Source organism: Furipterus horrens, unplaced genomic scaffold (assembly GCF_987537825.1).
Source record: "Furipterus horrens unplaced genomic scaffold, mFurHor1.1.pri manual_scaffold_12, whole genome shotgun sequence".
NCBI classification, from domain to species: domain Eukaryota; kingdom Metazoa; phylum Chordata; class Mammalia; order Chiroptera; family Furipteridae; genus Furipterus; species Furipterus horrens.
This window is the reverse complement of record NW_028327182.1, coordinates 10297462-10441640: the sequence shown is the minus strand read 5'-3', so window position 1 is coordinate 10441640 and position 144179 is coordinate 10297462.

The window sequence follows — 144179 nt, the reverse complement described above, 5'->3', positions numbered from 1 at the left end:
TAAGTGCTGAAGTATTACAAAACTATGTCTCTTGAAATTCTCAATTCAATTTTAATGATAGATATCTTATCTCCTCCACTTCTGCTTTCTCTGTTTCCTTCCAAAAAGTGTGGAGCCTGGTCTTCAGCATGTCCCCACAGTTAGAAAGTTTCCTTCCCCTTGACAGATTTGATGTATACCCACCTTCTTTAATTATAGCCAAAGTCTTCATTACAAATAAATAAAATAATATAAAATAAAATAAAAATCTACAATTACTAGGTTTTCTGGAGAAGATATTAGGAATATTGCATTCACTTAACAAACCCTAAATATCTACAAAGCACATATTAAATGTTACACCATGTTCTTCATCTGTATAGAAATATGAAGATAACTTAATCCTGAAATCAGTCTTCCTTTCATACAACAAATAGTTTATTAACAGCTGCTCTCTGCCAGGGACTGTTCTAGATCCTGATCGTTTGGCTGTATGCAAAGCAGTCAGAAATGTTGCCCTCTGGCAGCTTAAATTCTACTGAAGTGGTTGTATATAGGGCAGGAGGTGGGATAACAGGGGCCCCAGATAATGGACAAATCCATGAAAAACTTACAGAATGAAAGAGAATGATAAGTGACAGGAAGTCCTGGGAGGATAAGAGTAAGTTCATGTTGGCTTGTCAGGGAAGCATCACTGGGGAGCATCCTCTGATGAGGTTTCCTAATGAGGGAAAACATTGCACTGGCCAAGATGCAGGACGACATGCTGATTCTCTTGTATCAGTTTCCCAGGCCTGCTATAACAAAACACCATGCCTGGGGGGCTTAAATGACAGAAATTCATTTCATCATCAGTTTTGGAAGCTAGAAGTCCAAGACCAAGGTGTTAGCAGGGCTGGTTTCTTCCGAGGCCTTCGTCTGTGGCTTGTAGATGGCCTACCTGCTCTGCACCCTTACATTGCTTTTGTTCTGTGCTCATGCCTCCCTGGTCTCTCTCTCTCTCTCTCTCTCTTTTTTTTTTTTTGATGGTGAGGTAATTCTTTTAATATACAGTAAGGGCATTTACTTTGGTATTTCTGTGTCATTTTTTAAGTATATTTTATTGATTATATTGTTACAATAGTTCCAATTTTTCCCCTTTGCTCCCCTAAAATAATTAATTATTTTAACAATAAAAAATAACAATCCCTTCCTCTCAGACTTAAGACTCTTTCCCTGGTCTCTCTTTGTGGGTCCAGATTTTCTCTTCTTTAAGGGTATCAGCCACATTGGATTAGGGCCCACACCAACGGCTTCATTGGGATTTAATCATACCTCTTTAAATGTCTTAATTTCAAATACAGTCACATTCCGATGTACTAGGTGTTAAGGCTTCAATATACTATTTGGGGAGGACAGAATTCAACCTAAACATCCCTCTTAGAGGGAGACAGCTAAGGCCCTGGTTTTATCTTCTTGCAACAAAGTGATTTACAGATAGTACCTGGGTTTTGGAATTATTCCTTGTGAACCCCTGAAGTTGCAGCTGCTCCGGGAAGAATGTGGCTTGGCACGTGTGCTTAGCTTCCCTCAGTCCCTGCCCACTTTAGCTTTGTCTCCTGCAACAGAGCAAACCTCAGGCTTGGAGTGGCTGGCAGATGGCCTGGGATACAGCGAGCCTCCCCCACCAACTGCTCTTTGTCTGTGCATGCTTCTGCTGCATCCTTTGGGTCCTTCACATCTAAGGAAACCCATGGAAGGGAACACGGTAAGCCTTCTCTGCTCTTTTTTAAAAATTCCAATCCTAAAACCAGTTGGTATGAAATTAAAAGCCAGGTGGAAGGCACAGGGGAAGAGTAGTCACAGAGAGTTTCAACAGCTATTGAACATGCTCACCAAGCACAGAAGGACTGTCTACTCAGGATGACAGAGGAAGCAGCAAAAGAAGCGTGAAGGTGTTAAACTAGAAAGTACAGATGGGGAGCCACAAGGGGTTCGCTATAATAAAGCATAAGTCAGGGCTGCAAATTCAGAGATTAAAGAGGAATATAGGCCTTGAGATCATTGAGGTTCTTTGAGTAATGCTAAGAATTCAATTTCTTATTTGGTAGTCATGGGATGCCAATTTAATTGAAAGACGTAAAGCTGAAAAAATTGAGAATCACATTTGCGTTTCTGAAAATGAGTTTCTGTGACCAGATGATGGACTTTTTTAAGTGCTTTTCTCTTGAATACCCAGAGATGGTCTTTCAAGACACTAGCATCCAAAACACTTGTTTTATTGTGCTCCTTAGAGACACAATGCTTGCAAGTGTTTCAGTGCAGAAAACAAGAAAATGAACATGAACCCGTTTTAAATGAGGTGCTCTTATCACATTAGGGCACTGTGCCTTGATTCTCAGCATGCTTCTGATCTAGGAGAGAGATTTTTCCATGGGTGTATCAGAAGTGTGCAAAGCTGCTTATTAAAACATAGCCGAATTTGAATACAATGCATCCATCAGTGGCAGGATGAATAAATATTGTGGTACGCTCATACGCTTAAACCAGCGATGCGGAAATATACAGACAAAAGCTCAAAAAAATTGAGTGGGGTGAAAATTTAGTGGCAAAATTAAGTTGTTTCATGTAAAGTGATGGAATTTACATATGTGTTAAGACTCAAAGCAAAGAAAAAATGATAATATAAATTTGTGAGGAAAAAAAACAAGCATAAGCTGATTAACCATACAGAATGACGTGAGGAATGAGGCAGAAAAAAAGGGAAGCTACAATTTTGTTTCTCAACTTTTTTAAAAATGACAAAATATAAACAAAATTAATTATTAGTGGGAAGTGCATCCTTTTTGCAGTCTCTACGCTGTGCTATAATTGTTTAAGCTTTTCAAAATTATTTTTAAAGAAAAATATTCTCACCTGTAATCCCTTATATTTATATCAAACTTTATACTGTACCTTGCTTGCATTCATATATTCATTGCCTCATAACTTCCATACGTTCAAGTCTCTTCATTCTGATTTCATCAACTAAGGCTCAGAAAGATGAAGAGCCGCACCCCAGCTTTTCCTCATAATTATTAAAAGGTGACGTGGAAGTGTGATCCCAGCATTTCTGATCCCAGTGCAAGTGCTGATTTAACCTTCCTGCAGCCAGAGGAAATATGAGAACTTCCACTGAACTTTTCCAAAATTGGCAAAAGACATTTTTAGAAACGTTAATGTGCCTCTCTGCTCTCCCTACTCTACATTTTGTTTTGTTGAGAAAAGTAAGAAATTTGTGCTCTGGAATTTCGGTGGTAGCTTGTGATGCTGTAGATGAAGGCACTGCCTGGCTTCGAACTTGGCGCTGCCACATTCTGGCTTTGTGGGCTTTGGCCAGTACTTATTTATCATCTGCCTCTGTTGCCTAGTCGGTAACATGTAGAAAATGATAATCCCTGGCATAAGGTTGTTGAGAATGAACTGGGTAATCCATAAGTACTATGGTCGGTCCTGTTAGAACTATTACAGCGTGGGGTCATAGGAGAAAGGTCTGGTGTGTACAAACTCCAGGCTGGTAAGCAGAAGATCCTGGGATTAATCTCTAGGTAAGCTGTCCACTTAGGGCGTCTCAGAAAGGGAATGGAGTAAAACACTAAATAGATAGACTACCACAAACACATTATACTCCTACTTTTGTAGCATGCGTTTAAGTAAATGTGAGCCTCATTTTGTATGCATTTTATTTTTAATTTAAAAAAATGTATTGAAAGAGGCTAGAAAAAGGGAGATAAAGGCAGTTCCCCACCTACAAAAAAAAAGAAAAGGAATCTCATTAAATATATTGGCTAGCTGATTTTATTTTAAATCATAAGTCAATTTTGCAGTGTATATCATAAAGCATGTTAAGAGCACATAAACAGATATGATGCCCAATCACCTCCATGCATACATGCGGTACCTGAAAAAGCTAACTCTAGCCATCGAAGCAAATCAAGGTTTAAAACCTTCTGAATGCTTTAGAACACACTCTGCAAAAAGAAATAAATGTGGATAGCTGGTAGCAAAGCTCATCCAAAATCCCTTTATTAGAATTAGAATTATAAATCCAAATCTGAAAAAGAAATCAATGGCATACGTGCAAAGATGGAATCAATTTTTTTTTTCCAAAAGGGTTCTGTACACATTGTTTTAGTTGTTGTAAAAACGCATCACTTTTATCTCACTCTGATCTTCAAAAGCAGGTGACCTTGTTTGGGTTTCAATAGAAAAATCTTTCATGAATTTACATGACCACGTTAGCTGCATAGCGGTGATTGCAAAGATATAAAACCAAATAATGCCGTGGAACAGCCCTTCAGGCACAGTGCCTTTTTTGCATAAAGATGGACTGCACACTGTTATATGCACATAGTTAAACTCTCAAATTCAAAGAAAAAAATAGAGTCCAACTGGGGTTTCCTAGGGCTCAAAAAATATAACCTATACAATAATCTCACAAAGCAACTTTAGAAGAGGAAGCAAAAAAAAAAAAAGCATATCAAACTTGTTGAACATTAGCGTTTAGTTTGTTTATTGAATATTTATCCAACACTAAAACAAACACTTGTCACCTAAAATGTTTTTTTTAGGTAAGAAATGTGAAAATGTTATTGACACAGGGATTACTAAGAGTACTGTAATTTTTCACCTAATTCTTCAAGTAGGTAATGGAAACAAAAATGAAGTTAAGCAATCAAATAATAAGGTATAAAATACTTGCTCATTAGTCCATTAGGAAAAGAAAAAATATTCCTATCTGTGTGACTGAGATTTTTTCTGATATCTAAATGTGTTTTTTGTATGCATGCTATGCAAGTTCATATAATTTATGTTTCTGAATCATTGCTGAGTTAGTATTTTAAACATATTTATGCAGTTAGAGTTTAATGTGCAATTCTACTGAAAATTTTAGAAGGGCTAAAATAAAGATGTCTTTAAATAATTCACATATGGTTCATCCTCAATTGGTATTATAAAACAATGACCATGCAAATGATTCTGATTTCCTTCCTTCCAAATTGTTTTACTTCATACTCCTAGAGCATATATTAGATCAATTTTCTTTTACTTTGTATCAACTACAAAGAAAAGATATGAGAGACTTACCACTTCTTTTAACTTATATGATCATGGACTATTAAATTTGCCTCTCAGGATAGGTGAGTCTTTTGTAAAATAAGGAATTTGCTTTTTGATAATGGTATTCAGTTGTTGATGTTCAATGAGACCGTAAGTTCCTTGGAAGTATCTTGAAGTTGGGTCACTCTGGAGATAAAAAGCGGAGGTCCTGCCACTTCAGGTCCCCAGTCCATTTGAACTAGATTGATTATACTTGTTTTTTAAAAACATATTTTATAATTAGAGTAAGTTTTCTAATACTAAAAATATCTATTATCACTTTCTCCATAGTTGCTAAGATCTCTTCAGCTACAAGAACTTACAAATTATTTTCTATAGTTGATGAATCTGCAGGTGAAGTACTAACAGTAATAAAAAGCATATATATGTATATAAATACATATATATGGCACTTTCTAAACACAAGGAATGCTTCCAAGGGTTGTAAATTAATTCACTTAGAGTTCATAAAAACCCTAAATATATATATAATACATATCTCCAAGTAATGTATCTGAAAACTTTTATTAATATTTATTAATATTTTATACAAATAATATTCTTATACAAAGATTATGCAAACTTATTAGAAAAATCACCAAAAACCCTCCAAAAAACCAACAAACACATACTACTGAAGTTTATTAATATTCAAATTTAAATTTAAAAAAATTTGTCAGATACCAAATTAACAAATAAGAGAATTTGATAGTGCTTCATTCCAGTTTCTGGGGAGTGTAAACAGTGTTAAGTTTCTGGAGAGCAATTTATCAATAAATATCAAGGCTTCAAGAATGTTATATATTGTAATACTGCCAGGAATTTCTTCAAAGGAGATTATTATATTTAAAAATATTTAAGTACTTTTTTTTATTGCAGTGTTAAATGTAATTACAAATTAATTTGAAAAAAATTTAAACTGAAAACTAAAATCTGGAGCACTGATTTTATGAAATATTATAAATTAAAATTACATTTACTTACAAAGTTTTTGGGTTTTTGGAACAAATTCGAGCCTCATAAAAATGAAAAGACATTGTATATATTGTTAGATCTCATTTGCATATGCATATACATCCATACACATACATATGAACAACAAAAAAATGGGACTCCAATTGTACTATAAATCACTTATCACCTGAGAGTCCACTGGAGATAGATTAAATTTGAATTTAACTCCAATGTCATGTCATACACTAGTCCAGATTAACTTGTCCACACAGCTTTTGGAATTTCTCATATTCTGTACAATTTCTTCTCTTATCCTGTGTTTCTATGTACCCCGGGTCCAAACTTGCTGACAGGATTTCTTATGAATCAAGCTAAACATGAAGCTCAACTCTTTTACCATCCCCCATCACCAACAAAATTACTTGACTATAACATTTTATGAGTATTAATTTTACTAAATTTTGAAAGAAACCGAGGGTGAGGTCACTTCATACTTTGCAAGAATTTTTACCTTTCCACCATCTTCATGCCTACTCTTCCCAAATTTCCCATCTAGAATAACCAGGAAAGTTTTCCCCTTCCTCACATATGATGGTTCTGCTGGTCTGAGACCCCTGGAGGTTTCAACTTAACCTTACTTGAGTTTGTTAAGAAATTTATTCTGAATAAATCCAATAGTGTGCTTGACAGGATTCCTGGTGAATACATATTTCTTCAGTTCCATTTGTTATTATTAACAATAATAATTTTTCTTTAAATGGTAGACACAGCTTACAGGATTAGAACAAAAGGAGATTATTCACCCTAATGAAAACTATTTCTGATGCAGGTAACACAAGCCATCCCCCTACTCTTCTGTATATGTGTCGCCTAAGAATGGCCCTTCAAACCTGAGGTGGCATGAACTGCGCTTGCTCTCTGGATGTGCAGGAGAATTTACCTGCTCTCCACCACCCTTGCAGTTCAAACCATTGAGCTCTCATTGCTACACCACAGACCCAGTTTCTGTCTCTCTCTCTTACCTTTTTTTTAAACCAAGCTACTGTATTGGGTGATAGAATTGATGTAGCCAGAAGGATATATTTAAACTGGCAGAGAAAACGAGAGAGAAGAGCAATCTTCATCCTCCTCTCCTTTACTCCTTCACAGCAGTATCTTCAGACACTGCTGTGATCACCTTGCAATGCAGTCTGCTGGTCCCTGTCTTCTCTGCATTGCCCTCTCTCCCCTCTTTCTCTCTCTCTCTCTCTTCCTATAATAGAACAAAACCTACTTAAAATGTTGTTCTGTGTGCGCACACACATCCTTATACACAGACAATGACATATGCTATTTTAAATGCTTGCAGTTTGTTTTGTTCATTAAATTCCACACATGAGTGAAATCATATGGCACTTGTCTTTCTCTGACTGGCTCATTTCAGTGAACAGAATGTATTTCCAGAGAGCAAACTGACAGCTGTCAGAGGAGAGGGAGGTTGTGCAGCTGGGTGAAGAAGGTGAAGGAATTAAGCTTTTAAAAAACCCTCATAGACACGGACAACAGCATGGTGATTACCAGAGGGGAAAGGGGGTGGGGGATGGGGTGGAAGTAGGAGAGCATATGGGGCTATAAATAGTGATGGAAGGAGACTGGACTTTGGGTGGTGAACACACCATACAGTGTACAGGTAATGCATTGTAGAGCTGTGCATCTGAAACTTACGTAATTTTATTAACCAACGTCACCTCAATAATTACAATTTTAAAAAAAAGAACCTGGTTTAAACCCTGGTGATATTCTAACAAGAGCAGTAACAGTATATTATAAATATTTGTTTGTTGGCGATGAAATGTTTGAAGCTCTTTACATTTAATACTTAATGCTCATATTTTAATGTGACGACGGTTTTCTCGTGAATGAAAAAGTTGATATCTTTTAGTAAAGCTCAACTGTTATTATGGGTCAAAAAATAAATAGATATATATATAAATAAATAAAATAACTACTTGGAGTGGCCTAGCCATGCAGTTCTTTAACCTAGTGCCTTAGTCCACGGAACGAGGGAAAAGATGGGTGATTTTCCACCCAAAGAGCTCTTGTACCAAGATATGAACATATGATATACATAACTGAAATTGATTAGTTTAATTGATACATTCATCCTTGGATTAATACTTTATTCTTAATGTCTTACCGCCTATCTCCACTTGGGCCAAGTAATGGCGCCATGACAATAGTCCCACCCCCTATCTTTATTTTTAGAACTCAGTACATAACCTCATCACTTTCTCCTATATACTTTAAAATTTGAGAACCATTTAAATATATACAGGGAACTCCCTACCAAAAAAAAAAAAAAAAAAAGCAATACAGGGTCCAAATAATGAACTATGTGCAATGGTTTCTTTTTATGAGAGTCTCCTTGCCCTACCTGAACTATAACATATGAAATAATGGGGCGGGGTTGAGATCCTCAGGGCCAGGCATGCAGGCCTGCATGCCACCTCGTCTTCAGAGTCTGCACCCCTCACTTCCTCTTAAGCCTGGAATACGGAGAAGAATATTTACATGGAGAAGGAGTTGGAATGACCCTTTGGCTTTCAGAAAAATTCACACAGAAAAAGATCTAAATGATATGTCACAGAGAAAAGTGTCCATATAAAAACTGGAACTAGTCTCACAAGTAAGTGTAAGCCTCCATTAAATCAACCTCTGTGAAGGACACGCTTGCAAGGGGGAACACCCCCTCTACTGTCCCTTAGCCTTTCCTCCCATTCTAGTCTTAGTAAGAGTGGAAAGAGATATGAAGAAAAGAGAAACAATAATATCCACATGATCTTGTACCATGTCAGTTCTTATGCTTACAGATTTTGTGTCCTGTTCTCACATCCCCAGACTCTTGCTAAAAATACCTACTTCCAACCTCCTTGGAAAGTGTAGCTGTCTAGAACACGCCTGTCTGGGACACGGTTTCTCCTCCTTCTATGGCTCTGTGCTTGGGGGTGGTCCCATTCCACTCTCTAGCAGGAAGGAAGGAAGAACACCCAATTCCAAGTGGAACATATGTATTGAATTTGTGAAGTTGAAGTTCTGAGGCAATATCATCTTAAACGTGATGCTCAGGTCTTTAAAGGCTTTTAATGTAACACAGTCCCCGGGAACAGTCTATGTTTGAAATAGGCCTGTCAAGGATAGAAGGAGAACATAACAATCATCAGAGATGTTTATTTATCTGAGTTTGAAATTATAGATTTACAAATAAACACAGACATGATGAAACTGGATCATCTACACTTTAAAGAGATTAGTATAAACTAAATGATTCATAGTGCAGATTTTCTGGCAAATTTTATCACAGTGGCTGATAGTGTTTAGACTGAGAATCTGTGTTTAGAGTAATTCTGTCAATACAAAGCAGAACACATTTACTGCTTCTCTCTTCACAATTGCAATAAATCTCTTCTTGTTTGACTTCACAAATGTGTGTGATATCAATTGCCAGAGCCCCTGAGAATTTATTTATCCAGAAAGGAAACACTTCGCTTCATAAAGTCAATTTATATTGTAATTACTAACTTGGCAGGACACCTGGTCAATTGCCAGTACCATAGCAAATAAGATCAATAAACGATGAGAAACGTGAAATTAGGAATTTCATAACCCACCAATTATTTACTGGTTGTTCATTTCAATTTTATTTAACTCATTAATAAAAAGTTTAATGGGCATCAGCATAGGCAAAAATTATTTTCTTGAATATTCTGGCATCTATTACTGCCAACCTTATAGCGTAGAATTGTGAATTCAATCTAAAAAGTAAACAACTCCTGATTATTTATGCTTGCTCAAAACTAAGGACTGGAATAAGCAAGTAGAATTGGTGCAGGTAACAGGTTAGGTTTTTATATAACAATGAACTCATTCACACATTGCTTGATTGTTCATTGTAGCACTATGTGGTTCAAAGGGAGTCCACAGATATCTAAGACATGGCAATTTCTTTTAAGAAGTACACAGGCAGTTCAGGGACACAAATTCAATGTAAAGTAAGTTATATTACTACATGATAAATTTAATAACAAAAACACGATCACTGTAAGACTGTGAATGCATCCCGAATCTAGATGGTCAGAAGGGCAGACTTGAGCCCTGAATGATCGATAGGAATTTAAAAATGGGCAAGTGGCACATTTTAAAAAAGAAAGGAAAGCATAATCAAAGGAAAAAAGCTAGTTATTGATTAAAATCCATTGCAAAATGGGCACTTACCAACAACAAAGGTTTAAGAAGATGCCGAGTCTTCTATGACCCATTATCCAGCCAGCAACTGTCAACTCTGTATCTGCTCTGTGTGAATAACTGTCTGAAGATATCTGTATGGTATACCATGGAAAAGAGAACTTTAGACTGAGGACAATAGGACCTGAATTCTAGTATAGTTTTTATGACCCTAAGCATGTATCTACGTATACTCTGATATAAGAATGCCACAGTTAGTAGATAACAGTGGACTCATGAAAGTATGTTTGTTACCACCAAATGGCAAATCGTGGGCCTGTGTCTTCTTCTGCTCTTCTATTTTTAACCTATTAAGTGGGGAATTTAATTATCATTATTAAAGTAACATTGTAAGAAGATAGGTAGAAAACTTAAACACACAAAAATTTGACCCTCCTGGGGGAAAAAGTCATTACGTAAGTGATAGTCTTTCTAAGAATAATATTGCAAAGTTATATGGTAGAGATCATTCGGATGGTCTTCTAATCTATTCAGTCTGCTTCATGTAGATTATCTCTCAGTTTCAACACTGAGATTTCTGGAGCAAAATGTCTTAAGGGTCAGACCTACTCTTTTGATTGTCTTTTTAAATTTTGTTTCGCTTATGAGAAGTAATTTTTCTCATGAAATTCCACGTCCATGTGACCGTATAGCACACCTACACCTAATTATCAAGGGATTGTTCATTCTAGCCCAAACATATTCACATTACACACCAATAAACTCATTTGATTGGAACCAATTTGAATGTCATTCTAAACAGAAGAAGGTGAAGGGATGGAGGGACAGGACCAGGTAGAAATCCAAAAGTTTTATAAGTTAGCAAAATCTAAATAAAAAGATTTTCTTTCTTTCTTTTTAAGACACTGAATTGGAGTCACTAAAACTCTTACTTATAGTCCTATCATGCTCACTGCTCCAGATTGCACAAGGGAAAATTTCCTCAACATCAGTGTGGTGTGTGGGCCCACCCTTTCTGAACTCCGTCCAAATATCCTTTAGTGTGACATCCAACAATGTCAGAACAGAAGCAACAAGTTTATGCTACATGATCAGGAATAAATCTACTTTAAGATGGGGTGATGGAAACTGGCTTTAGGGAGACTTAGAGGAGGAATACCAGATCCATGCCTCTCTCTCTGCTTTTGAGTGTGATTACTTTCAGAACCAGGGACTTACTATGTCTACTGATGACAGAGAACAAAAAATAAATTTATTCCTTCATTCTGCCAGATTCTGTTTCAAGTAAGAAAGCACTAAAATTTTTCAGCAATACCATAAAATAAAAGAAACTCATCAACAAACAGGAAAAAGAGATACATTACTAATAATGATATAAATCAAGTTCAAGATAAGATTGAAATTTGCTTCATTGTATAATATGTGTGAGTAGAACTCTTCATCCTCACCTGTTTATTTGATTTAATATTCAGCATATCGGTTCACAATTTTTTTTTCTTATACTCATTGCTACTGCACCATATTTTCTAGTGTTTTCTTGTTTTTTAAAAAAGACTTTGTCTAGCGACTATGAATGTCAAAGTAGATTTCCTTCAGTTTTAAGTATAAACGTATTCTTTTTGTTTTGTTTAGCCTTTCAACACTTTGCTGGGAGATCTAACAGCGTTAAAAACGAGAAAACCTATCAAATTTTTAACTCTTAAAAGAAGGGTTAGAGGTACTTAAAAATAGGAGCACTTTCAAAAATTATCAAAATTTCTGAATCATATTTGCTGCGTGCAGCAGAGTTAAAAGGTTCTTCTTGAACAATAGCTTATCTCAGTGTTCTGTTCCCCATTTGTAGCACTATCAAGAACATATAAGAGTGTTTTGTTTTCTATTGATCTGTTCCTCTTATCAAGTAAAGATTTATGTCTTGTTTTCCAAACCATCTTGGAATACAAACTGCTTCTTTGCTTTCAGACATTTTAATAGTACCTTATGTAAACCAGATACCTTGGCTTCTTCAAGCTCACCATGAATATAAGTGTATTTTAATGTCTTCCCTTTTATCCATTAAAAAAATTAAATAAGCCAGAGCATATGTCCACAAGCCAGAGCCTTTAAAAAAATTAATCCAAATCTTAATAAACTGGGCAACATTCCAAAAATGATCATAGAAATTCTTGATTTGTGAAATGCAACAGTATCATATTCCAAGGGTTATTAGTGAATTGCATAAAAGATTGAATGTCTTTGCATTAAAAAAAAAAAAGTTTTTTTCTAATGTTTCTTTTCTATGAAAACCTAAAAATATTAAAATACCTTCATAATTCAGCTTTACCAGACTGTACTAAGAAAACTCAATGATGTTGCAATTTGGGATATGAAGCATGTATTTCTCCCCTGCTGTATTCTCAGCTGTGAAAAGTATGTTCCCCTCCTATGCCCCAGTTTAATAGTAGGAACATTCATAGTAGTAGAAACAAGAATTCAAAGCTCCCATTGCAGCAGGTAGCCAAAGAAGTGAAGGGTTTATTGAATTTCTAGTCAAAGAAGAGGGAGGTTCTGTGGTCAGTGTTCACAGATCAAACACAAAGAGTAAAGGAGAGTTTCTCGGCTGCTAAAGAAGAAAACTGGGTTCCCAGTGTAATAGCACATATATATATATCTTCTAATATCATAAATATGTCTGTGTTAAGGTTTTCCAGAGAACCAATAGAAAGAGTGTGTGTGTGTGTGTGTGTGTGTGTGTGTGTGTGTTTATGAAGAGATTTGTTAGAAGCGATTGTCTTCTGTGATTATGGATGCTGGCAAATCCCAAGATCTATCGAGTGAGTTGATAAACTGGAGACCCAGGAGAGCCAATGATTTAGCTCCAGTCTTGGTCCAAAGGCCCAAGAAGTGGGAGAGTGAGGTGTTATGTCAGTCTGAAGTGCCATCAGCCTAGTGATCCAGGAATACCCTATGTTTCCATTCCAATGCAAAGGCAGGAAGAAAGACAATGTCCCAGCTTCAAGGCCATTGGGTAGAAAGGATTCTTTCTTATTCATTGGAGGGTCTGCTTTTTTGTTCTATTCAGGTCTTCAACTGATTGAATCAGGCCCACCCACATTGGAGATGCCAATCCACTTTACTCAAGTCTAATAATTTAAATGTTATTCTCATCCAAAAAAAAGAAAGAAAGAAAGAAACTTTCATTAAAGCACTCAGAATACTTTAGATTTAGCAAAATAGTTGGGCATCCCATAACCCAGTCAAGTGGGCACATTAAATTAACCGTCACAATATGTCAAGCATTAATAAATCAGAAATAGAGGAGCAAAGTGCACCCGTGTTCACTTTTCAAAGATATGTCTGTTCTTTAAGGTGGTTGCTGTTGAAACTTTATTCATTGACACTGAGCACAGTAAAGACCAGGAGGAACAGGAAAGTAGAAAACGACAGTAACAAAGTTTGCCCAATATTGGCCACTAAACCTTAGTTCTTTCAGAACAATGTACTCCAGGCTGGTATTACTTCTTGCTAAACTATGGAAATTGAGAAGAGTTTGGAGGTAGATTTTTATTGTGTGTGTGTGTGTGTTTTCTTTCTTCCAGTGATTCTGGTGATGAAAGTACTATAGTTATAGGGAAAGCTAATATTTAAACTGAAAACCATCAGATAGTAAAGACCTCTGCTTTGATATACTACACTAGAGGTAGCTATTATTCATTTCCAAAGCTGTTATCAGTTTAGAGTCTGAGACTGGAGAAGCTCACAAAAGAATCATTGTCTTCAAAAGAGAGAAGCTTAGGTACTGGGGATGAACTCATCATTTCTATTAATATCTCATATCAGCAAAAAGTTCTATATGTGATTCTATATGCCCATAGTATCTGGTTTGTCATGAACCAGGGAGTGTCCCTTTCTAAACTCTTGAACACCCAAAGAACAGGGAAGAAGCTGCATAGAGACAGAATGTCCCAGACCACGGATTAGCAAACCACAGCAACCTGTTTTGATAAATATATTTTTTTAATGGAACATAATCATGCTCATTCTTTTGTATTATTGTCAATGGCTGTTTTTGCATTACAATGACAGACTTGAGTACTTGTGACAAGTTCATGCAATCAAAAAAACTGGAAATATTTACCCTCTGCATCTTAACAGAAAAAACTTCAGTAGATTATTGACCAAGTGATTTTTCAATGTTTACTATACACTCTGTGCAAAGAATACAGAAAGGAGGAAGCAGAAGACATTTGACCTTTTAGAATTTACATCCCAGAGTCAGCTCACATTCTGTTATTCTAATTTTATTTAATTTCCTTCTAATGCCCCCTTTTATAAAAATATTTCAGTGTTTTAGAGGTATTCTTGCTAACATAAAACTTACATTCATGTGTTTTACTCCTCTTTTGAATTAATGCCTAAGTTGCATTGCCACTTACAGAATTGTGTGGGATTTGGAAGCATATAATGTTTTCTGAAGAATTTTACTCTATCTTAGAAAAATAAGGATGAACAGACCGGTAGCACTTGCTTCGTAACAAAAAAGGTTTGTTTGCCACCTAGAGGCCAAACAAGGCATCACAGGATCATCGAGTTCTCCATTGTTGCCTACAGTGAAATAGAGCTCCAAGGACTGAAATGTAGGCTAATGATCATGCCCATTATATGGTTTAATATAAAGATTATATAAGAGGATGAACAAAAAATATTCAGCATAGTGACGGACACGGGAAAACAGGCAACAAATTAGGTGACATATTCTGATAGGTTTAAACCTAGCTTATCAAGCTCCCTGTCTTATTCAACACCTCCATCATTTTGCCATAAAATTGTTCTAGTTCACTCTCTACTAAGACACAGTAAGCTTCTTGGGGGCATCGGTGCCTGATTTATAAACCCCATCTGGTTATCAAAATGGTATTGTGATGAAGTCAACATGCAAGGAATCTCCTTTGAATCGAACTGAATAGAGAGTGGAATTCATGAAAAAGAACCAAATACATAGTTGAATAGATAGTTTCAAAGAGCCCCAGATCCTATTTTATGAAACAAATAAATAAGGTCACTATTTTTTAGGGTCATGTTCCCAAAATGGCGGGCGCTAAGTGTCTGCCATTTCACAGAGCATTTCGTCATACGGAGAGCACGAGGACCTCACAGAGCGTAATCTTCGCAGTGGTGCTACTTGTCGTGGTGTTTATGTAGCTGTTGGTTAAGTTGGCTTTGCCCAACTGAGAGACGCACGATTCTGACTAACAAGATGACATTACTAAGGAAAAGGAGGTGCTCCAGAGAGTGTGGAGGTTGCGCTTTTTTATTTCAGGTTAATGTGACCCGTTAATGCATTTCAGAGTTTCTGGTGCATTTAACATTGAAGATTAAAAAGCTTCAAAAGTGTCATAATCCATTTTAAAAGAAATTCTCAAAATTAAAGCCAGGGAGCCCCCTTGTGGAGTGAATCTAATGCCATGCACAATAAATTCTCAGTGAAATCAATGCTTTCACCAGTATGTAGAGGATAAATTCAACAGTGACTGAAGTAAAAATAATTTGTTTCCAAGTGAGCACCATCAAAAATGAATTACAAACAATTTTTCATTTATATTTATATGTACCTATTCAATAGGATGAAAAATAATTCCTAAAGCCAGCTTGGATGAATAGTAGACTTGGCAAAAACAAACTGTCCTATCTCTACGTGGTTTCTCCAACAAAGCCACCCAAAGGATTTATTCCAGAATCAATGGCTCATTCAAGAACTCAAAAATGTAATTGGCATTGGAAATCCAGTACATTTCTCTAAAAGATAAGGAATTTAAACACAGGTAGGTAAATCCAGTTTCTTTAACAAACGAGTTCCTGTTATTTAAAAATCTGCCTGATAACACTACGTAGAAAGTCATTTTAAAGGACACATAAAATATATTTTGTTTCCTCAGTGAAACTTCAAGTCTTGAAAGTTCAGGAAAAGTAGAATTGGATTTATGAACAATGACATGGAAACAAATGTACTTCCTTTCCTCTGAGCCCCTCTATCTTTCCTCTCAGCTGCGGATTTTAAAGCAGAGCTTTTATTTAAAGTGTATTTTATTTTCCCCCATCGGTCCTCATTCCCCCCATGCACTGTATTAGACCAAAGGATAAAAATCAGTAAAAGTAAATAATTACAAAAGTAAGACTTGTACTTAGTAATTTTTCACATGTTTAATACGAAGAACAATCTCTGTGCATACTTTAAGATGCCTGCATGCTCTAGTAGGAGTTTATAAATTTATTGAATTCTCCCTGCACTGAAAACTTGCCCAGATGTTAGTGGGTAGGGATAAACTTAATCTGATTTATCCCATTGAATACAACTCCCGATCTCTGTTAGAAGCCTCCTCTGACCTCTTCTTTCCTCACTAGACCCTGATACTTGTCTGTGTTTTGTTAAAGTATAAAAACATGCTGCTTGAAACCCCACAAATGCCTGCACTCACTTCTGCACACAATATTGTCATAATGTCTCTGGTATAGATTGCTTTTTTTAATGAACTAATATTTTCATGAAGGGGAGGAAATAATACAATAGTGACAAAGTGATAGCTAAACTGCCCTACATATGCAACTAATCTAAATTCGGGGATTTGGAAACAGTCTCTGGAGCAGAGAGCTAAGAGAGATACGGAAGGGTTGAGAAGATGGGAAATATACATGAGGTAGGAGGACATACCACTCAGTATGAAATTTCTAGCTGTCAGGGTGAATGGTCACGTACTTCTAGGCACGGTGATACCTAATTTCAATTTTAGGGTTCTTGTTTGTTTGTTTATGTATTTGTTTTTTCTGTGTGGTAGGCAGCTCTTCCCATCACCAAAAAAGCCTATGTAAAAGTTACCAAACCCCAAATGCCATGTGTGAGTGTTGTACTGAAGAAGGCATAGAAATTGAGCTGCAATCAATCCATGACTACCAACAGAGAGAGATTCAGCAATGGGAATTGCAGTGTAACAGACCAAGCATCCAACAGCAGCGGGAAATCAAGTGTAAAACATAATCATCAAAGAAATTATGGGAACTGTGTAGACTTCCTACAGACCACGGGTCATTGTACGGGGGAATTCCAGGTGACAGCTGAATTCCACAATTATTGCAAATTCCTCTAATCTAGACTGTTGCCACCTCTAGTCCCCTGCAAAACAAACATTATTTTAACCCCCTGCTCAAAATGTTTCAGTGACTTCAGATCACCCTTGGGATAAAGCCTCTGCCTGTCCCTCTAGCTCATTCATATTCCAGTTCACCGCTTTGTGTTTGTACTCTAACCACATTGAGCTCTCAGCCTCTCTAATGTGCAAATGCCACATGCCTCAGACCCATATCCTGTGCTATTCCTAGAATATGGTCACTCTTCGTTACTTGACTTCTATTAGGTTTTGTTTTTTTTTTTTTCCCTTCACATCATCTTTCTTTCCAACTGACAACAAAGTGACTAAGAGCAAGGCATGCACTCCATCATTGGGCAACTTTTCAGTAACATATCACTTATTCTTTAGTCCTCTGGCCTGTGACAGGTTCTATCCCCTTCCTGTATGCCCTCTCTCATTTTACTATTAACAGAATTGAAAACAATCTTCTGAAAGACTATCACTTAGCACCTGTCTCTGATACTGCCTTAGCTTCTATGGTTACCTGTGAAAAGAATATCACCAATGTCTTGGCTTTACTGTGTTTCCTGTTACATTGTTCAGCTCCCTTGTTCATCCACCATCCTGGGTGCTTTTTCAGTAGCCCCATTTCATGAAACTAAGTAATCACTCCTGCAGCTTGATTTGATAGGTTGCCTTCCTTCAATTTTCCAGGCACAGTGCATCATACCTTATGGCCATTCATATCCAACTTCTAGAAGTCCCAAAGTCCCAGAGCACTGATATTTTCCCACATTAATCTTCTGTGTGTCCTCTAATCTGGCCTCTATGAAACCTTTTCACTGTATCCTTGGAAACTCTTGTGGACCAACAAACCTCTATGTTCCTCAATTTGTTTAGATTTTCCATCACCTTCTTACCATAACTAAAGCCTGACCTCCATGAAAGTATTGTTTTGCCGCAGCCTCTCATATAGAGATGTGCTCACATCCAAAATTAACATATAGAATCTCCTTATCACAAGACTTTAAGGACACATTTGATAATTATTATAATGAAATAAAAAATATTGGAGTAGCAATTTCTTCCAGGCATCATGAATATTTCTAACAGCTCTGGTTTTCTTTCTTTCTTTTATTTGCCCCCCCAAACAAATAAAATTCATGTAAACCCATGTTTTTGTCCTCAGCTTCCTACTATACAAGGGGAAAAAAGGAAATAGATGTTAAATGCCTACCAGTCAATAAAATCTCTTCATTTCGCTTCTGCTCCACAATGACGACTAAACTAAGTGGTACTATTGATGAGGTCTGGTCTTCTAGTTGATGATGCATTTTCAGAATGATTCTCTTCTCTTCAGATGGACAAAATTCAATAGATAATGCCAATAATTTCCCTTTTGGCATTCCCAGATAGACTCTGGAAGGAATTATTTTCTTCCCATTGGCACTGACTATACAAAATAGGCAGTGGCCTTCACTTCAGACAAACAAGGAAGGACATAAACGAAGCATCTAGTGCCAAAGTAGCAACAGGACATAAGGTTAAGCACCTGGAGAACTTAAGCACCCGGCCGTTATTCAGAAGACACTTGAGTCGTACATAAAAATGGGAGAGAGATTAGTTAGGAAGAATTGAGATGGTTCAGCAACACACTTGTAGCAATTGTTGAGACAGAAAACGGGAGTAGGACAAGAAAACTATATAGTTTGAAAATTGTCGACTTTTGGTAGATAGGCAATAGCAAATACATATAATTCTCAGATTTGTACCACTTTTTTCATCCTCTTCTTGCCTTAACTGAAAACTGCCTTCTGGGAAAAAGCTATTTTTCTACAGTCCTCTAGGTATAGGCTTGGCTTCCATCAAATCTATGTACCCCAGAATCTGGAGGAGGGAGTATCATCCTGCTTGTTCCTATTGCAGCTTTCAATGTGTTTTTTCTCTCCAGTGTCCTTCAAACACACATTGTCTTGAAGAACTGACCCTGGATACTCTTCCCCAGGTGGTCATAAATTGACCACTCAGTTATTCCACTTCATTTACTGAGAACATTAACTCATGTTCATATTTTCTAGCACTGTTCTTAACATCATTTTTGATAATGTTAACATTTATGGAAAATCCAGCAAATAACATCTAACACTTGGATATTACTTACAATATGACAGGCACAGTTAATAAATAAACTCATTAATAATCACAACGACACTATACAGTATGATCTCCATTATACATACAAAGAAGCAGAGACACAGAAATGTTAAGTAACTTACTTGTTTCTTTTAAAAATAAGAGACAGGATTTGAACCCATGAAGTCTGACTTCAGTCTGTGTACTTAGCCACTAACATCTAGGTGAGACTCCCCGGTTTTCCTGTTTGAATATAGTTATCCTCTGCTTCCACACTTAGTCCCTTCAGGCAAAATGGCATTTCCTTTTTCTATATTCTACAATTTCAAGAGCCCTCACCATTTAATCATTTTCATTTTAGGTTCTCGGTGCCTTAATTTCCAAAAATAAATTATATCATTTCCAATGTGATAAAATCAGAGCAAACAAGAGTAGGGAAAATTTATCTGTTAATACAGACACTAATAATTATTATATCAACAAAGCCCTAGCTTCCAAAAATATTTTGGCATTCATGATGAAATAAGTGTAGGAATGCAAAATATAGTTAGCATTGAAGTTATATCAAATATAGGTTATGAATTCCTAAATATTTGTTTAAAGTATGTTATAAATTTGTCTCTGTGATTTTTAGCAGCCAATATAAAGGAGTAATCAAAATATGTTACATAATTCACAAGGCTCATAAGATTAAAGAAAGTCATGTTCTCAGAGGAGACACAACTTTTAATGAAAACGAGATGAAAACAGCATTTTCCCCAACAGTTCTGATTAAGAAGCCATTGTGAGACATTAAAAACAACAACCTCATCAGCAGCCATTTGCAAGCAATTCTCAGGGATTCATATAGCTTCTTAATATCTCCCAAATATAATCCAATGGCCTTACACCAACACAGAAATCAATAATGTTCTCCAAAGGACGTTTAAGGTAGTCTTTGTAAATGTCTTTAATTCTTGCAATTTATTTTTATATCTCAGGTCATAGTAAAATTCATGCTTTTAATTGGTTATTTTCAACACATTATATGTTTATCTCTCCATATTTTCATTTATTGGATATTTGCAATCTAAATTTTGTGCCTTACAAGAAAGACTAAGAAATATTGCTTCTAATTTTTAGAAGAGGTATACTTTTTGTAAGTCATTTAATTACTATGTTATTAAATATTGTTTCATAATAAAAGAGTTGAATTTGGAGCCCTATGTTTAAATAACAGTTCACTATATCAAAATCAAGACCATTTCTCTGAAAAACTATCTACATTTAAACTGAGATTCTGGTGGTTAGTGGCTGAGTGACATTGGAGAAGTTCACTTCATTCTACCTCAATTTTCTCATTTGCAAAATTGAGATACTAGTGCATACCTCAAGCTTTTTGGTAGTATTAAGAATTAAATGAGTTATTATATGTAAGACATTTAGTATAGTGACTAGCAAAAAAAAAAACAATATATATTAGTTGCAAAGTTGATGTTGATGAATTTCATGGATGTTGTCTAGCTTCGCTAACTTTTCAGGTCTCTCATCAGTATAATAGAGATAAAAATACTTATTGATTTATAGTGTGGGCAAGAATTAAAATGTAAAAGATAACATATGCCAAGTGTGTACTTCAGTTCTTGGTGTGTATGAAGCACTCAATAAATGGCAGCAATTATTACTATTATTATCATGTATTTCCAACACACTGTAGTATATGTCTACTATTAACAAAGCACTTTGCTAGTTCTAGAAGAAAGTTAGGAATGAGTCTTGAAGGGTTTTGTCCCAGCTGATCTGTGGAGAACAACAAATAACCAGAACCAGTACACTTCTAGGGGTATGATTGATGCTGAAAACCAAAGCTGGTCTTTGCTTCCTTTATGGTCCTTAGGTATTTGGAGACAGAGCAGGAGAACATTATGTGGTCATTTCCTGAGTTTTGGAGGAGGGTCTTTCCCCAGTAGTGCTGTGGGCTGTCTGTCTGTCTTGAGTGTGCATGCAATGAACTGTTCTGGTCACATCCAGCTGCGTCACTAGGCAGCAAGGGGAGGGTTTCGTGAGAAAAAAACTGTTATTCACAGGAGCAAAAGCCCTGAACATACAAAAGACCCTCTTTAAATTTTTCTGAGTGGCTAGAACTTCTGTTGAGCACATTCAGCTAGATTTTAACTCTAAGTGGAGGCTCATTTGTAAAACATTAAGGAACTTTAAAGCATTGAGCATACAAGAAGCCAATCTGAAAAGGCTATACACACTGTATGATTCCAACTGGATGACATTCTGAAAAAAGAAAACTATGGAAACAGAAACAAAGGTCAGTGGCTAACCGAGGCTGACAGGAAGTAGAGGGATGAATAGACAGAGCACAAAGGATTTTAAGGTAGTGAAAATATTCTCTTTGTTATTATAATGATGGATATGTGTCGTTACACATTTGTCCAAACCCATAGAATGTACAACACCAAGAGTAAACCATATGTAAACTATGGACTTTGGGTAAGTATGATGTGTCAGTATCGGTCATCAACTGTAGCACATGGGCCACTCTGGTGGAGGATATAGGTAATGGGGGACGCTATGCAAGTGTGAGAGCAGCAGGTATATGACATTTCTTACCTTCCCCTCAATTCTTCTGTGAATCTTAAATTGCTCTGAACACAAGTAGAATCTTTAAAAAAAAAAATCTTAAAAATCAAATAGAGTCACATAATTCATAGAATAAAGGTTTCAACATCCAAAACATTTTTATGTTTCAAAACCTCGGACTCAATGATATTTTACATATGAAAAATATAACAATGCAATTATTTAGAAAGCTCTACTACTGTTGATGTAGTCAAACATCATGAAAAATCTTTTAAAATAGTGAAAAAATTAAAAGCAACAGAGCATAGTGTATGTGTGTCTGCTAGTGCGTGTACCTGTGCGTCAGCATGTGCGTCCATGAGCTTTAGGGAACAAGATGTAGTTAAGAAGAAAATTAGGAAACTAGAGAGGTGGCCTCTGGGATGAGCATCCTATATCTGCTTCTTGCTGAAGAAACTGGGCTTGGGTATTTAGCCTACTATTCTCAAGGATTATTTAATTTGTATATATCCAGAGAGATCATAATTTTTAAAATGATTATGGCTGGCATTAACCTGAAAGATTCATATTTAATAGGTTTAGGAAGAGACCTGGGCTTCGACTTTTTAAAGAGTTTTTCCAGTGTTGAAAATCAATGCTTTAGACAATGAGAAGCAACATAAAGATTTTAATTAGCTAAGTAACATGATGTGATGTGCCTTTTAGAAAGATCTGTCAGCAGAGTTGAGTCAAAGGGGCACAATTGAACACAGTAGCATACAATTTATTAGGGACATCAAATTGTCAGAAAACAATCTAAAACCAATAACCAGAAAACAGTCAATTGAGCAGAAACATACTTCTGACTCCATCTCTGTATTGTTCTTTATTGACTAGATAAATTGAATTGCTCACACATTACAGAAGACAATTTATTTGTGTTTTGAATTATGTGACAAAGATCTCAACACACTCTGAGATACAGTGAATTTTAGTTCCTGAATTTAGATGTGTGTTTCTTGTTGAACATTAGATGTTACATACAAATTAAGTAGATTTCTATACAGTATATAAAATTATGGTTTCCTCCTTTGTGAAACTGTGTATGTTCATTAACTAACCATGGGAAATAAATTAAAAGCCACAGGTAGCAATAAGGATACCTGATTAGAGGCAATGGTAACATATCAGTTACTGAATTATAGTACATTAAAAGGGATAAGAAAGTGTATGGAGGTAACATCCTAACACTAGATTAATTATGAGAGGATAAAAATTATGCAAAGCCCTGGGTGATTTTACACATAAGTACAAATGCATTAATATTTGGAGAAGGACATCATTTCTAAAATTTTATTTTTTTCTAGTCTGGTATTGAGAACTGAATGTTTACTGTTGATTCATTTGTATAAAGGAACTGTTCCAATTTTAATTGAATAAAAGGTCAAGCAAGGGACTGTATCAGCTACCTTAAAATTATCTGATTATTTATAAAATTATAGATAGTAGAGAGTAGATTGCTTTATGAGTGCCACATTTGAGAGGCAAGTTGAAATGCACTAAGACAAAGATTAGAGGTGGAAATCCAGTCTCTCCAAAAAAAAAAAAAAAAAAAAAAAAAAATTAAACCAGGAGAGAAGAAATCACAAGGAACATCCTGAAAGGAGAGAGACTGGAAGAGAAAGGGGAACAGAAGCTGAATTTAGAGGATTCTGAAACCAACCAAGAGTTGTGAAATTTTAGAACCAGAGAGAATCTTAGAGATTAGCTATGCTACATAATGTCTGAATCAGCACTTGGACTCCAACTTAAAGGCTTCTCAAATTCAACTTCAAAGGGCTTTATTATTACATGTTGCCACCTTTATAACCTATAAAATATTCTTTTTTGAACACCTCTGGGCTTGCTTCAGGTCAGATATGTACTGGTTATAGCACATAGAATTATGGTTGAAAACATTTTCGGGGCTTCCCTGTCTAATGCAATATAGACTGAAGCCAAAACATAATAAAAGGGTGATAATTTAGTCCATGTAACACAAAATGCATTCATCTCCCCCAGGATTTTGATCTTTGTCCATAAAGTAGAAATTCTCCACTTTAGAATTACAGTGTGCTGGTAGGAAAAAGTCTATATTTTTGGAGCTTCTCACATTTGCCTGCACCTAAATGCTACCAGCTAAGAGGTGCTTACGAAATACTCGGTTGGTTCCAGATATTCTGACTTAACTGGTGGAATCACGGTTGAGGACTATGGCATGAGTGGGCCAGCGAGAAAGAATCTATATTCCCCTGGTCTTTCTACCTGTACATCCACATGGTGGACGAAGTTATCTAAATCAGCCATTGTTTGCAGATCATAACGTTCTGTTGGATCATCCCAAGGCCTAGACCTGGGTGTGTTAATCAAAGCATCACATTTATTTGCACTTCTGGTGAGATCCCATGCTTAATCTGTTTGTTCAGAACCTACCAGAGAAAAAGTGGTGCAGTCAGTAATCATCTTCACAACCCATTTGTTAAGGTCTATGCCATCAGAGAAAAATACTTGGCAAACTTGTTACACAAGATGTCCCATATCTTAACATGCATGTAGTTTACAATTTTAAGTTAGTCGTCGTCGTCGGCAGCCGTCCGTCTCGAGAGACGATGGTGTAGCTTCTTAAGAGTCTATCTGCACCGCCGAGAATGGTTGTGCAGTCCGACTCGGGAGTGACACGGTATCTCTCTCTTCCCGTGTTGAATCGACATCTTGCGATGACGCTGGAGTGTCCTCTCCAGTGAAGCTGAAGCTACAGAGTCTGGGCAGGGTGATATGGAGGGTCTGCTGTTGCCCATGCAGCAGACCCCCCCTCTCTTCGCAGCTGAAGGGTCCAAGGGAAAGACGGAGTCAATACAGCTTGGCTTCAGGTGCGCCGCAGGAGTTGCTGGTGTTGACTACAACGTCAAACCGCCTTAGGGACTCCGGCTCCGGATTTTCTGTCGGGGTTTACTCCCCTAGCCTTTCCCCTGAAGAGGTATGCCGCAAGGCAGCGGAGGTTTTTTGGAGTCAGAGTTTTCCTTCTCTGATGTGCCCTGACTGGAAGATCGAACCAGCGACACTTAGCTCGCAGGCCGACGCTCAATCCACTGAGCCAAACCAGCCAGGGCTGAATTTTAAGTTAGTATATCTAAATATACTAAGGGATTTCAGCCAAGAATTAAACAATCAACGTTTATGTTATGTTAAATTTACATATTAATTATAGCAACAGACTTAAAAGCCATCTCCTTATAAATGTAAAAATATTTAAATAGAAAAATATAATTATATCTATCATATCTATCTATCTCCATATTGAGCAAGAGGTGGAATATTTTATTGCTCTTAAAAAAAACAACAATGCATATTAACATATTTAAGTTTATGCCTTCCAAAAACACTTGTTTGACAATGATCAAAATAAACAAGGAAACTATAACTACAAAGAAATGATATCAAAATAATACAGAAATAAAAATTTGAATGTATTTATTATTGATTCTGAGAAGTAACTCAACAATTCATTTTTAATCATTGTCTTGTTAAGGTAGCCTTTACATTTTTTTAAATTGACTGTATTTATTCAGATAGTTACTTTTTAAAGACTACATCTACTCTTTTACTTATTTTTTAGTTAAATATGTAAACCATATTAAGAATATATTAGTAAACAAATTTATTTTTCTGGGAAATTAAATAGTTTAATGAATTTGAATTTTAATAAATTTTCCATAATATAGTCACTAACATGCAATATACATAGTGTATTCAATAATATCAATTTGTAGGTTTACTGTTGACTTAAGTTTGCTTGCATGTCAATAGACACATTTATCTATTTTTCTAGGAAAATGGCAAACTATGCATATATGTTTGTAAAAATACATATGTATGTGTGTGTTAGTGCTAGCATATGACTCTTGTTTTTGCATGCATCAAAGTCTTGCAATGTTTGCAAATGCAGGACTTTAGCTTAGGAATTCATATTTACCTTGGAAACAACATTTATCAGAGGCTGCTTTTGAAAGGCATGCATTCGTTACCTTACTGCTCTGCAGAAAATGTTTCCTGGTTGTTGCCTTCTCCAGTTATAGTCACTCCACGCTGACCATTTCAAGTTTATGCTTCATCACTCCGACAATGTAATTCTCAGCAAAAGGTCAGTCCATTTCTCAACAGCACCCTAGTCATTAGTGTCTTATTTCTTAAAGTGAAAGAGTGGCGCTCGGGACCGACACTGGCAAAACTGCGACATCTGTCTTGAATGCCTTCTCTCTTTTGACTCCAGAAAGGTCTCGCCTCATCTGAGGTCCATTTCGCTGTAATTCTCTCTGCTCCGCAATCAGAGACCCAGGGTGGCTCTCTGCTCTGGCGGCCTAGAGCCCTCACTAAGTGCCCACATACATGTATCTCCCACAGACCTGCTTTTTTCTGCAGCTATTCATATACTGTGCCTTATTGTATATGTGGCCGCTTTCAACCAGCTGTGATTCTCTACGAGATGTGGAAAATGTGTTTGCTGGAGGTGACCTGTTTCAAAATGATAAACTGTATAATATGAATCCCCATTAAGTTCCTGGTGTGGAAGTGTGAGGACAGAAGGTGGGCAGGAGCGGAGTTTCTCAGAAGTTTGAGAAGTTTACAGTCACGGTGCACAATAGCATATCAAAAGCCTACGTGTTTCAGTAAAGGAACCTGTTTAAACTTGTAAGTTCAATGTGTCCTAAAAGGACTTGCCCGTAAATGTATTTCTGTCATCTAACACCTATTAACAGCCTTACAAGAAAAAGTTGCATGTGTACTCTTTCTCCAATTAACATCCTATCATTGCTTCGAATACTATGTGTTATGCCATTTACTCTCCCCAGCGTAACATCTGACTAATCTCACAGAAGACCCAGTTGGAAGCCTGGAGGAAATGAGCTCCCTCCGTATAAATCTCATAGATGTTACAATTTATTGAGATGAGCTAAAGGATGGCTTCTCAGTAAAGTTGAGTGATGTGGGCTCCTCCAGGGACTCCCCGTTCCTCAGAGCAGATGCGCTTGTTTGGTGACAACGGCATTCCTCTGGTCCAGAGAAGGTCTGCCATATCCCACTTCTAAAAAGAAGCTTGCCAAGCTTCCTTCCTTAGAACCACACCATGCGGAACGCCTACCTTTAGCACTCTGCATCACCTGGGTCAAAGACTTAGATATTGGGAACAATTTCCAATTTAACCTCTTACTGCTTCTCACTTTCCGGACCAAAAATTAGGCAACAATGACTAGAAAGCATGCATGTCCAGTCACATTGCTAATGCACATGGAAAATCAGTTTGTGGACCTGTATGATCCATTATTTCAAAACCTTGACAGACGTGATCACAGCCAATCTGGGCTTGGCCCAGATTCTCCACACGAGAATCTTCTCTGCAGGTTGGATGCCAAGCAAAATGTTGTCTATCCTACTATTGTTCTTCTTTTTTCTGATGAAAGCTTCATCACATTTTAACGGAACATTTTCTTCTTTTCCTAATCTGACAAGGAACTTAGAAATAGGTTTTATGTTCAATCAAAACACAATGCTTGTGTGCATGATTTTCTATTTTGTTTTCTTTAATGAGCTACCTCAAAACATGTTTATTCAAAATTGCAAAACATAAACAACTCAAACAACTCAGATCTATTTGAAACAGAGAAATGGGAATAAAACAAGTTAGAATATAAAATTAATTTAAACACAGCAGGCATCAAAAATCATTAAAATTTTGAAGGAAACTTTTCTTTCTGAATTTATAATGATGAATAATTTTAATGATAATTTTGAATATTACTAATAAAAACTAAATTTGTACAATGTTTATTTACATGCTAAGTATATTCAATATGTTCTAATTCTTTCCTATGTATGTATAGACTGATGTATAGGTATAGTGAAACTCCAGAATTTGACTTTTGTACTTTTCATTTTTTTCAGATACAATATACATGTATGTCCCCATAGAAATGTTTAAATAGTAGTTAGTAACTGATTCCAGACAATGGAAAGGCTAGTAATCCATATAGTAGCTCAAGAATACAAGAAGAATTATTACTAGGAGAGTCTTATTCACATGAACACACACATGCACACACACAAGTCGAATTGACTTCTCTTTTCTCTTTAGCATTGGATGAACTCTTCAAGAGCATTCAATGGTAGGATGCAGAGCAAGTGTCCTCTTATGCTGGGATAAGACCTGGTTGCCAGGACATGCGGGAGAGTCAGGCAAGGGCTAGCAAAGAAAATGAAAAATTTGTCAACAGAGGAGATCAGGGCTTCCTGAGACTTCATGCCTAGTGCTAAGTGCTTCCAGTGGGCTTCAGAGGGGAGGGATAAGAGTTCTAGGGGACAGATGAGAGAGGGCCTGCAATTCCCGTGAATTTCAGAATGGACAATGTCCACAATGGATTAGGGGGGCTGGGCTGTATAAATCTCAGAACAAACTTGAAGCACCTTTGAACCTCACAAGGAAATAGTGGCTCAAATTCCATTGTTAAACATTCTGAAGAAATAAGACTGTTGAAATACTAAGACACCCAATAATCTTATCTATATTCAGAGCATCATTTTCTCTTATTCTGTCAAAAGGTGATTAGAAGTAAAATTTTATTTATTTTATTTTATTTTTTTGGTTTTTCAATTACAGTTGTCCCCTTTTCCCCCAATTTCTCTCCCCCACCCAGCCCACCCCTTCTCCCACAATCATATCCCTCCCCATTGTCCGTGTCCATGAGTCATTTATGCACGTTCCTTGACTAAACCCTTCCCTTACTTGTCCCCCTTCTCTCCCTCCCCCCTCTCCCCTATTGACTGCTATTCGCTCTTTGTTCTATTTAGTTCTTTTGTTTGTGTTGTTCTTTAGTTTCCTGTATTAGGTGATATCATATGGTATTTTTCTTTCTTTGCCTGGCTTATAGAAGTGAAATTTTAAGTGAAACCATACACTGTTCTTTCAGAGATTGACCATCTCTCTTCAACAAAATATTCTTCCCTATACTATTTACCAATGAGCCTCTTCTGTTTTCTTTTTTTATATGGTTCAATCTTATCATTTTGATATTATGTGAACTGAACTCTTATTTATATCCTATATAAAATTCTTTCTGCTGTAAAGCCATCAAATTCTACTTGATTATTTAATATCACTTGCTCAGGCATTGCATGTGCATTGGGGTTGCTTACAAATGTTATTTAAGACTGAAAAAGCAGAAAAATATACTAGAATCTAGAACAGTTAAAAATGTTATTTCAATTTGTTTTCTTCATGTTAACTATAGATGTCTGTTAAAAGAGTAGTGGCAAGTTTATTAACAGAGAATTATATTCCAAAGAGTGTTTAAATAATTTTAAAAAAGCATCATTTGAGAAAGAGTCTCCTTCAGACCTGTACTTAAAATGATTTATTCAGAATGAAAAAGTACTTTCATTTGTCTCTACTCATCTTTGGCCTTACTTTTGAAAGCCAGTTACAAATCTAATCCTGCATGTTGTCAGCTACTTGAACCCACCAGCCCTTTCATTTACGGACTTGAACTTCAACTCTACAGTGTCAGAAGAATAGGATATTATTACTGTGATAGCAGTGCAAGTCTATTTTACTGAAAACTATTTTATATTTATGATTTCAAGTGAAAATCAATTATAAGTCCAGTATAAATCACAAATTGATTAATGTGAATCTCTTGCCAGTGTTAGAGTGTTTTTAAGGGCTCAGACTGCAGATGGCTAAATGCAGTGTTTTGATCAGTAATTTTTTAGAATTTTGAAATAGTCAAAGCTGTGGACATTAAAATTCTGTGACAATGTTTGAGGCATTCAACAAGGTAAAGGATTTAGTTATCAGGAAGCAATTATATTTTATTTACTGAATTAATTTTCCTGTAATATTTTGGTAAGTTATATCCACTGAAAAATACATGATTTTTATTAATATTATCACATTACACATTTTCATGATTATAACAGTTAATACCCTAATTCAATTATTCAAAGAGAGAAGAACAGACATGATTTCTGGCTTTGTTACTCATCAGTAGACCCTTAAACTTGATAATGAGTCAAAGTGTTCATATTGTTAAAATAAATGTTATAATTTATGAGATATAATTGTTATAAGGGAGATGATGATTGTTCCAGTTAGATTTAATTAAAATTATCTCATTGAAAATAATAGATTTAAAAAACACATGAATATATCTTTTTGAATTATTGCTTCATAACTATATATCAACTTTAGTCATTAATACAGGGTGTGGCAAAAATAGGTTTACAGTTGTGAGTACGCAAAACACAGTTTGTTATTGCATTATCATACAAACAACTGTAAACCTACTTTTGCCCCACCCTGTGAATCCACTACTATTTTTCATCTCTAAAGACACATTTTAATAATGTCCACTTCCCTTTCACCATTATCTCTATATTGTGAACCTCCATCAAGCATAGAGAGCTTGTATAGAGAGCTCAGATGTACTTAAAAGCTGATCTGGATTGGCAAAGTTCATGAAATGAGAAGGGAGAGAGAGAAAGAGCAAAGAGAGAGAAGTAGGGGGAGGAGAAGAGGAAATAAGGAAAGAGAAAGTGGGCAGGAAGAAAGGAAGAATAGAAGGAAGGGAGGCAGGAAAGAAGGGAGGGAGGGAGGAACAGAAAATAACTTTAACACCCAATGTTTGTATGATAATTCAAATAAAATATAAAGAATTATTTACATGGTATGTAGTAGGGATTCAATAAATAATAAATATTATTATCATTACTATTATAAAGGTGTTTGAAATGGAAAGTGAGCTCTAAAAATTCTTATATTAATATCCTATAATGTGGCTTCTCCTTTTATCTTCTTACCCTTGCTTAATAGTGAAGGGGCATCCCAGATCACTGTACAGACATGACTGGGATGCCCAGTATTTTGCTTTGACTAATCTGTGTGTGGGAAAACAATTTTAAACCTTGCCTAGACTATTGAGTTGGAACAACACGGAGGAAGCAAAGTAGGAATTTATGAGATGTAATTCATAAATGGATTTTTGTCCCCCAAACAGCAACTCATTTTGCTTACTAGGACCTCGATTACTAGGACCAAATGATTAAGATACTCAAATATATAAATGTGAAAATAAATTATAATTAGAGTGCATAGTTACTCAAGATCAGGGCCTGGAGGAAAAGTTTAGAACTCAGCTGATACACAGCACACTAATCCTATCAAAAACAAATAACATTTTCAGATCCTGAGCCCCTCTTAAGTCTGGAACTTGCAAAATACTTTCTTATTATAGCTGATTTGACCTAAAAAGTTACTACTTAACTCTATGGATGAAAAGATTTTGTTGACAGATCTTGTTGTCATAGAGAAGAAGTGAGGGGAATAACTTCATCTGGACAGAATAAAAGTATCACCTTCCAAAATTTCCAAAAACAATTCTCCATCTCTCCCAAATGAAGTGATATTGGTTACGGAGATCATTACCTTGAATTACAGCCACGGTCCTGTCTACAACTGCAAGAATATTACATGTGATGCAGGCAACTCCAGTGGAGTTATTCAGTTATTGTTAATCACTCTCACCATAGCTGTACTACGCAACCTTCTGCATTTTTATTAATCTTCCAGTCACCTTTGACTTGGGTAGACAGAAATGAAGCATAAACCAAAGTGTGTAATGTGGCTATCTAATTGTGAAGGTTCCAAAAGATCTATACTTTATTTCTCTTATTAGACAGTAAAAACTGTCTTCTGACATGTTAGGTAACAAGATATTAAGAAAGTTATCCCCTCAGCCTTTTTTTTCTCTACTTCTTGAGACCACTTTTCCTGATTTAGATATCTGACTCTCTGGCACAGAGAATATATTTGGAACAAAACTTGAATGTCGAATTCTTTAGATGGGTTAGGAATACCTAAATAGAAAATACAAAGTAAACATAATGACCTGCGAAGTACAATCTTTAGCTAAACTAAGAGACTGCAGAGTAGGGAAACCTTGATAACTCTCTTTCTAATTCTTCAGTCCTGAGTTTAAGACAGTCCTAGGGATGCTGAGGTGACAAATGAGGACCGCTTGTTTCTGAGTGCACCGGCAATGTGCTCAGGTGTATTCCCTAGTCATAGTGTATATCGAGTAACACCAGGATGGATGCAGTGCACCTGCCTAAGTTGAAGTGGCTCCCAGTAAATGCAGAGAACGTTGCCAGCCATGTGTATGCAAGCCTGGCTAGGTAGGAGGTCTTTGAGTTTTCAAAAGCTCTTAACGAGCCTTTCTCACTCGGACTTAAGATGTCCAACTGTGTTTCCTCTTCTGAAACCTGGAATCTTAAATGTTTGTCTGTGATTAAAAGTAGTGTGAATTTCCCAGCTGTATATCCTCACTGGCTGGCTTCTTTCTTCATTTTATATGAGCAAATGTATTTGATTCATCTAGGTCATTCCTTTCTGATTTCTCTCTGTCTACGCTTCTTAGTTACATTAGAATACTTTGATTCTAAGGTCTCACATTATTTCAGCTGATCCACTTACCAACTCTGTGAGTTGCACAGAATATTTATTACTATTCTAATATTATTCTGGGGGACCTCTTAATGTGGGGTAAAGGCAGATCTGACATGTAAGGGAAGGTTTAGGATTCAAGCTCATCACACTTTCTACTACAAGCAATTGTCTGTATGAAGTTGCAAAACACAACATCTAAACTGCATCTACAGAGCTAGTGTGAAGATCAAAAGCAATGATACATGTGAAAATGGTTTTTGCACATAAAACCATTCAAGACCCTTCAGTTTATAGAACCTTCCCCTGCCCTCACCTTCCAACCCCTGAGAAATTGCTTTGTGATGAAAATAAAAAATAAAAATAATTTTCTATCATTTCAATTTTATTGTTCTAAAATATCTAGAATAAAATGACAATGGCATTAAATTTAATCTAAATAATTATGGGAGATGGATGCATTAAAAGGAATACATAAGATTGAAAAAATGAATTATGATGATATCATAAGTATTAATATTGGTTTAAGATCAGTGCTTCTAGAGGAAAATTTTAATAAGGCTGTAATAAAATTATACCAAAAATAAAGTCTCAAAGGAAAGCCCTGTTTGGAAAGAGTCAATTGATACAGATTAGTATAAAAATGTTGAGCCAAAAGCAATATATCTGGATATAGAATGTTATAGATTAGCATCTGAGGTAAAAATGCTCTCTTCTTTCAAAGAGCTTCCTGAAAATATTTTTCAAGAAAATATACCAGAGTCATTGATTATCCATTGGTTATCTTTTGAAGTACCCTTTCACAAGTCAAGATAATGAATACAAGGTGTGCTTATGTTACTATCAGTGTTGGATTCTCTATAGTCTTACATCTTCACTCCATCAGCATATGGTTTATAAGCAAACTGGGTGAGACTTTATGTAAGGTATAGAAAGGGGAAGAGAGGAAAAAAGCCCTTAAAGTACCAAATTTAGAAGCATAAATATTTGTATCGTTTTATCTAATTGATTGTTCAGCATTGTATATCCAAGTCTAAAATGTTTATCCTAACTACGGCTAAATTTAAACATGTCAAGACATAAGCTATTTATCTTAGAGGTCAATAATTTATCATAAAGAAAACATACCCTCCCCCCCACACACATACACACATTCCTAGAAAATTTTATTTAAAAATTAAGAATGAGCATGGACCTCTGATTCATGGAGTCAGAAAACATAGAGGCTTGATGGTGTTCCCTAGGCAAAGCTCTTATTCCATAAGTGGATGCATGTTTCCTCTGAAGTTACATTAATATCAGAGTATTAGTTAAATAATACATTTCAGTCACCCTGAACTACTTTTGAGAAAAGGCAGCATATTGAAATAAAAATGATATAAGATCAAAGACACAATGTCATAAACACTCCGAGCCTAACCCACATATATTTCACTCCCAAATGAAATTTACAAATACCAAGATGAACTTTATGACTAAATGTTATTATTCAAACTAGAAGAGTTGAAACTTTCAGATGAATATACTTACTTTCATCTAAATCTCGTTTTTAAATTAAATCAGACTTCATCATATATTTTATTAGGGCAATTTTTCCTTTGAGACCTATCTCCAAACCAAAATGAAAGATGTCAAAATTGTCTTGGTATCTTCTCCCTGCACCATATCCACATCTCCATAACTACATGTGTGGAATGGGAGCCATTGACTGATCCCACCTCTGAAGTCATCATATCTCCTCACTTCAGGTTTAAAAACTGATGAATTTGTATATTGTTTGTGGCAGGTTAAACTTTATCTTCCATTTCATAAAGTCAAACGTATCCTAATCGATCAAAATTTTTTCCAAAAAAAGAAAAAAAATTATGGTGTCCAAGATCCTGTAGTGCAGGCTAGACAGGAAGAGGTAAGCACTTGGAGCTATATGCTGGCTCTAGGTAGGAAGAGTCGACTATTGCTGATGAGGTGGAATCTAACTCAGTAGGAAGAATGCAGACAACAGATGGTAATGCAAGCAAACATTTGGCCTCCTGGCTGCTCAACACGACGTAACGAAGGTGCCTCCATAGGCAGTACTCTGAAACTCAGCAGAGGAAGTGATGAATCTGTCACTAATGTTCTGTCCTAGCTACAGAGCCAGTGTTTAGGAAGAATTATCACATTCTTAAGAGGGGAGGCAGATAAGAGCAAAACAGAAATTCAGCCTTAGACAGACTCTGCTACTAGTTAGATGACAAAATCAGAACTTGGGCACTGGTGATAGAGAAGAGAGAGAGAGGCCTGGTATGAATGAAGAGGCATCCTATATTAAATTGGGGACAGGTTTGGAGTAGGAGTCAGTCTAGTAGGAAAAATGGCTTGCTTTTGAGTCACTGTTAGTTGAACATTTTAAACTACTCTTGACTCAAGTCAAGTTTGGTCCTGATACCTAGATCATGGCAAAGGGAGTGTCTTGATGAGGTAAACTATCTGATAATTCAGGAACTAAGATGCTCATAGATCTTAAAATTTGAAAAACTGCTGATTCCTTAATAACAATTTGGCCTTAACAAGTTGACACTTGGAATACCTTTATTCTAATTCTTTGGATTTTTAACAGCATTCCAATTTAATACCATAACTGATCAAATAGGAGAATTGGACTTAGAGAATACCTTAAAATTTAAGAAGTAAATACAATCTTCAAAGGAGTGTACAAAAGAAAATGGGGATAATATAGAAATGAGAATGCAAGTCATTCCTCCCATTTTTTCTACATTTGCTGAGCTCTTACCTAAAGCATTACAGTAGGATCAAAGTACACGAGCTACACCTAACACTGGTAGTAGAAAAAAAAGCCTTTAAAATATCACTATATTAAAACTAACTTCATCATAGGCCATCAGCCTAGTAGGAAGATAAGACACAGATAACTGTCATTGTTTAAAATAATTTTTAATTTAATCTTTTTTGCATGAATTTTTCACTACTCTCTGGACTATTCAAAATCCAGTTGGCATTATTTTTCCCAACTTTTCCCTACTTCCTAATATGATATTTAGATTCAAAAGAAAAAAAAAAATCACAGTTTATTTTCTGACTAGTAGTCTCTTGTCTTTGCCTGTCTTATATACGTGGCATGGTCTCCTGTTGATGAATTCAGAGGCTGCTACAAGACATAAGATGTGTTTGCACTGACATTCTATGATTTTTAGGTCCTGGGACTATAGTTATTTTCACTGGTCCCTTGTTTTCATCTCCATTCTGCAGCCACTACACATCTCTGGTTCTTGGGCACAACCTCCATGTGTTTCCTCACTTAAGATGTCAATTTTGCCTCTATATTTGGGGCCACCTCGCCCTTTAAAAAGGCAGCTTCACAGAGGTATAAAATTTCTTACCTCAGCTACTTTGCTCCCCTATGTGTGTTACTAAGAACTTCTAGGTTGATGAGATATCAATAAAAGTCTACAGGAAAGTAGTAGTTTTATTTCTTGCATTTCCACCTGAATGTCAGCCTATATCAATGCCTCAGTATACCCTGCACAGTTAGACAATGTGGGCTCTAACTGAGTTGGTGGTAACAGCTAAAACGTACCATTCTGCTACCCTGTCCTTTTTCTATACGATTTTATCACAACTCTTCTTGAAACTCCATAAAAAGATTTTGTTAATGGAAAAACTTTATAATAAATACAAATAAATTAATTATAAAAAGATTTTGTTTCAGTTTGTTAAGTGGTTTAGAGGAAATAAATAGTGGACATAAACATTTCACTGGATCATATCCTCTATCCACTCAATTCTATGGCTTACTTAAATTCAACTTCAAATTTCTAAGTTTTCTTTTAATACATGCCCATATTTGATTTATGGGAAGATGGTTAGAGGTCCATCTATGTAAAATGTAAAAAAGCAAAAGAAATTATATTTATTCTTTTTAGAAATCACAGCCTCATCAAGGTAGTGAAATATGTATTGATATAATACATATATTTTTAGTGGGGGTGCAAAAAAAGGGAAAACAGCAAAAAAGTGATTTATATATTATTAAGTATCATTTGCACTTGGTTAAATACATTTATAACATTTCTGAGTAGTCTAATAGGTTCATTAATTTACAAACAACGTCTCTCATCAAATTAACCAATGACTAAATATTTGACAAATACATAGTATAATTTCAGGTCTTTATTTGGGCTATTGGTCACTTTCTTGTACAATAAATTTCTGTATTTAATAATTTTACTTTATTTCTATGATCATTTCATCTCTCATTCCTCCAGAGGGCTTCTTATTTTCAAAACACACATCTCAAGGTTTGAGTTTTAAAATTGAATGGGTATGACCGTTAGGATATGCAACTGAAACTTCAAACTCAATATGTCAAGACCATAATGAAAATATCAAAAGTCATACTTAAAATATTATGTAAATTAAAACTTTATTTTTATCATTCATATCTGTACTTAGTTTTTTGAAATAGTACTGCAAGCTTTATGTAGAAAAATAACAATATCTTCCATCACCAAACAAGACTTCTAAATCCTGTTCTCCAGGGTCAATCATTTCCCACTTTTTCAGCTAGTTTGACTATTTCCTGTCAATTTCCATAAAGTATGTTTATACAACTATGTTTGAGGCTTTCAGTTGTGTCATGTATTTTCATTCCACATTATTTATGTCCTATATCCACCCTCCATGGTATAAAAGAAAAAAATTAAATGGCTCTATTGCTAGCATCATAGCTGCTTGAGTGTTCCATCACTTGTAGTCAAAAGAAATCTTAAGTAGGACATGATGGCCACACCATTTGGGAAAGTTCATCTTCTGCTTCACCAACTAATTATCCCCATCCTTTAAAACTCAAGTCTTCTCTTCCAGAGAAGCCTATACTATCACCATTATGACCTTATTACATATACACACATTCACGGTCTGTACTGTTCTTCAATAACATCACAAGAATATATTTATCATTGCTTTCACTTCACCTGTTGAAATTGTTAATCACTTGCCTGATTTTTTGAAGAGACTGCAACTACTAAATAGTATAGTCTAGTGTCATTCAACTCATTTCATAATGGGTAGAAAACTATGAAGAATTTTTAAAAATCATTCGAGACACATATACTGAGTTGAATACTTCAGAGTTCCCAATTCCAGTGTTTGTTAATCTTTTATTTTATTCCTCAAGTAACTTGGTAAATGTTCCATAGTTCCATCATGGACCACAACTCACTACAGCCAAGAGTCTAGGAGAAATTGGCAAGGGGCATTCTATTTATGACCATATTATAACCATGAAAGAGAACAAAATGACACATGTACAATTTGAAACTTTCTTCCTCCAGGTGATTCTGACATAACCCAGATGACTGTAACCATCCTAAATATCTCATCCAAAGATTGTAAGGTGTTTAATCCCAAATTTATATCTCCATGACAGTCTCTTAACTCAGAATCAAGCCTAGACTTCCATGCACTGCAAACTCAAAATTCCCCAAACTACTTTTGTAAAATCTGCTACTTTTTAATGAAATACTGCCTTTGTTAATAAGACCATCATTTAACTAGTCACCCTTAGCTTCCTCTCCATTACCAACTATACACAATCTGTTGTCAAATTCTAGTTCAAATTCATCTTATAAATTTCAAAAATCTATCAAATTCCCTTTAGTCTTATAAACCTTCTTTGTTTCAATGGTGACTCCTTCCAAAGAGTTATCTCAACCTGGCTGATAGAAGCGATGCAATACAATAGAAGGTATCAACTTATAAGCATCATTTAAATATGCCTAGACAAATGGGTACTCATCAGGAAAAAAATATATACCATTTCAAGAAGTGGCTGTGGTCCAGCAACATGAATAATGTTGATGCCCAGTAAAGCATGTACTTCCACAGTGGGTGCTTCCTTTCTGCTTCCTGGGATGTGAATCCAATCTTCTGCCAAGGCTGTGCATGCTCGTAAGTGGAGGGTTTGAGTGCTGACAGCTTCTTGTTTCTTCAGCTTTGGGAAAGAGACAGAATCAGTCCTACATTTTTCTCCTTATGAGCAGCTGCAAAAATTAGTGTCTCTCAGCTTTCTTTCAAGGCACTCCCCACCATAGTGATAGGGGTTACTTCATTCCCTCTCCCTTCTGTTCTCCACTCCCCACTATAGCAAGATACTGTAAAACTTCAGCTTAGGATCTAAAAAAACCTGTACATCAGCCTTACAACAGGAGTGGAGTTGGGAATGGATGGCAGGAAACAATGAATACCTGCTTTCCCAGGTTATGTACGCATTTAAAGAGAGCCTCTCAACCCCGAGAGAGAAATGAGGGTGAAGGGTTTCTGAGACTAGGCAATGTTGGATACACAGTCTCTATAAACAGTGCCAGTTCTGACCCAGGCTCTCAGTCCACCCTTACCGAACTTTTCACTCCTGCAGTCATTAATCTCACATTGTTTTACTGCTATGACAGGCAAGTGGACATTAGGAACAACTGAATAGGGGATGTTCGCAATCTCCTTGGACTTACCAAATGAACTAAAAATAGTCCATCTAAAAGGGATTTATTTCAAAACACAGATTTTTAAAAAGTGAATTGTGACACTCTACTTGAGTTTCTATTCTTTACATACAATGAAACATGATAACCCTGCAATTAATGATGGCTACTTTTATGTTAACTTCTTTATTTTTTTTTCCTTTTTCACCTTAGCTACATTATTCTCATCCAGTCTAATTTCTACTCATCTTTTCTCTTCCTTTCTGCTAATGATTCATCCAACGAATAGCAGATTTTCTTTTCATAATAACTGAGGTTTTGACATGAAAGTGGACATTACTTTTAACCCTTAAAAAGTTTGCTTTTGCCTTTTCTGTTCAAATTTAAATTATGGCAATTATACTTTAAACAATATTAACCATACAAAGTTTACTAAAAATTTAAAACTTTTCAAATTTCATAAGCAAATGACTATTATAATGAAAATATTTTGCCCTTTGTCAATTCAATTTTTATATTTGTTCCACATTGTAAATGGTTTCATTTTATCTTTAGATAACATTTTTTTCTTAATTTAGAGAAAATTGCAAAACCAGCTAAAGGGAAAAAGCAGGATATCTCAAAGTATTATCCTTACCTCTAAATTCTTAAGATCATTTCACTGTTTTCTATTGGTTAAGTTCAAAGAAAAATTCAGACCTACTTTTAATTCAGCTGGTCTCATTGCCTGGAAAGCAATAAAACAGTGTCCTTAACTTAAAATTTATGGATTGAATTCAGGATATCTATGAATCCTTTGAAATTACATGGAAAAAATTGCATATGTTCATTTGTAATTGTTTCTCTTAGGATGTAGCTTATAAATTTCAAAGGACTCTCAAATGTATTTTTTAAAAAGTTGTTATTACCATTGAAATCTTCAATACAGGATGAACACTTAGGAAGAATAATCAAGATTATGTTAGGTGAGCATAAATATCTTTTTTAACTTGGGTTTATATATATATTATATGATCATATTAACATAAATTTTTACAAAAATCTCTCTTTAAAACAATACTGAAGAAATGACATTATAATTTCCATATCAAAGTCTAAATGGATTTGGACAGATTCATTGTTTTAACTTACTCATGCTGAGAAAATAGTAATAAAAATTATGTCTTCACAAAAATTGCAAACTCATTGCTGAAAATCCACACTAATGATCCAATTAGATTCTCACGGTTTTCACTGAAAATTATTAATTCTTTTTATGTTCAACTTTTTAAAATGATATACATTTTAAGTGGCATATATTATACTATACACTTATAAATTTTGACAGATTTACACCGCACTGCACTGCACTGCACCGCACTGCACTGCATTATTTTTCTCAATAGGCGTAAGTCTAAACATTCAAATGACTTCCTTTCATAATCACAGGGGAAGTAAGTTATAAAACTGAGTCTCCTTCCAGGAAATTCTAATATAACTCTTTTTTTTTTTTAATCTATAATAACTCTGTGTTCTTACCAGACAGAAGCAAAGCACCTATTTTTATTATCACCTACAGGAGATACTCATGATTCTTAATATTTTGGTAAAAAGACTACTCAAAATAGAGAAACATTATATGGTATTATAATGCAGTGAAATAATATGACAAGGTAATTTTTCAAGTAACATTTTTACTTATTAACATGTGTACACATATACTCACATATATACATTTATATATATGTAAACTGTGCCTATTCTTCATTATTGTGGTGTATACTCTGTCTTCCTTATGACATATCAAAAGCATCATTTTGATGACTACTTACTGTGGTAGACAGCAATCCAGTGATGTATAGCGAGACTATTAAACAGTGAGAAAGGAGCTCCTTGTTCCTCAATCTGAATTACAGTTGTTGATTTTATCTCTCATCTTTCTCAACACTATGTGTTAAATATTAATGTTTTGTTTCATCTCTCTCAGTTTCCCTTATTTGCTTGCCTTACTCTCAATGGATTTCTACCAGCTTATTAGCAGTTAAGTATGGGTAATCCAGATAACAACACACACACACACTATATATATATAGTGTGTGTGTGTATAATTTTTAAATATTATAGTAATTTTAAATACACACATTTTATAATTTCAATATATGTATATTTGTATTTTTCTGTCTCTTAATATCTCAGGTATGAAATTTGGTAATTTTCTCTTGTTATTCTATCTCACATCAGTTTAATTACTAGAACAGCCAAAGGAAACTAGAAGAGTAGAAAAAATAATTTCTCCCTCAGAGTGGAATTGATAATATTTTGGGCCTCTCTGTTGGTCTGCAAGTGATGCTCTAGAACATTGTTTATCTTATGATGGAGTACCTTTCCTTTTAGACATAAATAAATAGTTAAGTTATGACAATTTGCCTTTGTTCTTTTCTCACGTTGTATATACATGCCAGGTAGATGGTAAGCAATAATGAATATTATTTTTTAAATGTATTAAAATCTACATGAGAAACAGTATACTTTTTACTTTTTTATCCTTCTGAAAATACTTATGGTAATTTTCAAAAGCACTCAAATTATTTTGCTCCTACCAAATGTTTTATAAATGCATTTACATGATACATTGTTATTCAATATATGCCAAAGAAAGTTCTCAATTAATTTATCATCATTCACTTCAATGAGCATTAGTGGTACTCAAAAGAGGAGGCAATTTCTGCCTCATTATAGTTTAAGCTGAATTTTGTATTTGAATCATCTAAAAATCTTCAAGGAAATAAACATATTTGTAATGCCATTATACATCCTGTTGATTTCAATTTGAATCATTCCTTAGATTTGTAATTCTTATAAATTAACGATATACTTAAATATAGGCATACGCCAATAATGTGAAATTCATAAGTACTCTTGAGCTAAGGCCCAGGAGCCATAATTCCAGACAATAGTTTTCCAACCAACTTTTTCCTGACTCCTGGGTGATCTCAGATGTTGGGCTAAGAGCACAGATCCTAGTAGCTCTAGCAAATCAGCACCCCAAAACTGTAGGAACTCTTCACAGGAGGAAAGTAAAGCAGCAAACGTAGGTCACTGATAAAAACGTTTGCCCTCAGGCTTGGCCTCTTTCTGGTAATATTTCAGTTTTGTTTTTCTTTGGTTTTAAGACATAGTACCCTGCAGAGCCATGTCATAGTCTGAAGTAAAATAAAAGATCAATAGTACTTGTTGCGTCTCTGTTTAAATTTTTTATAGTTTGTACATCCCTTTTTGCATTTTGCAATAATTTTAACTTTTAAAAATATCATTTATCTTGATTACTGTTTGCTTTGATTTGCCTTGTTTTGGTGTCCCCTAAGTTTTGCCACCTGAGGTAGTCACAATATTGTTGACTAAATACTGATTTGGTATTGTTTGGGTGAAGACTAGGAATCTGTATTTTAAATTTTTTTTTTTCAGATAGTTGTCTATGGATTCCTATATCAAAGCTTACAGAATTACCAGTACCTCGTCTGGCTCACCATGGACATGACCTCATGTTGGTAAGAGAGCTCTTCATGTTGAGTACCCAAACCTTAATTAATAGAAAATATTGAGTAGATTTCCATTAATTGACATTGACATTGCTACTTGTGACTTTTCATCTGTTCCTATAGAATCTGGAAAAATTATATCCAAAAAAATGGTTCCTAAGATGTCACTGCATCTTTGTGGATTTTTTTTTTCAATCTCATTGCTGAGACTTTTTAAACTGTCATCGTTTTAAGTTTGAAATGCCTATAAAAGTAAAAAGGCCAGAAGCAAAATAGAATGAAACATTACACTTTGCTGTTAGCATAATGTGGGTATCAGTTATAAACAGTCAAAATATGGTGTTAGAAAGCACGTAATAGTTTGTTTTTTTAATTTAAAAATAGTTGTTAAACTATTTATTGAATACCCATTCCTGGGTGAGATTACAAACAAACAAAAATATGTTAGGAAATAATAAACAACCTAAGCTGAGGTCTGATAATGTAACGCTTGAAAAATAAACCCAGAGGAACTATAAAATATTTATTAGTTCAAAAACAAGTTAGATAGCCTAAAATATTTAAGGCTTCATGGGATCTCATTAATGCATGGAAATTTTGGCTACAAATACATTATTTTCAATATGTAAACTAAAGGTAACTTTTAAAAGTCACAAAACGTATGCATGAAACAAATGCAAAACTGAGCTTCATGGCACAAACTAAAACTCTTATGGAACTTTGCACAACACAGCAAATTGTGACAAACCATAAAGAGGGTTTTGGTTAAAAGGGGATAAGCCTAACAAAACAAGGAAATACAGAGGCAGAGAATTAAACACCCAGGCCTTTATCTCTTTCACCTTTTTACATGAAAAATAAAATTCCAGGACCTCAGTATCAGTTGGACCAGGAATTTTCATGCTCTTATAAAAGCACTAATTCTAAAATCTTTGGGAAGTCCTCAAATTGCCCACATCTCTGGGAAATCTTAAGAAAGCTGTGAGGTGAAGAAATATCACTACCATAATTCACTCATGTTCAAGGTCCTAAATATTCAGTGATCTACAGCTCCACTGCCTTCCTCTCATCCACACAGGAACACCATAAGTGATAAAGGCACAGTAAGGGATGAAGACCAGTACTGGATGCCGCTCCACACAGTGTCATTTAACCCAGAGCAAAGACTCACTGAATTTCTCCCACATTCTGAGAACCGTGCTGGCAATGAAACTGGATTCACAGATAGATCCTCAATACCCAACTCCACAAAGGTTCAGTGCTCCTTCTCTATCTATACAAACCTGGCCTAGTCAAGAGCAGAATCACTGTTAGGGTCAGGTTGATTGGATTCCTGGCAGAGAGCTAAGGGCATCTTTTCTCCTCTGTAATTGGAAGTATACATTCCCTGGTGTTAAAACAAGACTAAAATGTGATAAATAGGTAGAATCAAGATCTTTACATCACTGATTTTTCACCAGAATAACTTATAAATACTAAAGCCTTAATTAAGGTAATTAAGTATCTGCTACAATTTCACAACATATCACTCTCTCAAAAGTGTAAAGTCTCCTGTTTCCCTTCCTTGAGATCAGTCACCTCATTATCCCTTTGCTCTGTCCTAGCTCTCGTTTGTTCTTATTCTACACACTGTAGCAACAAGGCTGTATTCACCCCAGAGTTCTCCACAAGCCATAGGCTGGTTATGCTTTCCACAAGATATCTTCAGCCCAAAATCATTTTTCTATATACTGCTGTCTAACCTCAACACAGAAATCACAGTTTCTCTAAAGTCCAAAATTTAATTCATTATTTTATCCTTCAGTGATGTGCTTTATGATTCTTACCAGTCAGTGACATCCACATCCACAGAGCCTCCTAACCCAGCAGCCATTCTTCAGTTTCCCCCAAACCACAAGAGGGAAGCAGAACTGGCACCCACACAACATGTTAACAACCGTGTGTAGATAAACAAATGGATGCATTGCTCATTTAATTTCATTCATTGGCTTTATAGTAATGATGTACCATAGAGCTAAATGGCAAAAACAATTTAAAAAACTGAATTATAAGAGTTTTTATATATGGATTATTGTTTCTTAATTTCTCTTAATCCAAATGTTTAATGATTTTTTTCTTAAAATTTCCAAAAGTAAAAAACACATTTCAGACATTATTAACTATTTTTGTGTAAAGAATAATACTTCTGCTTATATTGTCATTAATACTTTCCATTTTCAGGGCAGCCTGCATCTAAAGATCTTTGCCAAGGAACCAATTACATTTTGTATTGCTTTTAGCTAATTTAAGCTTCTATTAGAGGTCTATTTCAGACGAGCTTACTCATCAGCATGTGCCTAATAGAGTTTAGGTGCTTTGTCAATTTTGCATCTTCCATGTAGTTTCCTACCTTTATCTAACTAATTCCCTATAATCATTGTGTTTCACTTCTAAACCAAATGGAAAACTGTACAAAGTGTATGTCTAGAATGTGGCGCTAATATATTCTCTTTAGTATCCAATTCTCTCTAATGATTAACTGCTAATATAATTTCTTAGGCACTTTAGTAATCCCCATTGGGCAAAAAACAACAGTTTATTTTGAGCGAGGAAGCTGGGAAGAAATCTCCTCTCTTCTCATCTTGGATTTCCTGCTCCAGCAAGAGACTACAAAAGAAAACTTCTCCAACAGAGCCTAAAGAGCTTTAGCTTTCCAATTCGAGGGGAGAGTGCATACATATTATACACAGGTGTCTGAATAAGATACTTTTCCTTCCCAAAAGGATATGACATTTTAGGGATAGATTTCATCTGAAAGCTGTCTCATCCTTCTAAAAGTGAAGTGGCTTTTAAAGATAAACACCCCTCTCCTATACTTTAGCAACTCCACCAGCATATCCCAGAGATAAAAGCAGACAGAGCAAAGAGCTGTCAGGAGACTTTGTATCCTAGACGAAACCAAGTCTCCTCAGAAATATTATTATTAAAGACCTTGTATTTTGAGGGAAACTTGGATCAAATTTATTAAAGAATGCACTACTATCAGAAATAAAAGCTAAGACCAAAAAAACAATTTTAAAAAAAAGTTTCAGCCTTCTATTATTTTATATTTTTCTTCCTCTGGGGACATTCATCTTCTTATACCCACTCTCAAAAGCTTACAGGCAGCAAATGTTGGAAGTCATTATTTAAATGTGTGGTGTTGAATGTGATCAGAAAGGAAAAGGAAATATATAAAATAAATCTGTGATGTAAAATCAGCACTGCTAAAGAAGATTTAGACAGAAGCTGATAAAGAGAAATGTTTCCTTAGACATACATAGCTAAGATTTTCATTTTTGTTAGTGAAGAAGAGTTGAGACGTTATAGCATATCCATTGTTTGAAATAAGCTTACGCTCTTATGTGTTAATTTCATATATTTATTAAAATTATAGTGTGGTTCATTCTATTTCAGATATTTTTATGTTCTCCTAATAAATTCAACATTCTAGTGACCAAAGTGGGAAAATGAAGTAAGTGAAACATACTTAGTGAATATTATCTCCCCAAAAAATATTATTCAAAACCTGGTTAACCAGACAAAGCTAAGTGTGCATGATCTCAGCCAAGACATATACTGTCACACCAGGTCTTAGTAGCCTCCCAGAAAGGGAACATGAAGTCAGGACATGCATACGTTTTTTGTTTGTTTGTGGTTGTTGTCATTTTCCTAAATAGTAATTTTTTTTTTCAATTACAGTTTCATTTGATATTATTTTGTATCAGTTTCAGGTGTACATCATAGTGGTTAGACAATCATATACATTACAGAGTGGTCCCCTGATATTTCTAGTACTCACCTGTCCCCATACAGTTATTGTGATATTGTATTATTGACTAGATTCCCTATGCTCTACTTTTTTTTCATTTATTGTTATTCTATTACTGTTGCCTTAATTTTTTCCCCTTGCCTTCCTCAGCCCAGGCCCACCCTCCACCACTGCTCCTACAGTCAATTCCCACACTGTTGTCCACATCTGTGGGTCATTCATACATGTTCTTTGCTTGGTTCCTCCCCTTCTTTCCATCATTACCCCCTTCCCGCCTCCCCTGTGGTCACTTTCAGCTTGTTCCATGTTTCCATGCCTATGGTTCTAGTTTTTTTGTTATTTTGTTCATTAGGTTCCAGTTCTAGGTGAGATCATATGGTATTTGCTTTTCACCAACTGGCTTATTTCACTAAGCCTGATATTCTCCAGTTCCATGCATGTTGCCACAAAAGGTAGGAGCTCCTTCTTTCTTTCTACTGTATAGTATTTCATTGTGTAATTCTGGGGTTCTCAACCCAGTATCTGACAGATACTGGTCTGTGGCCTATTAGGAACTGAACAGTGGGCAAGTGAACAAAGCTTTGCTTGCATTACTACCTGAGCTCTGCCTCCTATCCATCCCCACAAGCCCGTCTGTGGAAAAACTGTCTTCTGCAAAACTAGTTTCTGATGTCAAAAAGATTCGGGACCACTGGTGTAAACGTACCACAGCTTTTTGATCCATTCATTTATTGATGGATTGTTAGGCTGTTTCCAGCACTTGGATATTATAAATAGTCCTGCTATGAACATAGAGATGCATAAGATTTTTTTGAATTGGTATTTCAAGATTCTTAGGGTATACTCTGAGCAGTGGAATCACTGGGTCAAAAGGAAGTTCCATTTTTAATTTTTTGAGGACATTCCATAATGTTTTTTACAGTGGTTGCTTCAATATGCACTCGTTGAAATCTGGTTTAAAGTAGGTCTTTCAGTATTTGTGGTAAACAGGGGGTTAGGGAGAGGATAGGCTTGATTAGAATTGGACAAGGATCATAATATACTAGTTTAGGGTTGGTGGACAAGGCTTGGGTTTGAGGTAAAGAAGCTTGAAAGAGTTCGAGGACTAAATTGCTGATGTTACCTTGTTAAGAGTTCAGTGGTTTGATGTTCACCAGAAGGATTTTCTCCATAACAGTAAGTTTATTTGCAACCTTTATCTCCCTAGGAAAGACTTTCATAAAATAATAAAATCATTTTGATGAAATCAGTGAAATGAAGTCAGACTAATTTAATTTAATATAGACAGTAATCTATTTGGGCATGGTCGGTTTTGGTTTTAAAGGTACTTAATTTAAGCTATATTTTGAAGGTCAGTTTCTGCTGGTCTACATTCAAGGGGCTGACTTGGTCTCTCTTGGTCTCTTTCAGCCTCTCTCTTGGCCTCTCTTGATCTCTCTCTATCTCTCTATCTCTTTCACTTCTATCCAGAGATTGAAAGAGGACTGCAAAAAAAGAGAGACTGCAAGAAAAATAAAGCACTTGAGAAAGGTTCTGACATTCATTGTGCACATACAACATGTAATGGAGTAATGAAAATTCTGGACAAGGCAGCAGCACAAATAGAAGTGAATATTTTAGAAATTTTAGGACAAAATAAGGGAACAGAGAGTACTCCACTGTCTTAAACTATTGTAATTAACATTGGTAGAGCCCTTTAACTTTTCAAAGGAGTATAGTGTATGCATTAGGAAGCCTGAAGTGTAATAACAAGTGAGGCTTAAGGACCATTATCTGTAGATTTTTTAAAAAATACTACTTCATCTGCATAAGAAAGCTGGTGAATGCGGTCTTGTGAAATTCCTGCTTCTTATAATTTGGCCTTCCTTTGCCTTTCCTCTAAACTTATAACCAACTGAAATGCAAGGAAACATTTTCCTGTCTGATATTTCATTCTTTTATTACAAGTTCAAAAATAAATCTTTCATTTGCTTTCTGTTAAATATCTAATTTCCCCTTAGAAATTCAAATTAACTTCATTCATTGTATATTTCCCATTCTTTGAGTATCCAGTTATGTGATTCATTGAAGGAATCATTGATAAATGTGAAAGTTAGAGTACGTTAGAATATGTCTATAACAGTATATGGTACATGTGAGGTTAGGCACTCAAATTGTTTTTTCCAAAGACTAGTTTCATACCTGTAAGAATAGAACTCTAAAAACACATTGTTCCTAAAAAAAAAAAAAAAACAAAAGGAAATTTATCCTACATCATTTGTAAGATTCTATCATCTTTGTTTCCTTATTTGATCTCAAATTGAGAATTTTGAGGGGAAAGACCATATTGTTTTAAGTAGTCATCCCTTGTAGAGTTAGTTTAGAATGGAAGTGACAGATTACAACACACGCCCATAAACAGATTTGGGGACAGGAGTGGATCCAAAGGAATATTAAATACACTTTTCAAGAGTCACAACACTGGTGTGAATTATGAACCAAAATTTATTTCAAACTTGTTGGAAACAAGAGTGGAAAACTATAATATACGAGGTCTGTCCAGAAAGTACCCAGCCATATACTATGGAAAATAGAGACATTTATTGAAAAAGATAGTACACAGGATAATGGCACCTCAGTGCCCTTCAGAGTAGACACCTTGGGACCTCACACAGTTATTCCCCCAGTCGCCATCAGCTGCCCTCTTATATTTTTCTAAATACAGAAAAATCTCTTCCCTTTCAAAGGTGATTTTAGTTTTGGGAAAAGCCAGAAATCCCAGGGCACCAAATCTGGGTTGTTGTGGGGGCTGAGTCACCTGGGTGATTTGATGTTTAGCCAAAAAATTACATGAGACATGATGCGTGAGTGAGTGCATTGTCATGATGAAGTTGTTAGTCACCAGTTGCCCACAGCTGCAGCCTTCTGAATCATGAGTAGTTTCTGCAGAGAGATGTTCAAGCTTAATGCAAAATCTGATGCAGATTCGTTGCTCTATTTTCTCGGTCATTTTGAATGTCATGGCCAAACAGTTCACATGCTCATTCAACAACATCTACCGCCCCCACTACCTAGTACAGTGAAGTCATCATTGCTCACATATGTGCATTCTAGTCCACTCTCCTTGGCTTCCAGGTGACATTGATGTCATGCAAAGTGTTCTTGTTATATTAATAATGGTTGGATTTTTTCTGGGCAGATCTCATATGTTATAAAATCATGAAAATAAGCACCAAACTATCTATTCTCTCTGATAAAGAAATGTGCTACAAAGGATGTTCCAAAAGGAAAAATCTGAAGTCAGCTTACTCATTTGTCCTCTAAAATGTGTGAACTGTGACTATTATATAAGAAGAAAATCAAGAATAAAAAAAATTTTCCCATATCAAAAATTTTAAAGAAATTAGATTCACTTATTCACATTAAAATAGTAATGCAATAAACATAAAGTTAAAGCAGTAATTTAACAATGTGAAGATAATTCAGTAACAGACAACCCATTAGCACGATATAGGAATTAACATAATAAACCTGAGAGACAGGGAATGATCAAACAGTGAAAACAAGGGAAATGGCTCTTATAAGAAGAAAATACAAAACCAAACTCTGAACTTAATGTGCAACAGGATATAAGAATACCCAAAAGATATCAGCAAAAAAGCAACTTTATTCCACAAAAGCCAGAACAACCTAAATCCAATGAAATAATGGTAAATTTCAAAAAGAAGCAAAATCATTCAAAGTAAAGCATATTTAAAATGAGTGGTCACTGGAAAGGATTAGATCATGCCAGCACACTGACTACAAACACCTTTTTCTGTCTTCTGTGTAAAGTCATTTGAAATGACAGAAAGTGTTTAAATGTATAAATCCATAATAATGCTGAATAGCAAGAGACAGTGCCAAAAGTGTAAGAAAAAATATTGAATAATTCTTAAAGAGAGAAAGCAGACAGGACTGGATTGACAAATAGGCAAGACAAGGAGAAATCTCCTCCAGACGCTGTGCCAGGAGCGTTACCATGGAGGCAGGAGTATTGAAAAAGCTGCTCCTACCTCATACTCAGGGGGACCCTTCAGGGTACTAAGGGAAATTAATTGACAAAATGCTTTTAGGGATGCTGAGAAAATGAGGATCTCTTCTCATCCCATTTTTTAAAAAATCAGTGCATCAACAAATAATTAAAATGTATCCTATCTAAAAAAGTATTAGTAAATGTAATAAAAATAACGTAATTAATATTCAAAATATGTATAATTTAAAGCCTAGGAGCCTGGAAAAGGAAGAAGAAATGGAATCATGCTGGGATTTTTTGTTCATTGAGAACAGTCTATCCACATATTGATAAAAAAATAAATACAAGTTAACATAAAACAGACATCAAAATAATATGAATATGATATATATTTTCTTCTCAGTATACTAAAAATATAGAATAATAAAAGTTTAAAAATAAGGAAAACTCAGGAAAGAAAAATTAATTCAGAAATAATATCATAAAAATGTAAATTAGTAAGGCTTCTTCCAAACATAAGAGTGATTACAATAAATTTGAAAGATATAAATCTCTACCCATCAAGGTAGTAAATATCTTGTCAAAAGAAGAATCCTGACTCAATTAAATGAAAATACACCTAAAGTTGGAAAACAGAGAAAGGAGGGGAAAAAGAGAAGTACCTAGTAAACGTTAGCACAATCAATCAGGTATAAAAATATTTAAAAGAACTTAAATAAAATTCAATGAAAAAGTAATAAAGCAGAATAAATTGAAGTTATTTTTCAATCAAGTTAGAAATTTTCCAGTGAATAAAAGATTTATAAATGGTATGTCAAGATTCACCAACTCAAATACACAGCAGAAGGTTTTTTTTCTCACCTAAATAGATAATAACATAAATGATGCAAGAAGGATATAAATGATGGGTAGTACAACCATTTTAAAATATCATGCAACCAGTCCAAAAATGATTCATTGATCCATATCTAGTTATTAACTTCCAGTGCACAAATAATACTTGAATTATGCAAACAAATTTCAAAATACATGAAGCAAAAAAGTTGATAAGCATTTAAGAAAGACTTGAAAAATCCACAGCTGTAGTGAGAAGTGAGTGTGATATTCTGGTAATCATGGGAGGAACCCTGTTAAGATGAAAGTGATCGACTATGTCAAGTGCTACAAATAGGTAAAGTAAGGTGAGAGCCGGAAATTCATCATAGGTATTAGCAGCAGGAAGGTCACTAATATCCCTAACAAGAGCTATTTTGGACAAGAATGTAGACAAAAGCCTCATGAGAGTGAGCTCAGGAGAAGATTAAGGCACCATTGAAGACTACTGGTACAGAAAACTTTTCCAAGTAATTTTGCAAATAGAAACAAAGCAACAGGTTGATGTCTAGAGAAAAATTTGCATTAAGGGACCACCGTGGGGGGAAGGACAGGGGACAGGAAGTGATAATAGGATTGGGCTAAATATATGCAGTATAGTTTATTTTGTTCCAATATTTTGCAATAGGAATGAGTTCAGGCACTACTTTTATAATTTTTAAAAATAATTAAAACATCAAGAGTATTTTGTTTTTGGTTTTCCTTTTTAAAAAATAGTGGTAGATAGAGCTTGTTTGTATGCTGATGGTAATAATGCAGAGGGGATAAACTTGACACAGGCAAGACAGAGAAGAAAATGGCTAGAGCAATGATTTCATGTGAGACAGAACAGGCTGTGGCATACATGAGTTGGTGTCAGAAACAAACATCTCAATCACTGGAATAGGAGGGAAGAGAAGGTACATTGTCACAAATGGGCATCGTTGGCTACACAGTGGTGGGCACACAATGACATTCTCTGATGGCTTCATTGGTTCAATGAAATAGAAAGATTATCAACTGAGAGTGAAGATGGGACAGACATATTGGAGACTTGAGGAGAGAGAATTAAATATAAGATAACGATCTTTCTAGAAAGTATAAATTATCCTCGCTAGTCCAAGTTAAGGACCCACTAGAGGTTAGTGATTATGAATTTAAAGCGAGGTTGACAAGTTAGTTGTGGATTTTCTTGCAGCTACATTCAGTTACACAAGGATAGACATGGAATAGGTGGAGAACAGTTTGTAACTTAGATTGTGACTCAGCCAGAGAAAGGTATCAGTGAGAGGCATGCAAGGGAACCATGGTGTGTGGAAGTGATCGTTGCTATTGACCAAGGAATAAAAACTGAGTAGGGGAAGGCAGTGAGCACAACTCCATAAATACACTTAAACACATTGAATTTTACACCTTGATTGATTAATTATATGCAATATGAATTATACCTCCATACGTTGTTACCAAAAAAAGTAAGAGAGAGGAAGTGGAAAGGAGAGGGAGGAAACTGAAGAAACAGAATAAAGGTGGAGCCCAGCAACCATTAAAATTCCATTTGAGGGACACTTCCTCAAATGCGTCCTGCTATTTTCCTACTTTGTAACGTTTGGTGACTTCTAAATGTAAAAACGTTATTAATTCATATTTTTAGACCCTATGTATAATGGTTTTTTTTTTTTTCATTTTGGGCTAGAATAAGTATTTTTATCATAATAAAACCATACCAATGAAAATATTTAAGATGCTAAGAAGACTAATCAAAGATTCTAGAATCTGGGTGAAATACCATTAATGGTTTGGTGGGTTGCAAGGATGAGTTGAAGAAAAAGTAGTTCATGTATCCCTCATGTTTCATCTGTGCAGAAACTCTATCTCCGCTCGTCCCAGGTTTCCTTGTTCAGGGACTTCTAAAATAATGCTAGACCTTGCCTCATCCCTACGATGTGCTTTCCCAGGATAGAAGTGATGCATCTGACTGGTGGGGTCAGCCTTTCCCTCCATCTCCTTCTATAGGGAACCTAACTACCCCAGGAAGCAAACGTCTCTCTTTCTCCATGCCATCATTTTATAGATCAGGTCACTGCAGAGTAAGAAGCCTGAAATATTTCAGTGGTATCCATTTCTGGGCAGCACAGCTGGGTTTCACACAGCTCACAGATAGAAAACCTGGAAATTGAACCTGGCAGGGTGGCTTTCTCGCCTACACAGTGTCTTTGAGACTGTGTCAGGAAATTAGAATAAATACCCTACCTGATATAAAATAAACGAGGAAAAAACTGCACCCCCTTATTTGACAATGTAAAGAAACGAAGAGTTAACTGGGTGTAATTCATGGCCCTTTTTTGTTTTAGTTTTAATCTGGAAGTCACCATACTTCAACACGTCTTACCACACCAGGAGAGATGGCTGTTCAATGAACTTGATACTTCAGGTTCCAGGGCAACAGAAACTGAGTACGTGTAATAGGTTATTATCAGAGAGTGGATCAAGTGAGATCAAGGGTCAGAATATAACGGGAGCCGATTTTGAGTCAGTCAATGAAACTTCACTGAGTACGCCAAATCTCTACAGAGTTTTAAGTATCCTGGAAGTCAATATGGAATAGAGGAGGCAAACCATTTGAGAATAGAACCATGGGAGTTAAAGAAAGAGGAAAAACGGAAGAAGGAAGAAAAATCTTCCATTCGTAATGAGACACTGGATAACAGAGGGAAATAGATTTTATCGTGAGATCCAACGGAAGACATCTTTAAAAATTAATCAGAGAACAGAGGATCAATGGCCCTGTTTTAACCCAACACAGTTAAAGAGCATCCTGAAAGTGATTCAGCTATATTCGGAGAAGGGAAAAGCAAACAGAGCTGACCAGAACGGTGTTAGAAAATAAAATTATTTTATTAGTTAAAAGTATAGGATTTTTTGCCTAGCCTAATAAATTTGTCCTGTCAGTATTTCAAATGAGATAAAAAAATATATTATCTGTTTCTATGTATTTTTTCTGTAATATTTGCAAGGCTGACAAAAACCTTAAAGAGTGAATTAGGCTGAGTTTCCTTATGAGAATCTATTATCTTAATAGTGATATGTATTTGCTGTAAACTATGCTTCCCCACCATGGGGGCCCACAATTCAAAGTAGCAAATTTGTTTAAAAGGGAAAGAAATTGCTACACCAGCAATGCAAGCAAACGTCTCTCGTTTACGTTTACAGGGTTTAATACCAATCAAGTTTAGGTCACACTCCCCTGAAACCTATGATCATGCTGCCGAAGACAAGTGATAAGGAAATAACCAAACAATATGCCTAATTTGTTTCCTTATACAATTAATCTTGAGAATGTTCTAGAAAATAAAAAAAATCTCTGCAGCTTGCCTTCCTGCAAAAACACTACAGATTAAATAATTCTTGTGAGCTTTTAATGAAAGAGTGATTTTAATTATATTCACTTACTATATAAATTAGACTCGAATCATCCAATTCATTAGTATAATATCTAGGGTGGCAAAATAAATACGTCATCTAAATTTTATTTATCATGCCTAGATTTTTGCCGTATTACAGAATGTGAATTTTTAATTATGATACAAATTAACAGACTGTCTTACTACTCGATATAATATTTGTTGTTAGCTGATGTAAATACTTGCAAAAACTGCATATGCAGAAGTTGTTTCTTTTGTTGATATTAACAAGAGATTTTTTTTCTAAAGTTCCATTTTCCATGTACAATTGTAGATTAGTCCTGAGCGTCTTTGCCTCATTACAAGTGAATCCTTAATCATACAAAATGAATGCAGCATTGCTTTTTGTTCTTGGTAGTGATGTGCTTTGTAATGAATACTTATTATCATAAATCTTTCTAAAAAAGCTCCTAATAGCATCCAATAACTTGTAACATCAGTGAGTAAAATTTAAAGAGTGCTCTTGTCTACCAGCTTTTATATTCGAAGCTAACATCATCAGTTTCCACAAGGACAGTTTAAAACAAAAGCATGTAAAAACAAATATCCATACCATCAGCCATGCAAAACACATTTTCTAGTGTTTTTCTTCTGAAGACAATTCCACAGTGCCCTTTATTTTGTTGCTTTGTTGTCTTTTTTCTGTTTTCCCTTTGCCAATCTCATTAGGGCCTGCCACTCAATAATTACTTCCTCTGCCCTGGTAAAATAAGTGGCCCAGGGTGAAATTAGAATGCAGATTTGCCTTCATTCAAACCCAGCTTTTTCCATAATATGTCTTTTTATTGCTTATCTTCATTTCTCTTAAATGTGTAGCTGTGCTATATGAATAGACATGGGAATGTATATTCAAATATAGAGTATAGATGTCCAGAGCTGACCAACTCAGAAGAACCACATCACAGAAGGTTTGCTGTTTCTTTTATAAAAGGAACTTACCTTTTATATAAAGACCAAATTAGAGAGACTGCTATAATTTCTGATGTCATTGCTTTTTGGAAAATATATATTAATAATTTAAATTAATGTATATGTATTGTTTTATGCCTGGCATGTGATCCCAAAGATTTTATATAGAAAACTGTAGCAGGAACTCAGATCTCTGGGTAGGGGCATTCTCCCGTGCCCCTCTGTCCAGGTGTCCTGTGACTCAGGAAGCAAGCTGGTCTTGTTTCTGCCTGCAGTTGCAAGCCGTTCCAGGCTACTGGGTCATGGAATCCTGAGAATAAAAAGGTCTCAACAAGTACTCCATCTACCTTCCTTATAGATGACATCTTAGTTGAAACTAGCCTTGAGGATTTATAGTTCTGCTTTGTACTCATCATAGTTAATATCTAAACCATATGCTATCCTGTTTGTTCCTTAAACATGAATCATGTATTGTAAAGATTTTTCAATTGTTTATTGTAAAGCTTACCCTCTCTGTTCTACCCTGGCTGGTTTGGCTCAGTGGATTGAGCGTCGGCCTGCGAGCTAAGTGTCGCTGGTTCGATCTTCCAGTCAGGGCACATCAGAGAAGGAAAACTCTGATTCCAAAAAACCTCCGCTGCCTTGCGGCATACCTCTTCAGGGGAAAGGCTAAGGGAGTAAACCCCGACAGAAAATCTGGAGCCGGAGTCCCTAAGGCGGTTTGACGTTGTAGTCAACACCGGCAACTCCTGCGGCGCACCTGAAGCCAAGCTGTATTGACTCCGTCTTTCCCTTGGATCCTTCAGCTGCAAAGAGAGTGGGGCTCTGCTGCATGGGCAACAGCAGACCCTCCATATCACCCTGCCCAGGCTCTGTAGCTTCAGCTTCACTGGAGAGGACACTCCAGCGACGTCGCAAGATGTCGATTCAACACGGGAGGAGACAGATACCGTGTCACTCCCGAGTCGGACTGCACAGCCATTCTCGGCGGTGCAGATAGACTCTTAAGAAGCTACACCATCGTCTCTCGAGATGGACGGCTGCCGACGACCCTCTCTGTTCTATTTTTAGCAACTGTTACAAACCTAATAAAGGGACGGTAAGGCTCTCCGCTCTTTGCTGACAGCCAGAGCGTGCTGCAGCCACCCCACCCCCGCCCCTGTTCATCTGATTATTCTGCCTGCTGAAATTACCTCTGCGTCTCTGATAAGACTTTACACAACAAAAAAGTGAAATATAATTAAGTATTACTAATACTATTTTCTTATTATGATGACATAAAATAAAATGTAAGTTGAATATTTATAAACACATTATAAATAGACTGTATAATTATATATGCATGGATATATACATATATGCACATATATAATTTAAATTGTAGAAATCATATAACCTATATGTGTTTAATTCCACACTTTAACTCATCCTTCTACACATGTGCATAAATTACATATGTATTTTTTAAAATAGTTTAATTTATTCATTGTTTTTTGGATATATTATGAACAAGATATAATACTTATTTAGTTGAAGATATTGCTATGTTAAAAAATCAAACTTCCCAATGATATGATATTATCAGCAATATCAAGAGTGGTAATTACGGAGTGAAATAGGAAAAATGGAAATGGTAAATATAAAAGTTTAGATTTAAAATATTAGGAAGACATATTATACTAGTAATACACTACTACTGTGGTGATGATAAGTACCAATTTCTACACAGATGGTGGTCGCTCAGTGTATAAATACTATTGTGAGTGTTATTATGTTCTTACTCTTGGACAAGGTACCTGAGGATATATAAATATAGTAAGAAACTCTGTGGGTCACAATGAAGGCTGAGTTGCCATGAGTTTCCTTCATCTAAATTCACCTTGGCAAGGAATAAGAATAGAACCATTGCCTCTTTATTCCAATGAATAACTGAGAAATGAGTAGCCTTGGATAGATACGCAATGTACAGTTCAGCCTAAGCTGTCTGCTAATGCTTCTCAATTTTTTCCCCCATAATTATCTGTAATGACAGAGGAAGGTAGACATTTATCTCTGGGGCTTGAGAAATGAAGCCCAAAGAGACTCAGGAAACATAGTATTTCTGAAAAAACTTTAAGTTATCTAAAATCTCATATAATTTCTATATTTATAATATTTTTTATTTATCTGATGTAAAAACAATTATAATTTTTCAATTAAAGCCTTATTCTTCCACAATGTCAGTATTTATTCTTCATAAAGGTAAACCTATGAAAATCTATATGCGAGAGATCCAGTCTTGATATTTACTTTCAAATATCCTGAAGCCTTGAAGTTCAAGGTTTTCAATGTTGATTCTTCACTGTGGTTTCCATAATATAATGTAAAAATGTAAAAGTAACCAGGTGAAAATGTACATTTGTGCAATAGGGAATACACCTGAAGATTTTTATTAGAAAACTTTATAATTGTGTTGAATAATATGCTTAGTTTATATGAGTTTTATTCTGAATTACTTGATTAAAGTCACTTTTTAAATAATTAAATGTATGATAAAAATTATTAAAATACCATTATAAATACATTTATAGATGTTACCTACAGGCATATTTGAAATCTACATAATGTAAAATAAAACTGAGGTTTATTTTTATGCTGTGTTCTCAGATTTCTTGATGCTATTTTGAAGATACTCAAAGAGGAACAGCAGATTGAGAATCAAAACTGCTCTTTTTTATTATATATTAGTTTGCATTATATTTTAACTTTTGCAGGCATATGATCTGTGCTAATGAAATATACTCTGAAAATATGTTTTATTATAAACACTAGTTTGTGGCAGATGAGAGCATTGAGTTATGCTAGTAGTCACATATAAACCATGCTTATCCCTTTAAAAATAATAAAACGTAGGTTTCTTCCATGTTTTTGTCAAATTCTGTATTTAAGTTGTTAGTAGGGTCCCTAAATTTATCTAAAAAATGTAAATGCTCTGATAATTATTCTACCTAATAGATTTAAATGAGTTACTGTTTAATCTTCTATTTGAAATAATAGACTATTTCACCACAACATAATTTTAATTTGTACCGTATCCCCTGTCATTGACATAGATGTGTAATTAGACCACTCTCAGTAGGCTAAAAACAACCATTTTCAAAAAGGATATGTCTTTCATCTCGTCAGGTTTACATTTCCTAGGATATGGGAAAGCCTTAATCATTCGTGTAGTCGGTGAAGAGCTAATGCCTCTCGACTAGGTCCTGGAGAGAGATTTAAAAAAGAAAAGAAAAATTACATCCAAGAAAAGTCCTGTTTATGAGAGAAAAGATGCAAGTTCAAGACATTGAAAGTTGCCTGATACTGACTCATTCTTTTTACTCAAGGTAGGCATCTTACAAGAGGTGGCATTAACCTGAGTCTCACGAGAGTCAGAAACAAGACTCAGAGAAAACTTGGACCCCTTGCAGAGCTCTTTCCTACTGTTGTATACAGCAGACAGTGGCATGGAAGAAAAAGGCACTTAGACCAATGAAATAAACTCAAGTTTTCTGCAAAGGTTCAAGAAAATGCATTGACATTAGGAGTAATGGGGCAAATGATATATTATTTTCATTTTAAAGAAGCTTCATGAGCAACACTGCTGAAAATGGGTTGTCAGAAAAAAACAGGAGCCACAGAGATCTATTCAAAGCATGTTACATTGCAAACAGAAATCATAAGGACTCAAATAAAGTGCTAGTGGGAATGTAGAGGAAGGAATAATGATAAGATATTCTAGAAGACGATTTAATGGGGTTAACAAATCCCTTCTCTCCCACCAATGCAGGGAATGGGAAAGAAGGAAGAACCTGAAGTAAACATATGGATTTGGCTGGGATGACTGGTTAGATAGTGGTTCTGTTCACTGAGCTGGGACAAAAGCAGATGGAGGGGCTTATAAGTACGTACATGATGAGTTTTATTTCAATCATGTTGAGCTTAAAATATTAGTGAAATATCCAAGTGCAAGAAGTCCAACCAGAAGCTGGATGCCTTGTCAAGTTGAAAAGTGTGTCATGGCTGTACACAGTTAATAGCTACAGCAGTGATAACTATAGCCAGTGATGGAGCTTAAATGATGCAAGAGACATCAATGAGGAAAAGAGAGCAAGAGTCAGAGCCTTAGATGACACCCATATTTAAGAACATGGTGAGGAAAGAAAACAAAAAATATGGAAGCTCCCTTTGTGCATCCACCAGACACCGCTTCCCAGAAAAAAATGAACACTGTCAGCTACACAGAATTTCCTTGGAAGGATGTCCCTGGACTGCAGTGATGCTGTCATTGCTCAGACCACTTTATTAGGTTCTTTTTCATTTAACCACTCAACTGGCAATATTTTATTTTCAATATTATAAATGGTGGCAAAGCTTTATCCTTTGACAATAAAAGTAATTTTTTTTTTTTAAAAAAGAGCTTGGATGTCAACAAGATGTAACTACCTAGTAATGGTTCCTATTTTTCTTCAAATGCATTATAAACTGACTGTAAAGGCAATTGCATTGTGAGGAGTTTAAAATTAAAAGCCATGTTTTAATCAACTTCAAAAAAGTATATGTTCTCCCAAAGTGATTTATTTGAAAGACCATTTAATATGCAAGTTTATTATATTACTTATTGGATTTATAGTAAAACCTTATCCATTACTATATTAACTAATCTGACCTCTAAATAATATTACTGAATCTACACAATATAAGTGGCTCCTGTCTTTTATACAAACCTGTCAACTGTCTTATTGAGATTAATGACTCAATGTAAATGCAGATCCCATTTTGAAGTTTCATTAAAATTCTTACATGCTCTTATATTTTTAGACATTACTTTATTGCTTTTGCACTACTGGCTAATCTTAATTTGTATGAGTTTTCTATCTTATTATAAAGATGTTGAGTGAATATGTCACTTGCTTTAATAGTTAACAGCTCTTGGCAATCTTTTTCTGATTTCTCCATTAAATTCTGTCCACTGCTATAACTTATAGGTGTTTCCAATGTAATTAGTGCTCACTCTAAGACATACTTATTTATTTTAGAAGCACTAAGTTGCAAAGATGACCTACTATGTACCAAGATACCAACAAATTGTGAGAGTCAAATATAATGAATCATGGTTTCTATCTTTGACCAACTCATAGGACATAATACACTAGAGGCAACATTGGACAGTGAATCTTTAAACCTGATCATAAACTAGTCAGATGACCAAGATTTCATTTCACCATTTATCATGTTAAAAAACTTTATGTTTGGTATCTAGGATTCCTAGTCTTTGAAGTACAAGTTTAGAACAGGTTTACACTACTAATGCTCTAAATTTATACTCTTAGCATATAGCTTATTACTATTATGAAATGCCATTACACTCATACAGGGGTCTTCTTAATTCTGAAAGTTAATTTATAGAAAAAATATATTCCAATTTTTATTTTAGCCCTTATTTTTATTTTTGGAATGTAAATATTGAGTTTTGTTTATGAAACATTTCTTTTTAGTATGACTTCAAATAGTGTAGTTAATGTATCTAGAACCTTATTCTTATCAGAGAGACGATTGCTAAAGAAAAATTTAAAGTTAATAAACTGCTTGGGATTATTCTCAAGTCAGCATTTGCAAATGTTAAAACAAAGGCTGTTTGACCTTGTACAAAAAATTTTTATTGGGTAAAGTGTTAGACTAAGTGAATGCTAGGATTTCTACTAACTCTAAGATATTATGGTCACTCTCCATATAATTTAAACTGAAACTGTTAGTACTAATTTTAACTTTTGCTCTCTTTATAAAACCCTGTGTTAAGGTAATCTATACATTAATTTAACTGTTGTGCTTAAACCCTGTGAACTCCTGGATTATGTTTAATTCATCTTTTTAGGTCTTGTAGAGCATTCAATAGACAGACACTTAGAAATGTTGGTCTTGTTAGTACCTTTACAGACACACACACACACACACACACACACACACACACACACACACACACACACACACACAGAGGAAATGATGAGATTGTAGTTCCAGTTACTGGTGAATTGTATTTAATCAATCACTGGATACCTTATGCAACAAAATTTCAAGGTTCAGCCTTTTCTACTGCAGGCTTAAATGTGTTTCTGTAACTGCCATGCCTCGTGATTCATTTTTGGTCACCCATTCACAATTACTTGATGTTATTGCACAACCTTTGATTCTATAGTCTCCTAGATGTTTCTAACATAATGTTATAGATTATACAAAACTGCCACAGCCACACATTTTAATCAAATGCACAACCTTCTCCACTGACTATATTGTTGTCAGAGCCAGATGTTAAGGTATCTTAACCTTATCCTTATCTTAACAAAGCATCTGTGGCCATGTAGTCACCAAACAAAATACTTTAAATAAAAATATTCTGTAGGTATCCATTTGAATGCCACAACAAAGGAATAAAACTTTATGGGATGAATAAAAAGTTTGGTACATTCATTATTCTAGGCTAAAAATTATGAGGTCATGCCTTATTCACTACTCAATAATGAATGAAGGCAAGAGAATAATTCTGGCACATTTATGATTGCATGTGAAGTATTTCATTACAGGAACACTAAAATGCAGAAGTAAATCATATAGGTAGCATTTTGGGAGCTATTCAGATATTTGGTAAATAATATCAAATAGAGGATCTTATAAAAGAAGAAAGAAAGAGAAGATGCACAAGGCAGACAACATTTGTTAATCTCAGGTTATATGCCAGACACCATGTTGGTCGCATTTCTGCATCTTTAAATGAGACTATTAGAATTAATGGCCCTCAGACACATGTATCAATTTTACTAGGGGGAGCACACAGACTGCTAGTGGTTGGCTCAGCTTTCTCCCGCCTTACTGTTGTAGTGACTTCATTTTGGAGCAAAGACTCCTGGGTTTGAATTAGTCCCTTGAGTTTGAAAGTTATTGAATCTCAAGTTCCCACTCATTATTCAGTGATCATTTGCCTCATTTACCCATGGCCCCATAACACAGATGCCCTACTTCAACCTTAATTCCATGAAACCTCATTAGCAGCTTATAATCTATGTATCAGTTAGGGTAGAATAGGTTATGCCTTGGTAACTAATTCCAAATTCTCAGTGGCTTAGCTCAAAAGAAATGGTTTTCTCTCACATTATACAGGCCCAGCAGAAGTTGGTAGTTGGGCTGATAATCACTCAGGTCCCAGCAAAATACCAAAGTTCTACCTCCATAGAAGCCTCTGTGTACCATGGTAAAGAGAGAGGCAGAGTCTTATCCTGGTAATTAAATGCACCCATTTAAAAATACACTCATCGCTTCTCCAAACACTTCAATAGACAAGTCTGTCAATGGCCATGTGCTAGTTCTAAGAGGGTGAGGAACTGTAATCCTGCCATAACCCATAAGGAGCAGAAAAAACAGATGTTGTGGAGAGGCCTACCACCTAGCAAACTCTACTAGCCCCCCAACCACAAAAGCACCAGCACTCCACGTCCACCCAGACACACACATGCCCTCTTTCCGCTTTTCCTTCCTGTCTCAATTAGGGGAAAAAGAATCAAAGAAATGTCCCGTATATTTGTCTCATGGATCACAACAAACAATGAGGTAAGTGTTAATAATGTCCACTTCTCAAATGAGAGAACTGAGGCTTATAGACATCAAGGAACTTGCACGTAATCACTGGAATAACATGTTGTAAAGCTTGACGAGCGAATTCAGCTCATTTTGGTTCAAAACCCTTAGTGATTTCTATAAGAAAACATTCAAACTCTTCAATATGTTTTACACAGTCTTCTATGACTTGCTCCTTCGTAACTCTCTAGAGTCACTCTATTATGTAGACAAAAAAAAAAAAAAAAAAGAAAGAAAGAAAGAAAGAAACTTCCTATGACTTTTTTGGCTTCTTTTTTGTTCTATCTTTATTCATGTGTCAACTCCATTTTGAGCCACTCACACCTCCCATCTTCCTGATAAACATTAATGTACTTTTAAGACACAGTTCACATATCCATGCCCTCTACGAAGGTGTTTCTGATTTTCACCCTCACCCAGAAGTTAAATAAACTGTCTGGATTTTTTTACATTCCATTTTACCCTGTGAACACTTTTATCAAACTAATGTTGTTACTTACTGTCTTTTGTCCCCGTCACTATTATAGGAAAGGTACCTTGGGAATATCTCTTACTTATTATTATAATTGAGTGTGTGTTTGTGTTGATGGTTAATACACATACTGTTATTGAGTGCTGAGTGATTACAGAATAAGCATGTAGTGAAGAGGTAAGGCATGCACTCTGGAAGCCAGACCGTCCTCACTGGAAGCCTGCCTGCATTGTTACCATTTTCTGACATTGTCCAAATTAACCTCTCTGTGTTTGTTTCTCCATTTATAAAACTAAGGTAATAATATTGTCTCTCTATTGTTCTGTCAAGGTCATTGTGGAGATTCAATAAAAACATAAGTAAATATTTTAAGGAAGTAACTATTTACATTTAAAAATGACAGTGGTAATAGTTGTAGTAGTGCTACTAATACAGGAATCTATGACATCTCACACCAATGTTTTGAAGCTATTGTAAGTTTATGTCTGTAGATAAGACTTATTGCAAATGGTAACAGGTCAAAGTAACACAGAACCATATAAATAATTATATCACTCAATCTATGCATTGAAGAGAAATTATATACACACTTCTCGTGTAACCAACCTATACTAAAAAACATAACGTGGGCCACAAGTTGGATCATTCAGGGATTTTTTTTCCTGACTTACTATCTCTTCATGTAGAATGACTTCCTCTTGTAGTAGTACTAATGGATATGAAAGAGTTAAGCAATAGCCCTCAAGCCATAAGTTTAGAAATTTAAAATATTCTTACCATTCATTACAACTGGATACAGGTAGGGAATAGCCATAAAAGAGAAAAAAATGCTTGAGTAATGGAAGAGAGTTACTTAACCTGGAAGATACCACTTTTTCCTGTCTAACATAAGAGTCCTCTTTAAAAAAAAACTTGAAGGGAATTACATAAGCTTTTATAGATGTTTGCAGGCATTCTAGGACACTTGAAGAAAGTCACTCTTGAGAGTTTATTGCCTGCAGTTTCTGCATTATGTAAAGTGGAGTTATTTAATAACAAGAATAGAAATAAAGAAAGCCTGCAGACAAATTTTAGATTTAAAAAAATAATAAACTTTCTAACCAAGACCCAAGGGTATACAGATCATTGGAGGATTACAAAAACAAAGAGGAGCCTTCAAAAATGAGAGAAGAAGCAAATAGGGTAAGGACAGATATGCCACTCATATTTCTGGGTAATATTTCCTTGGTCTATAGGTATGATGGCTTTAATGGTTAATACTAGAATTGCCATCTAGTAATGACCGTGTATTAACTAGAGCTTAGAGAATATGAATGTGAGACTTTAGATTAGCCTTTGCCTAGCTGCACTACAGAAAGAACTCTTTCTCATATCATTTAAGGTAGGCTTTAAACTAAGAGAAACAGAGTTATGTATTTTCAATAACTAAGCTATACAATTTTGGTTTCCTAATAAGACAAAAATTTATGCTCTGAGTAGCTAGTTGTAACAAGCAAAACTGAGACAGACTTATAAATAGAGAGCAGGCTGACAGCTCTGGAGGAGGTGGGTTAGGGGGTGGAGGGATTGAGCAAAATGGAAAAAGAGCTCATGGACATGGATAACTGTGTGGTGATTGTGGTGGGGGGGGAATAAAAGAAGGATAGATGGTAATGGAAACAATACAATAAAAATAAATTTAAATAAGAAAAAAAGCCAGAACTTCATTTGGCACTAACATTGCACAAAATGAATAAAGCTTTATTGAAATAAATATGTGGGAATGTAAATGAATACATTCTTAAAACAACCTAGGGGTAATAATTAATTCACTTTAAATATTTTAAATTCATTTTAATTATAATTTATATATGGTATTATATTAATTTCAGCTGTACAACATAGTTATTCAAATTTATATATCTTTAAAGTAATCACCACAACAATTCTAGTAAGATTTGCTAAGATTGCTTAAAGTAACCACCATTTTAAATATTAAACATGACACTAATGTAAAATTAGGAATATTTTAAAATAGTAATCTTGACAAAAGTGTTCAATGCTAAGAAAGTGACAGTGAGTATTATGGACATGCCATTGTGTATATAACATTACATTTCTTTTATTATGATGTGTAAAAGTAATAAAATCACCCCATAACTTTAAGTCAGTAAACATAATTTATAAAATCCATATTTCTTCAAATTACTAATGGTCAGTAACAGCGATATTAATATTAAAGCTCAAAGGTATATCCTTTATGAAATTTCCATGGTATTATCTCACTCTTCAGATGTGGTGATGGTTCTTGAGTCACTGGAATGCTCTGGGTGATAGTTTCATGTATGTGCCCCTCTAAACTATGCAAAAATGGTCCAAATAAATTTAGTCTTTTTATCTCTGAGAGAAGGGGACGAATTAAGATTTCAAAAGTTTCTTAATTAGATAAATTTTTTCACTTTTAAAAATATTTTTTTGAGAGCAAGTGTCCCAGAATATCACCCTGTAAATAGTGTTCATTTTAATTGAATAGAAAAATTATTATTATTATAGGTAAAAAATTTTAAGATCACAGAGTCAAGGAAAAATACTTACAATTTGCTTTTTCATGTGACTTATCCTTATGTTGAAATCAAATACAACATATATTTGCTCACATATTTACCTTTTTAAAATCTGGATTTACTGAAGCATTTCCCAATGGTAATTTGGATCTCTACTCATTGTATCTCTGTGACTAAAGTTCCTCCAGTGAAATTTGCAATGAAGATCTGAACAGAGACCAATTTATTTTATTATGAATTAAGTGTTTAATGAGCTGTTCATGACTAAATTGAACTGAATCTTATTAAGTTTTCACTTGTAATCAAACAAACTGGACATTAACAAATGACCAAAATTGCTTGCTGAAAAATTAAAAGAAATAAAAACCTAAAAGGAAAAAAAAATAAAACACACCTGTAAGTAATAAATTGAGAAATACATTTAATATTTAGTATTAAAATGAAAATCCCCATTTAGTTTCTAAATATAAATAATGTTGTTAAAAGTTTCCACCTAAGAAGGTGATTCTTGCCTAAGGGGCATGGTGTTTAACAATAAAACTGTTGCTAACAATCTATTTATGTAAATATACATATGCTTTGTAAGCATTCTGGATATATAAAATTTCATTTCATACATTACAGATATAGGTGGATTTTGTAAAAGAAAAAAAATTTGTTTGTTTCTTTGTTTAATTAAAGAGTCAGGAAAGCTAGAATGCACCATGACAGAATCCTTCATTTCAGAGTGGGAGTGGGGGAAGTTAAATGTAACAAATATGGTTTGATTCTTTTAAGGAACATTCAGTGGAATTAAAGAAAATTTAGATCTTATAGGTATATGTTTTTAGGTAACAAAAGGAGTTATTTTAGGAAGACTTCATCTTCAAATGCGTTAAGCTGTTTATGGATGCTAGTCATAAGAGAATGACGCAAATATCCTTCAGACAAGAAGTACCATGAATTAAATCTTAAATTTATGAACAATGTTGCATTATAAAGAAATGCCTACTCACTTGTTTTCCTGGAAATTGGCAACATTTAAAAATCTTATTTTAAAATACATATTAAGTCTCATGATCTTGTAATTTCCAACAAGACATTGTATTCCTTTTGCATACTTCTCACTTAATATTGCACTTATGTGTGTACCTGTCATATCTACTCTCATGTACTGCACCTCCTTAAAGACGAGCAGTAGCATTTCTCTTTTTTTTTATACCTTACTGCATGTATCGATGTCTATTTCCAACATCAAAGACTGAAGGGGAAAAAAATGATCAAAATTCAGACTGCTGCCCTGAAGTTACAGAATGTAACTCCCTGGTAATAATCCTCTACATCCAGAGTAGGTTTTGAAGCAAAATAGCTTCTTGGCTAGGAGGAAACAAAACAGATAGAAAAGCACTGCTATTGACCTTCTCAAGTGCTATTTCTTTGTTTACAGGGATGTAAGAATCACCTGAGAAGTTATTCTTCATCAAAATACAAATAATAGAACTGCTCTCTCCACCCCAGGGTTGTTTGTATGATATGTTGAAAGGATGGGTAAGGTAAGTGGTGAAAAATCAGGATATAAATATTTTGAAAAAATTCTCTAGATCATAGGAAAGTTCACCTTTTCTTTCCTCTGCATAGGGTTGTCCTAGAATTTTGGCTTAACCAAAAAGATTTTAAAAAATCATATGGAGAATTGAATAGATTGTCTAGAAGAAATCCATTCTTCCCAAAGGTGTTTGTGACGTTGGTCAACAGCGTGTATTTCAGTGTATACTTGCAGAATTATATCACTGACATGCACACACACAGAGATATATAAACATACCTTAGAAAAGTGGCATATGGTATTTGTAGTTCATTGCTGTCAATGTTTTCTTGGCCATAAATTATACAGGGTAAGTCCATTGGAGCAGATATAATAAGATTTCATAGGAGAAGTGCCAAATTATTAAAACATAATTAAATTCAAAAAACATATTTTCATTTAAAATGAAAAACTTAATAGTGCCAAGAAAACTATATGCCTTTGAAGAGCAATATTAAAATAATGGTAATACAAATTTGATTTTGAATACAAGTAAAATTTTCTTCATATTGTCTCATTATTTATCTAAAAACTTAACTACTTTAATGTACAATTTCAAAACATGTTTTATTCCATTTTCATGGCTGTAAAAAATATGTTCAAGGCACTTATACTAGTAAGGTCAGTTAAATAAACAAGAAAACAGAGGGATGTAATACACAGCATTATGATGATACTTAATACCATATTGTATTTATAAGTTTCAAAGTTTCTATGAAGGTAAATCTTAACAGCTTTCTTCAGAAGAAATTTTTCTGTAATTATGTAAGATGATTGATATTAACTAGATTTATTGTGGTAATCATTTTGAAATGTATACAAATACCAAATCATTAAGTTGTACATCTGAAGTAATTTAAAAAGAAAATAAAACAGAAGAGAATCCAAATATATTGATTTTAACTATTGCTCTGCATAGGCTGATAGGTATATTGACATAATGTGTTTTGTGTAACTTTAATAACCCTCTGAAATAAGTAAGTATTGCTGCAGCCTCATTTTATAGAGGAGGATGCTAAGGCTTTGGAAAATTGGTAAACTAATGTACAAGTTCATTTACTTAATAGTGACAGAATCAAAATCAAAAATTGAGTCTGATTTCCACTATTACTATATTTCAGGGGGTTGCAAACAATGACTCATAGACCAAATCTACTCTTCCTTCTGCTTTTGTAGAGCCTGGGAGCTAAGATTGATTTTACATTTTAAAATTATTTTTTAAATACAAAAGAAGAGTTCCTGACCCAAAAAAATAATATGAAATTTAAACTTCACTGTCCATAGTAAAGTGTTATTGGTACAACACCACATCCATCTACTTAACTGTTGTCTGTGACTGTGTGCACGCTACAGCATCAGAATTGAGTAGTTATTATAGAGACTAAGTGGCCCGTAAAGCCGAATGTATTTCCTCACTGTCTTCTCATAGAAAAAGTTAGCAGAGTCCAGGGATATAGTGTTGCTTCTTTATTAATGCATGTTTGTGCCCACAGACATGCCCTAAATATAAGGTGAATATATATAAAAAATAAAGAAAGCAATATTCCAAAGATACTGATAAGTAATATTTTTAAAGAGCAATAATGCATCAGATACAATCGCTCACTCTGCATTTTCTTTCCATGCAATTTAGAGTTCATTGGTTTGAAAGCTCCTTTGAAGACTTGTGGCACTTAATTCGTGCATGCATTAAATGTCTGAAGCTTACTAGTTGGCTTAAGTGCTGTGAAAAAGATCTTGGAGGCAATTTATCACATAAGAATCTGTCACTGACTTAACTCTTTTTTAGATGTGTCTTGGAGCAGAAAAGTGAAGCTGAAAGTGACAATTCTGACAATATTCCTACCAAAGAGTGGAGAATCTGCCAACTGGTGGTAAAAGGATTTGTAGTCTCTCCCACAACTTGTTCTTTCCTGTGGCTCAACTCCAAACCCCACTCCACCCTCAGCAACCAGGTTTTCTTTGTGGGGCCTGAAGCTTTTAAACCTTGAGGAGCCCCTTTTAACAAAAAGAATACAAATCACAATACAAAATTAAACAGAAGGTCTTGGGAGGGGCCCAGGCAAGTGAAAGAGGCCCTTAAACTCAATCCGCACTAGCTTCAAGAAAATCATCATTTGCGCCAACAGAAAAGGCAAGTGGAGGCATCAAAGAGAGATAACATATTTGTGATACAAATGTATCAATTTAATAGATTCGACTGTAAAGCAAGGTTTCAATATTTTCATAGCATTCTAAATCAGGAAAGCACCTTTTATGTAACTTCTACTTCTTAGCAAGGAAGGTCCTGCTCAATCTTCCCCATTTTCTCAGAAAAGTATTCAGCTGAGAAATGAATAGCTACTCCACTAGTACTCAAAAGTGTTGGCTGCAGAAGTGTAACTCTTCCCAGTTCCACTTCAGTTCACTCATGCTCCGCTCTTCCAATTCTTTTGATATTTAAACTCAGAACAAGGCACTAGAGCAGACACCTGCTCTCTGCAGGCCTCTCTGAGAGCCCAAAGTTTCAGAGAAGCAGCCCAGCCTCACTGGCAGCTTGGTTTCCATTCGCCAACTTCAAAACAACTGTCAACTCTTCTGGTTTCTCACCCTTTCCTTTACTTCCAATCTTTCCTTCACTCCCTTCCTCTTTGATCCCAGACTTCTTTCAAACCCCAGATTTTTTGTTTGTTTGTTTGTTCTTGCCAGAAGTAGAACTGGAGCCAGAATAAAATAAGAAAGAAATAGACCAGATGGTAAAAAAGTAAAAGAGATGACTAGGCCTGGGTTGAAGCCATATCTGAAATAGCAACCGAGTTAGAAGATCTGAAGTAAAAAGCCTCAGTGATGATCCTGCTGAAAGAAGCGGCCATTGCTACACCCAGGAAAGAAGATGAAGGGTTTTTGCTACCTATTTTCCTTTGAGGTAAGCAAACATTTTTCAAATGTCAAAGAGAAACGCAGAGTAAAGGAAAGCTCTCAGCTGAAGATGAGAATTGAGCCTGACTACGTTTCTTTAAGCTCTCAAAAATCAGTGGGTTTCTTGTTTTGTTTTGTTTTGCAGGTTCTTATCTATAAAAAATTGGCAATAATTCCTCGCAGAGATGGGTGTGCTCAGGGCTTTGCGGACCGTAGCACTTGGGCTGCTGTCCTGTTGACTTTTGTTGAGTCCACCAGCAGCAGCAGGAGGCATAAGCAGGAGATCAGCGAGTGGGAGGCGACAGATACAGGGTGCTTCCTCTCCCGGGCCTCCCTATGAGGTCATGTTCTCTGTGACCACAGCTCCCTCTTCAGCTGCTCCATCTCCTCCGGGCTCCGGGAGTGACACTATCTCCCAACCCCCAGTGTTGCCCCTTTTACACTGAGAGTGGTGAGAGTTTCCTAAAATTCTACACCCTCAGATGCCTCATTCTATTCCTTTTTGTTCTTTTGCATCTCAAATAAGAAATCACAATATTCAGTATTAATCCAAAACTGAAAAGGGGCGGTGGCGCTGATTCATGGGTTTCAGTCCAAAACGAAAATGCAGAAAACGCTTACTTCGGTGGATCTGTGCTGATGCCCTAATTCTCCTTGAGACGCTTCAGCTGTTCATCCTTCTTCTTTGTGTCTCTCTTCGGAAATGCCCTGTTAGCATTATAGTTCAACACCACAAGGTGTATGTCACAGACAGCAAATCCTGACAGGTGCTCTCACGCGCTTTGTGCATCAGAGGTAGCTTCATAGACCAGAGAGGCTATTGCTGTAGTTTCAGGATAGCCCCCCGCTCTGATTGAACGACTAGGTCCGTACTTCCCAAATATATATTTCTTCAGCTGTGATTTTGTAGAGCAAATTTCTTATGTACAAAATCCGACTTCATTCAGGTGGAAGTCAAACGCCCGCCCCTATGGCTTCTTGCCTCGCCGTCATGGCGGGTCTCTGAGGACAGCTCAGCAAACACCGGAAATCCTCCTCTCCTCCCGACCTCGCTCAGCAACAGCCTACGTAACGGGCGTCGTCGGAAGCCGGTCTGCGTCAGAGGCGGGACGTGAACATCCGGGCTCCGCCGGAACCCAGAAGAACTCGCAGGAATGGCTCGCCTTTCACGTAGAGACGTGTTGATCAGTGTGCTCTGTGGACCAAAGTAAAACCTTTTTTTGTACTTTTAAGGAGTTTCTTCACTGCTGTTCATGGTTTTTAAAAAATACATAGTTCCTTCAAAAATTACCTTCACTTGAGCGCTCTGGTTTGAACTTACCAAGTTGGGCTCCTGCCTGATACAGATTCCATGCCTGAAAGAACTGCGGTATTTCTGTTGGCTGGTTGACAGTCTGTACTCAACCAGATTGTATTTACGTTACCTTCTAACAGCACTGTATATCAAGAAAGATTCCCTTCTTTCTCCAAACACAAATTTTTAGAAAAACACATAGAACCAGGACTAGTCATGAGGAACTAGGACACTCTTCTAAGGGGTCAAACCAGCGCTGATCATAACTAGCGTCACGGATGCCCCACAGATGTACGGCAGTGTTTTGGGACATTTTATCTTGTAGAAATAAGGGTTATATATTATATTTAATGACATAATAACATGTCACCTGTTTAATTATATATGATGTATGAAAAATAATCTAGCCTCCACTGACCTCATTATATACATTGCTACATTTTAGACTTGTCAGCAAATTCAATTTATTTACCTTTCAATTTAATGAAGTTATTTCAAATTTCACTGATATGAAAATAATTGAAACATAGACATTAGAAATTTTAATTTAATGTCAAATCTCATTTGAAAACATTTATATTTTATGGAAATGAGGACTCTGGTAATCATAATTCTTACTGTTTCCATGAATATTAGGAAATAAATATTAAAAAGTAAAAAAACAAAAGGATATGCTCATCAAATATTAGGTTATAATTTCAGGAGGTGAATGTAATATATAAAAAGATTCAAATAGTCAATTTTTTTCCTCATCTCTATCTTCTGTGACACTAATACATGTCAGGTAATTTTAAATCCAGAAAAGTTACAATTTTTCAAGCCCTAAGTAATGAGCAGTCTGTTTAGAGCTGCTAAAAACATTTAAACAATTATTTCAAGTCTAGTTTTAGAAGAGATAAAATTATCTTGAACTTGACATGGATACTGGCTTAATAGTCAGCTTTTGTATTCAAATTCTTCCTTTGTCAGCCTCCTCCAATTCTAACATAAGCACATATTGCCAGGCTTCCCTCCTGCTTTTAAGTGATTTCAGATTTTAGCAAGGAGAAAAGAGCCAGTGTACACACACAGCTACAAGTCTAATGTCAAGTAAATGAATAAATACTGGGGACTTCCAGAGAAGAAGTCATAATTCTCTTGAGGCCATTACAGAACTAGTGCTGCCACCATATACAGTGCAGCACAGAATCCAATAGTAGATTTATGGAGCATTCCCTGGAGTGCCCCCTTGTAGAGATGCAGGCTGTGCACAGCAGCACTGGCCACTTTGTTGAGAAGATAACAATTACATTATCAAAGGTGTCAACAAGTTTTCTTGTACTGAAAGAGTATGTCTGATGAAGTGGGAAGAATGAAAGAGGTTTTCTGATGCATTAGGTAGAGAAAGCAGCAAAATAACATATAATAAAACCTATTCTTGCTTATATATACATCGTTTCCTAGTTTTAAGACTATGACTATGTTTAATGCTCTCATATATAGAGTAGGCCCTTCAACCATGCGTTATCAATTAAATTGAACATTTCTGGTTGTACAACTTCAATAGATTTCCTCTTTTCAGTACATTCCTGTTTCTGGCTATATAACATTTCATTACCTACTAAATTAAGAATTATGGCCAAGAATTTTTGCTAATTTTCAATATATGTGATTAAATAAAATAGCTATGGTTTACAAATCTTGGTGTAAGACAACTTAAATATCATCATTTCTAACTGAAAATATTTGTATGGTTTTAACAGTTATGTCTTAATTTTAAAATTGATGGATTTCACATAATCTAGACTTCTGCTTTTTAAATAATAAAACCACTGACTGGTTTATTTCCCTTAGCATAATATTCTCCAGGTATATCCATGCTGTCACAAAAGGTAAGAGTTCCTTCTTTTTTTACTGCTGTGTAGTATTCCATTGCATAAATTCTAAATGAAATAAGTCAGTCAGTGAAAGACAAATACTATATGATCTCACTTATAGGTGGGATCTAGTGACCATAATAAACTAGAGAACAAAATAGAAAGAGAGGAACAGATATATGGAACAGACTGACAGCTGCTGCGGGGGAGGTGATAGGTGGGGGGGCGGGATGGATGAAATATGGTGATGATCCCAAAGAAAATTTATGCGTGATCCACAAAGGTCTATTTCCCAACCAGTCTGCTAACATCATTCGCCCTGCTCTTTTTTTTTTTTTTTTCTTGTACACTTATTTTATCCTTGAGTGAATCTACTTCTTCCTGTTATCTAGCTTTTGGAAAGCTGATTCCACTATCTAGAAGATTCTTCTCCTGCTCTTTTGCCTGCTTAATACATAAGGTCTTTTAGCTTAGCTTTTATTCTTCTAGAAAAACTTTCTGGAACTCCAGATGAAAATATGTCTATTACTTTATTTCACAAAAGCTTGCTTATCCCCCTTTGTAGGACTTATCAGACCATAACAAATTAATTGTATAATTATTTGCTTAATATTGATCTGAATATAGTTTGTAAAGTACATTCAAACAGGTCCTATCCATGCTCTTCACTATGCATCTTTGTGTTTAGCACAGTGTTTGACACAGAATGTGTTCATAGTAAATATGTATTGACTTTGACGTAGGTATTAGAAAGAAGTTAGATATTTTAGTATCCTTTGGGAAATTCAAAACCTCTTCTTTTCTAATAAAACATAAAGATAACCCAGGTCATTTTAAATAGGTAGGCTGATAAAGTGATTATGGACTATGACTAATGACTGCATTACACTACTTTATACATAACACATTAATTTTAGTCTGAAAAAACTAAAATTACAATATCCTAAAGTCTGTGTTATCATGGAATTAACAAACATTCCAATTCTATGACCAATAATTATGAAGCACTAGTCATTAACAGTTTCTATTAAATTAATAATCATTTTAAATGCTATTGTTCAAAATAAAGAGATTAAGCATATTCAAAATGAACTAAATATTCATCTTTGTATGAAACAGTTTTAGGGTAATTCCCACAATATTGTATTTCTCTTTCAACATGAAATGAACACACTAAAACTTTTGACATTATCGTAACAATGCAAATGTTTCACTAAACATATGCATGGTCAGGCTAATCAAATGCTCCAAAACATTTATTACAAGAAAAAAGATAAAAATAAATTTATGCTTACATAGAGTTATTTACTAGTGATTGAAAACTATGGATTTTGGGGCTTCTTGGAAAAATAAGAACTACAGCCAAAAAGATTTTGTCATCTTGAGATTATGTGTTGAGCCAAAAGCTGTCATCTTTTTTCTACTTTTGCCTAAAGACCTGGAACATTAGCATGTTCACTTGGCTGCAGACAGATGACTACCCACACACATTCTCCCTGGGCATTACAGTTGTTCTCTTAATACCAACCAGCAAGGAGTCTGATCCACCATTGGCAGATCTGTGGTCCCTTCCTCACTGTGTGAATTTTATGACAAGAGACTGAGTGACTTTGGAATGTGAGTTCTTGGATGGTCCTTTTTTAGTATATAGGGCACTTCAAGGTACAGTCTTTGCTACTCAGGATGGGCTAGGTCAGGCTGCAATAACAGGCACCACCCTATTCTCAGTGGCTTAATAGTACAAATGTTTATATCTCACTTATTCCAACTGTCCAAATGGAGCAGCATAAATGGTCACTCAAAGCTTCAGGTTCATGGAGGCTCCATCTCAGCCGTTGCTACTGCAATCATCACCTGGGAAAAAAGTTTAAAGCCAATTGCCTACAATTAAATCCTCCTACCAGAAACTGACACACTTCACTGCTACTCATATTTCATTGGCCACAGTAGGTCAATGGCCATGCCTAACATAAGTGTAAGAGATAGTGAGGCCTGATCAGCTGTCCTGCTAACCAAGTCTTCAGCCATTCTATGTCCCAGTGAATAAGGCAATTTCTTCCCATGTGCAATAACTTATTTGTTTATATTTTTTAACTTATACAGATGCAGAATAAGTTCTTAAGGAAGTTTTTTAAATTTTATATTAAAGAGGTAACATTTGCTGTGTCTCTCTTAAAATAAGCCAGTTTTAGAGAAAGACAAATACCATATGATCACACTCATATGTGGAATCTAATGAAGAGAATAAACTGACAAACAAAATACAACCAGAGGCCTGGATACATGAAACAGACTGACAGATCTCAGAGGGGTGAGGGTGGGTGGATTGGAAGAGATTAGCCAAAGAACATATGTGCCTAGCCCATGGACACAGATAACAATGTGGTGAAGCCGGGGTGCAGGTTGGTGGAGGAAGAAAAAGGGAAGGAGGTAAATGGGAATATCTGCAAATAGTGTCAACATTAAAAAAGAAAATTTAAAAAATTAAAATTTAAAAACAAAACAGATATTGCACAAAACAAAAATATGAGCAGATAATTATACTTTATATTTATAATATTTTATTCTAGCCTAATACTAATTGTAGGTTTTTCTGTGCTATACAGTGCTCAAGTGCACTTCACCTATACTTTTATGAGTGTGTTGTTTTGAAGGTGCTATTAAATCTTTAGAAGGAAGGTCAAAACACCAACACAAGTCATTCCTGATTATTGCTCTTTGATAACTAAATTAACATACTGCAGGCATTATAACCTGGATCATAATCCAATTGAACTGACTATAAAGAGGTACGTATAAGTGACTATTTTAATAAGCATTTATTTACAAATTTGTTATCAGTCTCTTCCATTAAAGTAAAATAATTAAGATGCTGAATCAGATGAAGATGACAGGGCTGCCAAGAAACGTCTTTTTCTTTAGAAGAAAGCACAGGACTGATGGGAAGAAAATGAGGCAATGCTTTTCATCACAAAATCCCTTTCAATTTTTTTCACTGCTCAAAGTAAGGCTATTATTTAATAAATAGGCTTAGCTGTAAACATCAGTCACAGTTTCATCACTTAAATGCAAAAAGACAATAAAGAGGAACTATATTTTTACTTTGACATTTAGCACTTTTTGGTCTGGTAGAAGCCATAAAGTGGAGAAGGTCATTTTGTTATAAGCAGCCAAGTGATTACAATTTGTTAACGAGTTATATTAGAAGTTGAGCCAGAGACTAGAAAGGGAAGTCTATAAAACCACTCCAAGGCCTCAGATCTTTGAGGTCACCAGGACTCTGAGCTTCAAAAGCTGTCCTACGAATGTGCACAGGCATAGTTCCCTGCCACGTCCAGGTGTCACAGTGACAGACACTGTGGAGATACACAGATGGCACTTCAGTCTCACCATGGTTTCTCATTATCCTTCACCTATTTTTCTGTTCTAAGCCGTGATCAAGAGCTCAGGTCAACGTGCTTTCCATCTCATGGATGTTTCTGTAACTAGTATAAAAATGTTAGTATTTAACCAGCATTCTATTAGAAAATAATTACTTTTTTCAAATACTTTTCAAATGGTAAAAGTTATCCAGATTTTTAAATAGTTATGCAGTTTAATATTTTATACACTAAGTATTTATAATAAAATTTGATCATACCTAAAAGGTTGACATGTCACTCTCATTAATTCACTATAAAATTATGTATAATTTATAGTCAAGATATAAATGTAATGTGTGTAAATTCAAAAAATACCAATTTAGACTCATCCCCTACACTCTGCTTAAAAATAAACTTAATAACATTTCAATGATTTTATATGTAATTATGGCCCCAGGAGTCACAAATCTTGAAATTTCTTCTCCTTCGATTCATTTCATTTAGAGTTAGTGTATACTCTAAATTAAATTTCTCTGCTGATAGAAAAGTGAAAAATCAAATTGCCACTAAACAACAGGAAATATGTTAATTTATTTCATTGGTTTCATGTTAAGATTAAAATAAAAATATTTTTAATTCAGACCTTATTTTATCTGTACTTTCAACTTGTATTGCATTATGAACTTTTCAATTGATGTCATTAACATGTATGAATTTCAGTGTGTAGTGAATCTGCATTTTTTTCAAAGTGAACCATAACACTGGAACTGATATGATATTAAATTTTTCTAATGAATGTGACTGGGTTTTAATAACAAAAATGAGACAACTGAAAAGTTACAGTACTTGACTAAATTGTTGCAAAGAAATTGACTAATTGTCAGAAAGGGGAACTTTAGCAAAGCACAGGTAGGAGATTATTCCTGAAAAAGTTTCTTTTTAATATTTTAATGAGTTGGAGTTTCTCAATAAACTGCTTATAATTATAAAAGCTATAGCTATACAATGAGATTTTAGGACCTCATGAGTTTGCTTAGCTCTATAGCCTTGGGAATCTTGGTTTAAAGTATACTAAGCAAATTAAAAAGGATGGAAAAGGTCCCAAATCCTTAAAAAGAAATATAAAATAAAATATCCATTTGTGTCACATTTCTAAAGATTATCCTATTTTTGTGCATAGGTGAGTATGACAAATATGGTATATAGTTTTTTTGTTATATTTTGAAATGTGGATAAGATTTTTTTGCTATACATCAAAAACCTAAACTTATTTCTCTTTCATGTTGAGTCAGAATAGCAACCTCTTCAGAGACTGGTTGTCTGAAATTTTCCCTTGCATGACCATTCAGGCTTAACTGTAATCCAGCTAAAGCTGAGTCATTGATTGACACCAGGCACTGGGACAGACAGATGAATTTCTGTGGTTTAAAGTTTGATGGAACAGATCTTTTGATCTCTGATTCTGTAAGGAATCTGCAGTTTATTTTCTTCCCCAGGTTTCCTTGGTGCAAATACTTTGTCACATACAGGTCTCATTTTCATGAGTAGAATGTAATGTAGTGAGGTCAACATTGCTAATCTAAAACAGCATGTATGTGTATATTCATGCTTCATAGGAGGATAACTTGATCACTGTCATTTCCAAGAGTGCTTAATCTATCCAATAAAATTTTATACAGGTTCTTCTGAGATCTAAGGTTGTGCATGATGTCTCATATGAAAGTAAGAGAGTAATCCTGTAATTCAGCATGTACTCTCCTGTTTCTTAAATGTCCACAAACAACATCTTTTTAATGTGAATATCAAAGTCTCAAAAATTTTGAAAAGAAATACAACTATCTCTTATTTTTGTGCAGTCCAGTCTTTTCCCTGCATTAGCTTCCACAACCTCCAAGCAATATCTGAAACAGTGGAGGAAGAGAAAATACACCAGCTCACGTTTCCCACTATATAACTCATTTTGTACTTCTAGTCTCTCAAGGATGAAATTATAAGATTCATGAAACCCAATCGACCTTTTTCTAATTCTACTTTTTATTAGGGTCTTTTCTAGACTATTCTAGAATTAGGTACACATGTGCATGCACATGTACACATACACATGCAGAGTTTGGGGTCCTTCCCGAGGCAGGCTAGAATGCGTTGCTCTTTAGTTACTCAAGGTCCACTTCAGTTCGGAATGGCTTACTCAAAAAGGAAGACTTGCAAGGTGAAAAAAATATGAACAAGTTTTTCATTGCATTTCCTTCTTCTACATGGGATATTGTTATAAAGATCTATTTTCCTGGGTCTTTGACAGCAAATTGAGAAAAAAAGGTTCGTTTAGGTACTTCTCCCAAATTTCAATTATATTCCAATTAGTTTTTAATAGGAAAAAACTTAATAAAATTGGTACAAAATATAGTATAGCATTTTAAATGTCGATTTTTCTCTAAGCACCATCTATTTAGTCGATTTTTTTTCCTAAAGCATGTGGTAATTTTTGACCAAAATTGATCATGTATTTGTTATAAAAGAGCTTTTGGAAGAGTGCAAACTGCTGATAAGGCCAATAAAGCTGAGCTTTTAAACTTTTTGCATTTCAATTGCATAATCAAAACCTGATAATAGCACATCACACACTCTGAGAATGCCATGGGCATTGCACAGAAAATGAAAATTAGTTCTAAAAAGCCTTTTTGTTCTCTGTGGCAAATGATGCTCCTCTTCTGGCTGCATATGAAAGAGGATCAGACACAAAATGGAAAAAAATATTGTGACTGTGCGTGAAAGCAAAATCAAGAAAAAACTGAGAGCACTGAGGGTTGAAATAGAAGAGTGAGCAGCTGTAATTAGCTCCAGTGCTCTATGAGAGTAAAAAATAAAGCCACTTTAAAATATATAAAGAGGCAGAATGTCAGCTGAGAGAGTGACTACAGCTATAACAAACATTGGTAAACAGTGAGCAAAATGAAACCAAATAAAGCTTGGGGATGAAAGTTGGACATCAGCTCCATTGGCTACATATTTTATAAACTACCACCTATAATAAAAGTCATTCTGTTATATTACTTTTTTCAGTAGGACAACATTTAATACCAAAGGTCATTTTAAATAAAGACAGAATATCATTACGTATTGTCCACTAAACAATATATAGACAGTTTTAATTACCTTCTGTGTTTATAGATATTTTCATCTTCAGAAAATAGTGCAAGGCTAATCAAGATAGTGAAAGGGTCTTTTCCCCAGTGCTCAGCTTTGATTTCTCCCTGCTTGAAATGTGGTTTACTTAATTAAACAACCTGATCTTGTGAAAGTATTAAATTAAATCAAAACTTGCTTATGAATTTATTTGTACATGCTGGAGGCTATAACTCTTTCAACAATGAAACCATGAATTATTATAGAAGTTTTAGTGTTTGTTAATTTCATTAGATTTAGTTGCAAATACACTCAATCCATGTCAGTAGGAGACATGTGCACATGTGTTAACATGACCCTTAATATGTTTAAGTTAACTGATTCTTTAAATTAAAGTTACTTAACCTTCTTCCAGATCTGTTTAAGATACTCACAGGGAAAAGGATGTTTAGGGACTGCTAATATATTTCGTTTGATTTTACTACCCACAACATCTAAAAAGCTGTTAAATTTTCACAGAAAGAGATATTCTTCTCATGTATAAACTACATGAATAGAGTCCTATACATTCTAAGGGGTGTGCTCTGTAAGGAAGGACAAGACTAGGGAGTGACCCTTTCCATTCTCCATTGCCATTTTGCAATTTTTTTAATTGAAGAAATAAGCCTGTGGTCATACTTGAGTCTGACTCCATGATGGAACACTGATAGATGAGTAAAGAAAAGCATCTCCTTTTAAGTTGGGGACTATAAATCCCATAGCTATCTCCATCCTTTCTTATTTTTATTCCTTATTTATAATCACTTGATATATACGTGTTTACTGACAGTTTCCCCAGTAGAATATAAGAACCATGAGAGAAAAAATTTTTGTTCACTGCCATATCCCCAATACCTAAAACTCATCACGGGTGCTTCACATATATTTGTGAATGACTGAATGGAGAAAAGCCAACATTGATAACTTGCCATTCCTTAATTATACATGTACTCCCCTTAATTCTTCACTTTCTGAAAACTGCACTCTTAAAATCCCCCAGTTGCCCCATTACTTACTATACATTAGAATTCTTGACTACCACTCTCTCACTTTTGTCTGTCTCTCTGTTATACCTCATATAACTATCAACTTTTCTTTTTAAAACTATATTTAATTCAGTTATACTCCATTTCTCTTACTCCTTTTAATGATATGAAAACTCATTCCCTTGTCCTTTAGTAGATTCTTTATAGAATTGATGGGGGCCATGCACTAAGCATATAGTTTTTACTATATGACTCTTTTCATCTTATATGAACTCTGTAAGAAGCCTGCCTCCCTCCCCCCTAGGCTTCAATATTCATAGCTCTACTGGTAACTACAAATACTTTCCTTCAGCAAAGATTTAGCTCCAAAATTCCACATTATAAGAAAAACAATATGGTGGGAATTCTCATTTGTATTGCCTTTTCTGGTTGTGTATTCAGACTTGTGTATGTTTATTCATTTTTATACAAATAGTTTTAATGCAAAAGCCCTTGCCCCCATTTCCTTTATCTTCAGATGTGGTGATTAGGCACTTAACAGCATCTTTATGACCTTCTTGCTTCACTGCTGCCTTCTGCAATGCTTCTAGGACTATCAGAGCACTGTTTCAATCATAAAATTGCCCTGTAGATTATAAAAGGAGACTCACTGGTTGGGTAATAGACACTGTAGATTATTTTCTGTAAAACTCTCCTGCTCTCATCTTCTGAAATTGGTGTGTTTCTCTTTCTAGTCAGAGAAATGGAGAATTAGCGTTACTTCTGAAGTTACATTGTTGGCACAGCATTTAATGCTCATTATAAACAAGGTCTCAACATCCCTTAACAGTTTTCTCATTACTGTCCATGAATTGTCATCTGCAGCCTACCCAGTCAACCTAATTGTATTTTCTTATGTACATGTTTACTAATACACCTCTGTGGAAAAGTTTCCCAGGAATTTACATCAATTCAAATCTTACTTATTCTCCAAGAGACAGTTCAAATATAATTACCTTCATGACCTCCATTAAAAAGTAATCATAAACAGCAACAAAAGAAACCTAACAGAGCTAAAAATACTCTGTGTTTTGAGTTCCCTCATGTGATTTTATTACTTAATGAAGGCCTATAGTTTATTACAAATATTCTTTGACTTAAGATGTGGTTATTATGTCCTGATAAACCCACTGTAAATAGAAAATATAGTAAGTCAAAAATGCACTCAATACACCTAACCTACTAAATATCATAGCTTAGCCTAGCCTACCTTAAATGTGCTCATAATGCTTATATTAACCTACAGTTGGGCAGTTATCTTGAATTTTATCTCAAGAGTAATTGCCTTCCTCTTCTCACCAGAAACAAGAGACACAAATGGGCATTTTGTACATATAATAGAATGCAAAAAGACAAAACACAATATCCAAAGAAAAGCTGGCAACACAGTACCCTGTGGAATATCAGTTGTTTACCCTCATAATGGTGTGGCTCACTGGAAGCTGAGCTCTCTACCACTGTCCAGCACCCTGAGACCTCATATTGCTAGTCCAGGAAAAAATCCTAATTCAGACTTTGAAGTGTGGTTTTAACTGAATGAATATCACTTTTATGCCATTGCAAGGTAGGAAAATTGTAAGTCAAACCATTATAAGAGAGGGACCTACTGTACTTGGAACATGATCCATATTTTCCTGAGTGTTCAATTTCTGTCTTCTATTAGATTAAAATGCCTTAAAAGCAGATCCTGTGCATTCTTTAGCTGTTCATTTCCCTCAGTGCCTTGCACACAGTAGAGATGTATTCAATCAACATTGATTATTATTAGTAAGTTGAAAGAAAATGCCTATCAATTATTATGATAATTCAATAGGGAAACATGAATTGAGTCATTCATTTAGCATTTAAGCATTAAAAATGAGTTGCATACATTTACATAGGAAACCAAGACACTAATTTCTATGATATCCAAAGCAGAGGGGGAAAATCACATAACTTTCTTATTCTTTTGGTATATGCATTATCACATGATTCCCACTCTAGTTCTCTGCTCTTTGGCAATTTTTTAAAATTGGATATCTGAAAATTTGCTCAAGAAGTTATACTTAAGGTTTTCATTTTATAACATTTCCAGTGAAACTAAACTGTTTACCACTAGGATTTCTAAAATTATTTATATACTTAATCTTTTCTGAATTGCTTTTTAAATTTCCTGGTGTAATTTAGTGACAGGTACATCATATATAAGAAACATCATTCCACATAAATTATCTGTGCTGAGCCAATTTTCCCAGTATGTATGGAAGCATGCAGGAGCAATGCAGGTAATCTGTGAAATTAATGTCTTCAGGGTCTACCTTAACCCCAAGCAGGAACTTAAATAATCACTCAAGTGGCAAAATTGGATTACATTTATCTTTTGCAGATGTCAAGGCTAAATTTTCAACATATTTAATATAATCAAATTTTCTTCCATTAGCATTAGAAATCTAAAAGCTCTAATTTCTTTCATATAAACAGGAGGTCACTTGTGGTACACTTTCTCTGATCAAAATATTACCTGTAAAGAAGGAAGGGTCATAGAATTTTATTCATATGTAAATCTGAGCAAGTGCCTGCAATGAGTAATTAGATTATTGATTTTTTGGAAAAGGGGTTCACATATTTTACAAAGCTTTAGTGTATATGATATACTTAAAGTTATAAAAATTTTAAATATGTTATTATACAAACACATTACTCTCTAAAATAATGTACAAAATTGTACTAATATTCCACACTGAATGGGAAAGTTAAATATTTGGCAAAAATCTCAAGTATTTTTAATATCCAATAAATATTAATTAGCATTTAATTACTTCTGTGAATAAGTATAAATATAGTCATATGAGCTAAAAATAAGCAGAAAATAAAGAGACAATATTAATGGATACATATACATAATTATTTAGAAATTTTAACATATGTCTCTTAGACTGATAGAACAAACACAAAAATACCCTGAAAGATATGGACTTGTACAATGCAATTAAAAATCAATAATAAAATGATAATTTACCTTTTTAATATCTGGAAATCAAATAATATACTTCTAAATAACCAAAATGGGAATTAGAAATTGAACTTTTGTAATAATGAAAATACAACACATTACACAAGAATCAACATAAAATAAGAGTAGCTATATATTTTAAATGTATTTATAATAAAAAGTCTTTCCTTAAAAATTTCCTTCCAAAGAGGAATCAAATGTTTTATAAAATCAACTAAACCCTAAGAACAAAACATGGCATGGCCTCTATAATAAAGGAAAATTACATGCTAAATTCTCCCATGATTATAGAAGCAAAATCGTAACCAACATATAAACGGAATCCATCAGAATAGAAAGTATGGATGCTGTGAGACCCAGTAGAGTTTATTTTAGGAAGAATTTGGTTTAATATTTGAAAATCAATCAATATTACTATACTACTAGGAAAAAAAAGAAGAAAAAAAAACACCATCACAGTATATTCTGAAAAAGTATTAATAAAATTCAAACTTGATTTATGAAAATGTTTTGTTTTGCTTTGTTTCACAATATAGTAATAAAATGGAACTTCTAATTATGATCATAGGTATCCTCTGCCCCTCAAAAAAGCAAAAATAATTGCCACAGCGATAGCAGCCATTGCAATTCTTGGATTATTATTTAAAATCTATAACTTTTAAAACATACTATGATGAAGATATTCAGTATAAATGATTAGGTTTAGCTATCTTGCTACATAATTTATAATGAAAAGTATGAAGTATCTACACATAGAAGAGTAATTTTTCTTGCAAATATAAATAACATTTTATATCACTACATTTTTTAAAAAGAGATTTTCATAATAGTCCACTTTCAAAAAATTTGTGTAAAAGACCAAAACTCTTTAAAATATTCTCTTTAGAAAATTAGGTTTTAACACTTCAAATAACAATAACTCTTCAAATAATGTTCTATTTCTCCACATTTCCTATCATTTAGTGATTAAAAATCAAACATAATACTGTTTGGGATAGTCCCCCTTTTTTGCATCTTACATTCAATTTAAATTATTTGCAAAGAACCCGTATAAAAGACTCATGGACACGGACAACGGGGAGGGATATGATTGCGGGAGAGGGGGTGGGCTGGGTGGGGGAGAGAAATTAGGGGAAAAGGGGACAACTATAATTGAAAAACCAAAATTAAAAAAAAAAAAAGAAAGAAACTGAAGAGACACGACAACTAAATAAAATTCTATCCTTTTCTATAAACAACACTTTGGGGACAATTGGCAAAACTTGTAAGAGGTCTGAAGATAAGATGATAGTAATGTGTCAATGTTTATTTCCTGATTTGGATGGTATTGTGGCCATGTAGGAGAATGTCTTTATTTGTAAAAAATACACACAAATATTTCGAGGTGATAAGAAATGTCAACAATTTATTCACAAATGTTTCTGAAAAAATATTTTGTCCTATACTGGCAAAATGTTTTTAAGGTTTGAATTATTTCAAAAAAATTTTTTTAATACTTTAAAAATAAATAAATAAATAAATAAATAAATAAATTATTTGCAAACAGTTCTATTTCTTTGAAAATTTACCTAAATTAAACTAATACACCAGTTTAAATTTTTATTCATCACTGTAATGTATATTACGAAGTCTTTAGAAGCTTCTAATTTTACATCCATTGTTTTGAGTTTTACTTAAAATATATACTCAATAAAGTAATAGAAATTAGAAGCATTACTTAACGAAAATGAATCAATGTAATTTAAAATTTAATAATTTATGAAAAAAAGAATTAGCTGTTGTCACATGAGGTAAAACTTTATTTTTAATAAATTTTAAGAGTGAAATACCTATCTAGATATCAAGTTTTCCTAATTCTCTCTAAATGCCCATAAGACATAGTACTAATGCATATCAAATAAAGTTTAATTTATCTCTAATATATATCATAAAATCTCAGATCAAATGAGACATCATGGAAATTTTAGTTACAAATGTGAAATCAAGCAGTATTTAGGTATCAGAAAAAAAAAATCTTGATCCAGAAGAACCTTCTGTTTGCCATGGGCAGAAAGAAATGGGATGAATGTGTTAATTTTTATAGTTATTGACTACCAAGATATAATTGCAAAGAGCTAAAAATTCAAATAGATCAAAGAAAAGTACCAGTGGAACACTAACTCAAGCAGATATCATGTGGTTGAGATGTTGTAATCCTTCTCTTGGCATAAAACTAATACTTTTACCCTTTTGTTATTTTTGAAGAAAGTTTGCATGCTATCTTTGGAGGTTTCCAAATAATACGAGGATTTATTTTACGGACTCTTATCTGTAGCAAAATTTGTTAAAACATAGTTATTATGTTATTCTATAAAAACTTTTAAAGCTTTAATCTATTTAGAACCCAGTTTATCCTAAATTGTGTCACCCAATGTTTTATGATTTCAGGAGCTCCTATAGAAAGTGTATGCATCTTGGCCTCAGTGACACTGGGTTTGGCTTATCAAAATTATCCCAATATGATGTATTAATTGATTACTTCTTTCTACTTTTTGAAATAATTGACTTTGTCTTATAGTCCCCCACTAATTAATAAATTAATAAGCATTAATTAATAATAATTTTATAAGATAGTTTTTGAGAAAATATATAAATGAATGCATTATATGTTAAATTCTCACATATATTTGTGTTTGCTACTAGGTCTTTTTTCTCTTTATGATGCACCAGCTATATACTAAATGTACTATATATATACTGAATATATAATATACTATATATGAATCAAAAAATTAGTAAATAAATCTTCCTGTTCTCAGAGAGACAATTTAGCTTCTTGTTATAACTAATATTCAGTTGAAATATTACAAAATTATAAACATTGTTTAGTTTAATCCATGGTAATTTACTTACAAATAAACAAATATAGTTACTGCCTTGTTAATATGCATTTGCCTGTAAACACGTTGGATATTTATCATTAGCTGTTTTTTAAATAAAACAGTGGCCCTCCTTTGAATATACAACACAACGTCAAGAAAAAGATGTAGACTGCCCGAGGTGAAAGTATAAAGATAGAATGTGTTTCTTCACTAAAGGACAAAGAATGGGGTCAAGTAGGATTCTTCTCAGAGTACAGTCCTTACCAGGCATCCAACAAAAGTCTGACCAGGGACTAGAGAGGAAATCATTATTTCACCACTGAGTATTTTTAGAGTTTAAAATTACAGGACACAGAGGCTGTGACAGAGAGCAAGGGAATGGTGCACAGTGTGTGTGTCTGACATGTCCAAGGATGTCTCATTGGACAGAGCCGTAGAAGTGGGGACCCAGAGCACCCGGCTTTGACAACTGTTTTTAACTTGTCTTCCTTTAGATTTGTGCACAGAGACAAAATGCTTCATCCTCTCTAGGGAATGTCTACTAAAAAGTATGGGTTTGCATTGTTCCATTTTTTAAAAATACATTTTTAAATTACACACAATGTCTGTTACTTATAAAATGGTTAGAAAAATGCAAATCGGTTCAAAGAAGAAGGCATCATTACTCAACCCAAAATAATCACAGGTAATATAATGGGCGCCTCAATGCATTCAAGTGTGTAACTTCACAAAATGAACAGGGAGCTCCAACTGACTCTGTGATGAATGCAATTATGGTAATTTTTGAAATTTATTTTATCACATTCTTAACTTCTGATCAAGATGAGATGCTGAGAGTAAAGGTTCTGTTATTTGAGGTCAAATCATCATCAGAGAAGTTAAAATAATGTATTTTTCCTACTATACCAGGAATTACCATTATGTTATTAATTTACATTTTTTATTTGGCTAAATGGGTGTATGTTGCTGGTCATTCTTATTTATGCTTTTGTGAATTGTCTATAGCTCTAGTGATAGATTATATTCTTGTTCCCAAATATTTGCTCCACTTCTCTGTATGTGAATTATACAGTCCCACCTAATGCATTATGATTTTTCAGGGCCTCCTGCAAAAAGTATATGCATCTCTGCCTCATTGGTTTATCTACTGTGTATTGTATATATGTTTTTTTTTTTATGTATTATGATGTTGGACATCTTAAAGAACCTTTTGGCTAAAGAAAGACTGTCTTTCCTGAAGCTAACCAATTTGGGTTGGAAGGGGTGGGAGGGCTCTTAGACAATAAACATTAATTTCTCACAGTTCTAGAAACTCAAAAGTCAAAGATCAAGACATCAGTATAGCTGATGTTTGGTGAGAGCCTACCTCTTGGTCGGCAGGCAGCTGTCTTCTCTCTATAGCTGCACGTGGTGGAGAGAAGACAGAGAGGAAATAAGCTCTTTCATATTTCTTCTTATAATGGCACTAATCCTATTAATGAAGACGCCACTTTCATGACCTAATTACATCTGAAAAGTCATATCGATGATTAGGACATATATATGAACTGGGCAGCAGGTACAAATATTCAGTTCACAACAGCCCAATGCACTTTCTCAGTTTCACATTTTTTAAGTAAATACATATCTGATTTAACACATTTTTCCAGCTAGAAACCAAAGATAACTCCTTGATTCTCTCCATTCATTAGACTCAGTCAATAAAGATACAAGTACTGTCAGCTCTGTTTTCAAAATATGCTGGCCAATTCTGAGGGATAATCAAGTGCCCAGCAAGTAGCGTGCCTTTAATAAAACATTAACCAATCTAGAGCTGAAACTCCTCTGTCTGGCTCTTGCACCCTCTATGCACAAAGAATCTTAGAATTTCAAATATAAAAATTGAAAGAAAAACAATCTCACTTTCCTCTTTTTTTTAGCACAAAACACATTAAACTTCATGAAAAGAAGTCTTTTATTTTTAAAAAAAGGATTATTTAAGAAATAAAAATGTCATAAGAAAATAAAATAAAAATTGGAATCTGAATTCCAATAAATGTCTTCTCTGGTTGATTCAGTATTATTCATTGAATTATGTGAGTATATTAGATTAATCATACTTGCCAAGAATCTTCAAATATTTTTGTCTTGTAGGATGAAAAACAAGAACTTAGAAATGTGTATTATGCATAAGACTTTAGGCACTACTCCAAAGTCTGACCTCAATGTACATTATAAGAATATGTATAATTATAATAAAATGTGTACTTTTCTAAAACATATGCATATTTAACATGTGACCAATCAACATAAAAAGTCATGGTGAATAATTGTAAGAACAGTGAATAATTAGATGGGAAACAATGCCAGTATTTTCTTCTATCTGGCAGACATTTGACCTCATTGAACATGAAAAAATAGAAATATCCCCCTATGCTTCTCTGTGAATTGTAATAAAGTTCTTAACTACCATGAGCCATATACATGACTACTCACAAATCACCTTAATTATGCAATTAAAGATCTGAATAATTAGTTTTACATTGGCTTATCTCTACCTCCTTTAAAAATGAACATTGTGCTTTTTGGTCTCATGCCTGATCTTCATAGTTCTGAGCGATCAACTGCATGCTCCAGGAAAATTCTGTTCTTGAGTTTGCTTGGGAGAAGCAGTGCCCCTGCATGGGGGTGTAGATAAAATGAGAACTGTTTGTCTTAGATTTCACCATGTGTGAGAGGACAGACACAGTTAAGAGTGAATTTGAAATGCAGGTTCAAATTAATCACTTGGAGACCTCCAACTTCTTTGCATACCATGTCTATGGATGATGAGAGAATAGTGGCCCAGATGCTTGTACTCTCTGAACTTGACTCTTACTTTCCATACAAAAGTCTGCCTGAGGTGGGCTTGCTGTGAGTTACCAGGTGGTAAAGCAAACGACAATGTGTCTATGTGTGTAGAGCTTGGTCCCTGAAAGCTTGGGGAAATATGATCACAAGGCTAAGGGAATGTTTAGATTCATATCTCAAATCACACCTGTTCTGGGTTATGAGAAAGGGTGATAAGTAGAGCTTATTATCATCATCTCCCTTCTTGATGCCTTACACCTAGATATTTATCCCACATTCTAAATTGATTGAAAATATGATCACTTCATTACATAGTTATGGATATATGTAGTGATTGGTTTTAAACATCTTGGAAGTTTCCAGCAGTTCCCACTTTTTCTCAAAATACCAAATAAAATCCGTGTATACCTATATGTTTTCTTTCTGAGCTTTGCGAAAGCCAATTTTCCTTGAAATAAATTGTGAGAAGGATTATAGCCTGGTAACGAAGAAAAAAATGAAAGGAGATGTACAGCAATTATCGTTCCCTAGTTTTCCCAACTGCTGCATTCACAGCAGTTAGCAAACAACTACAGAGAAAGGAAAACCATGACATAGGCAAGTATAGTTTCTTCCTTTCTTTGTAGAGAAAATGACAATCTCATTGACCTTGGTTCACCTGCTAGCACATCTCAAGGTACAGAAGGTCAAAAAGATTTGAAAGCAACACTAGTTCTTCATTTCTCCAAATAGAAATAAAAACACACCAATTTTAGAAGATGAGAGAAAGAGATTATTACAGGAAACAATTTACTGTCTATGGCCTTTAAAAAAACAAAGAACTGAATCTGTCTCAGAAATAAAGTTGCTGAACTAGAGAGTTCTGTTTCTTTATTTTTAAAATATGGATATAACAAGAGTTTTCTCATTCTTTTATCTCTAGCATCATATTCCAATATGAGATTTGCTTTTTTTGGCTCATAGTAAGTTAGTGACCTCTTTCTTGCTAGTTCATCTTATTTGCCACATTAATGTTATTCATATTAATAAAAGGAAGTAAATAAAAGATATTATTTCTTGTCAGAAATGAGTTATGGCTTCATATATTGAAGTATAAAATACACAAGTAGATTGCCCTATAATAGTATTTTGGCAGAATTGGTTTTGTTATTCTTCTTTTCTTAAGTTAATGACCATAAAGTGCTCTTCTGCAATAATGACTATTTCTCATAAATCTTGGATATAGGAGGTGTTCAATAATGTTTTTAAATGAATTCATAGATGTGTATGACAGTCATATCTTAACGTGAATAATATTTCCATAAAAGTATATTACAAATGATATGAGATGAAGATAATGAGCAGATACTATTTGCAGTTCAGCAAATTCTTAATGGATATTGAGAAATATATGAGCATATTAAAATTCAGAATATGCAACTTGCAGTAATTCTACTGAAAACATTAATGATGAAGACTATATGTCAGAAGCTGCTGGCTGATTATAAAACATTTTCTCTTTTTTCTGAGCCACAGCTACAATACATTCTCTAGGTTCCACAGAAATTAGACGTGGCCATGTGGCTGACTTCTATTTAATAGAGTGAGAGTGTAAATGTAGCGTGCTGCATTGCTGTCTGACCATACACTCTTCACATGCATGGTGTTCCATGCCTTTTCTCTATCTATTGCTCATGAGAGGAGCAGAATCCCAAGACAGAAGGAGCTGAGACCCTGAATAATCACATGGATAGATGTTTATTAGGAGTCACTTTTTAGGAATTTATATGAGCAATAAATAATCTGAGAATAATAAAAGACATTTCATATCTGATATACCAGACTAATCTACCTGACCAGTCTCCTCACAGATTAAAAACTACAACTTCTAACAAAATACAATAAACAAGTAAGTAAAGACCCTGGAGAGTGAACAAAAACAAGCAGAATCTGTTAAGAGAGTCAACTATCAAAGAAGCCAACAGAATGAGTTGACACTGTATTCTAGTTGACACTCTGCACGGTGGTTAAAATTGCCAGGGAACCCTCATCTTTCTAGCCTCATTAAACAGAGAGCAGAATTCTAGAAGATGAAAGGGGAATCTTAGAAGTAAGAAAGACACAGATGGGGAGTTACAAATTCTGTATAAAGTCTCTGGCTTACCCTTGAACTAAACACTCAATGGCAGATTAAAAACAATCTAGATATGAATAAAATAACTGAGCTGAGATTTGAAGTGCTACACAAAATATTGGTTTGATTATCCAAATTAATTATCTGCTAAAAAATTAGCAATCTTTGGATGACTATAACAGAATCCAGAGCCTCCATGACATAATATTTATAATGCTCAAGGTACAACCTAAGCTTATTCAGCATTAAAAAATAAATAAGGAAATGTGACTCATCTCAAGAGAAAAGAACAATAGAAGAGTAACACAATTATATTAAAAAATAATAATGAATGTAAATCATCAAGTTAATGCTATCTACTGCAGATAAAATCATGGTAATTTTATCTTATTGAATGTCCAGTATCCATATTCATTAAAGAATAGAAATAATTTCCTTGTAAACAAATGAAATGGAATCATCAAAAGATAATTTCCATAAACTATACTCAAAAAATGAAAAGTAAAAGAAACAATCAACAAAGTGAAAGGCAAACTAAGGAATGGAAAAAATATTTCCAAATCAAAGGACTTAGAATAGGATTCATTTCCAAAATATATAAGGACCTCTTACAACTCAATAGCAAAAATAAACAAAGAAATAAACCTATTAAAAATAGGCAAAGTAATTAAATAGAATTTCTAAGAAAAAAAACAACATAAATTGGCAACAAATATATATAGATGCTGAACATCACTAATCATCAGGAAAATGCAAATCAAAGCCACAACGAATATGGCCTCACACCTGTTATGATGGCTATTGCAAAAAAAAAAAAGAAAAGTTTTGACAAGGACGTGGAGAAATTACACCCTTATATACTGTTGGAGGGAATGGAAAATGTTGCAACCACTATAGAAAACAGTCTGGAAGTTCCTCAGAAACATTAAAAGTAGAATTAGCATATGATCAAGCAATCCCACTTTGGGGTATATATCCAAAATAATTGAAATCAGGACCTCAAAATATATTTGCACTCCCATGGTCATGGCAGCATTATTCACAGCAGCAAAAAATATGAAAATAACCCAGTGTCCATTGACACTACATATGATAGCATATTATTCAGCCTTAAAGTAGAAGGAAATCTCACTATTGCAACAACATAAATGGGTCTAGAAGACGTTATGCTAAGTGAAAGAAGTCAGTCACATGAATCCACTTATCTGAGACAGCTATAACAGTCAATAGGGCTGCGATTAGATTTCAAGTCATGCTATTGTATTTGCAAGATACCATAAAACTGCTGATATTACCCTGAGGTGAGAAAGCCTCATGACAGCGCTGCCAATTTCCCAACAGCCCATAGCCCAAAATCTGGGAACCAGGCAGTGTGGCACTGAGTTTAGCTATGATGAAATCCAAGTCTGCAGAAGTCTACTAATCAGCTGCCACCATTGAAGGTGGAAAAATCACCTCTGTGTCCTTTCTCTTTCCAAATCTTGCATATGTAAATCTCAACAGCAAAACTTAAATAACACTCAAAATCTGACAGCAAGAAAATTTGAGTCTGGAGAATGTATTTCCATGACTTCTAGCCCCTGCACTAAAGAGGAACATGTGCAATGATTGAGAATGGGTTAGAATTTAGCCAGCAGAAAAAATCCAGGACTGCATGCTAACTCACAAGTCAATTGTGAAATGAGATGAAGTATATAACAGGCCCTCAAAGATACTAGCTCTCGTTCCTTTCTCATATCTACAAATACCTAGGTTCCCAGATGAATCTTACAGCCTAGCCTGAAGAATCTGGTTTTATCTACTGAATTCGTGGGTCATTGTCCATACCTGTCAGCGGAAAAGTTCTTGTGAAGAACCTAGAAGAAAAACCAATGTCTTCTGAGGAACCTGGAGGTCAATGCAGGGAAAAGGCAATATGGTATCTATCCCCAAGACCGAAAGCAGATTTAAATCATGTGGAGGGGAGCCAGGAACTGAAATAAAATGAGCAGCATAGGGAAGTGTGCAACATTCAAGGATCCAAGCATTTCACAAAGCTTTGGGAGTCTTTGAGCAACTTCCATCTCACACTTGGGGAAAGAGATATTTCTACTAAGATTTGTTCTGGCACAATAAGAAATAAAGGAATATACAGCCATTTGACAACTCAAAGACTTCACATCTTGTATAGTTCAAGAGGCAGGATCCTGGAAGAGAAGCACCAGCTTCATGAAGCATCATTGCAGCAAAAGCTACCACAAGGTGCTTGTCTCAACTTGTTACTTAGAAAATGTCAACAAGTTGTTTAACAGTGGAACATAAGAAGCTGGTTATAAATGAGACTCCCAGTTGTAGGAAGTTTTAGGGAGGATAGGAGTCAAGGCCCTATTTATCTTTGGGTAGGAGGAAATGAGCCTGAATATTTTTTATGAGTATAAAATCATTAATTTTAATGTGACTATTTTTTGTTAGTCACATAAGCTCAAGAGCTGTGGAGATCTGGGTTATACACATAGAAACTTACCTCAATTTCTGTCTTTTCTATGATTCAATGTCAGACACATATCCCTCCATTGCATATTTGGGACCAAGTCTTGTCCTTGATGACATGAGCTTGAGCTACATTATTTAACCTTTCTGAAAGTCTTATTGGAAAATTAGACAAATTCTTCAATCTCCTGAATAGAAAATATTTTTTTCTCAGTGAACTTAGGGAAAGCTGCTATAGAATAATAATTTCTATTTGAATATGTGAAAGAAGAACTGAACATGAAGTTCTGGAGGGGAGTCAAAGGCTACAGTCACTAACAATCAGTATTTTTTTCTATATCATCAGTTCTCCTGGAAGAGCTTTCTTGTTCTGATTTAAAGCCAGGCCAATAGTTTCCTTTGACACAGCCTGTAATGTGAGTGGTAATTCTCCAATTCAGTTTTACTGTCTTTGAGGTAGTTATTCTTATTATCTGCATTTTACAAGTGAAGAAATAGGCTGACAAAGGTTAAGTAACTTTTCCAAGTAGGTGGGTTACAAATTACATTCTTCCACAGAACCATCAAATTGAATATATAAGTTCTTCACTCCTAAATTGTAAGAAACAAACAACAACAAAAAAAACTTAATACCATATATGGGCTTCTTTTAAGTTTATTTAGCTGTATCAGAGGATTTTAATATACATTGTTTTTTATTATTACTATTATCAAATGATGATGAAACTCTAAGAAGTTGAAATATATATAAAGTAAAATTATGTCATAACTTTGATCCCAAAGAAAAAACACTCTTCATAATTTGATATATATTCTTCTAGGTAAATGAGTGTGTTTTAATTTACAAAATTCTATATGTATATAGCCATGCCATTTTTCCCTTGACCAAACTCCTGATGAATTGAATTATTTTTAATGTTTTGTTATTTCAAACAATGCTGCAATTGATTTTAAAATCATTTCTAAAAAATCAGTCAATGTATGTAATATTTATTGCATTTTCTGTTTAATCTTTAATTGTATATTTTTAAAAGAGCATGCATGCCCCCCCAAAAAACTTCGAGAATAAGAGTACAATATTGGTTAATTAGTAACCAGGAGATTTCCTGCATATAACAAATAAGTAGACCCACAGGTTACTGTTTACCTTAATGACCAATATAAGACAAAATCCCGGGATGATCTACAAAGAAAAGATAAAGAGTAAAAGTGCTAAAGGAAACACTTGTATGATTGATCACTGTGTCTCTAAAAAAAACCAAACTTATTTAATTAAATTTCTTATAAATGCAATTTAATTATTGTTTTTACTAAAATTCCACTTATTTAGCTGTGTGAGTAATTTTATAAAGGTACCTATATAAATCTGTAGTGACATCATGGTTAATTCTTTTCTATATGGCAATTAAAGCTAACATATTTCCATGAATTAAGTTCCTGTAATAATTGCAGACAAAAGAGAAAAGGTGAAATCCAGTAAAATAGATCTTTTAGGTAAAAGCATTTTCTAAAATAAGCTAATAATACAATATTATATATGCCCGGAGAGTTTTTCTATATCAATTTCTCCATCAGTCCTAATAGGTCATTAAAGTTTCTGTTTTCTTCAGGATATTAAATTTCAGAGTCTGCCCATACTGATAAGATATACAAATCTCAAAAACTGCATAACCAAAGGCACACTTGGGCTAATCTAACTACTCTGAATTGTTAAAATAAAAGAGACAGATGTGAGAGAGAGAAAATACATGGATAAGTAATGCATAGTTGAATGCATAAATCTGATAAATGGATAGATACATAGCTATATAGATGTGTTGGTAGATATGAAGGTAGATAAATAAATGATTAGATGATAGATATTTTAAATCAGAGGAGTATATATTCTATGTGCTTTATAAAGACTTTACAGAAATCATCTTATCTTCTAGAGCAGTGATTTTCAACCAGTGTGCTGCAAGAATTTTTAAAACGTTCAATACCTGACTATTTAATCAGGGCACTGACTTCTTTTTCTTAGATTATCAAATTTTAAAATGACACGTCAACACAACAATATCAGCAAAAAAAAAATATTTTTGGTGTGCCACAAAATTTTAGTAATTAGTTTATGCATGCCGTAAGATAAAGGCTGGAAATCACTGCTCTATAGGAATCCTTTGAAATAGGCATCTTAAATGAGATGCGGAAGTTGAGTTCTTAAAGCTGGTTGTTTATATGACAGATAAGGGATGGAGAACTATTGGGTTTGGTTTTGGGTAACAGCCTTTTGGGGAGCAAGAGAAGTGCTTGGTCTCATGGGAGAACAGGGCTCCAAGTTGAAGTGCTCCCAGCCACCCCCCAAGGTTGAAATATTGTAAATAAAGACCTGTTTTTCTCAACAGCAACAACAAAAACTGATGGCTTATGATCTTACACTTCAATGCCATTCTCAGTAGTCAACTATGAAATTTGAAAACACAGACACTCATTCACTCAATATAACGGGTTGACTAATTATTCACTGGTGTCATTCTAAGCATTATAGCTCAAGCAGGAGCAAAGCAGCCCATGACTCTGCTTTTATACAGGTTATATTTTTGGGAAGAGACAATAAAAATATAAGTGTGTAGTATATAAGGAACTAATGAACATAGTTTAAAAAGTTAAAAACAAGGTGAAGGAAGAGATCATGAAGGCAGGCAGTCCAAGAGAGGAAAAGAAGGCATCTGAGCAGAGACCTGAATGAAGAGCAGCACTGCCATAGAGCCATCTGGATAAAGGGCATGTCATGCAAAAGAAGATCAAAGATCTCAGGTGGGTGTTTTCTGAGTGTGTGAGAAAGAAAGGCCAGGAGATCAGTGCTTGCTAGAGAAGAATGAATCAGGTGTGTGGCAGTAGGCAGGGTGGTAGGAGGTGAAGCAGAGACATCATCAGGGACAAATCACACAGCTCTTCATCCGACACTTTATTCTAAGTGATGTTAAGGATTCTGAGAGCTGTGTGAAGAGAAGTAACAAGGTCTTCTCCAGCATTAATAGGGTAACTGGTTGCTGTGGAAAGAGATGATGGTAGAGAAGCAAAGAGCAGACAAGTTAAGAGAGTGATTCTCAATCCTATCAAGCAATTTACTATTCTAAATATATCTAAATCATATCTACAGTTGATGATCAAAATAACTCAACATTTAGAATAATTCAAAATTGCAAAAGCCCTATTTATAATACCAAAGAGCAATAAATGGAAAATAATTTCTTTTAAAAACCATGTATTTTAATGTCTTTTTCTTCAAGAATACTTTAGAAAACAATGTCCAATGGTCTGATTTTAATGCCCTTTTGTATGCCTACTGTAAATGTGGACGCTAAAAGGGCCTCTACCAATACAGGTATTTTATACTGACAATTCAAAGACCAAGAACAACATAGCCAATGATGATGTCATTTTCTAAAGTGATGAAAAAAAATCTTAAAAGTTTCAAACAACAGCAAGTATAACCTTTTTTCAATTTACACAGAAGACACATACCTGGAAATTCCATGAACATTAAAAAAAAATAACTTTGTTTTTGTTAGTTAATTGGAATTAACATCTAGGCTCAGAAATGACCTCACATGTGGGACATTTAAAAATAAAACAGGAGAAAGGATCATTGTTTTTTATGGAGGACTATTCTGCTCTCTGTTGAAAGGCATCTAGCATCACTGGCCCCTGGCTATTAAAGGCCTAATGTATTCTTCAACTCATCTGGTTAATAAATATGATTCCATCAGTTTTAAAAATGCTTCCAAGGGAAGGTATTACCCACATTTGGAATTATGCTGTCAGGAGATTAAAGCAAAAGGCCAAGTGAAAGAAAAGTGGCACCAGAGGTGATATTAAGTAGCAGATTTGGGGTATATTGTTAGAAATGGCAGCATTCGCCAACAAGAGGATGCAGGTATGAAGAAAAGATAGGCGCTAAGGAGGACTCCGTATCTGTTTCCCCTATGGGCCTGAGAAGAGATGGGGCTACCATCCATCTCCTAAGTATAGCAGGGTTAGTCTCAAGCTGTTGTAAATCGTGACCTAGTTCTGTGTGACTTCACAGTGGGTGTCTTCCCCTTTAGGTCAGGGGAGTTTACTCAATACTTTCCTTGACCTACCCACTTTCCTGTCCCCTGATCAAGCCACATGCATATCAAAGGAGTAAAGACAAGCCCTGGAAAGTCTTTCTGGGTTATTATACACTCTGTCTTCTGAAGTCATATTTCTCAATGTAAATTCAAATTAGAGACAGAATAAGAGGTCAGTGTTTTCATTTTAATGTTATCTCAATCCTTCCATATAAGGAATACTCTCAAATAGTTCATGGCATTATTTCTCAGAGCAGTTGAAAACAAAATCTGCTTTCCTTTCACTTTGACTGGGTCAGCTTGATTTCCATAACAATACTGGCTGCAAAAGGGGACTCCTGGGCTCCTGGGCTCCTGGGCTCCTGGTCAGTAAGACAGCTCCAGAGCTTGAAGCAGCTGCAATGAAAAACAAACAAAAAGCGTGACATTACCCTCTGTCAAACACAGAAAATGTGTGATTTTGCAATGGTTTATATCCGGTGCTACTGTTTGACAAGTGTGATGTTGAACTGCATTAAATATTAATTTGTATAATGTAGTAGTCATATAAAACTAGCCATAAAACGTGGCAGGGGAAATTGCATTTTCTTACTGTTAAGACTATTGTTACAGTCTACTGGTACCTCATGCTGCCATCCTGCTTAGTAGATTGATGTTTATTTTCCTAGCACACACAGACTGCCATCAATAGCATTGCTAACTCGTCTACTGTTATGTTGCCCTCACAAATAATAAATCTTGTAGACTGCGAAATGGTCTTTAGTTTCAAGAGGCTACCTACTCATAATCTGCTGACATGAGTAATCAAAATTCAGAAATGACACTTAAATGCTTGTTTCTAGCCAACACAGTTTATGTAAACCGACGCAGTTTTGGTTTTGATCTATAACCTATTTTATGATGGAGGGCCTGGGATAACTTAACTTCAAAGTGTTATTTTCCTTGGTTTTCACATTTCAGTTCGTATAAATAAAGGCCTCAGTCTCTCTTAAGTCTCACTAAAAGAAGGATGTTTGCCAAAGGGGCCCATTTACTATTTTTTCCTAGTCATTCCCTGTTTAATCTTCTTGTTCCTATCATAAGTCATGAAATTTGTTAGATGGACTCCCATTTCTCCAGGACACCCATAACATTATTTATAAAACCTATGAGTATTGAAAACATTTTATTTAAAGACAATTTCTTCTTTCTCTATTTGGTCCCACTCCTGTCTCCTTTGCTCTTGGCTCTTAATATATTTTTACATTCATAAAAGTGCCTCTCTCTATTCCCACACTCTCTCCAAAGACTTGCCTCGGGCATTCTTCCATGGAAGCTCCTCTGTAGACTTTCAGCTGATGAATATGAAGGAGATGTCACTCAGGAGGGGGTTACAAAACTGACCAGACATCCTGTGCTGTTATATTTCTCTTCATTCTCCCACCTCTCTACCTTGGCCAAATGGAGCCTTTCTTGATCTCTGCTTCTATTTAAGAAGGGATCTCAAAGTCTGAGGCTCATTCTTAGCTGCAACCTAAAGAGGTAAAAATAAAGAACTGGTACAGAATTTCAGAAACTCAGACAAAAGAGGTTCTTTTGATGTCTTTGTTTAAGAACATATATTCATGTTGCACTGATAGAAAAGAGCATCAGCAACTAAATTCTGGAAGCAAGGACATTGAAAGTATCGAGTTTGTTATAAATTCCTCATGAATTGCCTAATTCCACCTCTCTCTCTTTCACCCAAACTGAACTCATAGATTTCAAATAACAACAATCACTCCTACTTTTAATTTCCCTAGAGAGAAAAAATTCTACTTTATTCCACTGAGTCATTTATATTCTGACCTAGAGTTTTGCCTTGGTTAAATATTATGCATTTTGCTTCCTCATCCTGTTTCTGCAAGTGCCTTTCTCTCTCACAGAAACATGATGTGATGGAGAGCCATGGGTCCCAACCACTGTCCATCCTAGAACAAAAGGGGCTTTAACATCTTAAGGGTAATGTAGATGCTCATTTCTAAATGCTCCCTGAAGTTGTTGATAATCCTTTATTTCTCCACTTGAAAATTACTGACATAAACACTTGTACGGTATGCAGGTTCAAGAATTTAAAACCCTATTTAAAATGTCCTGCATTTGGGGGGACTTCCGGCCAAGATGGAGGCTTAGACGGACGCGCTAGGTCTCCCTCTACAACTAGAGAGGAATACAACTACTTCAAAACAAAGGATAACTAGAAATTCCAGAAAATAAAACTACACGGAAGCCCAACATATGAAGTTATAAACCAGCGGCGCCCTTTGGGCAGGTAAGAGCGAAAGGGGGCAGTGCTGTTTGCGGTCGCACCTGGGACAGCGGCGGGGAGAACAACCCCGGCTGCAGTCGAACCCCCAGCAGCTCGCGACCCCAACGCTGGGGAAAGCAGCCACCACATCGCCTTGAACAGTGAGGCCCAGGGGGGCGGGAGGACGGATCCCGGTCTCCTAGCAGAATAACTGTGTGAATCCATCTTGGACCCCCGCCCCCAAAGAAAGCGCCACAGGGCTGCGAAATAGGTCGCGGACAGGCACCGGTCGCTGGATTGTGACGACAAAGCACCACGGCACAGCAAGAAAGGCTGCCGAACGGGTCATTAGGAGTACACAGGTACTGCCCCCTACAGCCAGCCCAAGAAAACAAAATGCATCTGTCAAAATGAGGCAGACAACTATAGAAATCCCGGTGGCACAGCTCACCAGGCAACAGATGGAGAACCTGACAGATGAACAGATAAGAAACCTGTCAGATGCTCAGTTCTGGGCCATTGTTATCAGGTGGCTTACAGAATTCACAAAAGATCTGGAAAAAGATGAGAAAGAAGCGAAAAACACTCAAAACGAAAGGAACAAAACCACATACGAGACAGATGGTGAGGAAAAAAAATCCAGAGTTCATTTCAACAAACTAGAATATGGAGAAGGAACAAGCAGTCAACCAATGCAGCGAGAGGAAATGGGAAGCAACGATGAGAGGATCAGAAACCTCTGGGACAGCTATAAAAGGCCCAACATAAGAATCATTGGTTTGCCAGAGAGCGAGGAAGATGAACTAGAACTTGAAAAATTGAGTGAAAATATAATAAAGGAGAACTTCCTAGACTTGGGGAAGGAAATAGACTTATAGGTCCAGGAAGCACAGAGAGTTCCAAAAAAACTGGACCCAGGGAGAACCATTCCAAGACACATTATAATCAAAATGTCAAAAATTAAAGATAAAGAGAGAATCTTAAAAGCAGCAAGAGAGAAGAAAAGAATTATGTACAAAGGGGTCCCAATTAGACTATCAGCTGACTTCTCAAGGGAGACCCTGCAGGCAAGAAGGGACTGGCAAGAAATATTCAAAGTAATGAAAATCCAAAACCTACAACCACGAATACTCTATCCAGCGAAATTGTCATTCAGAATAGAAGGACAGAGAAAGTGTTTCAGGACAAAATAAAACTGAAAGAGTTCATTAGATCCAAACCACTGTTATATGAGATGTTAAAGGGACTGGTTTAGAAAAAGGAGGATCAAGACAATGAAATCTAAAATGAAAACTGCATCACAAGAAACAACAGAAGCTAGGGAATTGAAACAAAGGCAAACTAAACAGGCAACGAGAGTGGAAAAAGAACTATAGGTACGGGGAACATATTGGGGGGAGGTCAACAGGGAGGGGGAATGGGGAGAGGGAGGGAGATGATATAAAAATTAAGGATCATGGTAGGAGGGAATGGAATAGACAGAGAGAGGTTGAGAAGAACTGTATGCACAACTAATGGACATGATCTAAAAGGGGGGGACAACTGGAGGGAGGGGGGCCACTGGGTGGAGGGGAGCAGAAGGAAGGGAAATTGGCACAAATGTAATATTATAATCAATAAAACACATTAAAAAATAAAATAAAATAAAAAAATAAAATGTCCTGCATTTATTGTCATTTTATTGTATTCTTTCTATATGAAAAAAAAATCCCAAAATACCAGGTAAAGACTCTTCTTATTTATTTGAAGTCATTTGCTATTACAATTTCCTTTAAAAACATAACCTATTAACGTTGCCTATTTCAAAATTATTTCAAATAAAATTCTTGCCAGATACAAAAAAGGAGTTAGAAATTCAAAAGTTATCTTGAAAGATTTAATCACCTGAACCAAGGGATTTGGAGTTGACTGGTAAATCTTCCTATGATAGCCTATGAAATATACTAATCACAGGCCACTGGTTCAGTGGACATTCAATAAATAACAGGAGATGAGGTTGAAAATATGCTGTTCTATGTTGACTCTCTAGTTTTAAATAACTGCTTTCAAACTTTCACCTTAAAAATGTCATGAATATAAAGAATATTTATGAATGACAGGTCTCTTCATCCCTTCCAGACAAGTGATTTAGTTCTGGCAAGCAGTACTTGGTCTCCAATATACATACAAGTTTTCATTTCTGAAGTACAACATAAGAATAGAAAAACAGGACTTCTGGTCAAGAAGGGGGTGTAAGTAGACATGCTTCGCCTCCTTGTGCAACCACAGGGAGAATAACAATGAAACCTCAAACAAATAACACCCAGAACTGTCAGAAAATCAAACTCTATGGAAGTCTGACAACCAAGGATTTAAAGAAGCCACATTTATCCAGAGGGGTAGGAAGGGTAGAGCCATGAAGACAGGCAAAGAGGCAAGGAGACATGGTGTGGCATGGTGAGGCGGTGGCAGCGGTAGAAGGGGTGGTCCCACATTCAAGTGTGGTGGATAAAAATCTGGAAGGATGTCTTGGGAGCGAGCAACCCTAGCCCCAGACCAGACTACAATAAAAGCAAAATGTCAGCTGAGTTGGGCTTGAAATAATTTTTGAAGTAGAAACAATAATGAGTCATACAGATAAACTGTCATTTTTATTAAAATGATAATCATGAAATATCCATTGCAATTGAATAATATAAATTTGTCCAATTAACAATATTTTAATTTATCATGGCATCAAATAAATTTAACCAATAAGCAGGTCTTTTGGTAAAGTATGTTTGAATGACTCTGTTACATAGCATTATTTGGAAAATAGGTGGCTAAGACCAAGAAAATATGTCCTTACCTAGCTATAATGTGACCATAATAACTAAACAAATCAATTTTAATTTCTTAGAACTTATGAGCTAATTCCACCAAAATCTAGAAATCAAAGAAATGGTTTACTCTCTAGGAGTCGATGGAAAGAGGAATATTGATCAAGGATGCGGGAAGAGAATCTTACATAGTAACCTATAATAAGAATTGCATCAGTTACAGAGTTCTTGTTAGCCAGAAGGCAGAGGGAAATAGCCATGAAGCAAATGTGATTACCCATGTTCCCTCTGTATAGGAAAAGGAAGATTGAAGTGTTGTAGAGCCAGTGGTAAAGATAAATGTAGGTAACTGTAGCTAGTGGACATTAAATACTCCGATCCCAAAAATGAAAAATGAAATAAACATTCATGAATTGGGTTCATCAAAATTTATAACTTTCTCTCTTCAAAAGTTAACATTAAGAAAACTGAGACAAGCCCTGATCACTGTGGTTCAGTTGGTTGAACATCGTCCCACAAAGCAATCAGTTGTCAGTTCAATTCCTGGTCAAGGCACATGCTGGTTTGCACGTTTGGTTCCTCGTTGGGCTGACTGAAGTTTCTCTCTCACATTGATGTTTCTCTCCCTCTTTTCTCCCTCCCTCCCCTGTCTCTAGAAATAAGTAAATAAAATCTTAAAAAAAAAAAAGAAAGAAAATGAAGACAAGCTATCGAGAAGAAAATATATACAAGGCAGTAATATGATGAAGGGAGTTATTTGAAATATATGAAGAATTCTTACAGCTCAACGATAAAAAGACAATTCAATTTAGAAAAGGTAAAATACTTGAATAATAATTGTTTTACCAAAGAAGAGACACAAATGGAAACATGCACATGAAAAGAAGTTTAACATTATTATTATTAAAAAAACACCAGTATGCACCGCTAGAATGGCTGAATAATGCCCAATGTTGGCAAAGATTTGAAAAAATAGTAACCCTCATGTGTTGCTTCTAAGAATATAAACTATGTCCTGCTCAAATGGCTCTGTTGGTTGGAGCATCATGGTGTACACCAAAAAGGCTTGGGGTTCAGGTCCCAGTCAGGGTAAATGTCTAGGTTGTAGCTTTAATGCCCAGTCAGGGCCTGTACAATAGGAAACCAACTGATCTCTCTCTCTCTCTCTCTCTCAGTCTCTGTCTCTGTCTCTCTGTCTCTCTCTCTCTCTCTCTCAGTCTCTCTCTCTCTCTCACTCTCTCTCTCTCTCCCTTTCCCCCTTCCTCCCTCCCTCCTTCTTTGCCCCCTCCCTCCCTCCTTCTCTCTCTCTCTCAAATCAATAAACATATCATTTGATGCAGATTTCCATTTTTTTAATGTTAAAAAAGATGTAAATACTATAATCACTTTGGAAAACAGTTGAGTAGCCTCTTAAAAAGTTAAAATACAAATCATATGGTCTGTAAGAAAGGAAAACAAATGTTTACAGAAAGATAAACACAAATGTTTATAGCATCTTTATTCATAATAAAATATATAAACAGCAATAATATACATCAGCTGCTCAGTGAATAAACAAATAATGGCATCCATACATTTGAATAACACCCAGAAATGAGAAGGAAAAAGCCCTGACACATGTAACAGTGTGGAATAATCTCAAAAACATGCCAGGTTCAATGTCAGATACCAAAAGTGATATGTGGTGATACTTATCAGAAATGTCTAGAAAACATAAAAACTATAGAAACATAAAGCAAATCAGTGGTTGTCAGGGAGGAAGATGAGAGTGAGGACTGACATATGCAGGAAGAAACTTTTGGGAGATGATGGAAATGTTCTAAACTTGGACTGTAATGATGGTTGCACAATTTCATAAATTTAGTAAAACTCATCAAAGTTTATATTTAAAATTGCAAATTTGGGGACTCTAACTATTTTCCCTAGTTGAAACCTTCATCTTTCTCTAAAACTAAATAAATAAAAAAATTAAAATAATTTTAGTAAGACATGAAAGCCAAAGAAATCTTTATTTTGGTTTTATGAAAGAAATAAAATTATATAGGAACTCATAGGGCTTAAAATCATTTTAGAAAATGGAGAAATTCCAGTGACATGTACAAAATCAAATTAAAAACCCATCAGTAGCTGTATATTTCCAATTCTATCCCCCATCTGTTTCATTTTTTAAACTATGAGATACCACTGGATTAGTTAAGATAATGTATGCTTAATTAATTAATCCTAAATTTAAAACCAAGAATTAATTCTAGTGATATATGAAAGGAGATTTTAGATAATATGGCAAATTTATTCTGAAAATAGAACTGTGCAATACTATAAAATTAAGTCATTTTAAGAAACAACAGGTCTTAATGGATTTATGCCTGATAATATTACTTGCTCTATTACTTTGGTATTATTTCCTAAAATAAAAGTTTTGCATAGAAAATATAAGTTAATAAAAATTTATACAATTAATATAAAACATTAGAAGTAAAAACACAAAGAATATCATTGAGATTATACATTTACTCCAAATTTCTCAATCTTTTTACACTACTAAATGAATTTATTAATTGCATAATTGGAAAATAAAACACACATATTTTTAAAGATCAAGAAAACGCATTTTAGTCATGCGCCAGCGTGGTGTCAATGCTTCCTGAGCACCAAGGTAAATGTTTTCATGCATTATTAACAATAAATCAAGAAGCTGGTGAAACTTCAGCATCATGCTAGGGCTTTGTAAACAGCCTTTGGGTGGTGGTCAGGGTGGAGACAGTAAGGGACCATCGGTCATGCAAATGAAGGGTCAGATCCTGTCTTTATTTAAAATTTTCATAACTTGTTCATAATAAAAATTAATTTTGCTTTTAAAACATAATGAAAATTAAAAATAAAATCTAAGGATAAACTAATCTTCATTAAACTATTAATCATTCTGATAATAATAATATAAATTTAAAGATATGCCAAAAATGAGTGTTAGAAATGATGTAATTTAATATTATGCTAGGCTGACCAAGGTTTATTCTTCCCTGGATATAGATATAAAACAGATTCTACCACTACTAAAATAATGCATTAGTAAAATAAGAAATTTCTGCACATTATTTTTGGGAAAAAATAGGGAGACATATTTATAATTCTAATGTATTTATGGTCTGTCTTATAAAAACTTGTATAGCTCATCTCTGTTTTTATCATAATGTATTCAACATATATTTCCTCTTTAAAAAATAAAAGAGCTATGATGTAATAAAATCACCAGTTCATCTTTTGCCAGTTTAAATAAGCATTATTTTGATAAGCTAAAATTCTCAAGAGGTAGCCTTAAGACCTGCTGTCAGTGCAGGTACACCCTCCTCATTCAAAGATTGCTGGCTCAGGGGCTTTATTGTGACACATCCTTAGCAAAACAGTCATTATTAAATCTGGTTTCTGGGTTGAATCAATAGTCATTGATAAAATGCCTTCAGAAGAATGTGCATTATTGTGTGCAATTTTGAAAGTGCTACTCTTGATAATGTAACAGTGTCCTTAACCTTTTCGGACAAAAAACTAAATGCATTATTGTCCTTATAATGACAGGAATGGAAATTATTAAACTGTATTTCTAGGAGACCAAGCCTATTTTTCTCCAGTGACACCTCAATATTAACACAATTACTTTGCTTTAGCGAAAATAAAAGTTGACTTTAGAATGTCAGTGCCTGAATAATCTCTAGGAGCAAGGACTTTTTCTGTCAAGACTTAATTTCAAGGACTCTGGGTCAGAACACTTTAAATTCTCCCAGGAATTACACACACACACACACACACACACACACACACACACTCATGGAGAGGTGCTTATTTATAAAACTAGACTTACTAACTAAATATGCTAATAATCAAAGAGGCAAATTATATGGACAAACGCAGATGAAAGATATTAAGCTTCATATTAACAACTATATGTATAACCAGTACTGTTCAGGATTTCTTTATTACATAGTTCTTTAGCACATAGGTGCTAAAAGATAAAACAAAAGATTAAAGACAATTCTGAAATTCTGGATTGTATAATAATACCAAACTTTCCTTAGTACATCTGTGTTTTTGATATAACTATATATTCAATATTATGTATATTATTATCTTGCTTTTCATCCATGAATGTATATGCTAAATTACAGTGATGCAGAAATAAAATATAAAGTTTTCTATATAGCTTAAAATTCTGTACATATTCTTTGTCCTGGAAACTGTTTTTTGACAACAGAAGGCAGCCAAAGAAATTTAAACTCAGTCAATATGTAACTACTTTATGTGTAATTATATGAGGATATGTATATGCATGTACATAATTATGAGGTTTAATATATAAAATCAACTGGGGAAGAGAAACTAGAAGAATGTTATTCTGAATTTTATCATAGCAAGTTCAAGACAAATTATGCTAAATACCCATCTAATAACATCGATCGTTTTCTTCCTATGCTATTTTTGACACTGAGCTTATTTGACTTAAATGCACACACCCTTGATCTGACTTCTTTGTAGTTTAGGAAACTTATTGGATTTTCTCTTTAGTCCATTCGCCCAAACTCATTAAAAAGCAAAATGCAGCTGAATTCAATACTGAGGTGATATAAAGGCAATTGATAAGTCAACTATGAAAAACAAAATTTTCCTCAATTTTAAAGTATTGAATTTGATAATTAGCTAGACTGGATTTATTTAGACATTATAATTCTCCACCTTCGACTAAGTGCTTTCCAGCCAGTTCTAGCTAGAAGAGAAAAAGCTAATAGCTCCATTAAATGTAAGCATGACATTACTTTTAAGGAGGCAATGTGGTGTAATGTTTACACGTTTGGTATGGGACTCTGTTGTCAAAGAGACGTAAGTGAATCTGAGTCACGTCTCTAGAGCTCATTACCTATGTGAGTTGGAGGTTACTTAAGGTTACTTAACTTCCATGTGCTTCAGCAGAAAAAGCAACTATTTAAAATGTATACCGCCTCTTGGCCCTTCTGCCATTCGGATGTTGCCAGGCAGAGAGTGGGAAGCTTCATTCGTATTAGAGGGAAAATACATTTCTACACGGCTCCATTCAACCTACCTGTGGCTGCGGCCGAAAGGGAATGCAATGAGAAAAGACTGGCATTTCAAAATCTTGGTGGGTTCTCCGATGCTCCTGGGCAACACCGGGAGTAGATGACTGTTTTCAACAAGAATTTAAATGCGTTTTTGAATATGCAGTCTGGATTCTAGTTAGAGGAAGCAAGGTAGGCTGTTGCGGCTGATAATATCAAGACAATTTCATAAGAAGGCCCCAGTGGAGGCCGCCCAGCAGTTGCGGAGATCAGGGAGGTAGCAGCAGGTTGGGAAGAGCAATTTACCTACAAAATAAGACATCCCGTGAGAAACTCGGCATGGTCAAAAGCCTTTCAGAAATATGAATGTCTAGTATTTAATTTTAAGTTGTGATCCTAATTTCTCTGCAACATAACCTCTTTCAAAACCAAAACAGATCCATTTTGCAAGAGTGCCCAGCAGATACACGCCGGTTGCTTTGGCTACTCCATGAGCCCACCTCCAAGTTCATACCACCACCAGCAACAGCATGCCTCACATGGGCTTTTCCTCCTCCGCTGCCTCACGCCTCCCACCCCTTCACTCTTGCTCCCTGGGAACGCCTTCCAAATGGAATACCAAGACTTTGCCTCTGCATGACCTGCTGTCAACAGACTCCAAACAGAGATGCTTTGTGGAGACTGTTTTAAGAGGGAAATGGGGAGAGAGATTGTGTTTCCTACCGGAGCCTGTGCAGAGCTGAGAGGTCAGCAGGCTGGAGGAGAGAGAAGGCTCGGCAGGAGCAAGGGTTTTAAGCCAGGTTCGTGAGGAGCACTCCATTCCTGCAGGAAGTGTGATGAAGGCTTGAGCCAGCCTTACTTGCATCTCAAATAGCCATAAAAGGCGACCTGAGCTAGCTTAAGGCTTAAAGTAGGCTCATGATAAGTGGCAAAAAACACATTTAATAAAGCTGAATAGGAGGGTCAGAATTTGGCTTTCTGAACCAGATCATTACTGTCAACATCTTTAGTTTTAGATTCAGCTGATGTATCTCCAATTTCAGTTTGCACTGTTATATATAACTTGTCATCAGCTGGTGGCACATTTTAAATCTTGGGGCCATCCTAGGGGTGGTGACTATTATCTCCTGAAACTCCCATTTATGCATATGTTTGAGCCCAATGGTTAACTATACACATTTTGCACCATACAATTCTGTATTTGGACAATCTTTCATGCTCATCTGTTTCCCCCCGCCCCAAAAAAACCTTTCCGGACCTACGTGAAATGACTTGTCACCTATATAACTTCTCAAGTCATATCAGACTGTACCTGTAAGTTTCATGGTGGGCACTCACCTATTGGTATACTTATTTATATTTAATTTTTCCTATATTACAGGACAGTGTTTGTATTTCACTCATCTTTTACTTACATGTTTGGTGTTTCTGCATAAAGGTGAAGGTTAAACTCTATCTTTTCTTAGTCTCCTTTAATACACTGGGTAACTTTTTGTTACAGAGGGTGTTGCTCCCAGCCTTTCTTATTGGCTTTCAGATTACAATGCACTCTGCTCTACAATCCGCCATATATTCTGAAGCCTCGTTCTGATCCTTGTTCCCTAAACAAACACCTACCTGTCACCAACATTTTGCTTTCATCCAGATTGTCACTCCTTCTCTCATTACAGGGTAAATATTCACACCAGTTTGCCCAGGGCATGTCCGGTTCAAGCCTGCTGTACAAGTGTAAATAATAACGTCACTTTTTACTCTTAAAAGTCTCCGGTTGTGAAGAATGCGGTCACCTTGTTTATACAGCTACACGTTTTGTTGCTGTTCCTTCTCCTCTGTGCTTCACCTGTTCCCACACTGCATCTCATATTATGTATCTTTATTGCAGAATATGTAATATTTGTAAAGTGTGGGAAATTGTCATGTAAAATGATGTAATGTAATCAGTTTGCTCCGGGCATGCAGAAAGCCTTTCCTGTGACCAACGTTATAAATGTCTGAGCACCATTAAGTCTAAAAAGCGGACACAAACCAAAATGGGTGGGAAGAGAGATTGCATTTGGCACGGCTTCAAAAACATCATTTCAGGAAGAAAAATCCAATTCAATTTTCAGAATGACCAGTTAAACCAATCCATGACAGGTCCATACAATCAATATCTACTGCCACTTACCTTGGCAGCCTTCCTGGAGAGATCATTTTTCAAAATTGTCCTCTTCTCAGCCACTTGCCATTGTGTTTTATGCAAATTAGTTTGGCTTATGTACTGTAATCTCATTTTTTTTGCTTTGACTACAATAAAGAACTTAACCAACATATCGCATTATGTATGAGAGGATAGATATTTTCAATCCCTGCATGCATTCCCTTACTTTGTATAGTAAGCTATAAGAGATAGGTCAAAATGTTCTCCCATTTTCTGAGTTCTTGTATATAATTCTTACCCAACACAAGCATTTTTTAAATCTGTTATCTACCCCACTTCACAATATGGAAAGTAACCTCCTTCCCTACCCCATGGAGCAGCTCGAGGCTTTCCCCTTGAAAAATAATGTGTTTTTTTTTTTTTTTCTTTTTCCTAGTCAGCAAACTCTGTGGCACCAGCCATAGCCATTGGTTAAGGAACTGTTCTTTTTTCCCCACAATCATATCTGATATGTGCCTTCAGTCAAAGGATAAATACTCACTTCATTTGGACCTACTAAAGAGAAATGGATTAGGAACTGCTTTCACTTTTCCCACTTAAATAGCCCTCAAAACCCTCAGCTGCTTTCCATTGCTAGGAAGAACAAAATCTTAACCTGGAGCCCTGGCCAACAAGTCCCTGTGTGGTCTGGCTGCTGCCTTCTTCTCCAGCCTAATTTCACCTGCTCTTCCTGTGAGTCACCGTGTTCTAGCCACACTGGTCTCCTTACTCTTGTTGAAAGAACACACAAATCCCTTTCCCTTCCCTGCCCAGGAGGCAGTTCTCTCAGTCCTTTAAGTAACAGGCTTATTCTCAGCTCTAATTCTTAGTTCAAGCATCACTTCCTCAGAGAAGCCTCCCTGGACTGCACCACAAAGCGTTCTTCCTTAGTTTCTTCCATTGTCCTCTTAAGCCTTCTACAGCTCTTATCACAAGTGATTTTCTTATACGTTTGCTTACTTAGTTGTTGTCTGTCTACACAATAGGAGCTGTGTCTTTTTTACCTCAACATCCCCAATGTCTAGCATATAACAGATGATCAATAAATGTCTGCTACATGAATGACATCCTTAAATAATACTGATACAGGCAATGTTTCTCATTGTACTATTTTATCTGCATCTTTTCTGCTAGTATTTAACACCTCTGAAGCAAGCTATCAATTCCCACTAAATCTTTGGACTTCAACCGTGTTTGCTAGGAACAAAGAATTAAAGCAGCCAACCTCTGTCTGATCCATGGGGGGTGAGGAAGGTGGGATGAAGGGAGGAAGGGGCACCTTGGGGAAATGAAAAGAAAGCAGGTAACATTGTTTAATCCTCATGTCTATTAGACCTCCAGATAAATAGACCAGTGATCTTTAATAGGAAAAACAGACATTTTCTCTGAAATGCCCTTAGTAGAATATCCCTGGCTATGAATAACTTACATTAAAAAGAAACTAAGATTTATAAACCATAGATGATATTACATGTGCTCTATAACATACAAAACAGATCTGCTTAATAATTTGATGTCTGAAAACACCACATAGAAGTTTAATCTATTATTCTGGGTAAAAATCATATGTACATTAAAGGAAGATAGGACCTTAGGATCCACCTGTAAGTCCTCAATCCTGTTGTTGTCCCTTCTGAGATTCCAAATGGTCTAAATCATGAAAAAGACCTCTGATTTATGAGAATCTAATTTGACTGTTCAATCACGTGTGTTAGCTCAGTTGTGAATTATAATCTCATGTGGAGTTTTTTAAATAGCAAGGTTCAGGTATGTAATTATAGGAGAGAGAGGGAAAGAGTCTGTTGAAATTCAGTTTTCTATTATTTAATCCTGGCCTGGAGAAGTGAAACTGTAAACAAAGAGCTTCAGGTGATACCACTTGCATCAGACTGAATAGTGGCCCCCAAAATATGTGTCTACATTCTAACTTTCTGCAACCTGCTGTCTTCATCAGCGAGGGCAGCCATAACAAATTACCTCCACCGGGTGGCTTAAACAACAGAATTTCTTTTATCAGAGTCCTGAAGGCTAGAAGTTTTTAATGAGGGTTCCAGCGGATTGAGTTCCTAGCAAGAGCGCTTTTCCCGGCTTGCAGATGGCTGCCTACTTGCTGTGCCTTCACAGGATGGAGAAAGAGGGATGGTGGGAGCCAGCTCTGTGGCATCTCTTCTAAGAACACTTAACCCCTCAGGAAGACCTTTCCCTCATTATCTCATCTAAGCCCAATTACCTCTCAGAGACCCCATCTCCAAATACCATCACATTGAAGGTTAGGATCTCAACATTGAATTTAGGGTGAGCAGACATGATCCAGTCCATAGGACCCGTGAATATGACCTTATATGTATAAAAGGATCTAGAGTTGAAATCTTCTTGGATTATTCAGATGGGCTCTAAATCCAATGACAGGTGCCTTTAAGAGACAGGCTGAGGCACATTAAACACTCAGAGGAAATCTCTGCAAAGGGAGGCAGAGGTCAGAGCTATGTAGCCCCAAGCCAAGGAACACCTGCAGTGAACAGAAGCTGGAAGAGGCAAGGGCCAGTTCTCCCTTAGAGCCGCCAGAGGCAGCACTGCCCGCTGATACCTACCTTGGTTTTAAATTTTCAGCATCTAGAATGGTGAGCCAATAAATTTCTGTTTTACACCAACAAAGGAAAGAATTATCAATGCTCAAATTCCACCCTTGTCCAGTTAAATCAGTATCTTCTGGCATTGAAGTCCTGGCACTGAGGTAGTGACGCTGCCATGTGATCAAGGTTGAGAGGCTGAAACCTATAGTGTTTCCCCTTCCAGAGTTATTTTCATTTTAAGGAGGGTTTCTTCATTCTGGAAAATCAAATATATTCTTGACCTTCTGAAAAATTCTGCCCAAGGCAGCTTATTTGTACTAGAGAATGTATTGGAGACTAGGGCTTGTGACAATATATGTTACAGGCTTCTGGATACTTTAAAATCTGTTGTCACTCCTATTATGACTATAAAATAATTTTTTAAAGAAATTTGAAAAATAGACGGAGGGGACCCTGTGAAACAATGAAGCATTTTTACTTCTTGATATTGCACTAAAAATAATAATTCTATGAACCTGTAGAGTAACATTAAAATGCTGGGTGTTTTTTTTTTTTCTTTTATGTTATGATTTCCAATCGTTTCCTCCCCAATGTATCATGCTGATCAATAGTGAATAAATCCAGCTCTACCAAGTGAAATAAAGAAGCAAAATAATCATAGCCTTACAGAGAGATAGAGACAGTTCATCTAACCCCAATCCTTCCATTTTAACCTGCCATCAGAGAGCAGTGCAGAAGGTCACCTCTTCCTCTCTATTTCTTAGGGAAAGAATTAGTCATACATATTGTTAAACTGACTTTACCCTCAAAGAAAAAATGAGAGATGAACTGCATTAAACAAAGGCACATTACTACACTCAGAAAGCCATTTACTTACAACAGGAAATCAATGCAAAGCAGTCTTACAACATTGCATGACATTAAATGTCTATAATCACTTTATTCTGCTTAAGTTGTGCAGATGCATTCTGCCTCTACAATCTCTCCCTAGGAAAACTCATCTCCTTTTACAACCACAGGGATCAGTTATATACTAATGGCTTTCAAAGCCCCATCTCAGTTCCTGACACTCCTTCTAAGCCTCCGAGGCTGTATGGTTCAGTGGCTAAAGATGTATACACAGGCTTTAGAACCAGGGTGTCTATGTTCAGCTCCCAGCCACTAGTCACAACCCAAACTATTTGTCTTCCAGAAGGCTCCCTTTTACCATGCTTACATGAATAAAAATGCATTCATTCTAGAGCCTGGCAACAAATAAGTACTTGATAAATGTTATACGTATTTATTTTATTTTCATCAAGCCTATCCATGTAGAGGTCCCAGGAATAAGTTAAGTACAAAATTGTCCAGAGGTGAATTTATTATTTTCCCCCAATACTTGATTCATCTCTGTGAGCTTGACTGTACTCAATAACATCATCATCTTACAAATCATGTGACCACCCCATGTTTTTTATCCTCCGTGTTCCTAATTTCCCACTAATATTGAGTTGCCACATTCTGTTGCTCTGCCTCTGCAGTGATTCATTGATTCATTTTTATTCATCCCCATTGACATGACTTGTGTCAGGTAATAGTCACTTTAATATCACAACCTCCCTATAACTGGTCTGCAAGGCTCCAATCTCTTGCCCTCACGTTGCTGCCTGACTTCTTCCAGCAATATGGATCTGAACTGGAAATGACTCTCTAGTGCACTCAGATGCTTTACTTAACATGCCATTCAAGAACTTTCAAAATCAGGATTCAACCAACCTGTCTAGCCTCATCATCCTTATGATCTTTTCAGGAGGATCTCAGAGATACCCTACTAAAAATATATGATACTAGTAAGAGTTGCCTGCTCCCATGGGCATTCTCAGAGAGAAAAATAATTCCCCAATCACTGATTGTAAATCTGTACCTCAAGCAAATACTCTAGAATGCAAGTGAGAACAATGTTTATGTGTATACATAAAATCTTCATGTAATTCTAATTTATATTTCTTAAAGAAAATTAAGTGTATACTTTGGTACTTGTAATTAGTTTGAAAGGATTATGAGATTTTTATCTCTCATTCAGTCTAAATAAGCTTTTAGATGATTATGTTACAAATTAGTAATAATGGCCAACAGCATACAATTCAAATTAAGTTGAAAAAGCCATTAGGATACCTCTTAGTACACTCTTCTCTCTGCACTCTCCTCAAGACACCTGATACCATATTCCACCAGCTCCCATCTCTTGAATACCTAAAGTATATGGTGTTCCCTCTGCCACTCATGCTAATCTGCACGTCTTTATCCATACTTATTTATTCTTACTGACCCTTCCATTCTCAGTGTGATCAGTGTCCTTTTTTTGAACATTCTGTGACTCCCTGTGAGAATAGGTGAACCTTCCTCCATGCATCTGAACTCCAGACTGTGCTGAAATTCTAAGGGCAGGTCTCGGCTCAAGTTGCACTGACCCCTAAACTGCGAATTACAGCATTCGGGTTACAGAGAAAGAGGTTAGAAAAAATACTGATTTTGAAAACTAGAATAAGGTACAACTGAAGTGACTGCAGGGAGACAGTCTAGGAGTGAGACGACTGGATAGAAATCACAATTTCACATCAGAGAAAGATTGAATGGACCATACCCGGGAAGGCTGAGTTCATCCAGGTTAAGATGCTGGGTTTAGTCATCATCTCTTCTCACATTTCATACAGACCTTAGCTCAGGCTGGAGAAAAAGCACAAGAGTCCACTCCAGCATGCCAATGCAATTGATGCATTCCTTTTTTATTGGAATTTACAGTACTTTTTTCTGAGCCAAACTGATGATGGAGAAAACCATATCTAGGTGTAGAAATTAAATGTGAATATATGAACAGAAAAAAGAGAGCCAGAACTATGTATTCATACAAAAACATATATATTAGGTATCTTTAATTACTAATATAGTTTAGGCACTCTAATGCATGCAAAATTGCAAAACAGAATCAAGGGCCACTTTGGTTTTCTAATCTGAGGCCAAAAAAATATTGCTTTTAAATTTTCTAGGTAAAAATTGTTTATCTTATTATAGAGGTTGTCTAAACTTTTCTCTCAGTGGTTTAAAATAAAATAAAAAATTTACAAAACCAGGTTATAATGAGGCAAATTTTAATTAAAACACCAAAAAGACCTCTTTAATTCCTACTGGCAAAAGTAAACTTTAATACATTTTTATTGATTTTAAACGCAGTGATCTCTACTGCAGTTATTCTTTGTAATATTTTAAATAAATGAAAAAGGTTTACATAAAACTTATTGTTATGAAATAAATACTATGAACCTCTCCAGAACAGATGAAGAGAAACTTATAATCCTATGTTTGATATACATATATTGATAAACTAGACAGTTAGTAGACAGTATATAGGTAGACAGATACTTGCTAATCAATTTTTAGGTTTTTTAAAATATTATAATTTATCATATTATTGATCCTCTCAATAAAAAGGAATTTTTACCTCTACCAGGTAAAAAAGGTGGTAGCCTGAGATCTATCCTCTGCTTCCCAAGCAAGTCACATGCCCAAGCTCAGGGCTATATTCTGGAGAAAGCAGGATCTTTTCCCAATTTAGCAAGGCTAGCAGCAGATTCTATAGCTCTATAAAACTTCAAGCATCTGCATTGTTTTTAATACAAACCAAAGATATTACATAATATCTGACAGGTGTTCTCTCCTAAAATTGAGAGGAATTACTCATACATGCATGCAGGGAACTAATATTGATGAAGCACCTACTATATACTATACTCAGTCCAGAGCAAAACAGAAAGAATTCTCTGTTCTCATAGAGTTGATGACCTAGTGAAGAGAGACAGATTCTAAACAAGACAAATCAGTAAAACATAAAACATCTAAAAAATACAAAACAGTAGGAGAAATGTTAAGGAGAAATATAAAAAGATACATTAATAAGAAAAATAAATAAGAAAAGGAGATAAAGAGTATATGGAGGTTGGGGAAAGCATTATAATTTTAAAGAGTTTGGCCAATGAAAGCCTACACTAAATATAGCATTTAACTAAAATCCTAAAGGAAACGAGTAATGAGCCATTCACTCCACTGTGGGAGTGGTTCAGGTAGCAACTGGAGCACATGTAAAGGCCCTGAGGTGAGATTATGCCTGATGTGTGGGAGAGTTAGTAGTATCAGCCATCTATAATAATACAATTTGCAGACACTGCTCTAATCACTTTACATAGAAAACCCCACTCAGTCTTCACAAAAACCCTCTGATACAGGAGCTACTATTGCTGTTACGTAGGCGAGTCAGGCGAGGCACAGGAATTAGGCCAGTTGCTCAAGATCACACAGCCGTTCAGTGGAAAATTCAAACCCAGACTGTGTGGCATGAGGGCTGATGCTCTTAACCAGTGTACTAAAGTATATCTTAATAATTTAGTGATTTTAATCACCGGTGAATGCAGATTATGACTATATCTACATTAAGAAGTAAAAATAAGAGCCCTAGCTGGTGTTGCTAAGTGGATTGAGTGCCAGTCTATGAACCAAAGGGTTGCTGGTTTGATTCCCAGTCAGGGCACATGCCTGGGTTGTGGGCCTGGTCCCGAGTTGGGGGTGTGCGAGAGGTAACTGCATATTGATGTTTCTCTTCTTCTCTTTCTCCCTCCTTTCCCCTCTCTCTCTCTAAAAAAAATAAAAAAAAAAAAAAAAAGTTTAGAAAAGAAACAGAAGAAATTTAGTAATCCTGTGATGTTAATCACCCCAATGGACCAACCCAGAAAATTTGTAGGAAAATATATAGAGCTAAGCACTAAATTCGTTGCTCCTTGCATAGCATAAGGTTTTCTCATTGGTTCAAGCCTTATGAATGATGTAAAATTTAAAAAGGCACAACCTTAACAAACCACTACATTTTGATTATGGTGATTTTAAAGAATTGCCTACTTTAAAAAAATAGACAGGAAAATAGAATAGTCAATGGCAGATTCTCCAAGTAGACTTTCTGAATATGAATCACAGCTTCTTTATTTATTAGCTCTGATGTGAACAAGCCGCTTACCCTCTCCGCGTCTCAGAGACCTTCTCTTAGAAATATGGATAGTAATAATACCTACCCAATAGGGTTTTTGTGAAGACTAATTGTGTTAGCAGTGTCTCTAGTAGGGAAGGTGTGAAAGAAGTGTTAGCTTTATTATTACTTTAGTGGCACTGGAGCTAAGCAAGGGATTCTATCGGTATGCTGTATAAAATGGAATCCCAGACTAACCACTTCCTGCTTTGTTATTTGGTAACTTAACCCCTGATTGCCTCACCTGTAGAATGGGGATAATTACACTAACAGTGTCACAGTGTTCTTGGAAGGGTTAAATGATTTAATATGTGTTTAATGAGTAGGCCAATACTGGGTTCACAATAAGTATTCTATCTTTGCTGATATTAACATTATCATTATGTGTCGTTTAGGTTTATCAAGAAAGTTACCGCTAATTCATTTCCTCTTTCAGTTTGGTTCAAGAAGACATGAAAAAAAAAAAATATATCTGACTTCTTCTTAAATACTTTTGTTTTTATTGTGATCCAGCATAAAATACGTTTATAATATGCTTCTCTTTGTCATTTAAAGAGAAACCAACAAATTAAAAAATATAACCTAAGAGTTTAGGCATTTTACTTAAATAGAGAAACTGTTGAGTGTTGTGCTAAATTATGTAATCTCTTCCATGAAAACTATGTTCCTGCAAATTCCTTCCCTCCATTCATTAGTAACATGAAAACTGAGGCATACTTAATTTTATATCCCTATCTGTAATTACTATCGCCTTGCTAAGAGAGTGTTTTCAGCGCTCCCTCATACTTGACAGTAAAACCCTGATAACATGTAAAGATCTATGACATGGGTATTTTTTCCCTTATTATAGGATAGTTGAGGGCCTCTAGTTAATTACATCTGGGAGAAAGAAATTAAACCATAGCTGCAGTTAGCCAGACTGCTGACAATTACTATTTGCAACGAGCCTGTCCTTACCAAGATTTCATCTCCACGCTCCAACATCTAAACTGCCTAAGTGCTCTTCAGACGTACGAAGCAAGGTGTTTTATACAAAGCATATCGCCTTTACCCTCACTCAAATGGCAGGAAAATGTGCCAAAACACTAAATTGCTGTGTAATCAGCTTGGCTGGCACACTCAGCTAAGTTGGCATGACAGAACAAATGTTATAACAAATACCCACTCCTGATGCTGCCCTATAAAGGAAAACACATTGGCTCTGTCCCATGCTTACCACGAGCCTGGAGGGAGAGGAGGAGGTCCATGCAGACAGTACCTGATAATGTGAAAATTGCCTTGAAACGACACTATCAGACTATTACATTAAGGAATTTGGAATGTGGAAATTCCATCTCACACTTCATAACATTTTTAGGTCCCATAATGGTCTTGTTATGAGTGAGTTTACCAAAACTAGTCTGCTCTATGAAGCCAAAGCTAATGTGGTTATTTTGCCTCATTTTAAAAGCTTCAATGAAGATTGTCATTTTCTATCCTGCAGATACCTTTTAAAATCTGAAATCTAACTATTCTAAGTTTAAGCATTAAACAGGAATTACCAGTTGATACTACCATTTAAAATAATATTAAAAACACTTGAAAAAAAAATGATTTAAGTATAAAATCCCCCTCTGGTATTTGAGAGAGAAGGTTATTTATTTATTTACTTATGTAACTCAGAAAGCACAACTTGTCATAAGCTATCATAACTTATTTCTGAAAGATTTTCATACACTTTATAAAGTGTATTCTCCTGAGAAACTCTACAAATTTTCTATAGAATCTATTCAGAGTAATGGTGCTTAACTTTCATGGTTTCTTAAAATTTCAAAAATCTTAAAACTATAGATCCAAAATATGAATCATATACATGCAGAAACATTATGCATATGATAAAAGAAGTTGATTACAGATATCAGAAAAAATTTTTTTTCTCCTCAGGGAGCCATGGATTTTTCCTTCCATTATTAAATATTCTGAAAATTATACTCAGAAGACATTATCTGTGGGTTCTATTTTGTCAAATTTCGGCTCCAAAAAGTGATGTGTCTACTGCAATTCATAATAGTTGTTAAGTCACTTCTCCGTTTCTGAAATTCCACTGATTATAATAAGACATCTCTGACACCAATAAGAGAGAGAGAGAGAGAGAGAGAGAGGGAGAGAGAGAGAGAGAGATTCACTGTGACAATTCTGTCATGGCAAAGGTTTAAGGTTTCCAAACTATTCTAGAAAGACACTTCATCTGTTCTCAATTCACTACCTTTGCTTTTATCCCTAATAACTAATACCAGGAATTAGCAGCCCTGTATTCAAAGAAGGAGCCTGAATTGTAGCATTTCTGGAGCTATGAGAAAACTGACAGAATTCAGAAGAAGCACCATTTCTAGGCCTTCTCCAATATATTTAATATAAAAATACATCCATTTGTTTTAAGATTGAAATGGCAGATAATTAATTTTATAGCAAGCATGAAATGTCACATGATGTAGGGTTGAGATGAAAAAAAGAATTTCAACTTTTTACCATAGTTTAGAAAATAATGTAAGAATAATCACTTCCAAAGTTCCAAGCAGAAACTGGAATAAAATTTTCTTCTGCTCATGGATCTTCCGACTTATTGGAAGAACTGATAGCACCCAGCTCCCTGGAGATTCAATTTTACAAAAAGTCCAAGGCCAGGGCCCTCTTGGAAATACCCATTTTTAATTCTTATTCTATCTTCTCCATTTCTTCTCCTTTGAGCCAACCAATTAAACCATTACATTATTTCAGTCTGAACCACTGCTCTTACATTAAATCCTGAATAGTCCCTAAACTCTTGAACCCTCTAGATTCTACATCTTGATATTTATAGAATGGACTGAAATTCAGAGAACCATTTTCTCTTGAGCCCTATTCTTACAGGTAATAGTGTGACTTTCAAGATTAACTCTTTCTGTGGTACTGTTTAAACATAATGTGGTATAATACAAAAATATATTTGATCTTTGTCCCCAGTCCTTGGTACAGAGGTCCTAAAACACTTGAAATTTCTTGAGCAAAAGGAGAAACTTTTGTTATTCATAACTAGCCCTTTTGGATCACATCTGAGTTGGTGATCATGAGGCAATTTATGTTGGGCACCTATTTAATCTCAGGATGAGGAATAGTCACAAGAATAACCAAGAGATTAGCAAATTGAAACTTTCATCTTTGACCTCTGGGGAGTGAAGGAGGGATGGAGATTAAGCTCTATGAAAACTCCCAAATAAGAGATTCTTTGGAGAGCTTCCCTTCTGGTAAACATTTCAAGATGCTGAGAGGGAGCACAGTTTCCCAGAGAAGATCCAGTACAGAAGCTCCGCACACTTTCTCCCCCATAGCTTGAACTATGCATCACTCCAATTTGGTTGATGTTTTTGCATTGTTTCCTTTATAAGAAATGAGTAAATGTAAGTAAAATGTGTTCCTGAGTTTTGAAAGTCCATCTACAAATTGTTGAACCTGTGGATAAAAAAAAGGGGGGGGTGGTTCTGTGGAAAGTAACTGGCATAAATTCTGATCATAAATTCCTAACTTGACAGATCATGATGGGTAATCATGTCCTAGACTTTTAACTTCTTTAGGGAAAGTTTTGCTAGCCCTGACCATTGCTCTTGTGCCCCTGGTTAACACACTTTTGAAACATCAAAAGTAACACTCCTCAAAGAGAGCACACTACTTTGTTAACTATCCTATAACCCAATCCCATCTTGCTTTCCCCAACCTTCATATAACCTTCCTTACCTTCTCTCTTTAATTTCAAATCTACAAGAAAAATTGCAAAACTGTCATTCTCCCAAGCATTTGAGATCTTGCTTCCTGGCATTGCCATTGGTCTTGGCTCAAATAAACTCATAAAAATTATCTACAGGTTTGGGTATTCTTACAGTGACACCATTAACGTGTGGGGTCTGTGCTCACTCTGTGTGGTGTTAAAAAAAAAAAAAAAAAAAAAAGAAACAGAACAAAATAGAGCCACTTTTGCTAAGCCACCTCACTCAACCAAAATTTAATGACTAACCTAATTGCAATTTCAGCCTCTCCCAGGAGTGAAAGTTTAAACCAATCAGTCAGGAATTTCCTAGACAACTCTAGTGAAATAATCTGCCTGATAAGATCCCCTAATTGCCCCAAAGGGAAGGTGCTCTGCCTGACATAATCCACTCTTTTGACTTCTGAACCTTACCCTCTTCCTGCCTATAAAAACCTTCCATGTGATACAACTCATCGGAATACCCTTCTACTTGCCAGATGAGATGTTGGCTGTCGCCATATCCATGAATCACTTAATAAAGCCAGTGAGACCTTCAAATTTACTTTGTGGACCAAAAAGGGGCCACACACTAAACCAACAAGCTCAGGAGAGGCCTGTATGACAGTCTTACAAACTCAGAGACCAAAAAGTAGCCACATAGTATGCTCCAAACATAAAAATTTCTAAGTAAAGGTCAGTCATGGCAGGTAGTCGTGTCCTGCGCCTGTAGCTGTAACATCCTTGAAAAAGTGTCCATCTTTACCTTAAGTAAGCCTGTCTTTAATCTTTTTCCATCTAAGACAACATATTCCTGGAATGGCAGAACAATCCTCTTTTTCCAGACCGCTCAGGGCACAACTGTTACAGAAACAGGGGTGTTCCAAAAAACCCCGAGTTTGCGGCTGGGGGATGGGGAGAAGGAAGCAGCTTTCAGAATGCCTCCACATGCCTGAGGCTGGTAGCCAGTGTCTTTCTTATGCAAAATGGCTTTAATGCATCCAAAGCCTCAGGTAGATGGGAGGGGGCTTGGACCAGGGGATGGTATGGAAAAAGCACACAGAACCTGCATAAGGTTCTGTGAATGGTCAGAACTGGTTACCGCACCCGCTGCGTCAGAGGACGTAGTCAGGGATTTAAAAATAAGCGGCAGGCATTTTAGCCAGGCTGACTGTGTGGTTTCACTAAGGCTGAGGCTGACTATGTGCATTTGACTAAGATTAAGGCTGACTGTGCGGATTTGACTGAGGCTGAGGCTGACTATGTGAATTTAACTGGGACTGACGATGCAGTTTTAAGGAAGGGACATACCTTGCTGCTTTGAAAAGGAACAGACTGACCATGTGGATTACAAAAGGACTAACTATGCAGTTTACAAGGAGGCTGAGAATCCACAAGGTTCTGGATTAAAAGCTGGTGGACCCCATAACACAGACGAGGTCTCCCCCATCAGGATTGAATGATCGGCAGCTACTGGTAAAGCTGAACTGTGTTTGGAAAGTAGGGAAACGGTTTCTCTAACTTTTCTAAAACTAGCCTGGTTTGGTAGGGGGGAGGCAAGAATATGTGTTTATGGGTGTTTTAAAGAACATAAGACTTAACAACAGAAATCTGCAAATAACTAAATCTATATAACTGTTAAATAAACTATTTTTCTTTTCACTAAACTCTGGTATTGAGAGTTATAATTCTGGCGGCGGGCAATCGGGCCCCTAATTAAAGAGCCCGTGGGTTTGTTTTCAATTGGAGCAGCCCAGGGGTTCTGTAACACAACCTCACAGCAGAACATGAGACCACAGGGCCCATCATTTTTATCTTGTTCCCCACATACCATCTCTCTGTGCTCCAATGTTGATGCTTAATTAACATGAGAAGTAATTTACTGGGGGGGGGGGGTGTCAAGAAAAGTTAGACTGACAATTCTCAACACCTAAGAGTGTGTATTCTTGCTATAATTTGTCATTCTTTCTTAGAAAATTCAGGGAAGGGTAAAAAAGCATTTTATTTCTGTTGGGAGAATAAACCTCAGGACCTTTTTAATGATGGTGCCAGAGACGGTACAGGACACATTCATGTTGCATGTAAAGCAGTCTCTGGCTAGTTGATATGGGGAAAGTGAAGTGCAATGTTTTCACATGATGCTTTGAGAAATATTATACCAGAGCCTACAATGCATTTACCCTCTTCAATAAATAAAGTGGACTTATCTAGAATTAATTACTGTTGATATGAATTATAATATTTTTATTTTTTAATTACACAATTTTAAATTGAGCCCATAGGTCTACTGGATCAGTTAAGAAAACAAAAACCCTTCTAAAAGTTACACATAATGAAGAAAAGTATTCTAATAAATATTTTAAATAGCATTCAAATATTAATAGTATAGTGTAATGTTTGCTTCTCCCTGAAATAAGCTCATTTTAAAAGATGCTTCAAAGAGAAAAGATGCCGGAGGAAGCCAGGCAAGCTCACTGTGCTAGCTCAAGGCTACCCCAGGGCTAAATGCCTAGAGCATTCTATGCCTAAGTAACAAAGGTAATATCACTGACCTTTTTGCTACACTTACAAAGGCAGTTCCTGAGAATATGAATTAATACAAGTAAACCATTCACTATTAATGTCAGAGTTATTTCCTGACATCTTCAAATACCAAGATAAACTGTAACTGTGAACTCTAGATACAGCGTTTTCACATCCTCTGAAAGTCTCTACCTGTAGGTGTATTTGTCCAAATGGGATATCCCATGGGTTTTAAAATTCTCCTACCTCACCATCTCTGTCTCTTAAGCAGAAAGAACACCCAAAAGAAGGCTTTGATCTAGAAGTAATGTTATACTTAAAAAAATTGAAGAATAGGTAACAGCAATGGTCAATGTGGAAACCTTTGATCCTAATGAATTAGTCACTTTGGAATATCCAAAAAAATAAGAAACAGGGTTTAAGTATTCAATGACAAAGAAATATGGAAGAATTTAGATTCATAATCTCCTGAAACTCTATAATTTTATGATGCTCTTTTCCACACTGTGAATTTCTAAATTAATCAGGAAATTCTTTGAGTTTAGTAAACTGTTTTGAATTGTCATTAAACCAGAGGATATGCGGTATAATTTGGAGAGAAAAATTTCTTCCACTATTGTTAATCATTTCTTAATATTAAACTAAAAGCCATTCATTTTAATAAAAGACAGTTAAAAATAAACAATACCTCAGAAAATGCGATACATTATAATTAAAAATATATAACCAGAATTAGTAGAAGTAAAAACAAAAGTCACTGGTTGTTTTTTCTGAAAGTGGTTTCCTAGGAACACATGGATTGGTCTTGTTTATTGTTAACATATGATAAACAAGGCGGTTAAAATTTGGGCTCTGCAGAGGTTTTTAAATCATGTTTCAAGAAACCATTGGGTAGAGTTCCACAAAGAATCATAGGTCTCACAAATTTTGAAGTTTAAATATAATTACACTATTTTTAAACCAAGCACACACACACACACACACACACACTCATATTCCTCAAAAAACTGGATAAAGGCAAATAGATGAATAGACATGGATACAATTCTGACCCTACTATGGATTTACCAGCTGTTGGAAGCTGAGTCCCTAAATTTCAGTCACTGACAGGGTTAAATGAGCTGCTGCAGAGGGGCAATACAGCATCACAGCTCAGAGCACAGGTCCTAAATGTGGACCAGCAGCATGCACTTCACCTTGCAACTGTCAGAAATGCAAATTCTTAGACCTACTGGAGATGGGACTAGCAATTTGTATTTTAACAAGGCCTGCAGGTTATTTTGATGTGCATTAGAGCTGAGAACTACCATCCTAGACTCAGTTACTTAGGGTGTGAATCTCATTTGGGCTAATGAACAGCTACATGGGCAATTTACTAAATTTCTAAAATGCACATGAAGTGTTTGAAACTCAGTAATAAGTGTTAGCTACTATTAAAGTCTTAAGACAGTGCTGAATTATAAGCATCTTAGTAAATATTAGCTGCTAGTATTATTATTATGAATTTAATCATGACTATTTTTTATTATTGTGTCTTTGTGAAACAGAATGAAGCAGTAAAATCTTACGTGTATTCGAGTTCAACGTAAGGAAAAAATTTGAAAGCTTATGGCTACATTTGGGAATTTCTGTGAATTCTTAAAAGTAAGACCCTCAGAAAGGTGTTCAATACACTTATTTTTAAGTTCTAAAGAACTCCTATGGCCTTCTTTATATGATCAAACTTGTTGGAAGCAGACACACTATAAATAAAATTGATTCGCCATGATCATTCACAGAGGTTTTAAAATCCAAAGATTAGAAGGAATGTTTGTGTCTTTCTAATCTGCTGATTTTATTCCTTTTGTGGTCCAAATGTCCACACAAAGCCAGACTTGAATGCTAAGTATGACACATCTATGTCATAAAGGTTCAAAGCAAGGCAAGCATGCCAGTATGCATAAGGCCTGACATTTAGCTCCTGAATGCTGTGACAAAGGACAAGGATGGGGGATTAAAATGCAGAGGATGGGGATGTTCACGCTTGGGTGAGATGGTCATCGTCCAACAGCAAGCATCTGCTTCTCTGCAGCCCAAGGCCCTGGAACTTCACCACAACCCGAGCTTACCATCTGCAAGTAGAGAAATGCCTTTTAAGGGTCTTCATTTGTAGTTTCTCATTTTGATTACTTTTTGCCATTATTATAGCTTTCTGTAATAATAGCATATTTTAAGTCCATAGAGCCTGGGATCTGTGTGTGGGAAGATTTTTGAATATAGATTCCAGCTCTCTCTTTCCTTGATTTGGTAAGCCTCATCTCTTCTAAGACCTTGCCCGTTTTATAGAAATTCTTGAAATGTATTGGTCTAAAGATTGTTCATAAATTATTTTTGTTATCTTTTTAAAATCTTTGTAACATTGGGAATTAGGCCTCCTTTTTTATTCTGGTATTAGTTATTTGTGCCTTATACTTTATTGATTAATATCATTAATAAAATTGTGTCAATTTTATTACCTTTTCAAAGAACAATCTTTGGGCTTTATTCAAACTTCTTAGTTTTTATTTCTGTAACATAATCTTTGCTTTTATCTACATTATTGTTATGTTGCTATTTGTATTTGTTTTAGACTTCTTGTAACATGAGATTGATATTTAGTTCATTAATTTTCAACTTCTTTCCTACATAAGTAATGGTTTAGCTGTTTTCTAATAGTTTAAGACATAGTAGTATTTTCTGTATAATTTTCTTCATTTTTTACCATTTTCTGTACCTGTAATAACTTATTTCATAATATAAATTATTTTTGTTAATTTCTTAATTACCAAAGATGTGAAAATATTATACTTAATGTCACTATGATTGCTAATTGAAGTGTAGATTAATCATACAGTTATCATGATAGCAATCCACTGAAATGTGTGGAAACCTACATAATGGTTTAAATTTTGTATGGTCAACTGCTGTAAGTGTTCTGTATGTGCCTGAAAAGAAGGTGCATTCTATGGTTATGGGCTGTGGTATTTATTTGTACCCACTAAGTAATATTTGTTAACCACATCCTATTAATAATCTATATTCTTTACTGATTTTGTTTACTTTCTATCAATTACTGAGAGATATTTGTTAATTCTACTACTATGTGGATTTGTCAGTTCTTTTTATTTCTGTATTTTCTTTGGGTATTTTGGGATTTTGTTTATGTTTCTAAGAAATTGAAACTGTTAGTACTGTAGAATGACCACTTTTATCTCCAGGAATTCTATTTTGCCTGATATTCAAATAAATACACCAGTTTTGTTTTAGACTTTATTTTGATGGTTGTATTTTTCACCCTTTGCTTTTAACTTTTTATTTAATATTATTATTTTTATGTGTCTTTCATAATGTTTTCCATTCAGAAGATTTTACTTAATGATCTTTTTGTTTGAATTGGGTCAAGCAATTTACACTTAATGAAAATAATCATCTATTTGTATTAAAGCTTACCATCTTATTTTGAGCTAATTGCCCTGCTTCTTAAATGATTCTTTTTTAACCCTTTTTTTTTCTTCTTTTGGATGATCAATAGTAATAATGTCATAATAAATTAAAACAATAATTAAAATATATGACAATATTAATGCTTAAATTGGATGAGAATAAGTGTAAAGTCCTTGTATTATCCAAGAAGGTGCACATTTTGTTGATTGATATTAGGAACAGTAAAAATGGATGTGATCATTTATAAGTTAACTGGTAAAAGGAATAAAGGACAATAATTCCAAAATCTTGGAGAGAAAACATGGAAGGATTAAACGTAATCATTACTCTGCCTTCATTATTCTTTATGTCTTTATGGAATTTGTACCCGCATGATTCATCACAACCTCTCATACCATTTCACTTGTGTCTCTACAAAGTGGGCTCTGGGTAATTTCTTCTCATTTTTTTCTGTCTAATTTTCCTACAGTTGTATATAATCAGTTGTGTAACCTAACCATTGAATTTTCAATGTTTGTGGTTGTAATTTTTACTTCTAGAAGTTATATTTCATGCTTTTTCAAATTGACTTGGTGTATTTTTATACTTTTATGATGTCTTCATCTATGTACAAGTTTGTCTTCTATTTTTTTCATTCCAATTTTTTATTAAATTATTGAGGTTACCTTGGTCAATAAGATCACATAGCTGTTGTTTGCAAATATCATCTTCCACTTGGTTGGTTGTCTTTTTGTTTTGCTTTTGGTTTCTTTCATGTGCAAACGCTTTTTAGTTTGATAGAGTCCCATTTATATATTTTTTGCCTTTACTTCCCTTGCCTTTGGGGTCAAATTCGTGAAGTAGTTTCTACAATCAAGACCCATAAGTTTAGTGCCTATGTTTTCTTCTGTGATATCTGCAAACAACAGCTCCGCAAAGAGTTAGTGTCTAAACTATATAAAGAAGTCATAAAACTCAACACTAACAAGCAAAAACCCAAGTTAAAAACAGGCAGAGCACCTTACAAAAAGTCATACAAACTGCCCCCAGATACATGAAAAGGTGTTCTCTATCTCTGTGCATAAAAGGAATAGCTGTTTTCTAATCTGTAGCTTATATTTCTTCTAATACATTAAGTGTTTGGGGGGTATATTTTAGCTTGTGATATTTTCTGCAAATTTTTACCCTGTGCCTTTTTTCTATGTGTGTATTTTTTGCTTTATTTTGTGTATTTAGTGATTTTTATAATAAAAATTGTCCTGGCTGGTTTTGGCTCAGTGGATTGAGCGTCGGCCTGCGAGCTAAGTGTCGCTGGTTCGATCTTCCAGTCAGGGCACATCAGAGAAGGAAAACTCTGACTCCAAAAAACCTCCGCTGCCTTGCGGCATACCTCTTCAGGGGAAAGGCTAAGGGAGTAAACCCCAACAGAAAATCCGGAGCCGGAGTCCCTAAGGCGGTTTGACGTTGTAGTCAACACCGGCAACTCCTGCGGCGCACCTGAAGCCAAGCTGTATTGACTCCGTCTTTCCCTTGGACCCTTCAGCTGCGAAGAGAGGGGGGGTCTGCTGCATGGGCAACAGCAGACCCTCCATATCACCCTGCCCAGGCTCTGTAGCTTCAGCTTCACTGGAGAGGACACTCCAGCGTCATTGCAAGATGTCGATTCAACACGGGAGGAGACAGATACCGTGTCACTCCCGAGTCGGACTGCACAGCCATTCTCGGCGGTGCAGATAGACTCTTAAGAAGCTACACCATCGTCTCTCGAGACGGACGGCTGCCGACGACGACGACGATTTTTTGCTTTTGACTCATTCTGCTTTATGCGCTTTAAAAAATTACTTGTTGAGGATCTTGGATACCCAGAACAAAAGTGATATTTTCAGATAAGATCTTCATTTGCTTTGACAGAAGTTTTGGAAAACTACAAGTCTGGGTCTTTTTCAAAACAACTTCATAGCTCCACTCCTGGGTTTTAGAACTACCCAGCTGATGTAAATGTGGGCTGCAAAGCAACCTCAGGACCATCTAACTGTTACTGTCTAAGGGCTGTTTTTCTCACCTGAACTGGTGAGCACCAAGGCAATACTTTATTCCTTTTCTAGGCTCACAGGTGTTGAGTGTGAGGTCTTGTTGTTGTTCCACTCTTCCTGAAAACCTATGGAAAGAATAGTTAGGATTGTCAAAGATTAGCAACACTTCTCACCATGGACTGATTGTCTTCAACAGTAATAAAGATGACATTTTGATCTTTTATCTTTCTCCCAAGAGGTGCTTTTTATTTGGTTCTCAATTTAGACATAAAAGAAGGTTTTATTTTTTGTTTGTTTTTAAATAAGCAATCCTTATTTAAGATGATGTTTTTATAGATATGAAATGTAGGCACACATGTTCTTTGTTAGAATATGTTCTAGTCATTGTTATTTGGCACTAAAATAGCTCTAACCAGTATAATTTCTGCCTTAACATCATCCATGTACTCATTCAGCTAATGCTTATGGTCTGCTGTCTTCCAGTACAACTCTTACAATATAAGTTGTATCATTTAGGAACTTTTTAGAAATACTCAGCAATTAGGTCAGTTTCAAATTTCTTAAAAATCCAAATGGATATTAAAATATAATTTTAGGTCATAGTGAATATGATATAAAATGCAATAATAACTGTATTATCAAATAATAAAAAATTAAAATATTATACCCTAAATTTTATAGGAATCTATATGAATTTCTTAGATTTTCTGATACTGTTCAAAAATATTTTGTTTTGAAAAGAAAGGACATTTAGAAGAAGACATTCAAATCAAAGTTAAGCTCTTACCAGTACACCTAAAACTATTGTGTGATGACAAATGAAATCTTCACATTATTATGTAAAAGTGCCAACATTTCTTGTGCCTTACAATCTGGATACTAGTTTGTGATGTGGAAGTAATACTAAGAGTACATAAAAAGATTGCCTCAAAACTTATTTTCAAAGCATGTGGAGCACTTTATAAACTTCTGAATTACGTAATGAAAAACTCGTCGAACAAATGGTTATCTAAACTTAATCTCTACTGAAAGCAACTGTATGACCTAATTTCAAAGCATTCTGTAACATAAATGAAGCACTAATTATCTGACTTTAAGATGAGTGGTAGGAGGCACTCATTTTTTTATTATATCACATAATTTTACCTTAGAAAATACGCCCTTTACATTTCTAACAACAGTTTTGATGGATAGGAACAAGAAGCATTGGCACTATAATTTTCAGTGCATTATAATGAAGTGAATGTTTTCTAAATGTCATAGTTTAAATTTCATGGGGCGTGAAATCTTCTTGGAAATGAAATTTAAAGCTCTTTTCAAATAAGAAGACTAATCTCTCAGTCAAAAACACTTTATATTCCCAGATATTATTAACCTTGGAGTACTGCATGCAAGATGATAATACATTCTGACATATTAAGATTAAATTTGTCTTTATATAATTATGTTAAAGAATACATTTAAAATATATAAGATTGCAAGAGAAGTGGTGTGTGCAATAGTAGGATTTTCACTTAATAATAAATTTAACTACTCATCATTTATGTAGTAATGTTAACCCATATTTAAGCAGATCACTTCTGAAGCAAACTATTTTTGAACTAATAATGGTGCTTAATGTCAAAAATAGTAACATTGAACAATAATCTAAAAGAGACTTGGCATTAACTTCCTATACTACTTTTAAATATTAAAAAACACATTATTTTTATTGATAAAGTACAAAATCCTTTTCATATAATCAAGTGCTTTTTATTGCATCCAAAAATGCTTTAAAACGTAACTTAAAAATATATTAGTTATACTTTGGACAACTTGCCTTCAGTTTGTATTTAATTAGAAGTGGCTGTACATGAAATTTTTTGTACAAAAGAATGCTTGGTGATGGGCCATCTTTTTCAGACATGCGCTGTCAGTGCCAAAAATGATTTCAAATACGAAAGGTAGAGATGCAATCACATTTTTATCTGGTTCAGAACTTTGAAATCTCAATTGCAAGGGGAAGTATTATGTACCTTTTATTATTCCTTTGTAATAGACTAATAGCAATTTCCATTTTCAGAATCCTAATGTTTTAAAACAGGACCAAAGATAACAAGGTAAACAGATGAGAAAGATAATAAAGACTGGACCATCAACATTATACTTACCTGTGAACAAGAAAACTCAGCCTCTTTTAGAATAATAAATATTCCCTGTTGAGTACTGGCTTCCACTCCTCTTTGGGGGGCTTTTTCACCCTGAATTGTCTTCTCTGCATCCTGACAATTACCAATTCTTCTGGGCCCTTGGTCCCATGTGCTGGTTGGTCAAGAGAGTTGGTGACCAGCTGCTGCCAACTTCTCTCTCAGAAATCTATGTGCGGCCATAGCTTCTTTTATTTTAGTTATGTTTGTTTCTGCTTGTCTAATGTAAATTACCCATAATTTAGATAACATCAACATAGTAAATACTTGCATTACCCAGAGATATAGTTCTTAGTAAATCTCTTTTATTCTTCCTCTTGCTTGCTTTGTGATGCCCCCTGGCCTCACGAAAATCTTTTTACATGCAAATAAAAACAACATGCTGATAAAACATAATATTAATATTATTGATAACCCTAATCAAGGAAAAGATAAACCATAGAGAATACTTTAAGCTCTTCAAGGAATTGAAAAGTTCCCCATTACTCACAAAACTGTTCAACTGCCTTTCTAAAAATAAACAAATATTCCTCAGCATCAGGATTCAAGATGCACAAAAATCTTTTCTTTCCTATCTTTGTTTCCCATTGTTTATGTTCAAATTTTCAGGTATATTAAGGGAAAATTTTGTGTAGTGTGTGTTTGTGTGTGTGCATTACATGAATGCACATTAGTATCTCGTGTATGTGTTTGTGAACTGGTTTATTCTCTTATTTAATATTCAGAGCATAACTCTTCTTAGAAAACATTCTCCAAGTTGCATTAGACAAACTTAAATAACCTATTTTTATATTGGATACTGCTTATATTAAAGCCTTTTATCTTTATTCTCAGTTTAATTTCTCCCCAGTTAAGAGAACATTCTGTTAAATACTCCAAGTACGAACACACAAGCGGCCATTGATAATAAAGAAGTTTATGCCAACTTCTGCCAAAGAGCCACTCACACATTTTTAATGTTGTAATTTTTTTATCCTCACCCAAGGGGATTTTCATTTGCTATTCTAAAGAGAGAGAGAGAGAGAGAGAGAGAGAGAAGAGAGGAAAGGAGAGAGGAAGGGAGTAAAAGAAACATTGATGCAAGGGAAGTATAGAGCAGTTGCCTCCGTAAGCATGCAGACTGAGGATTCCAGCTGAGACCAGGGATCCTATGCATCTGGACCAGGGGTCACACGTTACATCACTGGGACAGGGGATGAACCCACAACATAGACATATGCCCTAACCAGGAACATAACCCTCAGTTACCTAGAGACACTCCAACTACTGAGCCACACCAGCCAAGTCTAATGTTTTCATATCTATTAAAAGTCTTGATTCTTCACAGAGGAATTAATATCACATCATGGAGCACCGTTGTTCAGATCAAAGAAGACCCATGAACAAGAGGTATTTGTATCCTTTAAAATAAGTTTATGTAATTGGCAACTTCACTAAAAGCAACTATTATTCCAATATCATTCACATTTTAATCACTTGAACAAACTGCATGTCCAACTATATTATTTAACCACAGAACAAAATCTTGACTTGAATCGTCTAAAGTTAAGTGAACATTCAAAATTTTGTTGCTTAGAAATGTGTCATTGAGGTTATTAGTGGTAGAATTCAATTAGGATTCTCAAATGGTTGCTGAAAAAATTTAATGTCCTGGTCTAGAAAGAAGTCAGTCCAAATACTTGGTCTCCTATGTAAGTTTTTAACATAGCATTATTTTTTTTTTACTAATTGTAGACACAAAAAGCTCTGTTTCACTTGATCTTCCCAATAAAAGGATCTCAGAATAAAGAGGGAGAAGATTTTAACTGTTTATTATTTAGGTGGTTTGTTCAAACAGCACTTTACAGTTTATAAGGTGTTTTGTTTTATTTTATTAAATATATATTTCTAAGTTTAGCCTCTCTAATGGACATGAATGCATCAATAAAATTTCTTTATGTTTTAGTTCCCATCTCTAAATCTGTATATCTGTAAGTCAAGATAACAAAACCTTATTTTTCTAGAAAAAACTTTTTTTTAAGAATACAAATTTGTTCCATGCTGAGACCTATCTTTACTCTCTCTCTCTTTTTTTTTTTTTTTTTGGTTGGTTCTACTCAAATCTCAACTACATTGCCTCATGGCCTCATAGTATTGATGTAGAAAATACAATTTTATTGAATTTTTAAAAATTGCCCATTATAGAGAAATGGATATTCAGGAGGCTGAAACTGTTGCTAGTTTTAAATTGTACATTCTGAAACTTATTATGTAATATGTAATTTTAACCAAAAACATTTTTGGAGGAGTAACTGTCACTATCATCAAATAAAATCTCTTCAAATTTGTTACAATAATTGTTTGTTTATTCATTAGTCATGTAGTTATATAAAACATCGATAAAAAAATTTTAATGAGCACTGTTTGAGGGCCATGAGTTATTTAAAGTGTTATTTATAAATGTTGAAATATATAGTACAAATTTAATATTTGACAGCCATTTCAAAGCATGTCATAGAAACACTGACATTTGTTTTAAATAAAGATAAGCTGACTTTAATATTTGTAACATGTTATATGACTCTGATGGGGCTACAGAAAAGTTATTTTAGTCACTTGAATGCTTCAGAACATGTACAAATCTCTACTGTATTTACTAGCTCTTGAAACATACCATAGAGACCTGACCTATAGTGACATGTTCCACCACATATTTGTTACTTATATGCTTTATGCTCAGCCAAATTTAAAAGTGAAATATGTCATTGGAGCTTAAAGACTCTGAGACAGACTTTTAAGCTGCTTTTATTTTCCAGGGCATCTCCCCTGAAAAATCAAATGGAAATATTCTCCTCGTCACTGCCTACCATGTTGCAATAAACTCTTCTGACAGAATTAACATATTACTGTTTTATTTCTCAGTTCTAGAGACTGGAAGTCCAAGAGCAAGGTGCTGTGTGACTGTTTCTGTTTCCGGTGAGGTCTCTCTCTTCCTGTCTTCTGGAGTCCTCACATGGTGCAGAGAGAGACTGGGATAGAGAGAGAGAAGAGAAGAGGGCCCCAACCCCATGACCTAGTTACTTCCCAATACCTTGTCATATTTGGGGCTAAGACTTCCGCATATAAATTTTAGGAGGACACAATTCAGTCCACAGCAAAGTTGGTTCTTAATTGTGCCACACCAGTGAGGAAATTGGTAGAGTTCATTACTGTTGCCTCAGTCTCTCCACCTCTAACCAGCCCTTCCACAATATACCCAAAATGTGTACATTGTGTTTTTAAGACAACTGTTTTTAAAATTTCTGTTAAAGAAAAAATATGTTAATAAGGTTTTCTTGTAAAGTTACTAAGTGCTTGTAACATGTCTCTTATCAGAATAGAGAAGGCTCTCATCCTATGAATAGAGTAAAAACCAAAGAAGATGTCAAGAACACATCTCTGAATGTTCTACTTAATATTATATCTATTTTAGGCTCTTGAAAATATACATACTAATTAATGAAACCAAGTAACAGACCAAAGAGATGTTTAAAAGCCTGTGACAGCCAAATGTGATTGGGACCTCATTAAGATTAAGATTATGCATTAATAACTGTAAGAAACGCTCTCATTGGTAATGACATACAGTTTCAGTTCTACTGGAAGTAACATACACTCCTAAGGAATTATTTGGGTAACATCTCTTTCCACAAAGTAATTACCTTTTTTATGTTTTGACATGGATGATACATTAATGGCAAAATCTCAGGGTGTTACAAATGCATAAATCACTGTCAAACACTCACAATTACATAATGCAGGGTATTTTTATACTAACAACATTATCCAAAAAGTACTTAAGTTACTCTACTAAGAGAGTTACACGTATGCCTTTTAGTAGGGAAGGTTTCCATATTGAAAATAATAACACACTTGTGAACTTGTGAATAGACGGTGAAAGAAGGTGTGAAATTAAGAGGATGTTGAAGAGGAAATTGGAATTAAGTGTATTTTGCAACTGAGACTGACGTGTTTGAGGTGAAATTGTGGTGAAATTCAATGATCTAGAAAAGCTGCACTTAGTCCTATAGGTATCTGAATATGATATCTCATCTGGATGTTATCACATCAGGTTCAGGTTCATAAATTACCCTGGTCCACCAAGCTGTGTGAACCAGAAAATAGATTGGCTTATATACACTCATGACTGAAAATATGCTACAATTACCAAAACGTGTGTCTTGAATTTAAAATGCATTCTTATTATCAGGAGAAAGTGATTACTTTTCTAATTATGTATTAATGAGTTGGCATTTCCCAAACACATACTGCTTATTGAAGAGAAAGGTGTTTTATGCCATCCAAATACGAAAGGCGCGATGGGATTTGGTCTGTCGTCTCACACACACACACACACACACACACACACACACACACACACACACACACACCTGAAGAACTTGGATTTTGAATGCACTACTCCTGGTTTGGCTCAGTGGATTGAGCGTCGGCCTGCGAGCTAAGTGTCGCTGGTTCGATCTTCCAGTCAGGGCACATCAGAGAAGGAAAACTCTGACTCCAAAAAACCTCCGCTGCCTTGCGGCATACCTCTTCAGGGGAAAGGCTAAGGGAGTAAACCCCGACAGAAAATCCGGAGCCGGAGTCCCTAAGGCGGTTTGACGTTGTAGTCAACACCGGCAACTCCTGCGGCGCACCTGAAGCCAAGCTGTATTGACTCCGTCTTTCCCTTGGACCCTTCAGCTGCGAAGAGAGGGGGGGTCTGCTGCATGGGCAACAGCAGACCCTCCATATCACCCTGCCCAGGCTCTGTAGCTTCAGCTTCACTGGAGAGGACACTCCAGCGACATCGCAAGATGTCGATTCAACACGGGAGGAGAGAGATACCGTGTCACTCCCGAGTCAGACTGCACAGCCATTCTCGGCGGTGCAGATAGACTCTTAAGAAGCTACACCATCGTCTCTCGAGACGGACGGCTGCCGACGACGACGACGACGACTCCGTCGCAGAGGCTTCCTCTCTCAGAAGGTACCTGCACCTTTCCTTTGATGCTACTTGCTCGGAACTGGGTCTATAGCAACGTGTAAGTGCGAATTGTAGGAGCACGCAGCAGTTTGAGTATACAACAGTTTTTCACATATACAGCGGCTTTTCACACAATCAGCCCCCATTTTCCTCTCACATTCCACGTACATATAGATTGCGGGATTGAAACCTTCTTATTATTCATGATATGGTCACGGTGTTAGAAGTTTAACAGGCGCATATTCTCTCCCCCAAGTTTGAAAAGCCACCAAAGTGTCCGTGTGTGTGCGGGGAATCAGCCCTGGGCAGTCAGAGATGGATGACAGATGGAGAAAGGGGAGACGTGAAACGGAAAAGAGGAAGAAAAAGGAAGTAACAAGTAGAGACCTAAAGGGAAAGAGGATAAAAGCAAAGGAAGCAGGAGAAACGTGTATTTTGCACATGGCGGACATTCTTTGTATGCTGCGAAGTGGAAAAGGTAACTTTCACAGGCCGAGTGTTCAGATGGAGGTGGTGCGGCTCTAAGAAAGTTCAGGAAAACGGCTTTTACTGCATGATTCTGCAGGGACGATTACGGCGGCCGTCAGCGGAGCGCCTACTGTGTGCTGGGTACTGAAGGCAATAGACAAGTATGTTTTCCAGTTTCCAATTTTGAAACAAAACTATAATCCAGTTGTTTGTGCTCATTTCACAGACAGAGACCCAGAGGCTCAGGCATTGACGTGACTTTGCCAAAAGGCACAGAGCTCTTAGGTGGGAAAGTCATAGATGCCCACTACAGCATTTTGACAGGTTTATTTACTCTATTCTATATTTGTATTATTACTGATACATTAAGTTAGCATTTGGTAGTTACTTTTAGGGTATAGATTCCTGTAAAAATGTCACTGATTGATATCCACGGCTTGATCTATATAAAATAGTGGGGTTCACTTTGCAGAAACTATTTTTCTTATTCTCCAACCAAGGAGGACTGGTAAGGGCAGATGGGCGTGTCCAGTCACAGACCAGTCCAGTCCAGGCACAAGGGTTGATGCACAGACAGCCATGTGAGAGAGCATGATTCAACCAATGGTTTTTCTGTTATTTCTCTACTGGAAACCAGTAAAAGGGGGCTGTCGATTATAAGACTGCAAAGTCTAGATTATGAGACTGTAAATTCTGAAGTTGCCTGGTTGAGTGTCTATGATTTAACCAAGGAGACGAAGACCTTCAGGCACTAGAGGAGATGTAGGAAGAGGCAGATTCCTGGCAGCATTTGGATATCTAATTCCCAGCATCTATAACAGTAAAAATGTCCTTCTTAGAGTTTTGCCATGTCTAGCAATAATTTTTCTGTTCTACCTGTTAGCAATGGTGAATTTAGGTCAATTGAAATAAGAATCCTGAACATATATAAATGTACTGATCTAGAAAAAAATCCATAAAAAGTTTAAATGACAAAAATTTATTTAATTGCATAGAAACTTGATTCATTTTCCTAGATTATTTTTTAAATCTACATATTAATTTTAGATAACCATCTTTTTATATAAAAAGGGAAATGAGGAGTAAAGGAACAGTCAAACCATACAAATAAAATTAATTATATGTGAATTCTGTTTGTGTGTTTTTTTAATGCTATGAGAAAATGTCAGATATCAATTCTAAATTTGTGATGTTTTGTTGGCCGTGACCCCTAAAGGTAAATAAAAGGAAATGTGATCCAAACTGCCATTCTCTCTTATTCCAGATGAAGGTAGGCTTGTTTAAAGGAATAGCAGCATTCTGAAGTACTCTCAAGATTAAATTCTTCCCACATTCTTCTTTGTCCCTTCAGTCAATGAGGTCATCTTTGGCTGGGTGTGCAAACTGATATTGATATGTTATATCACCACGAAAAAGACCAGAAATCCACATTTCATGTAAATTAAGGGACATGGATTCCTGCCTGCTTTTATTTGACCTTTCTACCCTATTTTCTTCCCTCAATCCACATACTTGGGGCAAATCCAAGGACACCAAGGAAATAAGGTAAAATCACTGACCAGGAAGACAGATTATATGTACAATGCAGCCCCTAACACAAAGGAGTAAATTTCTAGTATAAATATAGACCAAGTAATTTCTCTGTTGCATGCAAAGTGTAAGTATGTTTTTTTAAAGACAATATATATACTAAAGAGGTGAGGTCTCTGTGGTAGATGTGAATTATGAAAATATTGTACAATGTGATTCCTTCAGTAATATGGGTTGTCCACTGCTAAAGGCATGAAGAATTTGGCAAATGTATTTGGAGTATTAGAATTAAAATTAGCAAGCATTAAAAAAAATTAAATACACCATATTCAAATGATATTTTGGCACATTTAATTTTTTAAAAACCAGTTAGTTCTATTATCTTAGTGTAATATTTCTATTTATACTACTTTGGTTTATGTAAAAAAAAGTTATGTTGTCATATGAGAATGAATTACAGCCATGTAAAGTTAAATTCTACCCAGAAGTCACAAAGACAATGATTTATTAAGGAAAAATACCAAGGTTTACAAATTGCTTTAAAAAAAGTTCATTCTTCAGAGGATATTTTGATTTCCTATAAGCTTTCTTTTTGTCAATTGTTAAGAAATTGAATTGTTGTCATGTATAAAGATTGGTGGAGAAAGTGGCTGTACCAACTTTATTTGAATTAATTACTTTTGTCATGGCTATGCTATCACATTATAGTTTGCATTCTATTATAGTTATACAATAATCATACTATTATGATTACCAGGATATTTCCTTTGAAGTCAAACATATCTAAATGAAACAGGCAATAACTCATAAAACACTCTCCTATTCACTTAGTGAATACATACTGAGTACATACTATATGTCAGACATTCTGCACCCTGGAGAAGTGAGTAAGAAATCATATGTCCAATCTTTATAGCCTATATTCTAAAATTGAAGGTTAACAATAAGCAAGTAAATAAACAAGTAAATGATATAATTTTGAAAGTTTTCAGTGCAGCCCTGGCTGGTGTGGCTCACTGAATTGAATGCCAAACTCTGGACTAAAGGGTCAGTGGTCTGATTCCCAGTCAGGGCACATACCTGTGTTGTGAGCCAGATCCTCAATTGGGAGCATCTGAGAAGCAACCAATGGGTGTTTCTCTCTTTTTCTTTCTCCCTCCTTTTCCCTCTCTCCAACAAAGTAAATTTTAAAAATATTTTTTTAAAATTTTTTAAAGAAAGTTTTCAGTGCTATGAACATAATAAGGAATAGGGAGTAGCTAAAGGAGTAGGCAGTCAATAAGGTGTGCATTTTAGATAAGAAGAAAGATAACAGTGGAGCAAAAACTTGAATGATGATGGTGCAACAACCATAAAAATGCTCAGGAAAGGCCATTCTACGCAGGCGGAGCAACAGAGTTAAAGACCTGGAAGAAAGACAAAGACTGGCACAACCAAGGAGCAAAGATTTAGGAAAGAACTGGACTACTTATAGCCTTCCAGACCAAAGTAAGACTGGAGATAGTATCCTACAGAAAATGAGAGGTCACTGGATCCTTCTTATTGGGATATTTACATAATCTGATGTACACTTATTTTTTCTAAATAATTTATTTATTTATTTGTTTTATTTATTTATTTTTAGAGAGAGGGAAAAGGAGAGAGGGAGAGAAACATCACTGTGTGGTTGCTTCTCACTTGTGCCCCCAACTGGGGACCTGATGTGCAACCGAGTCATGTGCCCTGACTGGGAATCGAACCAGCGACACTTGGCTCGCAAGCCGACACTCAATCCACTGAGCCACAGCAGCCAGGGTACTCTGATGTACATTTAGAAAAAAAAAACACTGGCATCTGTATGGGTTCTGGACTGTAATGGGGCATGCTGGCAGCTGGGAGGGTCTGTGAGGGAGACCTTACTGGTGTCCTCATGATGGGAAATGGCAGCTCAGCTCAGGGTGGTAGAAGTGGAAGTTGGAACTACAGCCAGATTAGAGACAGAGTCTGAAGTTTGAAGTTGTAGGATTTGCAGCAGATGAAATATGAGTGGTAATAAGTATGTAATTGTAAGTAGGTGGAAGGCAGGTACTTAAGTATGATAGAAAGATGGAAAACACTGAATGGAGAGGAGATGAGAACTAGAGTGAAGAGCTCTATTTTGAGTCATTAGGTTGATACATTATCGGGAAATGTTAGACATCTGAGTGGAAATTTTGGGGAGATACGTAGCAGTATATACAGTGTGATGTTCAACTAAGGGGTTGTGGCTGGTAATATACCTTTGGGGGGATATCAGATTATAGATGGTATGTACAGTCATGACATTGAAAGGGATCAGTCTACATCCTTTTATGTTCCCTGTGGCTCTAATGAGCGCTATTATTTTATGTCTCGGACTGAAAAACTGAAAGGGAGGTGAACAGACATCTTGGACAGACACTGAGAGCAATGCCATTGGCAAAGAGTTCAATAGTATCTTTATTAGAATAATTGCTTCAAAATTTTGTTTTTGAAATAAAGACATGGCCATAAAAAGTTATGTAATTCTTTTCTAATCCTCAGAAGCCTCAAAAAAGTCCCCAGAGCAATAAGGGAAAGAACCCAAAACCATTACATGTGATGCTCTGACTAAGTGACTCTCTGGACACAGTAGTGCCTTGAAACATTATGAAGCAATTTGAAAAACATTTACTTTTCTCCTCAAAATAGATTTAGCCCACTGTCTGTGTTAGGGACTTTTATTCTTGGCACATATGTGTAAATATGTCCAACAATTCTGATCTTTATTCTTTGAAAATGTGAGAACGGAAACAGACAAGCTGAAACTGATGAAGATGGAGAAGGAGCAACGAAGCGAGGTCCTGGGCTAGACTGCGTGGTTCACGTGTAGCACAGCCCCTCCCCCACTCATGTTCTGTAGACTTCAGGGTATCTATAGCCGACACCAATGATTTGGCTAAAGACTCACGGCATTGGTTCAGTGTGAGCGACCCTGCTTAGAGAAATATGTAATGGAAAGAGGAAACTGGATCCTTTAGGTAAGTCTTGAACATCACAAAGGATGGGAAGGAATCTACTTTAAAAAAAAAATGGTAGGGAAATCTTTGACAGAGAAGAGAAAGGGTGAAAAGGAAGAGTCAGCAAAGAAATTAGCAGTGATTTCTTAGGTAGTTTTCCTTTGGAATCTGAAGAATATCATATTTCATGACCAGCCTAACTATTCCTTGTCGTTGCTGTTGAGGGATAAATTGTGAAAGACTTTCAACTAGATCAAAAACCTTACCAGTGATTTCCGTGGAAGAGTAAGCTTTGCCATGGATTCCTTTCAGGGTTATCTGAAGAGAAGAGGCTGTTTTGCCTTTCATCTGATATTAGCCTGCCTACCATTGCTGTGTGTAACAGAGTCTCCTCTGCACTGTGTGGAAATTGCAGCTTCATACAACAGCCAGGGAAATTACTCAATGAGTCTGCCAGGGTGGATGCTGGCCTAGGAAAGTTCTGTGCATGTGGGACACCGTCTCCCTTGAGCACCCACGGGAGGTCCTGCCTGATCTCTACTTCTACAGAGATCATGAAGAGATTGAGAAGGAAGAGCAGATCCTTGTTGAAAGGTCTGTGACCAAGGAGCATTTCAGAGCAAATCAAGCGCTCCAGCCCCGAGGTTTACTGCTACTCAACCTGAGGTCCCAGGTGGGCCTAAAAGCATGCAGGTGTCCTCTGCACCTAGCCACAGTCCCCTGCTGAAGACTGGTCTGCACCTCCTGCTGCTCAGGCCACTGAATCAGAAGGAACAACCACTGAGTGGCCCTAATATGTTTTCCCACATTCTCTTAAACAGAAAAAGGAAATAAGGTGGAGAGAAAATATGCAGTTTTTAAAATGTGTCCTTTTTTAAAAAAAAAAAGTAACAATACGTACCTGGTGGTTTTTATCCAGTGCTGTGCCAGCACCATATCCTACACCAAATAGACCCTTTCCAACGTTTCTAAGGCTGTATGCACACCCGCAGATCCAGATGCAGTTAGTCCTATAGGTCCACAGGAGACCCATGTCTTCTGGAGTTTTGCCACCAGCAATGTCATATCCATCCCTGGGGCCGTACGCCACCCCTCCTCTTCCCCAAGCACCAGAGGCAGCACCCTGTTCCGTGGGGTACTGCTCCATGTGGAACCTGGGGACCACCAGCAGCACAGCCTGCTCCTTCAGGATCTTATTCTGCACCAGGACTCTATCTCACCACCGAAGTCCTTTTCAAGTGCCCTCAGGATCTTTTGTTGCTCCACGGAGACTTGGTGGCGCCCATTCTTACTGTCGGCAATGGATAGAGAGATGATGCTTTGCTGTTTTAAGTACACACGTATGCACATGAATGTATACAGAAAAATTGCTGGGTTTGCTATTCTTAGAGGGCGTTCGTGAAGGAAGTCTGCTTCTCTCAGAGAAGTTACATGCCTCTTGTACTTGAATTATAATACATAAGGTGGATACAATCACATAAAGTTATTAAAGTAAAAGAAAAGCTATTTACAAATCTGTAAAATGTAGATAACTGATACCAATG